This window comes from Coregonus lavaretus (assembly GCF_964263955.1).
Source record: "Coregonus lavaretus genome assembly, chromosome: 34".
NCBI classification, from domain to species: domain Eukaryota; kingdom Metazoa; phylum Chordata; class Actinopteri; order Salmoniformes; family Salmonidae; genus Coregonus; species Coregonus lavaretus.
Window position 1 is genome coordinate 18,792,480 of NC_140021.1, and position 144,179 is coordinate 18,936,658.

The following is a 144,179-nucleotide window of genomic DNA, read 5'->3' on the forward strand; positions in this document are numbered from 1 at the left end:
CCAATTAGGGCTATCTTCTGTATACCCCCCCTACTTTGTCACAACACAACTGATTGGCTCAAACGCATTAAGGATAGAAATTCCACAAATTAACTTTTAAGAAGGCACACCTGTTAATTGAAATGCATTCCAGGTGACTATCTCATGAAGCTGGTTGAGAGAATTCCAAGAGTGTGCAAAGCTGTCATCAAGGCAAAGGGTGGCTATTTGAAGAATCTCAAATATAAAATATATTTTGATTTGTTTAACACTTTTTTGGTTACTACATGATTCCATATGTGTTATTTCATAGTTTTGATGTCTTCTCTATTATTCTACAATGTAAAAAAAAAATTAAATAAAGAAAAACCCTTGAATGAGTAGGTGTATATATATCCCTCTCTTTCATCTTTAGCTGACTCTCTCTCCCTCTCCCTCTGATTTGGGTTTCGGCCACCAGAGAGCAGTACTACATGCAGAGTGATGTCTCTTGTCAATGTCACTACCAGGGCCTTATTCGCATGATCTTTGCTTGAATATTCAAATATTTTCCCACTGCATATTATTTTCTCCTACGGTTAATTTTCATCTCTGAGTAATACCTACCTCACAGTAATTTTTAGAATTTCACAGTGGTTATGTAGCCAGGGGGAGTTTGACAGAGAATAAACTAGAGTGTAGTGGAGTACACTCAGCATCACAATGCTTTCCTCTACCAGACGCCAAGAGCATTGGCCTGACCCTCACATTTAACCTCTAACCCCTGACCGATGTCCACTCCACAGTATGGATGCAACACACTTGACTAGGGGATATACTGTATATGTTGTTATTGTTCCTGAATTAGCATACTAGTGGCCTTGAGGTATCTCTGTTGACCGTGGCAATGATCTCAACCCTTTCAGTAAGTCTCCTCTCGTCCACCATTCATTGCCACTGGGCTGGCTTAGTGGGCGAGAGAGAAGATATGCCAGTGGTCCACTTCCATTGCCAAAGGCTCTGACCTTGTGAAAGCAGGTTCAGGCATACACACACACAGAAGGGCATGCATGTGTGGGAACACACACACACGGGCACGCAAAATATTGCGTAATGGTAGTGTGATTGTAGAAGCAGCCACCAACCACATGCTGTGCAGTCTTAGAATCATGCCAATCATGACAGCCTAACATATGGTGAGGGTAAAGGTCTCAGCAATGACATAAGGAATAGCCCATGACATAGTAGAGCGATTGACAAGTGGATCACTGAACAAGAGAACTACACTGCTGCAACAGTAGGGGAGAGTGGGGTAAGTTGAGCCATTTTTTACATTCAGCATCACTCCGTCAAAAGGAAATATAGTATTCTTTCTAACAAATATATCTACACATATTTCAGGTTGTTGTGTAGCCCTAGAAATAATCAGAATTCATGTAAATATTACAGTTTTGAAAACAAAGCTTGTCCAAAATAAAGTGGTCTCTTGGCACAGTTTACCCCGTGTATGGGGTAAGTTGAGCTGCGGAACAGGGTAAATTAAGCCACCTATACATTTCTGTACTGAATGAAATATTACCACTACCTTTTAAAAACCATGTCTGTCTTTATTTCCCAAACACAATCACAGCATCTGTTTTGTCTTTTAATTATTTTAAGCATAATTAAAACACAGGTTTAACCCCTACCAAACACTTTGTACTTTTTTAAACACTTTTAACATAAGCCAGGCCCTGTTGTTGCTTTATATCCCAGGGATAATGCCTTGCATTACACATGGGAAGAAAACACTTCAATTTGCTCAACTTGTCATTGGCTCAACTTACCCAATGGCCATTGGTTCAACTTACCCCAAGGCAAACATTTGCACTATTTAGCCCAAACAGCTACAAGGATGGGAAAGGGGCATACCTAGTCAGTTGTACAACTGAATGCGTTCAAGTGAAATGTTTCTTCCGCATTTAACCCAACCCATCTGAATCAAAGAGATGCGGAGTGCTGCCTTAATCGACATCCACACCTTCGGCGCCCGGGGAACAGTGGGTTAACTGCCTTGCTCAGGGCAGAACAACAGATTTTTACCTTGTCAGCTCGGGAATTCGATCCAGCAACCTTTTGGTTACTGACCCAACGCTCCTACCCACCTTTCATGCTAGGTTTAGGACCTCATATTGAAGCTTATAGAGACCCCAACTAATGTATAGAACAATCTTACAATTATCTACTTTAGTTTAGATACAAGCATCATGAAACCTTTAACACAATAAATTCATTTCACTTGGTGAAAATCTTTTTTTGGACCTAACTTGCTTCCCACTTTGTCATTTTGGTTTCTTCCTTCACAGACTCCATGAAATGAGGATCTTACCCCACTCCCCTATATGACAGAAAAACGTTGTCTTGCAGTTCACCTTATACACCACTAGGTAAGGCTCTTTCATCTCAAAAGGAAGGCAGTGGAGTAACTGCAACCTGGCTTCATGAGCTATGACCACAATAACAAAGTACCATCTCATGGATAAGACTACCACACAGTGGCAGCTACTTGAACAGAATATGCTCTGATAGAATGGGAGTTCAGATGTGAATATTTATATGTGTCTGCCAGTCCAGGGGGGTCTTTCAGATAAGGCTTGCCCTGTCACACACACCCTCTACTCCTCTTGGCATAGATTACCATGGGGCACAGATGGTATACAAAACAGGATCTCAATCATGTGGAATGAGATAATCAAGTTTTGCATTAACCAAGAACAGCATTCTAACCCATTGTTGGAAGCTGAAGATGCATTTTAAATCATAATGAATAAGCGATCCTAGATCAGCATTGCTACCCTGAAACCCTTTGTCAATATGGGCCCTGGTCTAAAACGCAACATCATATTGATGGTGATCAGCCCATTATCAGCCTGAAAACGTCATCCTGGCACGTTTTTGCAAAAAGGTCAAATGTCACAGAAGCTGACGTTTTTCTCAAAACATTGCATTCAATGGGAAAAGATGAGCGTCACAGGGTTGATGTTTATCTCAATACATTGCAGTCAATGGGGGAAAAAATTGTGTCACAGGGCTGAGGATTTTCTCAATACATTGCAGTCAATGGGAAAAGATGACTGTCACAGGGTTTAAGTTTTCTCAGTACATTACAGTCAATGGGAAAAGATGAGTGTCACAGGTTTTAAGTTTTTCTCAGTACATTACAGTCAATGGGAAAAGATGGGCGTCACAGGGTTGACGTTTATCTCAATACATTGCAGTCAATGGGGGGAAGAATTGTGTCACAGGACTGAGGTTGAACGGTTGTCAAAATTCACGCATGGGATCATTCAACAGACGCTCCCGATGAACACAAGCCTAGATCTGACCATGTGAAATTAACTCTTCACAATGAAAATTTGGTCCCACAGAAAACAGGGCTTTTCTTCCATAGAAAAGCATTACCTACAGCCCTCACATAACCATGACACCCCGTTGACTGCGATTGAGTTAGCTAACCGTCCTTGCACACAACCAATTGTGACCTTATAACGATGCTCTGTGTTGAGGTTCAGCTTCCTGTGGCAACAGGAAGTGTCTCAATTAATCCTCAACATGGTCCTTCATTCTCTCCCTGCACTGTCTGAAACTCAGGGCATCGTTAAAGAGTGTCCCCAGGAGCCTATACATAGAATTTCAGCTTCCTGCAATTACAGAATGTGACTTAATTGGGGGGTCAAAGGGTCAGTTTTGAAGGGTTAAAAAGGTTGAATCTTCCCAAATTGTACATATTTGTGACCAGGGGACCCGGCATATGAAATTTCAAGTCAATCAACCCAAAAGCATTTTGGACCTCCATTGGTACACATTGGTCTTTTTTTTTTTTTTTGACTTGAAACTTGAAACTCTCTGTGTCTGCCTGCCTGCCTGCCTGTCTGCCTGACTGCCTGTCTGTATGTCTGCCTAACTGCCTGCCTGTCTATCTGTCTGCCTAACTGCCTGCCTGCCTGTCTGTATGTCTGACTGCCTAACTACCTACCTGCCTGCCTGTCTGTTTGTGTGTCTGTTTCTGTCTGTCTGTCTGTTGGCCAGTCTGTGGGAGAGAGGAGGGAGAGAGAGGAAGGAGAGGGCGAGAGAGAGATGAGAGGAGGGGGAGGGAGGGAAAGAAGGAGGGAGAGAGAATAGAAGAAGAGGGGACAGAGAGACTGAAAGGGTGAGAGAAAGGGGAGAGGGTGGAGGGGGTGAAAGAAGTGGGAGGGAGAGAGAAGAGAATGAGGGGGGGGGTAAAAAGGAGGTAGAGAGTAAGAGAGAGACAGACAGGAGATGAACGAGAAAAACATCAACCCTGTGACACTCATCTTTTCCCATTGACTCCAAGGTATTGAGAAAAATGTCAGCTACTGTGACATTTGACCTTTTAGCAAAAACGTGCCCAGATGACGTTTTCCTATAATATCATGTTGTGGCGATACCATATCTTGGTACTATTTGCAATTCATATATAAAGTATTTTTGTAACATGCATTACTGTATGTTACATTACGCACCATGGTCGTATGCTGATCTATAGTGATATACAGTATCTTATTACTATGTGACTAGTCTGAAGCCACTCTCCTGCTGACTAAACTGCCATGTTCCTACTACACAGTATGTGACTTTTCACCCCATTACACATGAAACACCCCTCCATTTAGCCAGGATTAGCATGTAAACAAGTGGGTTTGTGACAATCTAATTTGCAGTCATCAAGCTGCTATTGGAGTAATACATGTAATTCAGCACATCAACATTTCCTGTTTACGATAATGGCTCCTCAGTGCACAGGCTCATGGGTAAATACTCAGGCCTTGCACAGCTGGGATCAGATCATAGTTCAGTAGATAAGCTTGAAAATAGTTTGATTTGGTATAGAAGTTGAAAATTGCCACACTTTCATGCTGAGCAAAAGCTGATATACGTGCCATTTCAGCAAAGCCCCGGGTTGACCTGTAGTGCCCCCTATAGGTCAATGGTGATCATGCATTTAACTGTATTGATGTTTTTATTTTTTTATTTGATATAACCTTTATTTAACTACGCAAGTCAGTTAAGAACAAATTCTTATTTACAATGACGGCCTAGTTTTGGGTAATGACTTCCCCTGTGTTGGGTCTACATGGCCCCGAAATTGCTTAAAATGTTCGGATTGGTTTGGGGAACACATTCCACCAACAACCAAAACCATATGGCCTTTGTTTTGTCCTTTATGATCATAACAATGATGAAAAAAATATCAGAAATCGCAGTAAAATGTTGATATTTCCACTTTCAGTGGTGTATTAAATACAAAGTTACGTTTGACACTCTAAAAATATATATAAGTGTTCCCTGATGATAAAATGATATGCAATATGATATTATTTACTGTGTTACTTATGAGAAATGTGACATGCTCTGTATACGACACTCTAGCTAAAAACCCATAGGAATGCATTATGTCAGGGACAGAGGTAACCCATTTTGGCAAAATCCCTTTATGATGAGACCACACAACTTTTACAAAAAGCATAATGCCCAATGATGGCTTAAAATGTTTCAGTTGGTGTTGAGAGCATAATAAAATGGCCCAAATATGCCATATATGTATCCTTTAAAAATGTTGCAGAAAAGTGGCAAAAAACTGCCCCAGAATGTACCCGGGTAACTGTTTTTTGAAAATGTTTTCTCCCTAGCTTCAATTTGTTTTACATTTAAACAATTACATTTACACTTTAGTCATTTAGCAGACGCTCTTATCCAGAGCGACTTACAGTTAGTGAATACATATCTTTTTTTTTTTTTATACTGGGAATCGAACCCACAACCCTGGCGTTGCAAACACCATGCTCTATCAACTGAGCTACATCCCTGCCGGCCATTCCCTCCCCTACCCTGGACGACGCTGGGCCAATTGTGCGCCGCCCATGAGTCTCCCGGTCGCGGCCGGCTACGACAGAGCCTGGATTCGAACCAGGATCTCTAGTGGCACAGTTAGCACTGCGATGCAGTGCCTTAGACCACTGCGCCACTCAGTGGTCAAATGTTCTTTAAGTATTACCTGAAGTCTACTGGTTATAATGATACATAATATGATGTTATATACTGTGTCACTCATAAGAAATGTGACAGCAAACCGGCCCTGTACATGTCACCCTAGGTAATATCCCATAGGAATGCATTATATCCAGCAGGAAGATACAGTAACCCATTTTAACAAAATGCCTTTACGATGAGACCAACAAACTTTTACAAAAAGACAGGATATGTCTAACTACAGATGTCTAGCTATGTTGCCAAATGCAGATTTGACCTGATACACTGTAGGCACAGCAGTTTTCCAATATAGCTGCCTACCAGCTCTATGGGGCCAAATTAAGAGCGGATTCACATGGCCAAAACTACATAAGTAAAAGGTAAAAATACCAATTATGTCTTAATGCTTGAGGGTAGTGTGGAAGACCAAATAAAATGAAACAGGTACGCTACTCACAGATATTTTATTGAATAATAAATAAATGTGCCAAAATGTGAATCTAAATTAACAGATTTTTGATTGATATTTAGAACCCTCACATTAATACATCACATTTCCTCCCTTCATAGTGATCTCAACATTATATTGAATTATATCTCTGGATTAGAATGATATATAATACTTCCCAAAACAGTGCTTTCATATTAAGCAATAAGTATTTTCTCCCATACCATATATTCCATTCAAATCAACAGGGATACCTATATGAAAAACCATACTTAGCATATTGCTAATATGAAAGAACTGTTTTGGAACATGTTATAGATCATTCTTATCCACAAGTATCACTTAATATTTTGTGATCACTATGTGGGTACTGAAATGTGATGTGTTGAAGGAGAAATCTGTGATTGGTACATCCATTTGTTTGTACTTTTAAATTACTGATCTATTCATTATTGAAGAATATAACTTTTCTATATTCTTATTTTAAATGTATGTAGTTGAGCTGTCCTAGCTTATTATAGTTCTGTATTATGTCATGTTTTATGTTTTGTGTGGACCCCAGGATGAGTAGCTGCTGCATTTGCAACAGCTAATGGGCATCCTAATAAAATAACAAAATAACAAATAACTTGTAAATACCTCATGAACTTAATTCAAATGTAGTATCCCAACAGAACCCCAAATATAAGCTTGTTTAACGCAATGTAATTGTAAACAAAAACTGTATAGGCTCAAAACATGCTTGAAACTATAGATGTGATATCATGCATAGTCAGCCTTGCATCCATAGCTGTGTCTATGAATTTGATTGGTTACATTTCCCCAGCTCCATCCCTCAGCTGTTTACCAAAAAGGTGTAGGGGTATACATTTTGTTATTGTTCGAACTGCAGATTGCTCCATTAATGTGACTGAGGGATCAAAATATCAACAACAAATCTGTGATTCATATCCGCATTTTTTCAACATGTATGGTCATATAAAAATATAAAAATAAACCATCTATAACTAGCATACTTGTTTAATTTAATTTGGTCTTCCACACCATTTTTAGGACATCATTGGGCTTTATCATACCTATCACTAAAATAGTTTTGGCCAGGTGAAACTGCTCTAATTTGGCCCCAGGGAGCTGGATGGTGGCCATATTGCAAAACTGCTGCCTATTGTAAAAGGTTAAATGTGTAATGGCACTATAGCTACACATCTTTATTTAGACATATCCTGGCTTTTGTAAAAGTTTTGTGGTGTCATCATAAAGGATTTTTTTTTTTATGGCTTACCTATCTCCCTGCTGGACATAATACATGATATCTCATATTTGGGACATTTTATTATATTCTCCACACCACCTCAAACATGTTAAGCCATCATTGGGCATTATATAGCAATTGTTTATTGAAATACAGCCATGGTGTTGCTTGGCGACCATATTGGAAAACTGCTGCCCTAGAGTGTAATAGGTCAATGTCCGCACCCGCACGGGAATCTAATTAGCATAACAAAAAAAGCACCATAAAAAATGTCCATTCAAGCTACAGATATATTTTGCATCCGCCTATGTAACACTTCCGCATCTGTGGTGAAAGGTGACAGAGCTAGAGCAGTGTTTGTCAGACCATGAGACATTCTGAAAATCGGTCTTCTCACAAAATTGTCTGTAGTGTCCGAACGGTTTGCCCTACAAAAAAAATAACAAACGTTTCCTGATATCTCTCAGTTATAGGACAGATACTTCAGAACAAATTTCCTTTTGTTTTTTTTGAGGGACTATCTGTTGTTCCATGTAGTGAATCTGTTATTCAATGCATTTGGAGGACAACAACCACCCGAGCCACTGCCTGTTCACCCCGCTATCATCCAGAAGGCGAGGTCAGTACAGGTGCATCAAAGCTGGGACCGAGAGACTGAAAAACAGCTTCTATCTCAAGGCCATCAGACTGTTAAATAGCCATCACTAGGTGGCTTCCACCCAGTTACGTAACCCTGCACCTTAGAGGCTGCTGCCCCATATACATATACTTGAAATCACTGGCCACTTTAATAATGGAACACTAGTCACTTTAATAACGTTTACATATTTTTGCTTTACTCATCTCATATGTATATACTGTATTCTATACTATTCTACTGTATTTTAGTCTATGCCACTCCGACATCGCTCATCTTAATATTTATAATATTTATATTTCTTAATTCCATTCTTTTACTTTTAGGTTGTGTGTATTGGTGTGAATTGTTAGATAAACTGCACTGTTGGAGCTAGAAACACAAGCATTTCGCTACACCCGCAATAACATCTGCTAAATATGTGTATGTGACAAATAACATTTCATTTTATTTTATTTGTATGGCCTAATAGCAATAACGGCAAAAATAATTTTTCATCAAATATTTGTTAAATACTTTTTTGGGATACATAAAGGGGTCTTAAAATTCTAAATCAAAAAGCAAAATGATCCTTGGTATGACCTTCGTAAATCTAAAAACAATTCCATATTGTTTAGTAGTACCCCCCCACGCCCTCCCCTGGCTTAGACAGGGCTTAGACTCTTATGGGTTAAAGGGATACTTCAGTATCTACTTCCCCAGAGTCAGGTGAACTTGTGGATACCATTTTTATGTCTCTGCATGCAGTTTGAAGGAAGTTGCTAAATATACCTAGACATCTTTAGTTGGACATACCCTGGCTTTTTGTAAAGGTTTTGTGGTGTCTTCATAAAGGCATTTTGCTAAAATGGCGTACCTATCTCCCTGCTGGACATAATTAATTCCTATGTGATTTTATATAGTGTGACATGTGCAGAGCATATTTCCTGTCACATTTCTCATAAGTGACACATTATATAATATCATATTACATGTCATTGTAATCAGTAGACTTTTTAGTGTCTTTTTTACTGTGATTTCTGATGTTTTTTCATCATTGTTGCGAACATCAAGGTAAAAACAAAGACCATATGGTTTTGATTTTTGATTGAAACAAACATTTTAAGCTATTTTGGAGCCACGTAGACCTAAGACAGGGGAAGCAATGACCCAAAATTAAATGTGGGTAAATGCATTTTCACTATTGACGTATAGGGTCAGACTGACCCAAAACTTTGCTGAAATGGCACTATATTATGTTTTGTTCAGCACGTAAAATTATACAAGTGTGCCAATCTTCACGCTTATATACCAAATCGAACAATTTGGTATTTTTGGGGAGCTTATCTACTGGACTATCAGGCACATTGTGCATCCCATTAGTGCACTACTTTTGACCAGAGCCCTATGTTGAAGAGTGATTAAGTCTTCTTCAGGCCCTCTGGTTTGATGATAAGATTGAGTGTGAAACAACTACAGTGAGGGAAAAAAGTATTTGATCCCCTGCTGATTTTGTACGTTTGCCCACTGACAAATAAATGATCAGTCTATAATTTTAATGGTAGGTTTATTTGAACACTGAGAGACAGAATAACAACAAAAAAATCCAGAAAAACGCATGTCAAAAATGTTATAAATTGATTTGCATTTTAATGAGGGAAATAAGCATTTGACCCCCTCTCAATCAGAAAGATTTCTGGCTCCCAGGTGTCTTTTATACAGGTAACGAGCTGAGATTAGGAGCACACTCTTAAAGGGAGCGCTCCTAATCTCAGCTTGTTACCTGTATAAAAGACACCTGTCCACAGAAGCAATCAATCAATCAGATTCCAAACTCTCCACCATGGCCAAGACCAAAGAGCTCTCCAAGGATATCAGGGACAAGATTGTAGGCCTACACAAGGCTGGAATGGGCTACAAGACCATCGCCAAGCAGCTTGGTGAGAAGGTGACAACAGTTGGTGCGATTATTCGCAAATGGAAGAAACACAAAATAACTGTCAATCTCCCTCGGCCTGGGGTTCCATGCAAGATCTCACCTCGTGGAGTTGCAATGATCATGAGAACGGTGAGGAATCAGCCCAGAACTACACCAGAGGATATTGTCAATGATCTCAAGGCAGCTGGGACAATAGTAACCAAGAAAACAATTGGTAACACACTACACCGTGCAGGACTGAAATCCTGCAGTGCCCGCAAGGTCCCCCTGCTCAAGAAAGCACATATACAGGCCCGTCTGAAGTTTGCCAATGAACATCTGAATGATTCAGAGGAGAACTGGGTGAAAGTGTTGTGGTCAGATGAGACCAAAATCGAGCTCTTTGGCATCAACTCAACTCGCCGTGTTTGGAGGAGGAGGAATGCTGCCTATGACCCCAAGAACACCATCCCCACCGTCAAACATTGAGGTGGAAACACTATGATTTGGGGGTGTTTTTCTGCTAAATGGACAGGACAACTTCACCGCATCAAAGGGACGATGGACAGGGCCATGTACCGTCAAATCTTGGGTGAGAACCTCCTTCCCTCAGCCAGGGCATTGAAAATGGGTCGTGGATGGGTATTCCAGCATGACAATGACCCAAAACACACAGCCAAGGCAACAAAGGAATGGCTCAAGAAGAAGCACATTAAGGTCCTGGAGTGGCCTAGCCAGTCTCCAGACCTTAATCCCATAGAAAATCTGCGGAGGGAGCTGAAGAAGCCTCGAAACCTTAATGACTTGGAGAAGATCTGCAAAGAGGAGTGGGACAAAAATCCCTCCTGAGATGTGTGCAAACCTGGTGGCCAACTACAAGAAACGTCTGACCTCTGTGATTGCCAACAAGGGTTTTGCCACCAAGTACTAAGTCATGTTTTGCAGAGGGGTCAAATACCTATTTCCCTCATTAATATGCAAATCAATTTATAACATTTTTGACATGTGTTTTTCTGGATTTTTTTGTTGTTATTCTGTCTCTCACTGTTCAAATAAACCTACCATTAAAATTATAGACTGATCATGTCTTTGTCAGTGGGCAAATGTACAAAATCAGCAGGGGATCAAATACTTTTTTCCCTCACTGTAACCAGATGCTGATGAATTGCGGTGTAATTACAATCCTCTACAATCTATCAACCCTACTGGGCGTAAAACATCCACATCCTGCAATTGTTCAGCTGACTATATTGTGCAATACCCAGAAAAGAGCATGATCTGTTGGATCAATGTCCTACAGTATTTGAAAGTGTACTCCCTGTTTTCACTGTTCATATACAGTATCATCTAATCAACCTTTATATATTTATCAACATAATACTTAATCTCTAATATGACAACAGCCCCATGCTGTGAATACAGTATGATCTGAGGGCTGTCGCCTAGAGGAGAGATTTGAGAGAATACAGGCACACAGCACCACACCACTAGGCCCCTCTCTCCCCACTGAAGCTCCAAGGGAAGCATTAACGTAACCTTGGTGAGAACATCATGGGAGACAGATAGGTGATATTTTGGTGTTTGTCTTGGGAGGCACCGGGAAGCTAGAGCTGTTGTTAAACACTGGAAACCTTCCATGAAAGGACATTAAGAGTCTGTTGAATTTTGCCCCATAATTGCCTTTGTTTTGTAGATCAGCTTTAATATTGCAGATAGCTTGTGGGTTCTCTCAATTTAATTGTTTGCTAGAGTTGTCAGGTTTATTGGGCAGGACTACACAGAATCCACAATTATTTAACTACAACTGCGACATAACAACCTGAAGTTATTTTTGTTTAACATTGTTTACACATCTATAACACTTTAGTTTAAGCTTGTTAACATATTTTCGTTGTCCAATATTAAAATCTCATTCCGAAATTAGACTCAAAAAGTGCTGAACCTGAACTAATCTGTGCTGTTCACACCATTGATTATTGCCTTTTCTCAGAATGAATGTGTTAATTAATGGCATGTGCTTAGTTAGAGTGGTGGTAACACAGACAGAATTTAGTCGACACCCTTCCTTTTCATCCAAAAAACTAAGTAGCATGGGCTTTGACGGGGGAAATTCATATTTCATAGTGACAAGAAGGGCAGGATTTGACACAATTGTTTTCATGAATAATGCAACGCTCATATAGCAAAAGACAACATTACAGAGAGAAAAGACATCCAATTTGTATTCATTATGCATTAAGGCTTGCTGAATGTTTTTAGCTTACCGCCAAAAGTCTCCGACACAGTCTCTAGAACCCGCGCTACTCCTCTACTGTCCTGTGCTTTCAGCACCTCCGACAGCGACTCCCGCGTGCTCGGTCCACTTCTCTGACACTGGAGCATGGTTGATCGAAGACTTCTCCGCTTGCGCCCGCTCCGGACAGACTGGCTTCGCTCGGGCTCTACTGGTGAAGACACCTGCACAATGGTGTTGCTTGTTTTTGTAAACACCGAGGTAACGGAGCCCATGGCAGCAGTGTTAACTTTATATACTTGTTTCAGGAATTTAGCCTAATAAGTCTACCGGTAGCCTATTTTCCTAAAACGTTCGAAGTCTGCTGAGGCTATTTACTTTTCACTTCGTCGACTTTTGGTGAAAATTGTCATGCCAAAACTTCCTGTCCAACTCATGAGACCAAACTAACTGAGTTTTAGTCAGACAGACTGTTCTGTTGACTGACTAGTTGTTATAAAAGGCTTTTCTTGCAACAGTCAATTAATGTAGTCTAGTCTATAGCCTAATGACTAAAGTTCTCCATCGGTTTTCCACATACAACTCCCTAGGGGAAGGGACTGACGCAAGCAGAATCGTTCAAGTTAGGTCCACATGATGACGTTTAATTATTCACTCTTTAGTCACGTTTCCATCGAATTGGCGACAGAATTCCATGCGAATATAAAAAAATTCGAATAAAACTTTTCATCAAATTAACATGTTGTGGATAAAAGTCTGTACACGATGACGTAGTGGCCATATAAATAAATTTTGCAGTTAAATTCCGTGTAAGTCTACCGAATAAAAAATACAAGTTTTACATGGGTTTCCATCGTATTTTCAACTCTACTGGTGGTTTAGTCCCCCCAAAATTGCGTTATAGAAAATGTGTCCACTCTGGTCTTGGCAAATGCGCTCTAGCCAACAGATTGCCTACCTACAGTAGTACAGTGCCTTGCAAAAGTATTCAGCCCCATTGGCGTTTTTCCTATTTTGTTGCATTACAACCTGTAATTTTTTTTTTTTTTTAGGATGTAATGTAATGGACATACACAAAATAGTCAAAATTGGTGAAGTGAAATTAAAAAAATTAAATAACGGAAAAGTGGTGCTTGCATATGTATTCACCCCCTTTGCTATGAAGCCCCTAAATAAGATCTGGTGCAACCAATTACCTTCAGAAGTAATTAGTTAAATAAAGTCCACCTGTGTGCAATCTAAGTGTCACACGATCTGTTACATGATCTCAGTATATATACACCTGTTTTGAAAGGCCCCAGAGTCTGCAACACCACTAAGCAAGGGGCACCACCAAGCAAGCGGCATCATGAAGACCAAGGAGCTCTCCAAACAGGTCAGGGACAAAGTTGTGGAGAAGTACAGATCAGGGTTGGGTTATAAAAAGATATCTGAAACTTTGAACATTCCACGGAGCACCATTAAATCCATTATTAAAAAATTGAAAGAATATGGCACAACAAACCTGCCAAGAGAGGGCCGCCCACCAAAACTCACGGACCAGGCAAGGAGGGCATTAATCAGAGAGGCAACAAAGAGACCAAAGATAACCCTGAAGGAGCTGCAAAGCTCCACATCGGAGATTGGAGTATCTGTCCATCGGACCACTTTAAGCCATACACTCCACAGAGCTGGGCTTTACGGAAGAGTGGCCAGAAAAAAAGCCATTGCTTAAAGAAAAAAAGAAGCAAACACCTTTGGTGTTCGCCAAAAGGCATGTGGGATACTCCCCAAATGTATGGAAGAAGGTACCTGGGCTCCCTGCAACAAATCAAAAGCCATCATCATCAGGGGGAGTCGGTAGCGGGACTTAACCGTGATGTCGTTGAGCGCCCGGTAATCAATGCATGGCCGATGCCCACCGTCCTTTTTCCCCACGAAGAAGAAGCCCGCGCACGCGGGTGAGGTAGAGGGACGGATGTGACCCTCGACGAGTGCCTCATCGATATATTCCCTCATGGCCAGCGTCTCTGGCCGGGACAAGGAAAACAATCGCCCTCGTGTGGGCATGGCGCCCGGCAGCAGATCGATAGCACATTCGTAAGGCCTGTGAGGAGGTAGGCCCTCGGCACACCTCTTACTAAACACCTCCCCCAGATCCCAATACTCCCGGGGAACGCCTACCAAATCTGTAGCCGCCGTTCTCCCGGTGGCAACCGCCGCTAGGGCGATAGGCGGTTCGGAGTGCGGGACCTGGGGAAGAGGTGAGGACTGGTAGGTGGTCTGGGACAGTGGTTTGGGCTGATGAGTGGTCGGTGGAGACTGGAACAGGACGGGGGCTGAGCCTCCCTCAAGAATGAGCCGCCCCGTGAACCAGTCTATCCGGGGTTTGTGGGCGACCAGCCAGGGGTCACTCCGGAGAGATGAGGGGACACTCCGGAGAGAAAAACTGGATATCTTCCCATAGCACCCCCCACCACCCGGACACGCACGGGGACAGTGCACCGGGTGATGAAGGCCGACCGTCCAGGCCCATGACCTGAACCGGCTCGGAGAGGGAGAGTAACGGAACGCTCCACCCTTGGGCCAGCCCCGCATCCATCAGGTTTCCCGCGGCCCCAGAATCCACCAGTGCATGCGCCCAATGCGCAGCACGGGCCCACTGAACCCTGACGGGGAGAAAAGTCTGGGAGTCTCTGGAGTTGGGGTTTTGGTTCCGGCTCGCTAGCACCCCTCCCGATACTAGCGAGCCCTCCCGTTTCCCGGCTTCTCCGGGTATGAGTCGCAGTGGTGACCTGCTGGCCGCAGTACAGGCAACATCCCTGCCTCTCCATCCTGGACAAGTGCGCCGCCCCCAGCTGCATAGCCTCCTCCTGAGGCGTTTCCTCCCTGAATCGGCAGAAAGACTCCAGGTTGATAGGGGGACGCGGAGGCGCACCTTGCATCATCCCTCTCTCATGCGCCCTCTCACAACGCAGATTGTCTACCCGCACCGAGAGTTTGACGAGGCCGTCCAGTCGCTCAGGCAGCTCCCTGAAGGAGAGTTCGTCCTTCATCCCCTCCGATAGCCCTTGGGTGTAAAGGATGACCAGGGCGGCCTCCTCCCATCCTGCCACTCAAGCCCGGGTCCGGAACTCCACAGAGTAGTCCGCCACCGAACGGTCACACTGCCGACAGGCCATGAGCCGCCTCGTGCCCCAACACCACCCGAGAGGTGTTGAACACCTTGCGTAGCTCCCGGGTGAATTGGTAGGAGTCAGAGCACGCTGGAGTTTGGCTCTCCCACTCCACGGTAGCCCAGGAAAGGGCCCGACCCGTCAACATAGTGATGATGTAGGCCACCCTGCCCTGCTCCGTCGGGAAGGAGGAGGGTTGTAGGCTGAATAGCAGGGAACATTGGGTGAGGAATTCCCTGCAGCCCTCTGGACGTCCGTCATACCTCTCCGGAGGTGGTAGGTGGGGTTCCCGCGATGTCGCAGGCGAGACTGGAGACGCCGCTGCCGCGGCTTCCGCTCCACCGGCTGCCAGGGCCGGTCGGGTGTCCACCCGGCTCTGCACGACGATTGTCAGCTGGAGGAGATTCTCGGTGATCTGCTGCAGGCTGCGGTCGTGTTGGTTCAGCATAGCTCCCTTTGTTGCCAATGCGCTCCGATACTGTGCTGCCTCCGATGGGTCCATAAAGCTCAGTTTTCTGTAAGGGTTGGGGTGAGGTGTGACCCAGGTGCAGTGCAGGATATACAGTAGGCAGTAGGCATAGATGGTGAAACAATGATCTTTACTTTATTATTATATTATATTATTATTATTACTGGTGGTCCCGAAGCCAAAATACAAAATAGCGGACTTATCACGATAAAAGAAAGGCGGCGCAAATAAGTCTCCAAAAACCGTCTGACAGCCAAAATACGAAATACTACCTAAGACTGAAACAAATAACGAAACAGGGAGAACACTTCTCAAGTACCTGTACATAGATCTCCGATCAGACACTGAGTAGTACTGCTGGACATAGAGAAACTAGCAGAGAAAACTGAGCAAGGGAACACAGGGAAGTGAGGGCATAAATACACAGGTGAACCGATAGACACAGGTGACACCAATAGGATGATGATTAATCCCGACTGTGAGTGAGGAGGTGCCTAAGGTATTCGGAGGATGACACCTAGTGGGTCACTCCGGAACTGCGACCTCCTCCCGTAACATGTTAAGTTATCACACTAATTCCATTTATGGGTCTATACATGGCCAATTCCCCCTGAAATAAAATATGACATTTTACAGTCATAATAACTGATTTATCCTTTTACTGCAGTGGGCTAGATCAGGCTCAGAGTGTTTCTTCGTAGTATTAAACAAATTTACTTTGAAACAAAAGTATACACCTCACACAGATGGTTATGGGCTTTAAAAAAAGGAAGACACCTGTACCATGTCAGATATAGAGATGAAATGTGTTCAATTTTGATATATTACATTTTATATAAATTACAGAAGACTGAAATATAACAAAACCGTTTCACATAGAAACACAGGCTTTTCAGCAGGTTATTGAAAAATGTTTATTTATTGTGAAAATATGAAAAATATTAATTACATTCCACACATGAGGCCACTAGGTCATTTGACTGCAGGAAACGGCTGCACATATACTACCAGTCAAAAGTTTTAGAACACCTACTCATTCAAGGGTTTTTCTTTATTTGTACTATTTTCTACACTGTAGAATAATAGTGAAAACATCAACACTATGAAATAACACATATGGAATCATGTAGCAGCCAAAACAAAAAAGTTTTAAACAAATCAAAATATATTTGAGATTTGAGATTCTTCAAATAGCCATCCTTTGCCTTGATGACACCTTTGCACACTCTTGGCATTCTCTCAACCAGTTTCATGAGGAAGTCACCTGGAATGCATTTCAATTTTATTTTATTTATTTATTTTTATTTCACCTTTATTTAACCAGGTAAGCCAGTTGAGAACAAGTTCTCATTTACAACTGCGACCTGGCCAAGATAAAGCAAAGTAGTGTGATAAAAACAACAACACAGAGTTACATATGGGGTAAAAAAAACAAAGTAAAAAAGAAATACTACAGAAAATATATATACAGTGTGTGCAAATGTAGCAAGTTATGGAGGTAAGGCAATAAATAGGCTATAGTGCAAAAATAATTACAATTAGTATTAACACTGGAATGCTAGATGTGCAAGAGATGATGTGCAAATAGAGATACTGGGGTGCAAAAGAGCAAAATAAATAACAATATAGGGATGAGGTAGTTGGGTAGGCTAATTTCAGATGGGCTGTGTACAGGTGCAGTGATCGGTAAGGTGCTCTGACAACTGATGCTTAAAGTTAGTGAGGGAGATAAGAGTCTCCAGCTTCAGAGATTTTTGCAATTAACAGGCGTGCCTTCTTAAAAGTTAATTTGTGGAATTTATTTCCTTCTTAATGCGTTTGAGCCAATCAGTTGTGTTGTGACAAGGTGGGGGGGTATACAGAATATAGCCCTATTTCGTAAAATACCAAGTCCATATATGGCAGGGCTTGCAAACTATTACAGACTACAAAGGGAAGCACAGCCGCGAGCTGCCAAGTGACACGAGCCTACCAGACGAGCTAAATTACTTCTATGCTCGCTTCGAGGCAAGTAACACTGAAACATGCATGAGAGCATCAGCTGTTCTGGACGACTGTGTGATCACGCTCTCCGTAGCCGATGTGAGTAAGACCTTTAAACAGGTCAACATTCACAAGGCCGCAGACAGATTACCAGGACGTGTACTCCGAGCATGCGCTGACCAACTGGCAAGTGCCTTCACTGACATTTTCAACCTCTCCCTGTCTGAGTCTGTAATACCAACATGTTTCAAGCAGAACACCATAGTCCCTGTGCCCAAGAACACTAAGGTAACCTGCCTAAATGACTACCGACCCGTAGCACTCACGTCTGTAGCCATGAAGTGCTTTGAAAGGCTGGTCATGGCTCACATCAACACCATTATCCCAGAAACCCTAGACCCACTCCAATTTGCATACCTCCCCAACAGATCCACAGATGATGCAATCTCTATTGTGCTCCACACTGCCCTTTCACACTTGGACAAAAGGAACACCTATGTGAGAATGCTATTCATTGACTACAGCCCAGCGTTCAACACCATAGTGCCCTCAAAGCTCATCACTAAGCTAAGGACCCTGGGACTAAACACCTCCCTCTGCATCTGGATCCTGGACTTCCTGACGGGCCGCCCCCAGGTGGTAAGGGTAGATAACAACACATCCGCCACGCTGATCCTCAACACGGGGGCCCCTAAGGGGTGTGTGCTCAGTCCCCTCCTGTACTCCCTGTTCACTCATGACTGCATGGCCAGGCACGACTCCAACACCAACATTAAGTTTGCCGATGACACAACAGTGGTAGGCCTGATCACCGACAACAACGAGACAGCCTATAGAGAGGAGGTCAGAGACCTGGCCGTGTGGTGCCAGGACAACAACCTCTCCCTCAACGTGATCAAGACAAAGGAGATGATTGTGGACTACAGGAAAAAGAAGAGGACCAAGAACTCCCCATTCTCGTCGATGGGGCTTTAGTGGAGCAGGTTGAGAGCATCAAGTTCCTTGGTGTCCACATCACCAACAAACTAACATGGTCCAAGCACACCAAGACAGTCGTGAAGAGGGCACGACAAAACCTATTCCCCCTAAGGAGACTGAAAATATTTGGCATGGGTCCTCAGATCCTCAAAAGGTTCTACAGCTGCACCGTCGAGAGCATCCTGATTGGTTGCATCACTGCCTGGTATGGCAATTGCTCGGCCTCCGACCGCAAGGCACTACAGAGGGTAGTGCATACGGCCCAGTACATCACTGGGGCCAAGCTTCCTGCCATCCAGGACCTCTATACCAGGCAGTGTCAGAGGAAGGCCCTTTGTCAAAGACTCCAGCCACCCTAGTCATAGACTGTTCTCTCTGCTACAGCACGGCAAGCAGTACCGGAGCTCCAAGTCTAGGTCCAAGAGGCTTCTAAACAGCTTCTACCCCAAGCCATAGGACTCCTGAACATCTAATCAAATGGCTACCCAGACTATTTGCATTGCCCCCCCCCCCTCTTTTACGCTGCTGCTACTCTCTGTTTATTATCTATGCATAGTCACTTTAATACCTACATGTACAGTGGGGAAAAAAAGTATTTAGTCAGCCACCAATTGTGCAAGTTCTCCCACTTAAAAAGATGAGAGAGGCCTGTAATTTTCATCATAGGTACACATCAACTATGACAGACAAAATGAGGAAAAAAAATCCAGAAAATCACATTGTAGGATTTTTTATGAATTTATTTGCAAATTATGGTGGAAAATAAGTATTTGGTCACCTACAAACAAGCAAGATTTCTGGCTCTCACAGACCTGTAACTTCTTCTTTAAGAGGCTCCTCTGTCCTCCACTCGTTACCTGTATTAATGGCACCTGTTTGAACTTGTTATCAGTATAAAAGACACCTGTCCACAACCTCAAACAGTCACACTCCAAACTCCACTATGGCCAAGACCAAAGAGCTGTCAAAGGACACCAGAAACAAAATTGTAGACCTGCACCAGGCTGGAAAGACTGAATCTGCATTAGGTAAGCAGCTTGGTTTGAAGAAATCAACTGTGGGAGCAATTATTAGGAAATGGAAGACATACAAGACCACTGATAATCTCCTTCGATCTGGGGCTCCACGCAAGATCTCATCCCGTGGGGTCAAAATTATCACAAGAACGGTGAGCAAAAATCCCAGAACCACACGGGGGAACCTAGTGAATGACCTGCAGAGAGCTGGGACCAAAGTAACAAAGCCTACCATCAGTAACACACTACGCCGCCAGGGACTTAAATCCTGCAGTGCCAGACGTGTCCCCTTGCTTAAGCCAGTACATGTCCAGGTCCGTCTGAAGTTTGCTAGAGTGCATTTGGATGATCCAGAAGAGGATTGGGAGAATGTCATATGGTCAGATGAAACCAAAATATAACTTTTTGGTAAAAACTCAACTCGTCGTGTTTGGAGGACAAAGAATGCTGAGTTGCATCCAAAGAACACCATACCTATTGTGAAGCATGGGGGTGGAAACATCATGTTTTGGGGCTGTTTTTCTGCAAAGGGACCAGGACGACTGATCCGTGTAAAGGAAAGAATGAATGGGGCCATGTATCGTGAGATTTTGAGTGAAAACCTCCTTCCATCAGCAAGGGCATTGAAGATGAAACGTGGCTGGGTCTTTCAGCATGATAATGATCCCAAACACACCGCCCGGGCAACAAAGGAGTGGCTTCGTAAGAAGCATTTCAAGGTCCTGGAGTGGCCTAGCCAGTCTCCAGATCTCAACCCCATTGAAAATCTTTGGAGGGAGTTGAAAGTCTGTGTTGCCCAGCGACAGCCCCAAAACATCATTGCTCTAGAGGAGATCTGCATGGAGGAATGGGCCAAAATACCAGCAACAGTGTGTGAAAACCTTGTGAAGACTTACAGAAAACGTTTGACCTGTGTCATTGCCAACAAAGGGTATATAACAAAGTATTGAGAAACTTTTGTTATTGACCAAATACTTATTTTCCACCATAATTTGCAAATAAATTCATAAAAAATCCTACAATGTGATTTTCTGGATTTTTTTTCCTCATTTTGTCTGTCATAGTTGACGTGTACCTATGATGAAAATTACAGGCCTCTCTCATCTTTTTAAGTGGGAGAACTTGCACAATTGGTGGCTGACTAAATACTTTTTTTCCCCACTGTACATATTACCTCAATTACCTCGACTAACTGGTGCCCCTGCACATTGACTCGGTACCGGCCTCGCTATTGTTATTTTTACTGCTGCTCTTTAATTATTTGTTACTTTTATTTCGTATTATTTTTTTGAATTTTTTTGTGTGATTTTGTTTTTGGTATTCTTTCTTAAAACTGCATTGTTGGTTAAGGGCTTGTATGTAAGCATTTCAATGTATTCGGCGCATGTGACAAATACAATTTGATTTGATTTTATATTAATGCAAGAACAGCTCAAATAAGCAAAGAGAAACAACAGTCCATCATTACTTGAAGTAAAATGATGCTTGCCCTTGCACTATGCCTTTGTCCCGGAAGTCCTGCATCCATACTGTAGCTCCTACGCATAGAGATCTGAGGGCCTTTGCTCAATGTCCAGTATTTCTGTGTTCATATTTCAGAAGAAGATATGGATTCTTTAGACATTCAGAATGGTGAAAGAAATGCATGCCCAGGTTTCAATAAGCAATATGATGATGAGGATATTTGGATTGGCAAAGCGGTTTTATGCGCTTACTGAATGGGAGCTGGTCTCGGGAAGAAATTCCCCTCTGAGTCCTCATTGTCCTAGACCGAGTCAAGACCAAGTAAAAATGAAGAGTTTATTTCCAAAACGCTATACCACCAATTTTTCACATTTGTGTTTTTTCACCAGAAATTATTGCTAATGGGTAGCTGAATGTGTGTGTAAAGATTGTACGTGTGTATTAACCCCCTAGAGTTGATTTACGCACCGGTGCGTCAATCTAAGTTATATAACAAAACAATTCCCATCAAAATCTGTCAGTTTAAGCTAGAGATATGTTTTGTTTGCATTGGATGCGTCTCAATCCACCCCATCCGCCAGTGTCACACTCCCGCTTCTGCTGTGAAAGGTGGCAGAGCTAGAGCAGTGTTTGTCAGACCATGAGACGTCCCGAAAAATCTGTTTTCTCACGAAAACGTCTGTAGCATCCGAACGATTTGACCTACAAACTAATGTGACCACTCTATGGAAAGGGTAGACTCTCACGGGACTTATCTGAAGGTAAACGGTACCGGTTTTAATAAATGAATGGAAGTATGAAAGTAGTTTTCTGTCTACCAAAAAAGGGGTTAAATATGTGTACAAAAAAAATAATATATATATACAGTGAGGGAAAAAAGTATTTGATCCCCTGCACATTTTGTACGTTTGCCCACTGACAAAGAAATGATCAGTCTATAATTTTAATGGTAGGTTTATTTGAACAGTGAGAGACAGAATAACAACAACAAAATCCAGAAAAACCCATGTAAAAAATTTTTAAAATTGATTTGCATTTTAATGAGGGAAATAAGCATTTGACCCCCTCTCAATCAGAAAGATTTCTGGCTCCCAGGTGTCTTTTATACAGGTAACGAGCTGAGATTAGGAGCACACTCATAAAGGGAGTGCTCCTAATCTCAGCTTGTTACCTGTATAAAAGACACCTGTCCACAGAAGCAATCAATCAATCAGATTCCAAACTCTCCACCATGGCCAAGACCAAAGAGCTCTCCAAGGATGTCAGGGACAAGATTGTAGACCTATACAAGGCTGGAATGAGCTATAAGACCATCGCCAAGCAGCTTGGTGAGAAGGTGACAACAGTTGGTGCGATTATTCGCAAATGGAAGAAACACAAAATAACTGTCAATCTCCCTAGGCCTGGGGCTCCATGCAAGATCTCACCTCGTGGAGTTGCAATGATCATGAGAACGGTGAGGAATCAGCCCAGAACTACACGGGAGGATCTTGTCAATGATCTCAAGGCAGCTGGGACCATAGTCACCAAGAAAACAATTGGTAACACACTACGCCGTGAAGGACTGAAATCCTGCAGCGCCCACAAGGTCCCCCTGCTCAACAAAGCACATATACATGCCCGTCTGAAGTTTGCCAATGAACATCTGAGTGATTCAGAGGAGAACTGGGTGAAAGTGTTGTGGTCAGATGAGACCAAAATCGAGGTCTTTGGCATCAACTCAACTCACCGTGTTTGGAGGAGGAGGAATGCTGCCTATGACCCCAAGAACACCATCCCCACCGTCAAACATGGAGGTGGAAACATTATGCTTTGGGGGTGTTTTTCTGCTAAAGGGGACAGGACAACTTCACCGCATCAAAGGGACAATGGACGGGGCCATGTACCGTCAAATCTTGGGTGAGAACCTCCTTCCCTCAGCCAGGGCATTGAAAATGGGTCGTGGATGGGTATTCCAGCATGACAATGACCCAAAACACACGGCCAAGGCAACAAAGGAGTGGCTCAAGAAGAAGCACATTAAGGTCCTGGAGTGGCCTAGCCAGTCTCCGGACCTTAATCCAATAGAACATCTGTGGAGGGAGCTGAAGGTTCGGGTTTGCCAAACTTCAGCCTCGAAACCTTAATGACTTGGAGAAGATCTGCAAAGAGGAGTGGGACAAAATCCCTCCTGAGATGTGTGAAAACCTGGTGGCCAACTACAAGAAACGTCTGACCTCTGTGATTGCCAACAAGGGTTTTGCCACCAAGTACTAAGTCATGTTTTGCAGAGGGGTCAAATACTTATTTCCCTCATTAAAATGCAAATCAATTTATAACATTTTTGACATGCATTTTTCTGGATTTTTTTGTTGTTATTCTGTCTCTCACTGTTCAAATAAACCTACCATTAAAATTATAGTCTGATCATGTCTTTGTCAGTGGGCAAACGTACAAAATCAGCAGGGGATCAAATACTTTTTTCCCTCACTGTATATATATATACAGTACCAGTCAAAACTTTGGACACACCTACTCATTCAAGGGTTTTTCTTTATTTTTACTATTTTCTACATTGTAGAATAATAGTGAAGACATCAAAACTATGAAATAACACATATGGAACCATGTAGTAACCAAAAAAGTGTTAAACAAATCAAAATGTATTTTATATTTGAGATTCTTCAAATAGCCACCCTTTGCCTTGATGACAGCTTTGCACACTCTTGGCATTCTCTCAACCAGCTTCACCTGGAATGCTTTTCCAACAGTCTTGAAGGAGTTCCCACATATGCTGAGCACTTGTTGGCTGCTTTTCCTTCACTTTGCGGTCCGACTCATCCCAAACCATCTCAATTGGGTTGAGGTCGGGGGATTGTGGAGGCCAGGTCATCTGATGCAGCACTCCATCATGGTAAAATAGCCCTTACACAGCCTGGAGTTGTGTTGGGTCATTGTCCTGTTGAAAAACAAAGGATAGTCCCATTAAGCCCAAACCAGATGGGAGTGATCTGGAAATGGTACTCCCTATATATAGCTCCATTCTTGTGTATTTTATTCCTCGTGTTACTATTTTATTTTCATTTTTACACTCTGCATTGTTGGGAAGGGCTCATAAGCAAGCATTTCACGATAAAGTCTACACCAGTTGTATTCGGCGTATGTGACAAATACAATTTGATTTGATTTTAATTACTTTATCTGGCTTCAACACAGTATTTATCAACTCGGTCACATTGCACACCCTTACGGAGGGGGACATGTAACTGCTCCCACAGGAATGATCTAAAATGTGCAAACCCCGCACCATTGGTAAAAATTGGAGACATCTGGAATTCAGGGGAAAAGGAATAGAGCCTGTGACGTGACTTTCACTTTTGGACGTGCGTTTACAGTACCCGGTGAAATATATAGGGGATGATATGCCACGTTTGCTAGCTTGCTCTCTAAAGTTGTTTCCATCTGGAATATTATTAAGGCGACACTCCATCGTAACTCCTCCTCCACATTTACTGGATTGGTTGAACAGTGCAGAAGAGAACATCCGCCAACAGCTTTTTTTTCTGTTCATGACCAGAATCTGGGGCATTTAGTTTAAGGCGTTTCTTTTACTCCTGCTACATTAGGTTAAATCCAGACCAACCGGGCACCGGGCCATGCAAAACGAACTTGCCCATTCCCACCTCAGGTTTGTCACTTCCTGTTTGGAAAGAAGACTACGGCAAAGATGGTGGATAAATGAAGATGTCTTACTCAGGCCGTTTACCATTGGAAAATAATTGTCACAGTTCCGGTCTGCTTAAGGGATGGCTTTCCCATTTAGGCACCAATGCGATAGCAGCTGGGTCTGGTCTGCTTAGGTCATTGACTGTATATGAACCAGAAAAAAATAGCGAGTGGGATGTTTAGTTTCCTCTTCCATCTCTGACTACAGTCAAGTGAGTTCAATGGCCAACCTGGACTCAGGGGTAGACGTAACATAGTAAACTTACATTTTGTCTGATATATTACATTTAAGATGGTATGTATTAATTTGTGGATGTCCAGTGGCAACAAACAATTCTCTTTTAAAAGTTTTAGGCTACACTAAAGTAAGTTTCACCGTATAAAAACTATCCGTTGATAAATATGATATTAATGTGCAGGGACGTACTGTCAAAAGGAATGTGCCTTTATGCCTTTCCCGACCACAAGCAAAAACTGGTTGAATCAACGTGTTTCCACATCATTTACATTTAAGTAATTTAGCAGACGCTCTTATCCAGAGCGACTTACAGTTAGTGAGTGCATACATTTCAACCCAAAAAATAAATGTGATGACATTGAATCAACGTGGGAAACTGATTGGATTTGCAAAAAGTCATCAACGTAAGTATGGAGGACTAAAAGTGCCACAATTAAATAAATAAATACACCATTAAATAATTACTTAAATGTGTCATTAATTAATTCAAATTAGAATTAAATACATAAATGTGTAATTAAATGTATCATTAATTAATTCAAATACCGATTCATTTAATGTAAAATACATATATAATTATTTCACTATTTACATTTACATTTCATGATCCTGCATTGCAGTGATTCATGAATTACTTAAAACTGTCAAACTGACCCATCAAAGTCAGTGGGCGGGGCTAACGCGAATCTAGTCTGATCCATTGCTTTGGTCTGAAGTAGAGTAGGCCAACCTGGATAGAGACAATGGAGGATCTCCGTGAACTTTCCAGGGAGTTGGTTAGAGACATTTTAAACTTAGCAGAGGATGTAGAAGCAGGACCTGCTGACATTATCCGGAATTGATTTGTCTTGGCTTGATGCAGAGGGTAACCAATCAGGCGTTAGGTTCCGCCTACCAACTTTTGATGGGTCAGTTTGACAGTTTTAAGTAATTCAGGAAGCACTCCAACGCAGGACCATGAAATGTAAATGTAAATAGTGAAATTATTATATATGTATTTTACATAAAATGAATCGGTATTTGAATTAATTAATGACACATTTAATAACACATTTATGTATTTAATTCTAATTTTAATTAATTAATGACACATTTAAGTAATTATTTAATGGTGTATTTATTTATTTAATTGTGGCACTTTTAGTCCTCCATACGTAAGGGCATTTCATATTTTTAACCTAAATACAATGACATGGTTCAATATTTTGTTGATTTCACCTTGAATTCACATAAATCAAAACTAGACGTTGAACTAACATCTGTGCCCAGTGGGAGGCTACTACAAAAATGACCATGAAATAAAGTGTGTGGATGCATGGATTATGTGAGCAGAGCTAACAATTGGCATGTAGTCTTAAGTATTACAAACAGGTTATCTGATGTGTGCCGACATGATATTTACAGGGATGAACATAAATTAATGACGTATGTAGGCCTAGATGTGGGTGTATGTGCTTTGACTTAGCATTCTCCACTAGGAGGTAGTCAAAGACAGGAAATCTACTCAGGACCTACAGATTGTATACTACCCTATGGGCCCTGGTCAAAAGTAGTGCCCTATATAGGGAATAGCGTGCCATTTGGGGCACAAACCTGGTCTCCAACACAATTTATGATGAACTTTGACATAACTTTGATCCACACTGCTCCATGGATGTCCGCTCCATGTACTGTATTGGCCTGCACTTGATAACATGCTAATTGGCCTGCATCTGTATCACATTCGTATAGACAAACTAAAGTGAACCTATCCATATGTTTCTGACTGCTTGCATCATATGACAAAACTGTCCATTGTACTGTACCTGACTGCTTGTATGACTGGCTACTCTTTTACTTTCTGCCACACAGCAGGAGTATGTGGATTTATGTCCAAGCGATGTTGAGAATAGGGCTTAAATTAGCTCTCTAACTGCCCTCATACCAAGATAGCATCCCCAGTGGGAATGAAGCAGTATGAAAACAGATCTAACCCACTCCTCGACCCGAAACAGCACCCCTTTGGGTCTTTGGCTGTCTCGGTCCCAGAATACTCACAGGAATGTTACCCCAAATAGAGGTCAGTGGGACTATCAAGGGACTGAGCTCTTGATCCAGCTTTCTTGTGATTGGTGCCAAGGGACAAGGGTTAGAGTGTGAGGAAGTTAGAAACATGAGCTTGAAAGAAGAGGTTTTATATGATGTGTATCAGTGTTTGTTAAGGTTGTTTGTTAGCATCTTGGTAGAGACCATTGTTTTGCTCTCTTATTTCCCCAATTAGTCCACCGACTTATTGCTAAGCTGCGTCTTGCACTTACTGTATAGTGATGTCCTCTTGTAGCCTTGCTCTAGTCATGTGACCATTACATCACCTACCAAATGCATGAGAACTCAGTGATAAGGTAGAATGACAACTATCTAACAAGCTGTATTTCTCACTCATGCGGTTGTCTGGGGTTACAGAGAGAGCAGAGTTTGCCTTACTAATGTGAGTTAGCAGGACCTGACTATACACAGTCACTTTGAGGACCAAGAGATATAAGCAGAGGAAACATATGTGGAAGTCATGATTACCAAGAAGACAACTGTGTAGAGCTCTATGAGGTTTCCTGATACAGTGTTTTAGTCCAAGTTTCAACTTCATAGTACATAAATACATCAATAAACATAGCATAGTACTAGCAGTGTTTGGGTAAATTCCAATTTAATTTGAAATTCCAATTCTATTCTTGAACGCACTCATGAAGTGGATAAGTTACATTTAATTACATTTTCAACAATCTTCAAGCTATGGAATTGAAATTGAATTGGAATTAGACTGTTTGGACTAGAATTGAAATTGTAAAAACATTTAATCTTTGGAATTGATTTGGAATTCCATATTTGTACATTTCCCATGAATTAAATTAATGCACTTAGTATCAAATATTGACTGCAGGATTTGTTTTAAATCCTTTCAACATATATACATACATATATATATATATATATATATTTCCAGTGTAGCTAGGCTGTCTGAACACTGACAGGATCAGCCTGAAAGCCTGAGGGAATTGAGTTTGAATTTCAGGAATTGACAGTGATAATATTGAATCTGGAAATTAATTATTGGAATTCCCTCAACATTTGAATTGAGACTGACCTGGAATTTGAATTAAATGAACTTCCAGGGAGAAGGAATTGAATTAGAATTGAATTTGTGGAATTAAAAAAAATCAAACCTAAGTACTAGTACTTTTTGGACATTAACCTCAAAAGAAGAAAAGTATAATTCAAGACACCTCAGAATTAATTTTCTTTTTCACAAAGGTTTATTGACTTACAGAAGTGTTGACAGTTTGGTGTTGGTCTTGTTTGTGTACATGAAACAGTGCTTCAATCCTTTCCATGATTTTGGTAAATTAGAATAGAAAAAAACAGCCATTGCTCAAAGTATTGCTATGGTCTAAGTCTAACAGCTCAAGTGTAAACTAGAGACTCAGTTGTTGCATCTCAAATGACACCCTATTCCCTTAGTGCACTACTTTTCACTAGAGCCCTATAAAAAAGTAGAGCACTATAACATGGGGGGGAGGGGGGGGGGGGGGGGGGGGTCATTTGAGGCTTGCCCTGTGTATGTGGTCAAACATAAACATTCAGTAAAGCTGGTTTCATCTCCTCTAAACAGTGTCTATCCTACCTAGCAACAACCCTACCAGATCAGATCAGCAAGTCCCCTAACATGTCAAAAAGGCACTTTTAAAGCTGTTTTTGTGTCTGTTTTTGTTGTTTTACTCACATAAACAACAGAAATATCCCATTTTGCTTTCGCCTTGTCCCCCGACAGTGTATTCTTCCCCAGTACGCTGCTAACTATTTTCTCTTCTCAATAGAGACATGCTATGTGATGTTCACTCCAAGTCATCATGGTTCTGGGTGGACTCATTGATCACCTGATGGAGGAGAGGAAGGGAGGTTATAGTCAGTATGGCAACACTTTACTTGCAGCTTACAGGTATAATGCATGTGCCTTTATGATGTCTTCGTATCAGGCTTCAGTGGACTTGTGTCGCTACCATGAAAGTCAAATTGACAGACTTCACAAACTCTGACTTCACTAATGTTATGGATTCTTAATTCTATAGACTTAAATGAAGTCTAGTACTTACATGACCATCTCTAGTTTCAATGGTCTTGATCACAACCTTCTTTGACAGGTTCTCAATCATTGGTCTAGCCTCCAGCATGGATTCTGCAATAAGACAAAATATTGAATAGAGTGCAACCGGGATACAATGATATTAAATGTTCCACTCACAATACAACAACATATGATTAACCGTCCTAATCAAATCAGTAACTGAATTGTTACATACTGTTGTATACAACCTTTATGTCGCCATATAAAATCAGTATAAGCGGTTACATTCCATTACATGATTTCTCTTTGAGAAGGACTTTCAGAGTCCCAACTATCAATAATTATAAGGCTCAGCTGCATCACTCCGAGGTTATATGAGGATAATTCTGCTGGTTCTCTGGTGAAGTTGTCAAGCTAGTGTTCAGGATATCCTCATGAGTAATGCGTTTCCACAGGAGGTAGTGCTCTGTTTTATAGCTTTATCAAAATGGAACCTACCTCTCAGGTTAAATGATGAGAAGTTGGGCATGGGAGTGGTGATTCTAAGAGTGAGAAAGAGAGGGGGGGAGGAGAGAAGGAAAAGCGCATTAGACACAGCTAGACGTCTGAGGTTTTGAGTAACTGGCATGCAAACCACAGATACACTAATCTTCCTTACAGGCCCATTTAATACGCTTATCTACAGTCCAGAGGAGAACACAAGATAAAACCTGTTTGTTTCAGTATTGACTCATCAGTCTCTTGTATAAACTACCATAAACATCAAAAGACACTTATAGTACACAAACATATATATATATATATATATATACACACACACACACACTCCCCCTCATGTGCACCCGCTCTCATTAACTCTACTTCCTCTCCTCTCTCTTTCCAATTCCTCTCTGTTTATATCACGTGCTCCCTTCTCCCTCCAGCAGCTTGTGGTAGGTATCTATCTCCATGTCCATCACCATCATGACCTCACCTGCTCTCCTCTCCCTCCAGCAGCTTCCTGTAGGTGGCGATCTCTATGTCCAGGGCCATCTTGACGTTGAGCAGGTCCTGGTACTCTCTGAGGTGACGGGCCATCTCATCCTTCATGTTCCTGATGTCGTCCTCCAGGCGAGCGATGGTGTCCTGGAAGTTATTAGCCTCGCAGCCAAAGCTCTCCTCCAGCTCCCTCATCTGACGCTCCAGGGACTCATTCTACACATCATAGGTTGATAAGAAGAGATGACTCATTGTTTCAGGTTAAATTATGCTCTCATATAGGTTGCCCTGAGATGTGGCTGTAGGAGTCTAAGCAAATATATAGAAGAGACTGGGAGGGACTTGCTCTACCAAGAGCAAGAAGACACAGGTCATTGTCTGGGGTAAAGGGATGCTACACAGTAGTACATTTAGAAATTCTCTGCAAAGACACTTCCAGAAATTCTGTTAACATTGTATTTGCATCTGGGTTGTTAAATCAAGTCTTGGGAGGACACCAGAATGCACTCAGTCAGCTGAGGTTGTTTTGCTAGTCTATTTTTGGTGTTCAACCACTAATTTCATTAAAGTTGCATTTCATCTGACTCAGCACAGGAGATGTTCTGCCGGTACTTTTCACTCTAGTAGTACACTATATTTCCTCTGTAGTGAGACGTAGGGTTTGCTGGAGACTCACTATCGAGGCCCTTTGCTCCACTAGGAGCTGAAAGGAATAAGTCAAGAAAGGAAGTGAACAGGGATAGTGGTTGCACAGGAGGTACTTACAGTTCCTTTGAGAGAGTCCACCTCACAGGTTAGGGCCTGTACCTGACGCCTGTACTCGTTAGCCTCCTGCTTGGCCTGGCGGATGGCATCGGTGTTACGGGTCGCAGCCTCCGACAGGTCAGCAAACTGAGAGGGGGGAGGGAGAGATATAAAGAAAGATATATGGGTGGGGCAGAGAGAGGGCAGAGGCCTTGTTAGTTATCATTAAAGAGATTAAAAGGCTTTTTAATTAGCCTTAATTGATGTGGGGGAGTCTGAGAGGCAAAGGGATAGACAGAAGGTGAGTGAGCAAGAGAGAGAGGGACTTGCATGAGAAAACTCTGCTCTACTCCTGAACCCTGAGATTAAAAGCTGAACGCTCAGCCTTTCTTTTCTCACCCTGGCTGTAAGCCCAGACGTTTAGCCTTTCTTAACTCGACACACAGGCAATTTGTATCTCTCGCTCTCTGCAAACACTTTTACAGCATTAGAGAAACCACTTTGTATGACTTTTTATCCAATATCCATTGTCCTCAAATGTCTCCATTTAGTTTTCCATCGAGAAGATCAATTTATTTTGAGCAAGGCACTCTGCGGTCACTCACAGACCATTGTCATTGACTCTGAGCGGTCAGCTGTCTACTCAATCCACTGAGCCCTACAGCACCATCTGGCCTGTTAGGAGACTGAAAAGCTAATCCTATAGGGAATAGCCCTGCTGGACACGTCTACTCGGTCATCCCTAGAGAGAGATCACTGCTAGAACCGCACACTAGAACTGCTATTGTGCTTTGTCATGGTAGGACAGCTTTGTCTTCGTAGAACAGTGAACTAATGGGCAATTGCAATCGATCTTCAAAGATTGAAAACCCTGATGGTGTTAGGCTCCATAGCAAGATACTAACCTACTACATCCTCTCAAAGTATCAACTTTCATTGTGATTTGTGACAGACAGGGCCAAAGAGACAAAGCCAGTGTGAAGGATTGAACGACAAGTAGAGGACAGACAGTGTGAGGGGGACACAGATGCATCCCAAATAGCACCCCATTCCCTATATAGTGCACTACTTTTGACCAAAGCCATTTGGGCTGCAGCCATTGTGTGAGTGAGGGGTACGGACCTTTGACTTGTACCAGTCTTCAGACTCCTGGAGGTTCCTGCTGGCCAGGGTCTCGTACTGCACACGCACGTCCCTCAGGGCAGCCGTCAGATCAGGCTTGGCCACGTCCATATCGATCTGAACATGCTGATCCTGGATCTGTGCCTGCAGCTCAGCAACCTCCTACAGAGTAGATAGAGGAGAGAGGGACGGTTACAGCACTGATCTTAGATCTGCAGATCAGAAGGTTACCTCACTGGCTAACGTCCAATAATGTACCGTGGTCACACAGGTGTGTTTGTTACAGTATACTCATGTAGTTGGGTAACTTGAGATATGTTGGTTTACATATTCAGCCATCCCTTCAAATGTGATTTCTCACAAACCATTTTTTAAAAATGGTTTGCTGTTGAACTTCCTGTGTGGGGTAATCCTCCTTGATCTGTGTCGTCGCTCCACCTGCCATGCATTTATCCTCTAGACAGTAATTCCCAGACTTCCGATCCGCTGAGTGTGTGTAATCAACATGGCAATGACCCTGCTGGACAGGCCAATACCGTGATCCTCTCAGGACTTGGTGACGGAGGTGGTGGCTGGACACGGACTGTCCGAACTTGGCACAGGTGGGGGTGTAAGGTTAGATGGACAGACTTAAGTGACAACACCACCGTCAGCTGTATGTCTGTTGGGACGGGTGGGGGGTGTCAGGTGAGACACTTACCTCGTCATGCAGCTTCCTGAGGAAGATGATCTCCTCCTGAAGAGACTCCACCTTCCTCTCCAGGTCCAGACGAGCTAGGGAGGCATTGTCCACATCCTACATCACAGGAAACATTCAGAACAACGTTTTACATCAATCACATTCTATGTTCCCGTACAGTGGCATTGCAGTAAATAGTGGTCCACATCCTCAATACTGAACCACAATGGCATAAATGGTCCTCTGTAGCTCAGTAGGTAGAGCATGGCACTTGCAATGCCAGGATAGTGGGTTCGAACCTGGGACCACCTGTACATAAAATGTTTGGATAAGAGTCTTCTAAATGGCATACGAAGAGTTTCATGCCAAAACGCTATATATTTTCACAAATGTTGGTAAATTAGCTTTTATCCTTTAAAGAAATAGTGAAAAAACAATCTAATCATGGGATGGGGTTGTTCAATGACAGGCATATATTTGTTTGAAATCTATCACTTGATGGTTTCATGTCATTTCAAAATGCTATATCCGCCTCACTCAGAGACATAGGTTTTACAGTCAAATGTAACAATAAAGAAATGTACAAATTATACATTTGACAAATTTTTACAAATGTTTTTTAAATTTATTATTCAATAAAGTCAGTCATTTAGCAGGTGGTCTTCTCCAAAGGGACTTACAGTAAGTTAAGTTATCTTAAGATAGCTAGGTGCGACAACCACAGAGTCAAATTTTTCATACACATCTCAAATCTATTACAAATCTGAGAACAGTAATAATTTACACACAGGAAGGTACCCATAAGCAATCATTTCTGATGAAAAAACACAAATGTGTAAAATTGGTAGCTATAGCATTTTGGAAATAAAAACGTAATATCTCATAAAATACTTTAACCCATTTTCCAAATCCAGAGACATGGTCTCCTTACTAGGTCTCAGGTAACTTCTGTATAATGCATTGTATTTGACCCATATATTTTTCACATCCTGATGGCCTGTCAGTGCTGATCATCTTGATCCAAACTCCTAGCTTCCTGTATTGTCACAGCAACACCATGACATTAAATCCCACAGAGAAGCAGTCGTTTACTGTATTTAAAAGCCCTAATGAAGAATACGTGAACAAGCAGCACAGTGTGGTGTAGTTACTGGGGGAAAATAATCAGTCAGGAATCAGATATAAAATCAGCCTCATGTCAATAAAGCTACATTTTAAAGTATTTCCAGCATAAGAGCTTTGCTGCTGGACACACATACAGATTGCTGGCCTCTGGTCTCAGCTCTGTCTCCGTCTGGCCCGGATCTGGAGAGCCCTTGGTGCCAGCGCCAGATGTACTTGAACAAACACGGTCTCCATTTGTCTGCTGCCTGCCGGCCGACCAGTGCCCTGAGGTCAGTCAGAGCCGCTCACCCACCCCCGCCACTGGTACCGCCCACCCAGACAACAGCTTGCTTTGTCATTTAACCCACAACCCCCCTCTCCATCTCCTCATCAACAGAACAGAAACAATGGCATTGGAGAATCAGCTTTCCTGCCATCATTTCCCCAACTGGGACAAAGCTGTCCATTGAGCTCTGTGTTTAGGACCCAGACACAGTGACTGGCCCGGACCAGACCGGGCCTGGATGGAGGAGAGCTGCTGTGGACATTCCTCTGTTCGGGTCGGACAGTTGTTTCAACAGCTGGGCTCTTGTCACATTATATTTGACAACCTCACCCCACTACGTGTTCCACTGGTAATTCCCCAAGGGGAGAACAAAAGTGATAAAAAAAAGCAATGTAGGCTAGAAAGTGGCATCTTGATGAGGATAAGGTGTATCCCTATTCTTAGAATGATGTATTAGGTTGCGTATACATTATCAGGGAGCTCTACTTGATTTAATGTTCTCTCCGAAACAAAAGTTATATTGCTCATTTGAATGAGACTGCATTCTGAATGGGGAGCCCACTGTGAGGTGTACGAGAAGATCAATAACCACCAAGGTCCGCAGTAACAAAGCCTTCAAAACAGCTCCTTACTGTAATGCCACCAAATGAATGAAAACCAATGGCGATTTGACCTAAATCCCCAAAATACCTTCTCTAAAATGTCTAGAGTAACACTTGAGTAGCCAGCATCAGTGGAAAGGCAGTCATTCTAATGTAAACTGCACACGTTGCGCTCCATGAATGAACAGCAAAAAACACTTCATTTTACTTTATATTTTAACAGGGCATGCCACTGAGACCAACGTCTCTTTTGCGAGGGTGCCCTGCATCTTACAATTACATATAGGATATACACAAGAAGAAAAAAATACTAAAAAGAATACTAAAAAAATAAAAACACACTCGTGTCAAGACTTTGGTCAAATGGAGTTGGTTGCAACACGCCCAACATGGCTGGCTGTTTGACTAGAGATTGACACGAGGTGAAACATCTCTACATGGGACCTACGCAACTTCACCAGGCATGATGTTGATCTTCACATTTCAAAAGACATGCTTTAGTAGGAAAAAACAATCACAAGTATTCAGTATGAAATGAACAGGACTATGTCGTTTACTGTTGATAAATAATTCATAAAAATAGATTGCATAACACAAATAGAATGTTTGTTGTGTTTGCACTTCTTTTAGATGAAGGATGAATAGAATGAAGGAATAATTATGTGAATACCTGTCTGAAGCTCTGCAGGTTGTGCTCCGCTTCCTCTTTCTGGATCATCTCATCCTGGAGCCTGAAAATAGCATTGGAGAGTATTACATAATTCATTTCAAGTGCCACACCCACATTTGGTGAGGAAGTCCTGGAGTAGGGAAGGCTATAGTGCTACTCCTGAGTCCTGACTAATATCACCATAACATCTTGAGTCTTATCTGAGGTTACTTTTACCAATAACTTATACTATTTGAAATCTGCTACAACATTATTATTAGCCATATATGTGCAAGAAAAGGATAATCGTTCCCCTTTCTTTAAAAACAGCCCAAATATTCCAATGGAAAGCTGCCATTGGAAGAATGAGCTCATTTTCAAGTATTTCGTGATTGCATAATATGTTCAGTGCAAAACGTCAACTCCATCCAGGCTTTGAACAAAACAGCTAAATCTTTGACAGGGAAGAGCGCTTAATTGCCCTTAATCTGCATGCAGTTCTGGGGCTGTGGGCTAATGGCTTTACAAAGAACTAAAGCATGCATGGACCGTTGCCAATACATTTTTTTGGGAATGAATGAATTTATTCCAACAAAGGTCTTGTGGAACAAAAAGTGAAAAGGGACGTGTAGTCTCTCTTGGCAGTTTTACGCATTAATTGTTCATATAGTGCTTCTGAGATGGGGGGGTGGGGGGAATTTAGAAAATAAAGTACATTCGTTGCCTACTTTTCTCTGAGCCTCTCGATGTCCTCTCCTAGGTTGTCCCGGTCCACTTCGACATGGGCTTTCTCATTGGTGAGCTGGTCCACCTGCCTCCGCAGATCCCTCATCTCATCCTCGTACAGATCCCCGATGCGGGACGCGCCTTTGCCCTTTAGCTGCTCCAGCTCCGCTAACAGGATCTTGTTTTGCTGCTCTAGAAAGCGCACTTTGTCGATGTAGCTAGCGAACCTGTCGTTGAGGTGCTGCATCTCCGCCTTCTCGTTGGTCCGGTTGGCTTTGAACTCCGAGTTGATGGCATCGGACAGAGCGAAGTCCACCATGTCGGACGAGAGCCGGGGCATAGGGGCGCTGCTGCGGAGTCGGACATTCTTGAAGGCATAGATGCTCGGCGGAGCGGAGGAGACGCTGTAGGACATCCGAGAGGAGCGCACCGGGCTCGAGTACTGGCGGCTAGACAAGGTAGACCGAGCCATCCCGACACCGGGGCGTCCTTCGCCGCCGAACATCCTCTTGTACGAGGATGAAGTGGTGGTTTGCCTGTTGGTTGTCCGGTTCATATTGTAATCCTTTGGTCCCTAAGGTTTCTTCTTTCTTCAAAAACCGGTGTAAATGCTTTCTCTCAAACTGGACTTCCACTTCAGTGTGTGTGATGAACCCTGAACAGTACTGCCCCAGCGAGAACTCTGCAGTAGACCAATGTCGGATTTTATAGTCCACTCCCTTTATGCAAATCACATGGGGGTGTGATTGACGAAGCCCGGAGCCTGTGAAAACACTGGTATGCGCGTTCAGGGCATTGGGCCATCTTCTATTGTGCCGCAGACCCTTTTGTTCGTAAGTTGTTTTTTCCCAGTTGCCATTTGGCAAAAGCCAGAACACATCCACAGAGACACAAAAAGTGTTTACTGATGGCCCTTACATACTGTTTTAAATATAGCCCATAGTAGACTTCGCATGTAAGGCGTGCGGTCGTGACATCTGTTTATTTGTATCTTCTGTTACAACATTTCTTTCAAAAACGGATATTGGTCACATCCTTAATTTATTCATTACAGGGCCCATAATAAACATGATATTTGCATGTGATTGCCAAAAATACAGAATTATGCATGACGTGCAGCCTAAATAAATAATTTATGCAACTATGCTACTGGCTTTTCTTCTACATTTTATATGTATCATTAGGCTACCCACCAACATGTGTCCAACATGAGAGTCAAGGTTGATAAAGAACTGAATGGCACTCATTATTCAGATCAAAGTTGACTCCCCCTTCCCCCAACCCATTTTATATGTGTTGCTATGGGAATGTGCATATTTACCTCAAAGACTTGACCCTTCCCTCTGGAGGGTTTTCTAAGTGCACACACACTATAGCCTGAATCTCATCTTCATTTCTTTGTGTTGGGGAAACAAGTTTAGGTTTCATATAGCAACATTTCCTCTTGACATGAAAACTATTAAAGCTGACTGTTTCCTGATACAGAATGTGTCTATTTTAGCAAGGTAGAAAAGTATTTCAGGGAGGTTTTAGGATATAATGTAGGCTTAATTAGATTAAAATACAATAGAACAGAATATAATAGAAAATCACACATTTTCAACTAATGACATTACAGTTTATTACAGATTTATAAACCGCATGTAGCCTTATATAATTAACAGCCTAACTATTTACACAGTCTTACAGATAATGTCTATGCAATTTCCACAGTACGCATTTAAGTGCGCCTGCGGAAATGTAATCTCCGGAACCTTTCTTTTAGTACTCTACTCTGATCGGAAACGCACCAGCAACACGTTATCTTGTTTACAATGTGCATGCTGTCAAACCCAGATAGCTCTACCAGGGACCAAACATGGAACATCTCAGAGTACTAGAATTGTACAGCGGTATCGGAGGAATGCATTATGCATTAACAGGTATGTGAAATATATAGCTAGTCACTTGTGAGTCTGACTGTGTTTTTGTGTCCAAGCATGCTATAAATTGGCTAGCCGCGTCTGCTAACGATAGCAAGTGAATGGTTTTCTTACTGATGATAGCTAGCTAGCTACAGAAGCTAGCTAGCGTTACCTTGTTCTTAATTGGAGAGCAAATACTTAGCTATTGTTTGCAAAGATGACTGGAAATTGATTTGTAGCTAGTTTCTCGCCTAGTTAATCTCGTTAATTTGTCAAAATTTTCGCTCATGCGCAATTAACAAGGTTAATTGCTCCTGTCCAGCCAACTAAGCCTTTTGCATTCCAATAATATCTCCTTTCTCTTGAAGTGTGCACTCGTTCACTACTCCCCACAAATCTTAAAGCATTGGATTGGTGGAGGCATAGCTGACAGTTTCAACTGTGGAGTGGAGTTTAGTTCGTTAGTGGAAGCATGGCTAGCGGGAATTTCTACCATATTTCTTATACCAGTCATTTCCTTTCAATTCAGTGAAAGGAAGTGAACAAGTGTACACTTTGCTCAGGCAGTGACGTTCATTTGGAATGCTCAGGTTGACGCAGCCTGTCATACTTTGGCTTTCAACAGGTGTCACTGTCGCTATTCATAAAGTCTATGGGACAATACCTGTTGATCATTAGCTACCAGGCTCATTAGCAAACCACTAGACCATAGTGCCTACTGTTGTGTATAAGTTAGCTGTCTATCTTTTCATGTTGATGAACACTCCTATTTCTTTCTCTGTGCAGAGAGTGGTGTGGCAGCAGAGGTGGTAGCTGCAGTGGATGTGAACACCACAGCCAATGAGATCTACAAACACAACTTCCCCAACACGCCTTTACTTCCCAAGACCATAGAGGTGAGCACTCTTAGACCTGTCATTGAGGTCCTGGGTTCAAAAGAGTTGCCATACTGCATTCTTAACCAGCAGGCTATATTTCAGGGGCACACTTCACCAAAGGAAATAACCAATTTTAACTGAAATTGTCAGCTCATGTTAACTTGTAAGAAGGTCACATATACCTGTACTTTGAGAGACATTCAGACATTCAAAGTACCAAGGCTAAAACTAAAGGATATGAAAAGTCTCTCAAACAACCAGAGATTTTAGGTTAAAGAGATTATCCGGTACATTTTTATACTTTTTAGCCAAACGTTCTGAAATTAGCCTCACGATCCAAAGGTGGTCCCTGAAAATGGCGTACTACTTCACATATGTGCAGATATGTGCACCACATCAATGCTCTCTCTCTCGCTCTGCTGTGTGTGCATCTTGCTACCAGTCACTCAAATGGTGAGGGGCTGATGATCATTGCCTAGAATTTGAATTGCTAGGGGGCTGGCCCACATGGGGGAAAAGGTAGGGTTGTCTGCTCTGTCAGCATCCAGTCAGTCATGATGCACAACTTGCACTGTCTTCCTAACAGGATAGAATATTCATGCAGTTATAGGTCTATGCATCACTCTCTTCAAATTAGCCCTGAAAAAATGTAGGGAAAATGGCACAGCTTCCAGAAAAGCAGTTGCTTTCAAACTATGGATTACGTGGCTAATTGAGGCAAGACAGTAATTCTGCTCATAAATTATGAACTACACATTGACACATTCAGCCCAAAGCGGGAGGTTTAAAAAATACTTAGTAGTCGCCAAAGTTCCAGAACATGTCTTTAATCTCTAGCATTAACCTTCTAAATTGTGTGTATTTGTTACAAAAGGAAGCACTTTGCTGACATGTGCAGATCATTGTCATTTCAGTGTAATTATCCTGAGATGAGTTTAAGTGATCTTTGACCTGGATAATAGAAACCAACATGGAATTTTTATTTAACGCTCAGTGTTATTCTTGCCAATTAGCCTAGTCCTCATACAAGAGTAGCTGTTATTGACACAAGATTGTTAATTTGGATAAATATGCTTTATTATGAAATGAATGCCTTTTGTGTCCATTTGATATTTTAAGTAGAAATTGTGCACAAATATTGCATTTTAAAAGCCTGTTATATTAAATGAAGTGTCCTTTTAATATAGACCATATGGATAATTCAATTAATCAGATTTGTTATATAAATATAGACTTGCTAAAGTGCCAATATTCTGCCTTTTCACATGGCCCTCTGTGCACCCTCTGTTACTTCTAGGAAGATTTGAACCCACTTAATCCCAACATTTCTCCATGTTTTCAACATTGTAAAGCCGTGGTTATTTTGTTGTTTTGACAGTCATTTATGAATATTAATATTTAGGCTATTTCATGTGATTAGTCTAGTGATTCATTTACGTCTGTCCCTAATTTTAAGGTCAACCTTGTTACGTGAACTGAACTCTCTTTTTAATATGGAAACTATTCCTTAAATACAATTCTAAAGAAACATTGAACATCTAATACTCAAATCATAGTGTAAAACAGTTGAGCTGGTTCTACTCTTTTTGGCAATTTGCTGTTGTTTTGTGCTGGATAACTGAGCGGGTCAAGCATAACACATCAACCATGTTACGCATAGATAGACAGGCTAGAAATGTTTTAACGTTTATTTTTTTTTTGTGAAGCTTGCATTCAATTGCCACTTCCTGCCCAAGCTTCCATTCCCCCTGTCACAAGGGGATTTATGGCTGATTTATGATGAAATCGTCAAACCTGTTACGGTCAACCCTGTTTTACTTTATTTGGCACTTAATAGGCACTTACTATAGTCATTCTTTATTTAACTACTTGAGATGGGAAAATATGTTTTTTATGATGTTAAACATGTGCTCTTTATTACAGAATGTTAAAATTATGTGATATCAAACAGTTTTATTTGTTACACTTCTCAAAAGGTACCGATTTGGTGGAAGACCCATTGAGATATATTGGGCCTACTCCTTTAGTGTTGCACACGTTCCATAATCTAGGATGTATTTGTTTATTTTGCTTTTCCCCACATAATCCCATGACTTATGTTTTAATAGGCTGTTTGAGGTAAAATAGTAACTGAGGAGCAGGTTAAGTGAGGGGTAAAGGTTGTCTGCTCTGTCAGCATCCAGTCAGTCATGGTGCACAACTTGCACTGTCTTCCTAACAGGATAGACTATTCATGCAGTTATAGGTCTATGCGTCACTCTCTTCAAATTAGCCCAGAGTTTCAGTGAAAGCAGAAGGGCAATTCCATGGTAACGTAATTATGCTGAGACGATTTTTCCCTTTAAAATGTATACCAAACAAAAAACATTAATTTTAAAGTTTAACAAACCATAGAACTCTATGCACAATGACTATTTTTAACACATTTTTACAAATAAAGTAATGTGCAGATACAAAGTTTGGTAAAAAAAAAATGTTTAACCGTAATTCTGTTACCAAACTTTGCATCTGAATTTACTGTGTACATTTTCAAAGTAGGCCTAGTCATTTTGCATATAGTTCTATGGTTTGTTAATCAATGTTTTTTGTTTGGCATACATTATTTTAAAGTGACTAGGCCTACTTCCCTTACCGTAGAATTGCCCAGATGTAAATAGAAATTATGTTGTTGTAGTGTTTTAAATCCAGGGACATAACCTAACCCGAAGACAATATAAAGGCTCATAAGCCTGCATGCTTATAACACATTAAACAGCAGTATACCTGCAGGCTTTTATTGGTTGTGAAAAGATGAGAGATTAATGTTATGGGCATACCACTGAGGGGTAATGGTTACACACAGACCTACACTGAGTAGGTTTCCATGACATAGACTGACCAGGTAAAAGCTATGATCCCTTATTGATGTCACTTCAATCAGTGTAGATGAAGGGGAGGAGACAAGTTAAATAAATAATTATTTTTAAGCCTTGAGACAATTGAGACATGGATTGTGTATGTGTGCTATTCAGATGTTGAATGAGCAAGACAAAAGATTTAGGCTAAGTGCCTTTGAACGGGTTATGGTTGTAGGTGCCAGGCGCACCGGTTTGTGTCAAGAACTGCAACGCTGCCGGGTTTTTCACTGTCAATAGTTTCCTGTGTGTATCAAGAATGGTCCACCACCCAAAGGACATCCAGACAACTTGATACAACTGTGGGAAGCATTGGAGTCAACATGGGACAGCATCCCTGTGGAACGCCTTTGACACCTTATAGAGTCCATGCCGTGACGAATTGAGGCTGTTCTGAGGGCAAAAGAGGGGTGCAACTCAATATTAGGAAGGTGTTCTTAATGTTTTGTACACTCAGTATATATTGTTGCTCTCATAATCACAGGCTTATATACAGTAGCTATGGCTTACATAGAAAGCTATCAATCAGTCATAATGTCATAGCACAATCACAGTTTTAAGTAGAAGATGAAATGCTGTTTTCTTATGTGTTTTTATTTATTTTAATTTTTAATCTGTCACTTTATGTAGCTTAAATCAAAGTAATTTTGTTTGGTTTCAGGGAATGACATTGGATGATTTCAACAAATTGGCGTTTGATATGATCTTGATGAGCCCTCCATGTCAACCTTTCACTAGGTATGTGCCTGTGTGTGTACGCGTACACATGTGCCTAAGATCTGGTGTTAGCATTTAAAGATTATCTGAGTTAGGTCATAGATGTGTTAAAAAAGGGACACTGCAATCGTCTTCCTCTCTGTAGGATTGGGTTACAAGGTGACGTAACTGACCCCAGAACCAAGAGCTTTCTCTACATCCTTGACCTTCTACCAAGGTTAGACACATACATTTACACTCCCTATTCATCTTTCCAGTTGGTCTCTCTTTCCAGTGCCTTGGTTGTTTTCTAGGTAGCTACTCTGTTTTGACCTATTTCTAGCCATAGGATTGAAGTTCATTCAGTCTTTTCCTCCACTGTAGTTACTCAGTTTCCCCTATTTGTTACCTAGCTAGTAGCTATTTCTGGAGTCATTGATTCAGTTCCAGGTCACTGAAACCATTGTTCTACACCATCATGACCATGTCATTTTCTTACTCATTACATTCTGTTTATAGATAGACTGATGTAATATCCTGTTGCATATTGCACATTCAGAAAGTGTAAGAATATTGCCATCAATATGAATTCACCTCTCTGAATTATGTTAGTTTTTTTATGAATAAAGACATGCTGTGTGGTTTGACCCTCTTCTCTCCCTGTAGGCTCAGCAAGTTGCCGCGCTTCATTCTGCTGGAGAACGTGAAAGGCTTTGAGACGTCCTCCGCCAGGTAACCATGGAGATGGGAGTCCCCTGCTCTGGAAGGTCACTATGGTTACCCTGTTGGCAGCCAATGCGGTTTTGGGACAGGCTGTGTGTTTAGCCTGTCTCTGTCACTGTGGATCTGATCTGTGTACAGAACTTTCTCTGAGCACTAGACAGCCCACTTCTCTACTAAGTCCTGTAGGCCTATATATTTTTCAGCTAAATGCAATTTTTTTGATTTCGTTTACCACATAATTTCTCTAAAGCCCCTTTACTTTTCAACTGTCATGTACAGTGCATTTACTGCAGTCTTATAACAAATATGATATACCATTTTCTGTGAGATGGCTAAATGTATGCCAAGAGTGATGTCTGAATAGTATTTTCTACTCTGCCTAGGGACTCTTTGGTGAAAACGCTAAAGGAATGTGGATATAACTATCAGGAGCTCATGGTTTCTCCTACATGTGTAAGACATCACGTTTCTTTACATTACAGCAGCATAGTGAGCTTACACATCTTCTAGATTCTAACTGTCTCTATCTCTGTTCACAGCTGGGGATGCCCAACTCCAGACTCCGGTATTTCATGATTGCCAAAGCACCACCAGGATCTTTCTCCTTCCACACCACTTCAGCGGTGGGGCCCAGTCACCTTAACATCAATCTCTATTATGTTATGGATATGATGTACCTAACTACATGTAATGATGTCTACTTTGCATTCCTGAAGGAGAATGGCTCCATACACTTTGTGGGCAAAATTGTCTTCATATACATTTTGTAGACAACATCCTGGTTTTATGTATTTGTCACAACCAAGTAAACAATGTGAGGTAAACGTATTTCCTCCCATGACCAGATCCAGGAAGGTTTCCCGCACCCTGCAGACAAGGTCTTATTAGAGCCCAGTTCTCCAATCTCACCTAGTCCCACTACAACCACCTGCCAAAAGGACGATCACAAGGAAGATGAAGGTGGTATCCTGTACAAGCTGGAGCGGGCCCAGGATGCTGAGAGGAAGAGCAGTCAGAACAGAGACCCGTCCCTCAGACAGATCAGGGCCTACCTGGAGGACCAGGGAGAAGGGGAGATGGAGCAGTACCTCCTTCCTCCTAAGACCTTGCTGCGCTACGCTCTGCTCATGGATATAGTCAGGCCCACCTGCAGGAGATCTGTCTGCTTCACCAAAGGGTATGGCATCAAGCAGCAATGGAGCATAGAGACAGTAGGGTTTTTTCTGGATCAAAAAGGGGCCTAAGTGGTGGGCGTGGCAGGGGCGTGGTCGGCCTATCGGTGCGGCTGAATTTCAGATAAAATGTTGCAGTTCTAAAGGTAGCTTAGTGATATGACGTAGATGCAGAAAGTAAACAGCATAGTGGGTCAATTTCTAAGAGCGTTGAAGTACGAGGCTCAACTTCTCTGCTTTTGGTCTTGTGGCTCCCTCTCTGTAAGAGTGTGAAGCGAACCCGTGCACATGCATCTCAATATCTGCAGTTCTGCTCGTGGCAACGTCATTTCGCTGAGTCTACTGCTAAAGCTAATTCCCTGTAGTTCTATGCATTTTGCCATGGCTAATGCTGTTCTTTTGCTCAAACATAACAAAATATATACTGCTAAATTCATTTTTTGGGGAATTTTCAATTCTCCCTGACTGTCTAGCTTTTATTTTGGTAATTGTTAGTTTTCAAAGTTTGTTATAAAATTATATATATAGGTCCATTTATCTTTTCTAAATACTTCATATCTGGTTTTAGTTGTTTAATTTGACACTGAAAGCGTTTTTCCCTCCCAATGTTTTATTAATTTATTTTTAAATATATATTATATATAATAATATTATTATTATTATTATATATATATATATATACAGTTGAAGTCGGAAGTTTACATACACTTAGGTTGGAGTCATTAAAACTCGTTTTTCAACCACTCCACAAATTTCTTGTTAACAAACTATTGTTTTGGCAAGTCGGTTAGGACATCTACTTTGTGCATGACACAAGTAATTTTTCCAACAATTGTTTACAGACAGATTATTTCACTTATAATTCACTGTATCACAATTCCAGTGGGTCAGAAGTTTACATACACTAAGTTGACTGTGCCTTTAAACAGCTTGGAAAATTCCAGAAAATGATGTCATGGCTTTAGAAGCTTCTGATAGGCTAATTGACAGCATTTGAGCATTTGTGGTCCTCTGTAGCTCAATTGGTAGAGCATGGCGCTTGTAATGCCAGGGTAGTGGGTTCGATCCCCGGGACCACCCATACGTAAAAATGTATTCACACATGACTGTAAGTCGCTTTGGATAAAAGCGTCTGCTAAATGGCATATTATATTATTATTATTATTATTATTATATTATATTAATTGGAGATGTACCTGTGGATGTATTTCAAGGCCTACCTTCAAACTCAGTGCCTCTTTGCTTGACATCATGGGAAAATCAAAATAAATCAGCCAAGACCTCAGAAAAAAAATGGTAGACCTCCACAAGTCTGGTTCATCCTTGGGAGCAATTTCCAAACGCCTGAAGTTACCACGTTCATCTGTACAAACAATAGTACGCAAGTATAAACACCATGGGACCACAAATCAATCCCAAAACAACAGCAAGAACCTTGTGAAGCTGCTGGAGGAAACAGGTACAAAAGTATCTATATCCACAATAAAACGAGTCCTATATCGACATAACCTGAAAGGCTGCTCAGCAAGGAAGAAGCCACTGCTCCAAAACCGCCATAAAAAAGCCAGACTACGGTTTGCAACTGCACATGGGAACAAAGATAGTACTTTTTGGAGAAATGTCCTCTGGTCTGATGAAACAAAAATATAACTATTTGGCCATTATGACCATCGTTATGTTTGGAGGAAAAAGGGGGTTGCTTGCAAGCCGAAGAACACCATCCCAACCGTGAAGCACGGGGGTGGCAGCATCATGCTGTGGGGGTGCTTTGCTGCAGGAGGGACTGGTGCACTTCACAAAATAGATGCCATCATGAGGAAGGAAAATGATGTGGATATATTGAAGCAACATCTCAAGACATCAGTCAGGAAGTTAAAGCTTGGTCGCAAATGGATCTTCCAAATGGATAATGACCCCAAGCATATTCCCAAAGTTGTGGCAAAATGGCTTAAGGACAACAAAGTCAAGGTATTGGAGTGGCCATCCCAAAGCCCTGACCTCAATCCTATAGAAAATGTGTGGGCAGAACTGAAAAAGCGTGTGCGAGCAAGGAGGCCTACAAACCTGACTCAGTTACACCAGCTCTGTCAGGAGGAATGGGCCAAAATTCACCCAACTTATTGTGGGAAGCTTGTGGAAGGTTACCCGACACGTTTGACCCAAGTTAAACATTTTAAAGGAAATGCTACCAAATACTAATTGAGTGTATGTAAACTTCTGAACCACTGAGAATGTGATGAAAGAAATACAAGCTGAAATAAATAATTCTCTCTACTATTATTCTGACATTTCACATTCTTAAAATAAAGTGGGGATCCTAACTGACCTAAGACAGGGAATTTTTACTACGATTAAATGTCAGGAATTGTGAAAAACTGAGTTTAAATGTATTTGGCTAAGGTGTATGTAAACATCCGACTTCAACTGTATATATTTCACACTGTTTGGACTTAGGCGACCCAAAAAAACAAATTTCAATGGCAGAAAACCCCCTAAAAACCCTAAACAGTATAGAGTAGCACAGCTTTACATCATACTCTCACCTAATCTAGCCTGGTATACCATGCATTTGACCCTATATGTTTTCATTTGTTGGTATCGTTCTTGTGTAAACTTCAGTATTTGCTGATTTTGTGTTCCCTATTTTTCCACAGCTATGGACACTACGTTGAGGGAACAGGCTCTGTGCTTCAGTCCTGTATGGAAACAGATGTAGGTTTTGACCTTACGACCTTACACATGCCACACGTGTCTTCTAATAGATCACTTAGCCAGCTTATGTATACGTACACCCTCGCAATGTCTAGGAGGTCTTAGACCTGCCTAGCTGCTCCATTACCTGTCTCAAAGTGTACATTTAACGTGACAGTAAGCAGATGCGAGCAGGGTGTTGGCTGCATGTGCCTAGGAGAACAGGGCGAGCTCTATCCTGACAGATATGTTCTTTGTTTGTGTTTCCCCTCAGTTGGAAGCAGCGTTTAAATCTCTGGAGCGTCTGTCTGAGGAGGAGAAACTACAGCAGCTGTCCAGGTTGAAGCTCCGCTACTTCTCCCCTAGAGAGATAGCCAACCTCATGGGCTTCCCCAAGCACTTCAGTGAGTCATTCATATCCATTAGCCCATAACGTAGGACCTCTATTTGATTAGTTAGTTCATCAAGTTAATCAAGACCAAGAATAAATCCAATCAAATGCAGTACAAAACTCCATAAATCATAGGCCTTATACTGTAGGCCATGTGAGGACTTTCCTCACTGAGTTATACAATTAAAACTAGCATGCAGCCTACAGTAGTTCATTAGTTGAGTTGTCGTCACAGCAAACACAGCACATGCCTAGTCTTACGCACTTGCTCCATGTAACCATGTTAGTTACGGTGAGTGCTAAGCCTAGTTAGCTGCAGTGTTTTTCTATACAAAGGATTTAGCGTAAGGAGCTTTCTGGGTGGGTGATATAATGAGAGTGAGTAGAGGACGTAGGAAGCAGGCCAAGATAACAAGATGAGAGGGGCCAGAGAGTAAGGGCCTGCGGGTGACAAGAGAAGGGATCTTAATACTAAGCTAACAAATTGAATTGTTTTAAGATGGTCATACCATGGATCATTTAGCTATTTGATTTAGAATTTTGGGACCCCTTTAGGTATAAAAAATATAGATTTTTTTGGGACAGATAAAATATTGAATTTGGCCTTTACTACAATAGCCCATAGAAACGCATCGACTAAGACATTCATAATTGGCTAAAAAGACAGTCAAAAAATAAATAAGGTTTTGAAGTGTCTGTCCTATATCTAGGAGATATAAGAACGCTCAGGAAATATATAATCTATTTTGTACACATACAGTGCATTCGGAAAGTATTCAGACCCCTTGACTTTTTCCACATTTTGTTATGTTACAGCCTTATTCTAAAATTGATTAAATTGTCCCAATCTACACACAAAACCCATAATGACAAAGCAAAAACAGTTTTTATAAATTTTTGCAAATTAATAAAAAATAAAAAACGGAAATATAAGTACACATTTACATAAGTATTCAGACCCTTTACTCAGTACTTTGTTGAAGCACCTTTGGCAGCGATTACAGCCGCAAGTCTTCTTGGGTATGACGCTACAAGCTTGGCAAACCTGTATTTGGGGAGTTTCTCCCATTCTTCTCTGCAGAACCTCTCAAGCTATGTCAGGTTGGATGGGGAGCGTTGCTGCACAGCTATTTTCAGGTCTCTCCAGAGATGTTAGATCGGGTTCAAGTCCGAGCTCTGGCTGGGCCTCTCAAGGACATTCAGATACTTGCCCGGAAGCCACTCCTGCGTTGTCTTGGCTGTGTGCTTAGGGTCATTGTCCTGTTGGAAGGTGAACCTTCCCCCCAGTCTGAGGTCCTAAGCACTCTGGAGCAGGTTTTTATCAAGGATCTCTCTACACTTTGCTCCGTTTATCTTTCCCTCGATCCTGACTAGTCTCCCAGTCCCTGCCGCTGAAAAACGTCCCCACAGCATGATGCTGCCACCACCATGCTTCACCGTAGGGATGGTGCCAGGTTTCCTCCAGACGTGATGCTTGGCATTCAGGCCAAAGAGTTCGATCTTGGTTTCATCAGAACAGAGAATCTTGTTTCTCATGGTCTGAGAGTCCTTTAGGTGCCTTTTGGCAAACTCCAAGTAGGTTGTCATGTGCCTTTTACTGAGGAGTGGCTTCCGTCTGGCCACTCTACCATAAAGGCCAGATTGGTGGAGTGCTGCAGAGATGGTTTTCCTTCTGGAAGGTTCTCCCATCTCCACAGAGGAACGCTGGAGCTCTGTCAGAGTGACCGTCGGGTTCTTGGTCACCTCCCTGACCAAGGCCCTTCACCCCCGATTGTTAAGTTTGGCCTGGCGGCCAGCTCTAGGAAGAGTTTTGGTGGTTCTAAACTTCTTCCATTTAAGAATGATGGAGGCCACTGTGTTCTTGGGGACCTTCAATGCAGCAGGAATGTTTTGGTACCCTTCCCCAGATCTGTGCCTCGACACAATCCTGTCTCTGAGCTCTGTGGACAATTCCTTCGACCTCATGCCTTGGTTTTTGCTCTGACATACACTGTCAAGTGTGGGACCTTATATAGACAGATATGTGCCTTTCCAAATTATGTCCAATCAATTGAATTTACCACAAGTGGACTCCAATCAAGTTGTAGAAACATCTCAAGGATGATCAATGGAAACAGGATGCACCTGAGCTCAATTTAGAGTCTCATAGCAAAGGGTCTAAATACTTATTTAAATAAGGTACTTCTGTTTTTAAGTTTTTTAATACATTTGCAAAAATGTATAAAAACCAGTTTTTGCTTTGTCATTATGGGGTATTGTGTGTAGATTGATGAGGACAATTTTTATTTAATCAATTTCAGAATAAGGCTGTAACATAACAAAATGTGGAAAAATTGAAGGGGTATGAATACTTTCCGAATGCACTGTATTTAAGACCTTGTTTTTGTTGGCACAATACTACTTCCATTCATTTGTATGGGTTACCTTCAGACGAGTCCCATGACACTTGGGGGTCGTAGACAAAACGGAGAGAGTCACCCCTGTTAATGAGAATCACCCCTTTCCGTAGAGTGGTTCTAAAAGTTTTTTAGGCCAAACCATTCGGACACTGCAGACGTTTTCGTCAGAAAACCGATTTTCGGGGTGTCTCATGGTCTGACAAACATAGCTGTAGCTCGGCCACCTTCCACCACAGATGCGGAAGACCGACATAGGCGGATGCGGTGGATTGAGACGCAGCCCATGCAAAAAAACTGATATTTTTAGCTTAAACTGACAGATTTTGATGGGGATTTTTGTATTATGTTACTTAGGTGTGTCAATTGACTCTTAAGGATTTTAATGAGGTATGGACATTCTCATACAACTGTTTAGTCTCTTGACAATGTTGGGAAAAACTAACCTGGAAATCAGTATATGTTTAGTCTTGTTCATAGGATAATATGTGATGTAATGATTTTGTGTTGTTTTTCTTGCAGATATCCCAAAGAACATCTCCACCAAGCAGCAGTACCGAGTCCTGGGGAATAGCCTGAACGTACATGTGGTTGCCCGGCTCATAGAACTCTTGGTATCCTAACCAGGTGTATACAACTCATGGTATCCTAACCCAAAATACATTCTGCCTAGGGGAAAATACTGTTTTCCAGTTTATATCTGTGTTATAACTGTGCTACTAGTGAGATAATGTAGCCACAGTCTGTCTGTCCTAGAGTCCACAGTTGGGCCAGAGGGACAAGTTACATACTGTATTTATTGTATAAACGATGTGCTACACGACATGGATTGGAATCATGGAATCATGGAATCAACCTCTGCAGATGCCTTTGCTTTTTTCATTTCAATTTCAAATCTGCTAACTGAATTAAATAAAACTTTTTTTTTGCTATATTCTTTTGTTCTTATTTTCTGAACTTGTATGTATTATGATGGATCTTCTTTTTGGCAGTAATTATGAATATGATTTGAGCCTTCCTCGTCAAATATTAATGTTTATCAAGGAAGTTCAAAAACTTTTGAAATCTTTTATAGATGGGAAACACTGCTCAACTCATTTGGACTGTACAGTGGACCATACACACATTTGAACCATACACTAAGAAAGAAGCTTCAAACATCCAGGTCCCTGCATGTGTTACTGTTAGCGAACTAATGTTCACCCCAGCATAGTCCCTAACCTAACCTCTGGTTACTCATCTCTTAAAGCATGTGATGGCTCGTGTCAATCACCCAATAAAAGGACATAACCGGTATGTAATTGTGTTTAAAACACTCCCCCCCCCCCCCTCTCATCGTTGGGTAAGTTTGGGTGTTTTATGGTTCTATGTGGCTGCCTATGCCTTCTCCCAGAAGAAGACCAGTGGGGACAAAGTGCACCCCTGTCCTCCCCTGTCCCTTTCTAGGGGCATTAGAGTGTTGCATCAGGTCAGTACCGCAATATAGTGTCTGAAGAGAGTGCCCAGGGACCAGACTCTCTCTCAGCATGGCTCGGATACAGCAGCTCTCCTGGTTGCTCCTCTGCCTCCTCTTCCTGGTTGGACTAGAGTGTGACCAAGGGGAGCACGCCGCCCAAGGACCACGCAGCAAGAGGGACATCAGTAATGAACAGTGAGTTTGGTGATGATTTGTGGTTATAGTTTTTTTGATCTGCAAGAATGCAGTGTCTGCTAAAAACAGTTGTGTGATGTAATAATATTATCTTAATAGTGATTGAATTTGTTACATGATATTTTCCTAAACTTAATTTTTACCCTTTGCAATAATGTGAAGTTATCTGGAAATATCTTCGCTTCAGTCAAGCAACTCTGACCTTCAAAGCTCAACCAAGCATCACCTCCAAAAGTTGAATTTAATCTATTGCTATTGGAGAATAAGCCATCTTTTGTCATCGAAATCATTAATCAAAATGTAAAATATAAATGAACAGCGTTTAGTACCTAACCTACATGCTATATCATATTTTCTGTATAGTGTTGCGTGTTGTATAAACAATTAAAATGTTGATACATTGAATCTGTCCCCATGTAAAATAATGATTTAAATACTTTTCTGATTGTCTTCCCCCTAGGCCACGCATGGTATCAGAGAGCGGTCACCTGGTCTTCTCCACCCATAACAAAGAGATCCGCTTCCAGACCTCCGGGTCAGGCAGTGTCAAAGTGGGAACGGAGGACCTCACTCAGCTGATGAGTCAGGTATGCACACACACGAGACAAAGTCTTAAATGGATAAACATATCCACATTGACAGATGATTTGTAGAAATGTTTTCATGTGTTGTACCGTCTTTTCGAAAAGCATCCGTCTTTGTTACTGTTTTTTTCTAACTAAAATTATAGAAATCATATATAATAATAATAATAATAATAATAATAATAATAATAATGATAATAATATCAGATCAAGTGGTGGATATCACCATGGATATGATAATCATACATTTTCATATCCACTTATCTTGTTCACAAATATGTCCAAAAAGCACATTCTTCAAAATATTCCATCTGTTCAGGACTTTATTATGTCTCGACATCTCTATAAACTAGTGATTTTCACATGATGCTATGAATCATTAACAACTTAGAAAGAGCAGACTCTGCAATTCAACCAGCATTTGACCAAAGATCAAAATACTATTTATTAAAATCAAATTTAATTGTAGCATGGTTATGGTGGGTTTGGAATACTATATAATTATTCAGTAATTACTCTTTAGAAACATCATTTAATAATAGTGAAGAAACATGTAACATCACAACTTCCATACCAAGCCTTCTTTACTTCTTATTTCAGATCAAAACAAACAAAGCTGACATCGACAATATAAAACAAAATGGAGGTGGAACTTCCCCTGATGTCACTAACCAACTCAATACGCTCAACGCAAAGGTGTCATCACTTGAAACTAAAGTGACAGCACTAGAACAGGTAAGTACAGTATGGCCTACTTCTTACATGTTACATATTGTCTTATTCTATATTTTCACAAATAATCATTTCCCTAACTCCAAACCCCTTACCCTCTGTCCTCTCACCCTTACCCTCTGTCCTCTCCCACTCCTCTCCTCCTTTCTCTCCTCTCTATCCCTGCCTCTCCCAGACGGTCCAGAGAAAGACATGTACCAGTAATCCCTGTCAGAATGGAGCCACCTGTCTGGACCTGCTGGACTCTTTTCACTGCATGTGCCCCAGCAACTGGGGGGTAAGTGGACACACAGAGAGAGAGAGAGAGAGTGTGTGTGCCCGCACCCGCATTTATGTGTTATTTCTGTTTAAATCGTGGTGTGTGTGTGTGTCTGCAGGGTCCTAACTGTGCTGTGGATGTGAATGAGTGCCAGATCTTTGTCGGGACCTCTCAGGGATGTCAGAATGGAGCCACTTGTATCAACACCCCTGGATCCTTTACGTGAGGACACACACACACACACACACACACACACACACACACACACACACACACACTGAGACACACACACACTGAGACACACACACACTGAGACAGACATACACACACACACTGAGACAGACACACACTGAGACAGACAGACAGACAGACACACACACACTGAATCTGTCTTCTTGTATTTCTCTTCAAGTTGCACCTGTTCACCAGAGTGGTCTGGTACCCTGTGTACGACCCGCTATGACGACTGTCAGGGTGCCGCTCAGGACCTGTGTGTCCATGGAACGTGCATTGACGCAGACAGAATCACACCCAACGTGGTAACTGTCAATCATCATTCAACAGTGTTGGTCTCCTATTTGATTTAATGGATCTCATCTGTTTAAAAACAGAATTGTCAGCCATTTGTCTTAGCTGTAGCCTGCCCTGTTTAACTAGCCAAAGATACTTTCATTTGATGAATGAAGACTGTCTAGACAATGTCATTTATTTCAGCCAATGTCTCCACCCTGGTCCCTTGGCTTCAATTAATTAGCTTTATGTGATAACTGCCCTGTGAAGAAAGCAATTTGTGAAGAAAGCAATTACTAGATTAGATTTAGCACTGCTAGCTACCATAGCCTTAATGTTTATTTTATTTTATTAGAGTAGAGCAATGAAATACTTCTTTTTCATAGTGATGATAGATCTGAGACCTGCATTAGAGTAGTAGGAACTGATCCATTACCAGTAGTACAGTGGAAGTTGTCTTACATGGGAGTAGCTATAACCATTTACCCCTTGGATATCGAATCAAATAAATGATTTATAGGCCCCTGGCTAATCTAATTAAGTCTTGGCTCAGTAGGCCATGCACATCATAGAAATAGAATGACTCTAGAATGACTCTATTTCTGTAATGCACGTCATTGCACATCACTGATTCACTACTAGTGCATCTAAATGTGATCGGTACACGTTCTGTACATATTCTATTTATGGGAGTTGACATGAATCCATGCCATGTGGTGTTATTTCCTTCCAGCCCAAGTTTAAGTGTGTTTGTGATGATGGTTGGATGGCCCCAGCCGGCAACCCAGCCTGTATATCAGACGTGGATGAGTGTAGCCTTGCCCAGAAGCCTTGCTCCACCAACCCGCCTGTGACCTGTTACAACACCCAGGGCTCCTTCTACTGCGGCTCCTGTCCTGCTGGTGAGAGCCGCTCAGTGCTCACAGTTTCCTTATCATCAATGGTATTGTGCATTAGGTCTGAGGAAACTGATGTTTGGTGACCCAAAATGGCTGACATAGTTTGTTACCTCCATGTGGTTGCCAGATGGATGCCTCTTCAGTCCTCCAAAATAGCATGTTTTGGTCTTGAGTCGAAGTGCTCTTGAATTCAGTTATACAAGAGTACTTCTTAGGACAAAGACATAATAAACAATGATTTGTGCTGGCATTGTCTGTATAACAGTAAATGTAACACTGTTTGTTGTGCATTCCTCCAGGATGGCAGGGCAACGGCTACAGCTGTCTGGATGTGAATGAGTGTTCCACTAATAACGGAGGATGCTCCACTACTCCCATGGTCCAGTGTCTCAATACCATGGGCTCCTTCCACTGTGGAACCTGTCCTCCAGGTAACTAACCCTTACCTTAACCCAAACCTTAACCTGCTCCTCCACTCCATGGTCCAGTGTCTCAATACCATGGGCTCCTTCCACTGTGGAACCTGTCCTCCAGGTAACTAACCTTAACCCTTAACCTGCTCCTCCACTCCATGGTCCAGCATCTCAATACCATGGGCTCCTTCCACTGTGGAACCTGTCCTCCAGGTAACTAACCTTAACCCTTAACCTGCTCCTCCACTCCATGGTCCAGCATCTCAATACCATGCAATCCTTCCACTGTGGAACCTGTCCTCCAGGTACCTGTATCTGAATGAATCTTCTGGAACCTCTCCCTCTTCTTTCTTTACCCTCCTCTCTCTACTGTTTTCTGATATTTAAATAATGTCTTCTTATTTTCTGTTCCTACAACTTATCTCTTAGTCATATACACACAACATTTAGACCAACATGGTCTTTGTCAGGTTACTGTAATAGTGTTCTTACACAACCCTTGGTGTTGAAATTAAAAATTGAGCTGGTGGATTTGGTGTACCACAGAAGAAAGCTGTCCTTGTTTCCCTCTATGGCGGATGCCAGCTGGCAGGTGGATGCTTGCTGACTCCTGGTAGTTTTCAGTAATATGGCTCTGATGAAAAGCAGATGCCTGACTATATGTAGTGTGTTCAGCCCTATCCCCATCCAGAGATCTCTTTTGTGTGTACTCTGTAGCCCTCTGGCTCAGTTTCTGTCTCTATCTCACTTTGTCGACCTCTCCTCCTCTCTCTGTCGATCGCTCTCGCTCTCGCTCTCTCTCTGTCTCTCACTCTCAGAATTAGTCATTGTGCTCAACGGTATTTTATGGCCCTTTTATTAATTCAAAATGTTGCTTTTTGTCTGGTATAGACCTGCTGGTTCATTGGTGGATTGATTGATTGATTGACTAATTGATTGGTTAATTGATTGATCTGTATCCAGGCTATGAAGGAGATGGGAGAACCTGCACTCAGGCTAACATCTGTGCCAATAACAATGGAGGCTGCTACCCCCAGGCTACCTGCTCTTCCACTCCAGGTAAATGTGCACACACACACACACACACACACACACCTATCTTTACGGCACCTCATGACCGGTGGCAGTGAGGATAAGACAGGGCCATTATTGCAGGCGTTGACAGCTCTGCTCTCTCTCACCCTCCTTATGGCTGACATCAACTATAAAGACTGTTACAGCCAGGAGACTAGATTATGATGCTATCACATGAGCAGAGGCTGGAGTGCTGAGAGAGCTCAATGCCCTATTCACCTATAGGAGAAAATGTAGTATACTTTTACTGCATGGTAGTTAGGGAGATTGGTTTATTTCTCTAACAAATTGTCCTCGTTCAAACTGTGTCGCATGTCCCTCATCTTTATACTGTGTCTAGTGAATGCACCTGTGTCTTTAATGTTATGGTGAGTTAATCAGGTATCCTGACCATATCTCTGTGCTTCCAGGCGCCATCATCCCAGTGTGCACCTGTCCCCCAGACTACACAGGAAATGGCTACGGCCCAACAGGATGCACCCAGAGCAGCAATATCTGCCAGACCAACAATCCATGTGTCAATGGACAGTGTGTGGTGAGTGTTGACTACATGGGACTCTAGCAACTTCACATTTTCTCAGGACCAGGATTTTACTCCTTAAACAATGACTTGTCCAGGAGGTTTTCATCTACACTGTATATTATTTGGGTTTTGGTAACATTTTTGCTGTATTCCCCCCCCCCCCCCCCCCAGCCTACTTCCACGGGGTATCTGTGTACCTGTAGTCCTGGCTGGGGAGGGGTGAACTGTGACCAGAATGTCAATGAGTGTGCCAGCAACCCATGTCAGAATGGAGGTACATGCAACGATGGACTCAATGGATTCACCTGTACCTGCACTGACCAGTGGACAGGGCCAACCTGCCAGACCGCACAGCAAGGTGTGTGTGTGTGTGCGTGCATGTGTATCTGTGTGTTTATAGAATGTTATGAATGATAAAGAGAAATTGACTTATTTCAGGGTGTTTTGCTGTATTTGTACAGTGTGTGTACTGTGTGCTTCACTTACCTGTGTGTGACTGTGTGTGTTGTCAGTGTGTGGAGGCTACCTGACTGGCCCGGCTGGTACATTCAGCTACCCCAACACCCCTGGTAGTGACCAGTACGACCACCAGGTCAGCTGTGCCTGGGTCATCAGAGCAGACGCCAACAAGGTCAGTGTAATCTAATGCCACACTGTCACTTACACACAGCAGGTCCTGGACCTGACTACACATGACAAGACTGGACTCACAGTCTAACAAAGAGTTTGGCATATGCTTTTCCATAATGTTACATCAGTTGTAACGCAGTATACCATGGAATAAGCATTTTTGTTGATTTGTACAATTTGAATGTCTAACAATATGTGAAATTTGTTCTATACATTGTACAAGCCCAATAGCTATACAAGTCAAGTGGAATAGTTATTTAATGATGTGTTAATACTGTGGTGTTCATTTCTTCCCAGATTCTACGGATCACCTTCCCTCACTTTGAGCTGGAGAACAGTGCTAACTGTGACTTCGACTTCCTTCAGATCCACGATGGCGAGAGCGCCTCGGCCTATCAGTTAGGGAAGTACTGCGGTACCAGCACCCCCGCAGAGCTCTTCAGCTCCCACAATGCATTGTACTTTTGGTTCCGCTCTGACCACTCCGTCAACGCAGGCGGCTTCACTGTGGCCTGGACCTCACAGACACCAGGTGTGTGTGTGTGTGTGTGTGTGTGTCTGTTGGCAAGAGACCTAGATAAAATGTATTGTTTGCAATCTACCTGAAATAGCTTAGTCAGGTGTTACCCATGTACAGTCCTCTCCTCACTGCAATCTGTACCGGTTTGTTTCACCTCCAGTATGTGGCGGGGAGTTGACCGAACCCCACGGTAACATCAACTCACCTGGTTACCCCGGCAACTACCCTCCCAACCGCGACTGCTATTGGACGGTTGACGTGGCCCCCGGCCTGCTCATCACCTTCGCCTTCGGAACCCTCAGCCTGGAAAACCACCCTGACTGTAACTATGACTACCTGGAGGTGAGGCAGGCACCATGGCAACATCAACATGTCCCTTCAGCTATGGATATATATATATATATAGCCGCAGACATTATGTGAATATTACGATTTTTCATTATCATCCGCAACTATGAAGGTTATAGGTCTGTTACTGTAACAGTTGTCTGTCCTTGGTTCTATGTTCTGTGGTCTAGATCCGGGATGGTCTCCGCCCAGAAGATCCGGTTCTAGGGAAGTACTGCAGCAATGTGACTCCCGCCCCTCGCCAGACCACGGGACCTGCAGCATGGATCCGGTTCCACTCGGACTTCTCTAACTCTGACCGTGGCTTCCACATCACTTACACCACCTCTCCATGTAAGAGATCTGTCATATCAACTACTGTTAACAACTTACCTTTTTTAAGGAAAGGATTATTACAAGGATTCTCAATGCCATATGCAGGTTTTCTTGGTCCCAGATCTCTTTGTGCTGTTTTGCTCATTCATATGGTCATTCCAAAAATGACCTGGGACTAGGCTATTCTAAAAGATGTCCCTCTCCAACTGAAGGTCATGTGTCTGGCTCTCTCTGTTCTAGCTGACCCTGGTTGTGGAGGAACCTTTACAGAGAGCGAGGGCATCATCATCTCCCCCAACTGGCCCAATAACTACGCCCATAACCGCCAGTGTATCTACATCATCCGCCTGCCAGCCAATGAGATTGTCTCACTCAACTTTACACACATGGACTTGGAGTCCCACAGCGGTTGTATGTTTGACTATGTGGAGGTACAGTAGTGTGTGTGTGTTTTTGTTGAACTATCCTAATGCGTACGAGAAGTCCTCACAAGGATAGTAAAATAAGGACATTTTTCCAGGCTAGGGTTAGGGGTTAGGTATAGTTTTAGGGTTAGGAGTTTGGGGGTAAGCTTAGGCTTAAGCTTAAGGTTAAGGTTAGGGTTATGGTTAGGTTAATGGTTATGGTTAAGGGTTAAGGAAAAAATTATTTTGGATGGGAATAAATTATTTGGTCCCCACAAGGATAGCAATACAAAACTGGGCGCATGCACGTGTGTGTTTGTGATTGAGGTTTCTGATTGAGATTGTTGGTGGTGTCAGGGTGCTTTGTCTCTGGGAGGGGGATTAGATATGATGTGTGTGCCTGGATCTCTGTGTCCTCTTAACATTGTTCATGTTTGACTCTCCTGGTTGTGTTTCCCAGGTCCGTGATGGTACCACAGAGACAGACCCTCTGATTGGGAAGTACTGTGGGTACACCATCCCTGCCCCCATCCTGTCCTCCTCCAATGCTCTCTGGATCCGCTTCAAGTCTGACGCATCAATCAGCCAGGCAGGGTTCAGGGCCACATACGAAGTCGGTGAGAATCACAAACACTGTCTAACCACACCAGTGGCAAAACACTATCTCTTCACCATCTTGTCACTGGCAAACCCCAACAGTGACAAACCACAAGCTCTTCAGATATGCCAAAATCATGACCTGGGAAATATAGGTGTACTAATAATGGACTGCATCTATATAGTGCTTCTCACTAGGTCTAAGCAGTTAAAATCTCTAGTCCTGTGACACATCTCCTCAATCTCTCTCCCTGATCTCTACCTCAGTAGTAATTACATTTCAGCACAGCCGCCTTGCAGAGCCTAGTAAAAGTGTGAGGGTTTTATGTGAAGAATAAAAAGGGTTGTGTATTGAACTTCTTCTGCCCCCTCCCCCACCATGCAGGTTTGTTTGTGTGGCCATCTCATATGTGTGAATGCCTGGCCTGTATGTGATTTAACAGCTGCTCAACAGACTTTAAGGTTATTTCAGCAAAATTGAGTTACTGACATAGTCGTGTTCTGTTCAATGTTCTTATTGAACGTTAAGTCTTCCTGCTGTTTCGGCAATCCCTGGTGATTAAACACACTCTTGAACAGCACGGTGAATAGTGTGTTTGTGTGCTTTAATGGCCCACCCTCCACTCCATCTTCTGCACCTGGAAATGGCCTGTCAGACTGGACTACTTAGTGTCAAGGCCTGGGATGAATATCCAGTGTGATTCCCAGTGCTGGTTCTCTTTGCTCCATATTTGCATATACAGTATGTGAAGCATACCAGTCGTGTATGGTGATCTGAGCGAAAAGACTAAGCATTTTCACATTTACATTTGTGTCATTTAGCAGGTGCTCTTACAGGTACTTGCAGTTAATTTTCATTATCTGGCAACTGGTTTGCAGTCCAATAGAGTTAATTAACTTGACCTCCTTTTCCAATTAGTTTGTGCATAGCCATCTAGAAGGTCCCAATGGAGTTCTGTCTCTTTCCCAGGCTGTGGTGGCACCTTCTCTGGGACGGGTCAGATCCGGTCCCCCTACCACCCTGATGCCTACCCCCACAACAAGGAGTGTGAGTGGGTCATCAACCAACCACAGGGCTACGTTGTCACCCTCAACTTCCTCACCTTCGACATCGAGAGCGGCTCCTGTGTCTATGACTTTGTTGAGGTATTCAAACTTCACTCCAGCCTATCATCCTTGAATTCTGCCTCTGATTGTCCAACATCGTCAATGGACATTTTTTTTGTTTTACTATTGTTGTCATTACATACACAAACATTTCTAAAGAGATGAGGTGACCTGAAATAAGCTCCACCTCTCTCTCTCTCTGTGTCTCTCTCTCTCTCTCTCTCTCTCTCTCTCTCTCTCTCTCTCTCTCTCTCTCTCTCTCTCTCTCTGTCTCTCTCTCTGTGTCTTTCTTTCTTTCTTTCTCTCTGTGTGTGTCTCTCTCTCTCTCTCTCTCTCTCTCTCAATTCAATTTAATTTAAGGGCTTTATTGGCATGGAAACATACACTACCAGTCAAAAGTTTGGACACACCTACTCATTCAAGGGTTTTTCTTTATTTTTACAATTTTTTACATTTATAAAATAATAGTCAAGACATCAAAACTATGAAATAACACATATGGGAATCATGTAGTAACCAAAAAAGTGTTAAACAAATCAAAATATATTTGAGATTCTTCAAATAGCCACCCTTTGCCTTGATGACAGCTTTGCACACTCTTGGCATTCTCTCAACCAGCTTCATGAGGTAGTCACCTGGAATGCATTTCAATTAACAGGTGTGCCTTCTTAAAAGTTAATTTGTGGACTTTCTTTCCTTCTTAATGTGTTTGAGCCAATCAGTTGTGTTCTGACAAGGTAGGGGGTATTATGGCAAGAACAGCTCAAATAAGCAAATAGAAATGACAGTCCATCATTACTTTAAGACAAGAAGGTCAGTCAATATGGAACATTTCAAGAACTTTGAAAGTTTCTTCAAGTGCAGTCGCAAAAACCATCAAGCGCTGTGATGAAACTGGCTCTCATGAGGACCGCAACAGGAATGGAAGACCCAGACTATCATTTGTTTTTGAACAAGACAATGACCCAACACACCTCCAGGCTGTGTAAGGGCAATTTTACCAAGAAGGAGGGTGATGGAGTGCTGCATCAGATGACCTGGCCTCCACAATCCCCCGACCTCAACCCAATTGTGATGGTTTGGGATGAGTCGGACGGCAGAGTGAAGGAAAAGCAGCCAACAAGTGCTCAGCATATGTGGGAACTCCTTCAAGAATGTTGGAAAAGCATTCCAGGTGAAGCTGGTTGAGAGAATGCCAAGAGTGTGCAAAGCTGTCATCAAGGCAAAGGGTGGCTATTTGAAGAATCTCAAATCTCAAATATTTGTTATTTCATAGTTTTGATGTCTTCACTATTATTCTACAATGTAGAAAATTGTTTTAAAAAATAAAGAAAAACACTTGAATTAGTAGGTGTGTCCAAACTTTTGACTGGTACTGTATGTAACGTTGCCAAAGCAAGTGAAACTGTCAGTGTCGTCAGATCCACTGATAAGAGCAGTAACCACATATACTATGCCACAAGAGAAGGATGGCAAAATATGGCTAAGGGCAGGAGGGAGGATGGAGCAGGTCCCCAAACTGGGAGAGGGCCCAGTCAAGATGGCAACAACTACAGGAGAAATCACTAGTAAAAGTGACAAAGAAATGGTAGAGCTCAAGGGCATTACCTCATGCAAAGAGCCGACCAACTGGAGGCTCAAAGAGTTCGAAGACTGGGCAGCCTTGCCAGGTGCAAGGTGAAGGGATATGTATGTTCCACCAAGACCAAACCAGTAACGATTGGCTCACTGATCCTTATAAAGTGGGGTTCAAACAGTGACACTTTATTGCCGCTCTACAACTCAGAGCAAACAACAGTCCCAAAATAATAAAGACATTTCAAGTGTCATTATGTCTATATACAGAGTTATAATGATGTGCAAATAGTTAAAGTACAAAAAGGAAAATAAATAAACATAAATATAGGTTGTTTTTACAATGGTGTTTGTTCTTCACTGGTTGCCCTTTTCTTGTGGCGACAGGTCACAAATCTTGCTGCTGTGATTGCACACTGTGGTATTTCACCCAATAGATATGGTAGTTTATAAAAATTGGATTTGTTTTCAAATTCTTTGTGGGTCTGTGTAATCTGAGGGAAATATGTGTCTCTAATATGGTCATACATTTGGCAGGAGGTTAGGAAGTGCAGCTCAGTTTCCACCTCATTTTGTGGGCAGTGTGCACATAGCCTGTCTTCTCTTGAGAGCCAGGTCTGCCTTCGGCGGCCTTTCTCAATAGCAATGCTATGCTCACTGAGTCTGTACATAGTCAAAGATTTCCTTAATTTTGGGTAATTCACAGTGGTCAGGTATTCTGCCACTGTGTACTTTCTGTTTAGGGCCAAATAGATTTCTAGTTTGCTCTGGGTTATTTTGTAAATTCTTTCTAATGTGTCAAGTAATTGTCTTTTTGTTTTCTCATGATTTGATTGGGTCTCATTGTGTTGCTGTCTTTGGGCTCTGTGGGGTCTGTTTGTGTTTGTGAACAGAGCCCCAGGACCAGCTTGCTTAGGGGACTTTTCTCCAGGTTTATTTCTCTGTAGGTGATGGCTTTGTTATGAAAGGTTTGGGAATCGCTTCCTTTTAGGTGGTTGTAAAATTTAACGGCTCTTATCTGGATTTTGATAATTAGCGGGTATGGGCCCAATTCTGCTCTGCATGCATTATTTGATGTTTTACGTTGTATGCCAAGGATATTTTTGCAGAACTCTGCATGCTGAGTCTCAATTTGGTGTTTGTCCCATTTTGTGAATTCTTGGTTGGTGAGCGGACCCCAGACCTCACAACCATAAAGGGCAATGGATTCTATAACTGATTCAAGTATTCTTTGCCAGATCCTAATTGGTATGTCAAATTTTGTGTTCCTTTTGATGGCATAGAAGGCCCTTATTGACTTGTCTCTCAGATCGTTCACAGCTTTGTGCAAGTTACCTGTGGCGCTTATGTTTAGGCCCGAGGTATGTATCGTTTTTTGTGTGCTCTAGGGCAATGATGTTTAGATGGAATTTGTATTTGTGGTCCTGGCAACTGGACCTTTTTGGAACATCATTATTTTTGTCTAACTGATATTTACTGTCAGGGCCCAGGTCTGACTTAATCTGTGCAGAAGATCTAGGTGCTGCTTTAGGCCCTCCTTGGTTGGGGAAAGAAGCACCAGATCATCAGCAAACAGTAGACATTTGACTTCAGATTCTAGTAGAGTGAGGCCGGGTGCTGCAGAATGTTCTAGTACCCTCGCCAATTCATTGATTTATATATGTTGAAGAGCATCCCAGTCTCACCCCACAGCCCTGTGTGTGTTTTTTGCTAATTTTAACTGCACACTTGTTGTTTGTGTACATGAATTGTATTATGTCGTATGTTTTTCCTCCAACACCACTTTCCATCAATTTGTATAGCAGACCCTCATGCCAAATTCTCTCTCTCTCTCTCTCTCTCACTCACTCTCTCTCTCTGTGTCTCTCTCTCTGTGTCTCTGTCTCTGTCTGTGTGTCTCTTCTCTCTCCCCTCCCCCAGGTAAGGGACGGCTCCACGGTGAGCTCTCCTCTGATTGGTACATACTGTGGCACCACCATGCCAGCCATGCTCGAGTCCACCCAGAGGTCCATGTACATCCGCTTTAAGACTGACTCGTCCGTCTCCAACCATGGCTTCACTGCATCCTACGACTCTGCTATGGAGGGTAAGCCCCTGGTACTCATGGGATATGTAGTTTATTCTGCCGTGACTAAAAGCTCAAATATCTACTAATGTGTATGTGTTGTCAGTGAGTGGTATCTGTGAGCCTATGTGTCCTGGGACTGGGTACTGTGACAACAACATGTTTACCAATCCTTTGTCTCTGTATAATGTTTCAATAAAGATGTATTGTGTTGACTCTGAATGAGGTGTAAAAATAACAGTATATTTTAACCCAATTTGAGCCTGTTTCCCTGTTTGATGCCAGGTTGTGGCACTACGCTTAATGCCCCGTCGGGGTCCCTCACAAGCCCTGGGCATCCCAACAACTACCCCCATGGAGCCAACTGCACCTGGTACATCTCTGTCGCACCCGGCAACCTCATCCGCCTGTCCTTCACCTCCTTCAACATGGAGTACCACACCAGCTGTAACTATGACTACGTCGAGGTGTATGACAATGGCACCGTTGCGACTGGGACCAAGCTTGGCAGGTAAAGTACAGTACATGCAAACAAACCCATGTCAAGATGTTAAGAACCCGTGGCAATATGGTGATTACGCTAAATCATGCTGATGTGTGAACATTGCCATGATTCAAAGTCAATATGCTTTTTAGAAGTGAATCACTCTCGTGATAATTTACTCCAACTCGACGTCAACTCAAACTTCAGGTAACTTCTGTTGGTCAGGGATCAGGTTGATTGTTTGGGCATGAATGACTGAGTTCCCCCCCCCCCCCATCTGCCCTATATCTTTCCAGGTACTGTGGTCGGTCCGTCCCTCCCTCTCTGACCAGCACAGACAACCTGATGACTGTCCTCTTTGTCTCCGACATCAGCCTAGCAACCGAAGGCTTCTCTGCCAACTATGTCTCCATCAACGCCACCACCGGTACGGTTACCCTCGGCAACAAGAAACATTACGGTTACCCTTGGCAACCACTATTTCCATTTACAACAGCCCAACAACGCATTCCCATTCACAGAAAAAGTCGCATAAAATGTGTGATATATGAGGGTTAGAAAGAGGACATCACCGCCACCACGAGTACTGTTACCCTCGACAGCATCAAGAATTCCAATTAACAGAAAAATAGAAAATTACTTGTCACATAAAATAGATGAGATATCAGGGTTAGAGGGGGTTCAAACCTGGCTGATTGTGTAATTGTAACAAAATAACCAAAACAAAGTTAAGCAAGAAAACATGCAGAAAAGATGGCAGTAGTAAAGGAGAGTTTGACCAATGCTTTGCCTCTTGCTTGAATGTTACTGTCGTCTGCTGCACACAACATTCCCCCCATATTTTCCTCTACTCCTGTCGAACGAAAATATGGTGTTGAGGTCTGGTACTGCAAGACTACCCTTGTGTTAACCCCATCTCTTTCCCCTCATATTCACGAAATCATATTAATCTCATGTCTTCCCCAGACTGTAGTGAGACGTTCACCTCCCCTACAGGAGAACTCAGCTCTCCTAACTTTCCCAGTAACTACCCCACCAACCGCCAGTGTATCTACAAGATCATCGTTGGGGTCAACATGCAGATTATGCTCAACTTCACTGACTTTACTCTGGAGGGCTCACCACCCAACTGTGCTTTAGACTATGTAGAGATCAGGTGAGCACCCAGTCATAATAGACCTGATCTGAATCAGCTGTTACTGGAGGATGTTTGTCAGTTGTATGATTCAATTTGACTTGAGCAGTCATTTTTGTGTAATTAGTAGCTAGCCAGGCAAGAAAACTCATGCCTAAGTAATATGTGATTAGAATAAAAATGAGACCTATGTCAGCAAGCGTGACAAGATGAAAGCTGTTAATATTGCTAGCAACTTAAAGGCCACTATTTATATCTCCCAATGTTCTCTCTGTCCGACAGAGATGGCGGTTATGAAACCTCTCCTCTGATTGGCAAGTTCTGCTCCACCCAGAGGCCTCCAATGCTGGTGTCCCATAGCAACCGCCTGTGGCTCATGTTCCGTTCCGACTACTCTGTCACCTTCCCTGGCTTCAGGGCACACTGGGACGGCACGCAGACAGGTGTGTGTGGGAGAAATGTATATTTCACTAGCATCATCTTCAACAGGTATTGTGCTACATACCAGAAAATGTATGATACTTTGACTACTCAGAATCTTAACTCCATCCCTTTATTTTTACCTCTCTCCTCCTATTCCTCTCCTTTTGTCCCTGCCCTTTCCCACCCTAGGCTGTGGAGGTACTCTGACCACCAGTTCAGGAGGGTTCTCCTCTCCTAACTACCCCCTACCCTACCACACTAACGCTGAGTGCTACTGGCTGATCAAGGCCAGCGCTGGGAGCCTGATCACTCTCAGCTTTGGCAACTTCGATCTGGAGTCCAGCACCAGCTGTACATATGACTACCTGGCTGTGAGTACAGAACACTGTTCAAGGTTATTACACCCACATAACAGTCAGTCAATACAAAATGAAATTGAACACGAGAGACAATTAGGTGTTCATGACATTGCTGAAAGAAAAGCATATCCCTTGCCCCTTTTGATGTTAGAAGAATATCTAACATAATGCCTGTCTGCCTGCCTGCCTGCCCGTCTGTCCGTCCGTCTGTCCATAGGTATACGATGGGAACAGCACTAATGCGCCACAGCTGGCCAACCTGTGTGGGACTCAGTTGCCTGCCCCCATCAACTCCAGTAGGAGTCAGCTCTATGTGAAACTACGCACAGACAGTATCATCACAGCTGGAGGCTTCGTGGCCATGTATACAACCAGTGAGCACCTATTACACACACACACACACACACACACACACACACACACACACACACACACACACACACACACACACACAAGTCTAGCTTTACACCAGGATACCTACCTAGTAACCACTCCATGTAGTTGATGTGTCAACCTATCCTAATGGAGCTGTAGGGTGATTATAAGCCATCTGGCTTTCCAAAGACTCCATCCAGCCATCTCTGTGTGCTGCTTGAGCTGGTGCGCCCATGTTGATTTTGTAGGGCACATTTTACATTCTTGTTATCCAATTCTACACGTTTACGTTGACATTAGTTACATTTGAAGCTTGAGATACAGTAAACCTTATTAAAGTTAATGCTGTGCCATACCGAAGTGGCTTACAGTGGTATCCCAGGGTGCTTTTTGTTTGGTTTCCATGGAAACAGCGTTAGGGAACGCACTCTTGGGGTTCGAGAGGTGAGGAGACCGAGTTGGCAGAGGTACTCACACTACAAAAGAATGTCAGAGTGGGGACTGGCTTTACTTCTTATTGTCAGTGTTGTCAAATGGGCTTTCTGGAAGTCATGCTGAAAGGATAAGAGGTCAGTCTTAGTGAAGTCTGTCTTGTTTTGTTTCTGTCACACAGCGGTTTCCAACTTGGCCCTGGACTCATGTTCTCATTCTGTCCCTGGAACACTAATTGTCACTTAGGTTTATACAGAGAGGTCAGCTCTGCTCTCAAGCTTTATTTAGTTATTCCTGGAAAAATAACACAGTTTCAGTTTGACTCTCACAGAGTTGAAAAGTGCGATGTTGGCTCTCATGCTTAATCTTGACATTTCTGTCCAAAAACACAACATACCATTTAATAATGGAATATATTTTGATAACAGGCAAATATATCCTTCTAAATATCACCATTTAATCCAGTAAATTGAATACTGCTATATTCACTATTAACTCACTCTCCGTCTTCCTTAGGCTGTCAAGGTGTGCTGATCGCCAACCAGGCGCATGGGCAGATTGAGTCTCTGAACTATCCCAACACCTACCCCCACAACTCCCTGTGTAGCTGGACCATCCAGACCACCATGGGCAACACCATCAACTACACCTTCATGACCTTTGACCTGGAGAGGACTAGCGTCTGTAGTTTCGACTACGTCAAGGTGGGTGATGACATTAAGTCCCAAGTGGCACCCTATTCCCTTTATAATGCACTACTTTGACCAGAGCCCTATGTAGGGAATAGGGTGCCATTTGGGAAACAGTGCAAGATAATGTGAAGCTAGTGTGGTTTAATGTACTCTAATCAGAGGACCATCATAAGTGGCGAGTGGCGCAGTGGTCTAAGGCACTGCATCGCAGTGCTAGCTGTGCCACTAGAGATCCTGGTTTGAATCCAGGCTCTGTCGTAGCCGGCCGTGACCGGGAGACCCATGGGGCGGCGCACAATTGGCCCAGCGTCGTCCAGGGTAGGGGAGGGAATGGCCGGCAGGGATGTAGCTCAGTTGGTAGAGCATGGCGTTTGCAACGCCAGGGTTGTGGGTTCGTTTCCCACGGGGGGCTAGTATGATTTTTTTTTTTTTTATGTATTCACTAACTGTAAGTCGCTCTGGATAAGAGTGTCTGCTAAATGACTAAAATGTAAATGTAATAACATTGGGAAACTGAATGGATCTAAATTATAGAGGACGAAACTTCCTGGCCTGAGCTTTCTGTTCTCCCAGATGACATCACTCCAGGAAAGGCATGGTCAGGCCAGGAGGTCACCACCCCATTCATGTGATTACCGTAGTGTTGTGTGTTAGTAGTCATGAGTGATGGGTTGGCCCATTCAAATCTGGGAGGAAGTATCAGTTTCCTCTGCTCTGCTCTGACTCACCACATGGACAGGGAGCAGGAGACAGGTGGACTGCTGACTGCTTATACTCTGGAGATATGATAGTATACACAGTGACTGTGGTTCTCAACACATGCATCAACACTTTTGACATTACATTTTGTTGCAGTTTTTAAAATATATTTCTTACATTGAGAAGTTGGATATCAGCTCTCTCTCCACTGTAGGGTAGTTACTAATGTCCTGGACTGAGCTGGAATAGAATTTGTTTGAAGCCTGCATGGAAAGTAGTTGATAGACAGTTTGTTGTGATCTGTATAGATTTGAGCACAAGTTCTCACAGGTTTTCTTCAGGGGTTCCTTTTGACATGATTTTCAAGGAAGACCTCATTTCTTAAAACATGCTACAAGGGTGGTCTTTCATGGCTTACATAATACCAGTGAGTTCTATGGCTCTTCATCTAACTCACTCACTGGAAATAAATGTATTTGTGGAAACAAAATAATGCTGTTTTCAACTGGCCCCCTGGTCACCATGACAACCCCAACACACATGGATTGCATCATGGGCTCCGAGTTAAATAGACTCATTCTGTGTGGATTTCCTGGAGACGGTAATTCACCTCCTCCTGCTGCCCCTCTATTTGGCTAGGCTGATCTCACCACTGGTTTTGTTGCCTACATTCTATTCCACAGACCTGTAACTTTAGTGTGCCAGTCTAAGTATTTACCTCATAGAGCACTGTGTGGCCCAAACCCCTATGGGCCCTGGTCGAAATGAATGCCAAACATTTCATAATTTTCAGTGTACAAAACTGAAATGACTCATGAAGATGATGTCATGACATTGTACTCTCAAATAATGTTGATTGTAACTGAGGGAACAATAACCTTGTTGCAAATCACCAATAACACATTACCCTTTTATAAGTACACAATCGTAATTCAACTATCTGTAGTTATATTAGTCTGAATTTTCCTTTAGTCCTCACAGTATATCCACAGGAAATGGAAATGGAAATCTTTCTGTTTGTTTACCTTTGAATGTAATGAATCCGAGATGTCAAGCTTTGTATTACATGGAAGGTCATCCTCATCATTACCTGGTCTAACTGCTGATCTCTAACCCCCATAGAATGTATGGCCTGGTTAGCACAGTTGAGGTAGAGAAGGTTAACATCAATAACACAGAGGTCTTAACAGGGAATGATTCATCTATACAGCTTTAATTTCACATCTTCAAGCTTAGGCCTCTACGTCCATTCACTGACATGTAGACATACAGTGGGATCCATAATTATTGGCACCCTTGATAAAGATGAGCAAAAAATACTATATCAAATAAATAATACAAATACTGAGCTATATTGTACGCTAAAAACATTTGGAAAATTATATTATATTATACTAATACAAATAAAACAATCTAAAAAAGATGGGAGTATATTTTTAGCACCCGTTTTCAATACTCTAGCACCTTACCCTTGCAAGGATAATGACAATGAGCCTTTTTCTAAAATGTTTTATGAGATTGAAGAACACATTGGGAAAGATCTTAGACCATTCCTCCATACAGAATCTTTCCAGATCCTTGATATCTTTTGACTGCCCGCTTCAATTCAAACCACAGGTTTTCAATGGGGTTCAAGTCCGGAGTCTGTGATGGCTGTTGGATCATTTCAACTAAAAAAACACAAGAAAAAGGATGTCTGACAACTAGTATGGAGCTGTGGCTCGGAGTATTGTTTCTTCATCCTATGTAATGTATTCTCAGTGAATTTGGTGATGTTTATTTCCCCTGTTCAGAGAGATGTGTCATTGAAGTTGTTAGGTTTATGTTCCATCCAACATCCTGATATGACCATGTTCTGACCATTAGATGGTGCTGTTCATGCTATTAGGTGAAGCTGGTTTACGAGGTACAACATACTATGGGGAAATATAATCACGCCCCAAGCCGACCCCAACGGATACTAAATGAAAAGGCCAATGGCAGACCACCCAGACCCCGCCAGATGCAGCAGTCTGGGTATTGCGCACCACACGGTGCCTAATAACTTTCCCCTGTCCTAGCAGTAAGCACACTGGGCTACGATATCCAAGCGATAAAACCTCACAAAAGTGTGTGGTGATGCCCAACTCGCCACAGCACAAATGTATCCTATAGTCAACCCTTTAAACAACGCTCAAGATGCTGCCCGACCCCTGCTGGAGTGAGTGCGTACACCACTAGGTAACCCTTGCTCCTTGCTGCTATGTGCCAGGGAGATAGCCTCAACAATCCAGTGGGAGAAATGCTGCTTAGAGAGCGCCCTGCTGGACACATAACCGGATATCCCGGGTCCGTTCAAACACAAGTATGTCCCTCACAGAGCACTGAAAAGGAACCAGTCCTTTATCTTGGCAGCAGAGCTCAAACGCTTGCCACTTATATGCATACAGCCCTCTTGTGGAGGGTGCCCTTGCAGACTGAATGGCAGCAATAACCTTTAGAGCTAAACCCCTAGCCATCAGATTGGCCCTCTCAGGGGCCAGGCCCATAGGAACTAAATCTCTGGCCTCATGCCAAACCTGTCCATGACCACCTTGTGGGACAACACCTGGCCCATGAGAACCCCTTGTGAAAGCAGCCAGGGATCCATCCACTGGGCCAGTGCCCGAAGGCATGTCAGGGACACCTGTATCGACCGGTTTAGAAATTGGGCCTAGTAGAGCTGGAACCCTGACCCCCTCTCTGGGGATAAAAAAAAAAAACACCAGTCTAACTCGAAACCCAGGAATGGAATGCGCTGCAATGGGGTTTGACAGCTCTTTTTCTGGTTTACAATAAAACCTAGAGAGTATACATGGGACACCAGCCTGGATGTGTGTAACACTGCTTATTCCCTAGACTCCGTTGCTATCAGCCAATTGTCCAGATAGGCCATTACCCTCAGCCCCTGGCCCCTCATGGGTGCCACAGCTACCTCCACCACCTTTGAAAAGATGCGAGGCGAGAGGGACATGCCGAAAGGGAGTACCAAAAACTCATGGCTATCACCTCATAATGGAATGTCAGAAACTTTCTGTGGCTGGGGTACATGGGCACATGAAAGTACGCATCCTTTAGGTTGATGATGGTGAACATCTTGAATTTGCAAACTCTGAGATGTTTGTTCAGGGCATGCATGTCTAGAATGGGGCGTAAACCCCCGGTCCCTTTTCAGAACCAGGAAATACCAGCTGTACCAGCCGTCCTAGGCTTCCGACAGAGGAACCACTTGCCTATTTCTGGAGCAGGAAGGGATATTTCCTACCTTAATACTGGAGCTGAGGCCAGGGGAACAGTCGACGTGATGAAGCCGCAAAAACGTGGGGGCCGTACAAGAAATTGTAGCCTGTACCCCAAAGTCACTGTTCGCATTACCCAGGTCGGAGCAGGCAGCGAGTCTCCCGTAAAGGTCCATCTGAGGGCGCATAGGTTCTTTATTAACATCTCCACCATTTTCGACATTCTTGTCTGAATGTGGAGGAGGGACATATTTTATTGAACTCATGTGGAATACACAATACTCTTGAAACCCGAAAACAATGGGGTTGAAACAATGTGTTTAGGTGCCTGAAGCCCGGTCCACTCTGGGTTCGGGGGCTTCGGCCATCCGTGACGTATCCCGATTGGCTGTGCCACTTGGGGGTACTGTTGTCACCACCGGTGGTTGGCAAGGGAGGACCTGATCCCGTGCCACACCCCATCCCAGAGCTAGGTGCGCAGGGTCTATCTCCTTCCATGACAGGACTAGCTCTCACTTCGCCCCTGGAAGCGGTGGCGGCACTTGTGCCTGGCAGTCTGGCGTTGCGCCTGGGAACCAGGCCTGTCCGACCTAGTGCTGGGCCCGGCCCCGGGGGCAGCCCACTTAGCCGGCTGAGCTCCGCCTGCTAGCCTTCCGGAAGGTGCCCCCCCGGCATCCCCAAAGGACCTCAGACGGAACTGAGCCTGTATAGCCTCCAGGGGCGAACCGAACAACCCCGTGGGAGAAATCTGTCTGTCCCCTTCCGGCACCTGTGAAAGTGTCAACCAAAGATGACGCTCTGCCACCACAGTAGCTCCCATGCTCTTCCCGAGCACCTGAACGGTGCACCAACATATGCGCAGAATGAAGTCGGCCGTAACACAGATCTCATCCAGGAGCTCTGCGTGGGGCTCTATGGTCAGATGACATGAAAATAGAGCTCTTTGACCACACACACCAGTGGTGGGTTTGGCGTTGAAAAACAGAAGCAAGTGCAGAAAAGTACCTCATACCTAATATGGTGGTGGATCGTTGATGTTATGGGGCTATTTTGCTTCCACTGGTCCTGGGGCCCTTGTTAAAGGCCCAGTGCAGTCAAAAATGTGATTGTCCTGTGTTTTATATATATTTCCACACTATGAGGTTGTAATAATACTGTGGGATTGTGAAAATTATGATAATACCCTTTTAGTGTTTTGGTTGGATGGAGTTTTGGCCTACCTGGTGACATCACAAGGCGGTAAATTAGTTAATAGACCAATAACAAAGAGTTCCAAACCTCTCTGACAGCTAGTTTTCAGTTTTCCTCTTCCCCTCAGACAGTCCTAGCAAATTCTTGCTTGAGAAATTGCTCTCTGCTAAGAAGTTTCTTTTTGACCATTTTAGTTCAAAACAATCACAGTAAGGTACTTAATTGTTACCCAGACCCTTCTGTTTTTGAGATTTTTATTTTATTACTTGTTAAACAAAATGTATTTCTCTAAGCAATTGTATACAATAATTTAATTTGCAAATTGTTTATATATTTGTCATCGCACCTGAAAGACAGTTGTTGACACAATCCTTGTGACTGTCATTTGTTTTGACATGTAAATTGTAAAACTGGAAGCTGAGAATGTTGTTCAACTTGAAGGCTTAAATCTGACTCAAGTTCTCCCTCTGCCACCTCTGGTTCCCACCCTCAACCCCCCAGCCTCTCTCTGTATGTCTCCCACATACTATGTGGAATCATTTTACAGTGCTTTTAGAAGGTATTCAAACACCTTGACTTTTTCCACATTTTGTTGTGTTACAAAGTGGGATTAAAATTGATTTAATTGAAATGTTTTGTCAACGATCTACACAAAATACTCTAATGTCAAAGTGAATAAAAATTCTAACATTTGTACAAAAATTAAGGGTTCAACCACCGGAGTCCAATACATGTTATAATCACCTTTGGCAGTGATTCTTTCTGGGTAAGTCTAAGCGCTTTGTACACCTGGATTGTGCAATATTTGCACATTATTCTTTAAAAAAATTCTAGCTTTGTGAAGTTGGTGGTTGATCATTGCTAGACAGCCATTTTCAAGTCTTGCCATAGATTTTCAAACCGATTTAAGACTAACTGTAACTAGGTCACTCAGGAACATTCAATGTCGTCTTGGTAAGAAACTCCTGTGAATGTTTGGCCTTGTGTTTTAGGTTATTGTCCTGCTGAAAGGTGAATTTGTCTCCCAGTGTCTGTTGGAAAGCAGACTGAACCAGGTTTTCCTCAAGGATTTTGTCTGTGCTTAACTCTATTCCATTTATTTTTAGTCCTTCGCCGATGACAAGCATACCCATAACATGATGCAGCCACCACCATGCTTGAAATATGAAGAATGGTAGTCAGTGATGTGTTGTGTTGGATTTGCCCCAAACATAACGCTTTGTATTCATAAAGTAAATTTCTTTGCCACATGTTTTGCAGTTTTACTGTACACTACAGTTTTACTGTAGTGTCTTATTGTAAACATGTTGCATGTTTTGGAATATTTTTATTCTGTACTGGTTTCCTTCTTTTCTCTCAGTCATTTAGGTTAGTATTGTGGAGTAACTACAATGTTGTTGATCCATCCTCAGTTATCTCCTATCACAGCTATTAAACTCTGTAACTGTTTTAAACCATTGGCCTCATGGTGAAATCCCTGAAATCCCTGAGCGGTTTCCTTCCTCTTTGGCAACTGAGTTAGGTAGGACGCCTGTATCTGTGTAGTGACTGGGTGTATTGATACACCATCCAAAGTGTAATTAATGACTTCACCATTTAATGACTTCTATTTTTACCCATCTACCAATAGGTGTGCTTCTTTGCGAGGCATTAGAATACCTCACTGGACTTTGTGGTTGAATCTGTGTTTTGAAATGGATTGCTCAACTGAGAGACCTTACAAATAACTATGTTCAGGTTACAGAAATGAGGTAGTCATTCAGAAATCATGTTAAACACTATTATTGCACACAGAGGGAGTCCATGCAACTAATTATGTGACATGTTAATAACTTTTTTTTACTGCTGAACGTATTTAGGCTTGCAATAACAAAGGGCTTGAATACTTAGCTTTTATTTTTGTATTAATAATTCCACTGACATTATGGGGTATTGTTTGTAAGCCAGTGACACAAAATCTCTATTTAATCCATTTTAAATTCAGGCTGTAACACAACAAAATTAGGAAAAAGTCAAGGAGTGTGAATACTTTCTGAAGGCACTGCACTTCTTAGATTAGACCCCCCCAGTTTCCACCTCCCTTTCAGGCCTCAGAATATGTCAGGATTCATGAATCCCATCTCCTCTCTCCTCCCCTTTCTCTGTTCTGGTCTGTTACATAAGAACACATCATGCCAAGACAATGGAGCTTATTGTTGCATTGTCACCACCTCACCACTAATACAATATGTTTTCCATGAGAATAGGAAACCATATGTCAGGATTTTAGTACATCTGTTTGAATTTCTATACATCTCCTGTAGCTCTGAAGTCCTGTGAAGCTAGCCAAATATGTGTATGTTTATATTTGTAGCTTTATTCTAACATTTATTCAATTTTCTCAGAATAGCTAACAGTTCCTAACCTGTCTCGATATTTCCCCCAGCTGTACAACGGTCCCAACGATCAAGCCCCTCTGATTGGCTCGTACTGTGGGAACACGCCCCCTCCGGCCAACACCACCACTAGCTCCTCCCTTCACGTGGTGTTCCGCACTGACTCATCAATTGCCATGACGGGCTTCCAGATGCTCTGGTACCAGAACGGTGAGACCATAACACAACCACAACTAGCTCTTGCACCACAACACAACCACAATATGACTATAAGTAATAGAACCATAACAACCATACACAACAAACTGGCTGTGTCCAAAATAGCACCCTATTCCCTTCATAGTGCAGTACTTTTGACCAGCAAACCCCGCCCATCTGCCACTCCAGGTAAGCTAGAGCAAAGATTTCAAATAGTATTTAAAACCAGGTCTGACTGTTAGTATGAATATGAAGTTGTACTAGCTAGATCGAAGAGGGACCACAAATACCACGCCCCCCCCTTCCTCTTACTGCTGTGTTCCATTATGATGTCATCTGTTCCTTCTCCTCACTTTTTTCCCAAACAGCTCTGGGAACTCCCCCTGCCCTCACGCCCACATAGGAAAGGGCCTGGCCCAAACACTCACTGTTACTGTACGATTCACTGTAAATAGGCCTAAAGCACAGCCAACATGCTCTGTGTTGAATTATTTAGTATACGACTGAATGGCCATTGGCAAGAGAAATTGTGAAATGGGACCGCTTGTGGAAGAATATGCATTTGTCATAAAATACTAATTTCGTTCAATTTCATCCCTTTTTGTCTCTACTCTAGCTGCATCCTTAATTACCAAAGTGTTAGATTGGTACATTCAGTCTTGGCAACCTAATTTAAAGTAATCCATGTTTCAGGGATATTCAATGATTTGCAACACAGAGCTAGTCTGGGAAAATACCCCCACTTTGTCCCTCATGTTTTTCACCAAAGGAAAAGTTAGATCAAGACTACCTTGAAAGCTGTAAGAGGCTTATAGAAGATAAGAGACACCACAAAGTTTAGAGGCCAACATTCCTGTTGATTTTTCATAAAGGATTACACTACAATTTAGTTAATATTAAAGGAGTTGTAATTAGCTCAAAGTCGTTTACAGATTAATTGCTTGTGCTCTTCGTTGCACAATTACGGACATTTGCATTCACACAACACATACAGTGTACATATCATTTTTACTATTTGTTCAGTACAGACTGATCGCTCAGCAATTCTGTCCCCTGCTTTACTTCTATTCCACAACACTGTGAGATTTACTGAGTGAATAGCAGGATGCCATTGAAGTTGCTGAAATGATCTTGATCGTCATAGACCCATGTAGATTCCAATAGATGAACATAGATCTCATTCCCCTCCAACTGCACAGTGATCCCATTAGATACACTAGCCCAGTCGCCAGCACCGTTTCCCATAGAAGTTACAAGTAATTGACACATTTTCATCAGCAATGTACAACATTGGCCTGCATTATAGATATGATAGTATGTGAAGTGATAGAGATGCATGCAGACGTCTAAGCAACTGTCACACGTTGTACGATAGACCATAATGCAGTTGTCTTCATTCATCACTATGTGGAGATTACCTGTATTTGGGCTCTAAGCATCGCCGATGTTGGTGAAGACCTTGCTGTAGATCAGGGTGGTTAACGTTTTGTAGGGTCCGAAGTACCCGACACCTAGTCCAGCTGAGAATGCCACCTTTGGTTTGGCTGGGGTACATGCAAAGTGTTGCAACTTGCGTGATATAATCACTCTTGATAAATGCTGTAACAAACTATAGTGAACAGTTACAGTATTAGCATATCTCATCCAAACATTGGGAAAGGAAGTTAGGCTAACCCTTTCAACATACAATTATTTGATGAAAATAATGGACATTGATAATTAATAATATTCCCAAATCATAATTTGACTGCTTGTGCATACAGTATGCTCAGGGGATAATACTGTACGATTTGGAATGGCAATGATGATACTCACATAATCTTTAAATAAAATAACTGTCATGACCACAGACTCAGTAAATGATACAATGTTACCTGCATTCTGCTTCAGCTCCCCCACCTGGTCAGCCACTGTGATGCTCAGTTGGGATGTAAGACCTGGAGAAATATGAATATCAAGCTTTAAGACTCTAGTCAACTAGGCTCCACCTGCCTCACACTGGCACTCAACTCCAATGCTTGAGCTATGGTATAGCAAGTAGAAGTGTTTTAAGGGCCATAGGTTGAGAAATTACAGAGCTTATCAATAATGGACAAAACAGCAGAGAATTAAGGTGAGCTCAGTCTATGAAGGAGGCAATTTTGAATCAACCAGTTTTCAGACTAAGAAAAAAATTACATGTCTAACGGGCTAAATAGTATATTAATTGATACCTTTGATCTAACAGCTAAATAGTCTCCCGAGTGGCGCTGTGCCACTAGAGATCCTGGTTCGAATCCAGGCTCTGTCGTAGCCGGCCGCGACCGGGAGACCCATGGGGCGGCGCACAATTGGCCCAGCGTCGTCCAGGGTAAGGGAGGGAATGGCCGGCAGGGATGTAGCTCAGTTGGTAGAGCATGGCATTTGCAACGCCAGGGTTGTGGGTTCGATTCCAGTATGAAAAAATAAAATAAAAAACATGTATGCACTCACTAACTGTAAGTCGCTCTGGATAAGAGCGTCTGCTAAATGACTAAAATGTAAATGTAAAGTGTAGTATATTAATTGATACTTTTGATCTAACGGCTAAATAGTATATTAATTGACACCTTTGATATAACGGGCTAAATAGTATATTAATTGATACCTTTTGATCTAACGGGCTAAATAGTATATTAATTGACACCTTTGATCTAACAGGCTAAATAGTATATTAATTGATACCTTTGATCTATGAAATTACACACCTTAATGACAGGCGGCTTTTTGTCATTATTAGTCTATGTGACCAACACTAACCAGCATTACTATGTCCCAATTACCTCTCCTTCCTCCCATCTTGCACTTGTTCACTTCCCTTTTTTTATTTTGTTTATTTAACCTTTATTTAACCAGGTAAGCCAGTTGAGAACACGTTCTCATTTACAACCTGGCCAAGATAAAGCAAAGCAGTGCGATAAAAACAACAACACAGAGTTACATATGGGGTAAACAAAACATAAAGTCAAAAATACAACAGAAAATATACAGTGGGGAAAAAAGTATTTAGTCAGCCACCAATTGTGCAAGTTCTCCCACTTAAAAAGATGAGAGAGGCCTGTAATTTTCATCATAGGTACACGTCAACTATGACAGACAAATTGAGGGAAAAAAATCCAGAAAATCACATTGTAGGATTTTTTATGAATTTATTTGCAAATTATGGTGGAAAATAAGTATTTGGTCACCTACAAACAAGCAACATTTCTGGCTCTCACAGACCTGTAACTTCTTCTTTAAGAGGCTCCTCTGTCCTCCACTCGTTACCTGTATTAATGGCACCTGTTTGAACTTGTTATCAGTATAAAAGACACCTGTCCACAACCTCAAACAGTCACACTCCGAACTCCACTATGGCCAAGACCAAAGAGCTGTCAAAGGACACCAGAAACAAAATTGTAGACCTGCACCAGGCTGGGAAGACTGAATCTGCAATAGGTAAGCAGCTTGGTTTGAAGAAATCAACTGTGGGAGCAATTATTAGGAAATGGAAGACATACAAGACCACTGATAATCTCCCTCGATCTGGGGCTCCACGCAAGATCTCACCCTGTGGGGTCAAAATGATCACAAGAACGGTGAGCAAAAATCCTAGAACCACCCTAGTGAATGACCTGCAGAGAGCTGGGACCAAAGTAACAAAGCCTACCATCAGTAACACACTACGCCGCCAGGGACTCAAATCCTGCAGTGCAGGACGTGTCCCCCTGCTTAAGCCAGTACATGTCCAGGCCCGTCTGAAGTTTGCTAGAGTGCATTTGGATGATCCAGAAGAGGATTGGGAGAATGTCATATGGTCAGATGAAACCAAAATATAACTTTTTGGTAAAAACTCAATTTGTCGTGTTTGGAGGACAAAGAATGCTGAGTTGCATCCAAAGAACACCATACCTACTGTGAAGCATGGGGGTGGAAACATCATGCTTTGGGGCTGTTTTTCTGCAAAGGGACCAGGACGACTGATCCATGTAAAGGAAAGAATGAATGGGGCCATGTATCGTGAGATTTTGAGTGAAAACCTCCTTCCATCAGCAAGGGCATTGAAGATGAAACGTGGCTGGGTCTTTCAGCATGACAATGATCCCAAACACACCACCCGGGCAACGAAGGAGTGGCTTCGTAAGAAGCATTTCAAGGTCCTGGAGTGGCCTAGCCAGTCTCCAGATCTCAACCCCATAGAAAATCTTTGGAGGGAGTTGAAAGTCCGTTTTGCCCAGCGACAGCCCCAAAACATCACTGCTCTAGAGGAGATCTGCATGGAGGAATGGGCCAAAATACCAGCAACAGTGTGTGAAAACCTTGTGAAGACTTACAGAAAACGTTTGACCTGTGTCATTGCCAACAAAGGGTATATAACAAAGTATTGAGAAACTTTTGTTATTGACCAAATACTTATTTTCCACCATCATTTGCAAATAAATTCATTAAAAATCCTACAATGTGATTTTCTGGATTTTCTTTCCTCATTTTGTCTGTCATAGTTGACGTGTACCTATGATGAAAATTACAGGCCTCTCTCATCTTTTTAAGTGGGAGAACTTGCACAATTGGTGGCTTTTCCCCCACTGTATATACAGTGTGTGCAAATGTAGCAAGTTATGGAGGTAAGGCCATAGGCCATAGTGCAAATTAATTACAATTTAGTATTAACACTGGAATGATAGATGTGCAAGAGATGATGTGCAAATAGAGATACTGGGGTGCAAATGAGCAAAATAAATAACAATATGGGGATGAGGTAGTTGGGTGGGCTAATTTCAGATGGGCTTTTGCCCAATAAATCATCACTGATTTGAAAGGAAATGACTGGTATAGCAAATATGGTGGAAACTCCCACTAGCCCATACCTTCAACAATCCAATTATTTTAGATTTGTGGGAAGTGGTGAGCAAGTATACTCTTCAGGTGAAAGGAGAAATTAGTGGAACCCACCCCTTATCTCCATCAGCCTTACTGACTCAGTGTGGCCCCCTACAGGTTGTGGTGGGGATCTGTCTGGTCCCACGGGCTCCTTCAACAGCCCAGGATACCCCAACAGATACCCAGAGAACAGAGAGTGTATCTGGCACATCCAGACTGCCACAGGAAGCAGCATCACCATCACCATCTATGAGTTTGATGTGGAGTACCACCCTGACTGCAACTATGACGTACTGGAGGTAATGTGTGTGTGGTGTGTCAATGTGTGTGTCGGTGTCCGTGTGTGCCTGTGTTTGTGTTGGTGTGGGTCTTAGTGAGTGTGTGTTTGATACTGCGTGGTGTATGCCAGATTTGTGTTGTGCTTACTCCTGTGCTAGCTGTACCCAGAGGGCCTAGCGCGGAGTAGCTCACGCCAGTGGAATGCTGACTTCCACCAGACAGAACAGTGAATGGAGCCAGCGGGGCAGAAATGACCTGGAAATCACAGCTTAGAGAGCTAGCTAGCTGGCCTTTATCTGGTCCAACTGCCTCCAACACTGGACTCACCCCGCCACCGCCAAACTACCCACAGTCCCTCAGGGTCATTCAGTGTCTTCACCCTAACTTCCCACAAATGTCACTTCATCATCATGTGGTTATCAGCTGCTTCTTCCTGTCCTGTAACTGACCAAATATGTTTGTTGTTGTGGACACAATCTGTAGACCAGCAAAACATTTTAAAGGATGGTCTGACAATTAGCTAATTTGATTCCCATGTGTCCTATTTTTAAACCAGACAAATGAGCATAGATGAGGACATGAACATAGTTAAGTGATAACCTCAGCTCTAAATATGCAGTGAAAGTCCGAATGTGCATTCTGTACGGTCTTTGTACCCTTCAATGGCCCGTTGTTGCTACATTAGGTTGTATGTACACTGAGTGTACAAAACATTAGGAACACCTTCCTAATATTGAGTTGCACCCCCTTTTGCCCTCAGAACAGCCTTAATTCATCGGGGCATAGACTCTACAAGGTGTCAAGCTTTCCACAGGGATGCCGGCCCATGTTGAATCCAATGCTTTCCACAGTTGTGTCAAGTTGACTGCATGTCCTTTGAGTAGTGGACCATTCTTGATACACACAGGAAACTGTTGTGCGGGAAAAACCCCAGCAGCATTGCAGTTCTTGACACACTCAAACCAGTGCGCCTGGCACCTACTACCATACCCCGTTCAAAGGCACTTAAACCTTTTGTCTTGCTGATTCACCCTCTGAATGGCACACATACACAATCCATGTCTCAATTGTCTCAAGGCTTCAAAATCATTATTTAACCTGTCTCCTCCCCTTCATCTACACTTATTGAATGGAACACTGGTCACTTTAATAATGGAACACTGGTCACTTTAATAATGTTTACATACTGTTTTACCCATTTCATATGTATATACTGTATATTAGTCAAGGCCATCCTATTCAACCATTGCTGTACATATACTATTCTATCCAACGTATTCTTCAGATACTACATATTCTATCCACATACTGTCCACAATGTCTAAACATCCCATCACATATATATATATATATATATATATATATATATATATATATATATATATATACTCCGACATTGCTCGTACTAATATTACTTAATTCCATTCTTTTACTTTTAGATTGGTGTGTATTGTTAGATATTACTGCACTGTTGGAGGTAGAAACACAAGCATTTCGGTACACCCGCAATATCATCTGCTAAATAGGTGTATGCGACCAATAAAATTTGATTTGATTTAATAGGTGACATCAATAAGGGATCATAGCTTTCACCTGGTCAGTCTGTCATGGAAAGAGCAGGTGTTCCTAATGTTTTGTACACTCAGCGTAATATTTATGGCTGTATGCCGTAAAACCCAGTGATCTCTACTGTACAATCTTTGTGACCCAAACACTAACCCCTAAACCCTGTCTCTCTACAGGTGTATACAGGTCCAGACCTGTCAGCTCTCTGTCTCGCCCAGCTCTGCACAACCTCCACCATTTAACTGTATCTTCCTTAACCCCTGAACCTCTGACCTTTAACCTCTAACCCCTGTCTTTCCACAGGTATACGGAGGCCCTGACCTTTCAGCCCCAAGGCTAGCCCAGCTCTGCACAACAACCTCCAGCCCCCTCCAGGTGTCCAGCACGGGGAACATGGTCACAGTCCGCTTCAAGTCTGACCCCTATGTCAGTGGCCGAGGGTTCAATGCCAGCTGGGTCGAGGTCCAGGGAGGTGGGTGATAGTTGGCTGTAGACACATACTGTACTGCACATACACACAAATACATACACGTTTTCACTAAATCCCGCTTCCTCCCCACTCTCCTCTCTTCCTCCCCAGGTTGTGGAGGTCCGATCAAGGCCCCCAGTGGAGAGATCCACTCCCCCAACTACCCCGCCAACTACCCCAACACGGTGGACTGTTCCTGGACCATCTCAGTGGACGTAGGCCACCGGGTCCTCTTCAACTTCACTGACCTGGACATAGAGCTCCACTCCATGTGCCAGTGGGACCATGTAGCTGTGAGTGACTTACTTTATGAATGATGACGTGTTAATGGTATTTATACTTCTGGGATGAGTAGGACATTTGGAATGTGATTGTGGTTCTACTCTCTTTATGCCGCTATCTCTCTCAATGTCAGGGTATTGGCATGTCCACACTAACAGATGTCATGGTCCTCTGAAAGAAGCTTGGCATCTGAACACAGAGACATTTATTATTATTATTATTATTACATTCTATTGAAATATCAACTACTGTTCTGAGGGCAGTTTCCAGTCTGTCCCTCCCACTGCCTCTGTCATTCTAAGTGGCCTTTGTTCCATCCCCCCATCACAGAGAGACAAACCACAAACAGAGTAGAGCTCTTTGTCTCTCTGTGGTTTGGCCATCTTCTTGTCACATTCCACGGCCCATTATTAACACAGTAAAGGGAAGACAGTACCACCGAAATTATGTGATGTCTCTGATGTTCCACTGGTCAAGTGCCCTAGTGGTCTGTGATACAAGCTAGTGCTACAGATTCTGTTCAGGGAAACAAGTAGCCTTCAGTTTATGCGAAAGAGCATTCAGTGTGTAAGATACAAGATGCAATGAAAAACTGCATTGAGGTAGCCAACAGAATAGTTATCCTTTGAAAAGCCCCCATATGAATCAAATAAAGAGCTGGCGAATGACCGATCATATGTCATTTTCTCACTTAATTGTGATCATTGCGAGACACGAACTACAGGAAACAGAAATTATTCCAGTCCTATTCCATATTTTCCATTCTGAACATCAACTTCTCATCTTTACTGTGTGTGTGTGTGTGTGTGTGTGTGTGTGTGTGTGTGTGTGTGTGTGTGTGTGTGTGTGTGTGTGTGTGTGTGTGTGTGTGTGTGTGTGTGTGTGTGTGTGTGTGTGTGTGTGTGTGTGGTGTGTGTGTGTGTGTGTAGATCTATGATGGACCCAGTATGTCTGCTCCGCTGCTGGGTCAAGTGTGTGGTCAGACCCGGCCCTCCCCCATCACCTCCACCCAGAACACCATCTTTGTGCGGTTCAGATCTGATGCCAGCCTCAACCACCGGGGCTTTGCCGCCACCTTCTCCGAGGGTGGGTCATCAGCACAGCTCGCATGGCAATAGATACACATATTGATACATATGCTGTACCTCTCTTAGCTGTTATTGAGACATTGAACACATTTCTGGTTCATTACAAATATATTTATGTGGACGAAGTCTGCTCCAGCATTGAACAATATTTGTTTAAAAGTTCTGAATCATTGCCTTTTGCTATAAAAGTGTAGATTTTTGTTTGGATTCTTGTTGTTAAAAAACTTTTATTTCTCTCAGCTTGTGGAGCAACCTTCTTGACAGATGACGTGGGCGGGGCCATCGCGTCGCCACGGTATCCTGCTGTCTACCCAGCCAATCAGAACTGCAGTTGGATCATCAAGGCTCAGTTGCCATGTCAGTTAGCCAATCACATCACAGAGACACACCACTCTATCCACTGCACTACAGCTCCCATTCATTTCAATGGCCTGCCATCTTTGGTGATTACCATGGCGTTGACCAATGGTACTTTACAATATAAAAACAATGTAATTGATAGTTATCAGTAACAAACTGAAGTCATGCTGTGTCTTGTTTTCTCTTTCTACACTCTACCCACTGCATAGTCAACCATGTGACCCTGTCGTTTACGGACTTTGAGCTGGAGAGTCTCAACTCCAACTGTTCCCATGACGCTGTGGAGATCCTAGATGGAGATAACTACATGGCACCAGTCATTGGTAAGGTCATGTTACAGGGAGTGAATATTACAGAAGAATACAGATCAGTGCTAGACAATGGATACTGATCCTCTGAGGCTGCAAACTATAGAAGAATATAAACAAGAACAGGGGATATAACAGAGACTGTGTAACCCTTTACACTCAAAACCATATATGGGTTGAAAATGGCAGATTTGAGCGCTGATCACCTCCTAAATTAGAGCGCTGTGGCTGTATAGTAACATGCTATAAATGACATCAGAGCTCATAAAGGCCAATTCCCATGAGTGTAAAGGGTAATGTCATTGTTGCAGCACATGGCCTTTAACATGAAATAACATCTCTCTTCATGAAAATATACTGTGTTGAAGTATTACTGAATACTACTCCAACACAGTGAGATAGATATGTTTTCCATGTTAATTGTGGTGATATTTATTTTCCCCTCAGGTCGCTACTGTGGGACTGAGATCCCTCACCCAGTCACATCGTTCAGCAACGCCCTGGTTGTCAACTTTGTCTCTGACTCCTCTGTCGCCATGAAGGGCTTCAGAGCAACCTACACAGGCTCCACCTCAAGTAATGCATCTAGCTGCATTTGTCAGAATGGTCAACTATTAGTGGGACCCAATGGTTGTGTCACATAAGGTCTTAAAGTACCTTCAGAAATGTAGTTTGATTCCACATATCTACTGCTATCTATTGCCTATCTTTGTAGCAATCTCCATAGAGAATACATCTGACAGTGATCAGTTCTGACAGTGACTTACCCTAACCCTCCTCTCACTAATCCTAACCCTGTCTTCCTCTCCCAGGCTGTGGAGGGGACTTGATCATGGAGACAGGGGCCTTCAACAGTCCTAACTACCCTGATGCCTACCCTCCCAACGTGGAGTGTGTCTGGACCATCACCAGCTCCCCTGGCAACCGCCTCCAGCTCTCCTTCATGTAAGTCTCCTATACTTATCACGCAGTTATTACATAGGTTATTACATAAGAACAAATGCCTACCTATTGCATCTTCTACGTATACTGAGTATATTTATTATACTGGAATAAGTATGGAATAAGTTCTAAATAAAGTGGTTATAACAGTGTTATTACATAGGTCATTACATATCAATAAAGTCATGACTACGCTAATAGTTATTATTTACCTCTCCTGTGCCAGAATGTTCCAGCTGCAGCAGAGTTCTGACTGTAACAACGATTACCTGGAGATCCGGGAGGGAAACTCTACAGGCGCTCTGGTTGGTCGGTTCTGTGGGGACTCCCTCCCCTCCAACTACACGTCTCTGATTGGCCACGTCCTGTGGGTCAAGTTCCGCTCAGACTCCTCTCTCAGCGGAGCTGGATTCAGAGCTACCTTCTCCCACTGTGAGTGTGTGTGTTGGGGTTTTGTGGGCTCGTGCACACCGTAGTGTCTTACTGTACATTCCACTCTCTCGATGACACAATGCATCTCTTCAGATGCTTTTCCTTTCTGTTAACGCCATGCATGCATCACATCCCTGTCGATGGTCTATCAAAGTCTTTCAATGACAAGATACAGTACATTAGCTTTAGATGCATCTAGTCATACACTCAGTATGCTAAACATAGGACATGTGGTCTCTCCTTCTCCAGTGTATGGGAATGACATCACAGGTACGTCAGGACAGATAGCGTCTCCCCTGTACCCCCGGACATACCCCAACAATGCAGACTACCGCTGGACCATCACTGTACCCGGAGACGACTACATCCAGATCCACTTCCTAGACATCGACATCGAGGACCTGTACGACTGCTACTATGACCAGCTTAAGGTGTGCATCATTTAGGCGACTGATTCTTTTGAAATGACAACCTCTTCCCTTCATAGAATTGAAAACATCCCCAAAAGTCATCTCATTTTGATATTAGTAAACGTTAGATCACTATCATCCTTGAAAACTCATTGTTGTGTTTGTTGTAATAGGGGGTACTGTAAACATGATATAATATAATACTAATACAATATAAGAAAGTTATATCGGGAACTATAAACCATTACCCAGTCTTTTACTTCTAACCTCTCTCTCTGTGTGTGGTCAGATATTTGACGGGCCCAATATCCATGCCTACTCCCTGGGGACGTTCTGTGGTCTATCCCTGCCCGCCTCGGTCAGTAGCTCCGGCAGCACTGTGACTCTAGAGTTCCAGTCCGACTCTGTGTTGGGGGGAAGAGGCTTCCTCATTGAATGGTCAGCCATACAGAGCTCTGGACCCCTTCCCACCATAGCACCAGGTGTGTGTTTAAGCCAGTCTGTGCGTGTGGGTGTTTGTGCACCCGTCCATGCACCCATCCGTGTGTGTTACTATACTCATTTCTATCGCTCTCTCTGTATGTAGGTGCATGTGGGGGGGCTCTGATGCCAGGCGACAGCCCCAGGTTCCTCTTCTCCCCCGGCTGGCCAGACAGCTATGACCCTAACCTGGAGTGTACCTGGGTCATCCGTTCCCCTGACTCTATCGTGGAGCTCAACTTGCTGTCTCTGGACATGGAGGACTACCCCACCTGCTACTACGACAGCCTGGTCATCAGGGATGGTGAGTGCGTGAGAGAGAGGCCTGGATCCTGTTCATTAGGCCACACCATAGCAAAACTTTTTGTAGGAAAATCAAGTATTTCTCATTGGACAAGTTCAGATAGTACATGTTTGTTTCACTCTGTTTTCTTCTGTTTCGTGCAAACTGAACAAGACCATGGTTTAGTAAGACCTTTATACTAGACTACTGGTTAATCAGCTTTGTGTGAAGCGTAAAACACTGAAGTTTTACTTTCTAGTGTCTGGGAGACAGTATGTCACTACCACAACACTGTGTAGTGTGTTTATGTTTTAGCTAAGCAAATGGACACATCTCCTCGGTGATCACTGCATGTCCTTTCCTTTGTGTTCCTGATGTTTACCCCAGTGTGTGTTCTCCTCCTCCAGGTGAGACCAACCTGTCCCCCCTGCTGAACACTGTGTGTGGCCGTGAGCTGCCTGGTCCCATCCACTCTACAGGGGACTCCATGTTCCTCCGCTTCACCTCAGACAGCAGTGTCTCTGGGAAGGGCTTCAACGCTTCCTACTCCAAGGGTGAGCTCACTCACAACCCTCTCTGAACCAATCCAATCACTGGATGTTGTTGACCCTGCTAACTTGGTTGACATCTCATTCTCTTAACCTTGCTGCTGTCTTAGTTTAATATCCAGGCTGTTGATTTCATATTGGTTTGTATCATAGGTTTTTGATCTTCCTGGATTCTGTTTCTCTATGACTTTGACAATGCAGATCATACTGATATCATTGACTGTATTTATCTAAAGGAAAAATATAATTCTCAGTATCTCTTTGACAAGTGACAATAAAATTATTGTTTTCTAATTCTCCTTCTAGGTTGTGGTGGTCTACTGCACGCAGACAGGGGTGTGCTCTCCACCCCACGGTACCCCGAGAACTACCCGTCCAATCTGGACTGTAGCTGGCACGTGATGGTGACCCCAGGCTTCAGAGTGTCTGTTAACATCCAGAGCCCCTTCCAGGTCCAGGGCTTCGGCACCGCCTGCAGCTCTGGAGACTACCTAGAGGTGAGATACAGTGCATTCGGAAAGTATTCAGACCCCTGGACTTTTTCCAAATTTTTCTACGTTTCAGCCTTATTCTAAAATTGATTAAATTGCTATTTCTCCTCATCAATCACTGACAAAGCAAAAACACGTTTTTAGAAATTTGTGCAAATGTATTACAAATAAAAAACGGATATATAACATTTACATAAGTATTCAGACCTTTTACTCAGTACTTTGTTGAAGCACCTTCGGCAGCGATTACAGCCTTAAGTTTTCTTGGGTATGACTCTACAAGCTTGGCACACCTGTATTTGGGGAGCTTCTCCCATTCTCTGCAGATCCTCTCAAGCTCTGTCAGGTTGGATGGGGAGCGTCGCTGCACAGCTATTTTCAGGTCTCTCCAGAGATGTTCAATCGGGTTCAAGTTCAGGCTCTGGCTGGGCCACTCAAGGACATTTAGAGACTTGTTCCCAAGCCACTCCTGCATTGTCTTGGTTGTGTGCTTAGGGTCGTTGTCCTGTTGGAAGGTGAACCTTCGGCCCAGTCTGAGGTCCTGAGCGCTCTGGTGCAGGTTTTCATCAAGGATCTCTCTGTACTTTGCTGCATTCATCTTTCCCTCGATTCTGACTAGTCTTCAAGTCCCTGCCGCTGAAAAATATCCCCACAGCAAGATGCTGCCACCACCATGCTTCACCGTAGGGATAGTGCCTGGTTTCCTCCAGATGTGACACTTGGCATTCAGGCAAAAGAGTTCAATCTTGGTTTCATCAGACGAGAGAATCTTGTTTCTCATGGTCTGAGAGTCTTTAGGTGCCTTTTGGCAAACTCCAAGCGGGCTGTCATGTACCTTTTACTGAGGAGTGGCTTCTGTCAGGCCACTCTACCATAAATGCCTGATTGGTGGAGTGCTGCAGAGATGGTTGTCCTTCTGGAAGGTTCTCCCATCTCTACAGAGGAACTCTGGAGGTCTGTCACCTCCCTGACCAAGGCCCTTCTCCCCCGATTTCTCAGTTTGGCCGGGCCGCCAGCTCTAGAAAGAATCTTGGTGGTTCCAAACTTCTTTCATTTACGAATGATGGAGGCCACTTTGTTCTTGGGGACCTTCAATGCTTCAGAAATGTTTTGGTACCCTTCCCCCGGTCTGTGCCTTGACACAATCCTGTCTCGGAGCTTTATGGACAATTCCTTCGACTTTATGGCTTGGTTTCTTTGCTCTGACATGCACTGTCAACTGTGGGACCTTATATAGACAGGTGTGCCTTTCCAAATCCTGTCCAATCAATTGAATTCACCACAGGTGGACTCCAATCAAGTTGTAGAAACATCTCAAGGATGATCAATGGAATCGAGTCTCATAGGTGTGAATACTTATGCAAAGATTCTAAGAACCTGTTTTCACTTTGTCATTATAGGGCATTGTGTCTAGATTATTATATATAATATTTTTTTTTTTGGTGTATTTTACCCCCTTTTTCGTATTATCCAATTGGTAGTTACCATCTTGTCCCATCGCTGCAACTCCCGTACGGATACGGGAGAGGCGAAGGTCGAGAGTCGTGTGTCCTCCGAAACACAACCCAACCTAGCCGCACTGCTTCTTGACACAGTGCCCGCTTAACCCGGAAGCCAGCCGCACCAATGTGCCGGAGGAAACACTGTACACCTGGCGACCGAGTCAGCGTGCACTGTGCCCAACCCGCCACAGGAGTCACTAATGCGCAATGGGACAAGAACATGCCTGCCGGCCAAACCCTCCCCTACCCTGGACGGCACTGGGCCAATTGTGCACCTCCCCATGGGTCTCCCGGTCGTGGCCAGCTGCGACAGAGCCTGGAATCGAACCAGGATCAATAGTGGCACAGCGATGCAGTGCCTTAGACCACTGCGCCACTCGAGAGGCCCCGTGTAGATTGAGAAAAAAATAATAATTGAATCCATTTTAGAATAAGGCTGTAACATAACAAAATGTGGAAAAAGGTAAGGGGTCTGAATACTTTCCAAATGCACTGTAATAGAGTCAAATAGAGTAGAGAAGCGCATTGCCCAGTAGAATATAAGAAAATAGATGAGATTAGAGTATAGAAAATAGTAGAATGGAGTATAATATAATAGAGTAGATATAGAATATTTTCTAACATCAAATGCACTGTTGACATATTTATAATATTTTATATAACTTGGATAGTTGTTTATCATATCAATGGATGCTACTTAGACAAATCGTTATTTGAAGCATGATCAGGTTGATTATATATAATGAATGGTTTGAACCAGTCTCCTAAATGATTCTGAAAGCCACAGCTATACAGAATGTACTACACCTTGTTATAGCCAGGAAGAGTGATCTGCTCTGACAGATTCAATTTATCCAGTGAGTGATATGGATTGTAACATGACCCTTACCCCTCTGTGTGTGTGTGCGTTACTGTGTGTGTGTGTGTGTGTGTGTGTGTTCAACCCGCCGCCTGTCTGTCTTAGTTGAGGAACGGTCCAGACGCCTCAGCCCCCTCTCTGGGGGGTCGTCTGTGTGGCACCAGCCCCCCTTCCATCACCCAGACAACAGACAACAACCTCCACATACGATTCATCTCAGACGCCACCAACGAGGGCAGCGGCTTCAAACTGACCTTTGAAGCCCACAGCCAGGGTGAGACTTTAATAACAGTAACTTGTTATAACATGTTAATAACACAGACAATCAAAAAGGTTTAGATTGAAATACTGTAATGTATGTTTTTACATGATTGAGACCACTGTATTTTGGGCGTATGAGCATAGAAGTCAAAGTGCATGTGAGAAAATACTTTAGGATTTCTAGATTTTCCCAATGACATGTATTTTCTCTCCGCCTGTAGCTTGTGGAGGAGGCATTGAGCTGAGTGACTCGGACCCTCCAGGCTACATCACGTCACCCAACTACCCCCAGAACTACCCCCAGAACGTGGACTGTATCTGGGTCATCACCGTGCCCAACGGGGAGTCTGTCCAGATCGACTTTGAGGATGAGTTCGACATCGAGCCTACGTCCAAGTATGACTAAACTAATGTCCCATTTGATATCATGGTCCTGTTGTAATTCTTCATAATGTTTCTTTTAACTTGTATTAACTTGTTATAACTTCTTATGTCATGTTTCTTATATTTGAGTACAGAACGCTGTATGTTTCTTATATATGAGCACAGAGTATGACAGTATTTCTATAAGACTGTATCCAAGAGACATATTGTACCATTCTGTTGTTGTTGAATTTTTGAAGAAAACAATTTCATGAGATTTACCCCCAATGTTTTGTCATCAGCTGTTTCTATGACTACATTGAGCTCCTTGATGGTGCCACCTCTGATGCTGACTCCATGGCTAAACTGTGTGGCAACACCAGGCCCTCTACCCAGCATTCCACTGGCTCCACCATGTACCTGCGCTTCCGCACAGATGCCAGCATCACACACAAGGGCTTCAAGGCCAAGTACTCCATCGGTGAGTGTAACTCGAACAGAATCAACCCACTCCACCACACTCTCAAATACAGTCTCACACACGCTCACACGCTCTCTGAAAAACACCCTAACACCTACATAGACCTTGAACCCTTTCAGTGGGTATGTTACAGTATCAAACATAACTCAGAAAGCAGATGTATTTTGCTGCCTCTTCTACAAGAGATGCAGGAGATACTTGGAATGACCCGGATCTCAATCTTTGCTTTTGGTCTTTTCAATCCAACACAGCCACGTGTGGAGGCACCTACACTGGCCAGAGTGTTACCATCAAGAGCCCTGGTTTCCCTGCTAACTACCCAGACAACTTAGCCTGTCAGTGGTACCTGGAGGGCCCTACAGGACACTACCTCACCCTCTCCTACAACAACTTCAGCCTCCAGAGCACAGTAGACTGCAACAGTGACTATGTGGAGATACGAGAGTACAATGCCTCAGGTAAGAGATCTCTCAGATAACCTGCTGTATGTGTACGGATTCTTGACATGTTTCTAACAATGTTCTGCCTAAAAATGACAATGGTGTGTGCACATACGGTTGTGTTATATGTCTTATCTAAGAAGTCTAATTCAGTTTGTCAATTTGTGTAATTAATTTTGTCTAATGTGATGAAATAAAGTTGACGAATGTGTTGCCGGTATGCCCTGTTCCAGGGCGCCTCCTGGGAAAGCATTGTGGGAACAGTATGCCTACCCCTATGGACACAGGAGACAGCTTTGCTTATGTCAAGTTTATCTCCGACAGCAGTGGAAACGCCCCAGGATTCAGTCTGTCCTTTGTGGCCAGTGTGGAAGGTACAAGACAATTAATTTAAGATTTACAGTGCATTCGGAAAGTTCAGACCCCTTCACTTTTTCCACATTTTGTTACGTTACAGCCTTATTCTAAAATGGATTCAATAGTTTTTTCCCCCTCATCAATCTACACACAATACCCCATAATGACAAAGCAAAAACAGGTTTTTAGAAATTTTTGCAAATGTATTACAAAAGAAAAACTGAAATATCACATTTACATAAGTATTCAGACCCTTTACTCAGTACTTTGTTGAAGCACCTTTGGCAGCGATTACAGCCTCGAGTCTTCTTGGGTATGACGCTACATGTTTGCCACACCTGTATTTGGGGAGTTTCTCCCATTCTTCTCTGCAGATCCTCTCAAGCTCTGTCAGGTTGGATGGGGAGCGTCGCTGCACAGCTATTTTCAGGTCTCTCCAGAGATGTTCAAGTCCGGGCTCTGGCTGGGCCACTCAAGGACATTCAGCGACTTGTCCCGAAGCCACTCCTGTGTTGTCTTGGCTGTGTACTTAGGGTTATTGTCCTATTGGAAGGTGAACCTTCGGCCCAGTATGAGGTCCTGAGCGCTCTGGAGCAGGTTTTCATCAAGGATCTCTCTATACTTTGCTCCGTTCATCTTTCCCTCAATCCTGACTAGACTCCCAGTCCCTGCCGCTGAAAAACATCCCCACAGCATGATGCTGCCACCACCATGCTTCACCATAGGGATGGTGCCAGGTTTCCTCCAGACGTGACGCTTGGCATTCAGGCCAAAGAGTTCAATCTTGGTTTCACCAGACCAGAGAATCTTGTTTCTCATGGTCTGAGAGTCCTTTAGGTGCCTTTTTGGCCAAATCCAAGCGGGCTGTCATGTGCCTTTTACTGAGGAGTGGCTTCCGTCTGCCCACTCTACCATTAAGGCCTGATTGGTGGAGTGCTGCAGAGATGGTTGTGCTGCAGAGATGGTTGTCCTTCTGGAAGTTTCTCCCATCTCTACAGAGGAACTCCGTTACAAGACCATGGTGCTTGCCAATGGAGCAGTGAGGGGAACGGCACCTCCGTACCTTCGGGCTCTGATCAGTCCCTACACCCAAACGAGGGCATTGCGTTCATCCACCTCTGGCCTGCTGGCTCCCCTTCCTCTGCGGAAGCATAGTTCCCGCTCAGCCCAGTCAAAACTGTTCGCTGCTCTGGCACCCCAATGGTGGAACAAGCTCCCTCACGACGCCAGGACAGCGGAGTCACTCACCACCTTCCGGAGACATTTGAAACCCCACCTCTTTAAGGAATACCTGGGATAGGATAAAGTAATCCTTCTAAAAAAGTGTAAAGTGGTTTTCCCACTGGCTATAGGGTGAATGCACCAATTTGTAAGTCGCTCTGGATAAGAGCGTCTGCTAAATGACGTAAATGTGCCCTTGAGCAAGGCACTTAACCCTAATTGCTCCTGTAACTCGCTCTGGATAAGAGCGTCTGCTAAATGACTAAAATGTAAATGTAACTCTGGAGCTCTGTCAGAGTGACCATCGGGTTCTTGGTCACCTCCCTGACCAAGGCCCTTCTCCCCCGATTGCTCAGTTTGGCTGGGCGGCCAGCTCTAGGAAGAGTCTTAGTGGTTCCAAACTTCTTCCATTGAAGAATGATGGAGGCCACTGTGTTCTTGGGGACCTTCAATGCTGCAGAATTTTTTTGGTACACTTCCCCAGATCTGTTCCTCGACACAATACTGTCTCGCAGCTCTACGGACAATTCCTTCAACCTCATGGCTTGGTTTTGCTCTGACATACACTGTCAACTGTGGGACCTTGATATAGAAGGTGTGCCTTTCCAAATCATGTCCAATCAATTGAATTTACCACAGGTGGACTCCAATCAAGTTGTAGAAACATATCAAGGATGATGAACGGAAACAGGATGCACCTGAGCTCAATTTCAAGTCTCCTAGCAAAGGGTCAGAATACTTCTGTAAATAAAGTATTTCTGTTTTTATATTTAATAAATTAGCAAACATTTCTAAAAACCAGTTTTCGCTTTGTCATTATGGGTTATTGTGTTCAGATTGATGAGGAAAATAAATAATTTAATCAATTTTAGAATAAGGCTGAAACGTAACAAAATGCGGAAAAGGGAAGGTGTCTGAATACTTTCCGAATGCACTGTATGTGTGATTTCTGTGTCATAGCTTCGTGTAGTATTGGTATTAGCAGTGAAAATGACTGACTGACAGTCAAAGTTAATAAGCTGTAGTTAGGTATTGATGTAAACAACCCATTCTTTCTTTTGCACTCTCATTCTTTCTATACTGTCCCCCTACAGTGTGTGGAGGTGAGCTGAACGCTCCCTCGGGGACCATCTCATCCCCTAACTACCCCAACCTGTACCCTCACAGCCGTACGTGTCGTTGGGAAATAACTGTGGTCCCGGGGAGAAGGGTCACTCTCACCATCAACGACCTTCGGCTGGAGGGCACCAGCAGCAGCAGCTGCTATGCCGACTATGTGGATGTGGGTCCCACTTATCTTTCAGCTGTCCTTCTCATCTTTTAGGTTAACTTTTTCATCCTTTAAGTCAGTCTGTTGTTTATTTTCTCATTTGCCCCCACTTGCTGTGTAGTCATTTAATCTAAGATTAAATTGTGCTCAATTCTTCTAGCACGTAATCAGCCAGGTCACATCCGTGGTCTTTCCATGCTTCCAGTATGACTTTATTGGTTCTAATGCAGTTCTAATGGTTCTAACTGGTTCTGATGGCGTGGTTCTCCTCCCTCAGGTGTTAAACGGCGTGGCGGCAACTGCCCCTCATATCCAGCGGTTGTGTGGCACCGTGCCAACAGGCTACCAGGTTAAGTCATCAGGGAACACCATGACTGTAGTGTTCCGTACCGACTCCTCTGTCTCCAATGGAGGCTTTACAGCTACCTACTCCTCCAGTGAAGATGCATGTGAGTACAGCTCTACTCTCCTCTTCCTCGCAACTCTTCCCCAGGGCATTGGTATAAGATAATGTGTTCTCAGTCAACCTTCAGTACCTATAAGGGTTAATAATAAAGGCAGCCAACGCAGATGTGACCTTATGCAAAGTATGTCTTTAATGTGTAAAGTGTGTTGCCATCCTTATAGGGATGTTAACATGTGGATTTGATTTGATTTGAATTATCAAAGCTGCTCTCAAGTGAAATATCATACATTTAAAATACCCTTCAGTGTTGTCTTGTTCTTAACCTCTATGTCCTCCTCCATAGTATGTGGTGGCATCCTTAGTGACCCAGCTGGAGGTAACTTCACCTCCCCGGGCTACCTCACCTCTAACTACAGCAACAACCTGAACTGTGAGTGGCTGATCCAGAACCCTACACAAATCAACTCGTCCATCGTGGTCCTCCTAGAAGACCTACACCTGGAGAACCATCAGACCTGCGAGTCCGACTACATAGAGTTCCGCCTGGGTGAGTCACAACGCGCTCTGAATGTGTTGTTTTGCTAATTGAAGAATGTTTATGTTCGTAATTAAAGTAACTACTCATTGGGGCGGTTTACCAGACACAGATTTAAGCCTAGCCGTAGACTAAAAAGCACTTTCAATGGAGATTCTGCATTGAGCTTGCTTTTTATTCCAGGACTAGTCTTAATCTATGTCCGGGAAACTTCCCCTAAGTTATAAAGACAAGTGATTATGTGCCTAACCTTGCTGAAAACTGATCCCCAGAAACAGGCTGTGTAACTGTGTGGATGTTGTGTATCTTCCCTTCCTAGGTGACTCTAGCGGGGAGCTGCTGGCCCAGTTCTGTGGCCAGACCACTCCTATGATTCCCCTGGTGGTGTCCACCCCTGAACTCTGGGTCCACTTCCAGACCAACCAAGCTATAGGAGACCTGGGCTTCAAGGCCAAGTACCTATTCTCCGGTGAGTTTAGCCCCATCTCTATGTCTCTCACGTACAGTTCCTCAATATCTTAACTGAACATCATGTGGTCCGAGCACCACAAGTTTTATTCTGAGGGATATCAGACACAGATCGATGCTCCACTAAGGCATCAAGATATGAAATGTAACATTACAATCTTCATGACCTCTCCATCTCCCTGGTTGTTGGTAGACTGGGGAAGGAGGTGTAATCTCCAGTCCTGCCTAACCAAACATGAACCTCTTTACTCAGCCGTTGTGTCTAGCTCCTAACCTCTACCTCTGTCTACTTACCTCCCTATAGAATGTGGTGGTAGGCAGACCGGACAGGGAGGCATCATCTCTAGCCCTGCCTACCCTAACATCTACCCCAGCCCCAGTCGCTGTGCTTGGTTACTAGAGGCCCCTGAGGGTCACACCATCACTGTGAGTAGTGGAGAATCCCTCAGCAGCACATTCTGGAGTTGGATTCAATCTTGTGTTTGTGTGTTTTGGTAGTTAAAGTTAGCTACATAGCTAACACTGTAAGACCAATATCAATAAACATGTGAAGTAGCTAGCTAGCCATTTTGGGAAGTAAAGAGGATTTGTGATGCATTTGTGATGCATTTCTCTTTGGTAGATGGTGTGATTGTTATATTTATTTACCTGGATGGTCAGTTTTTTTAGGTGATAGTAACATTAATAGTGACATTGATGTAGTGTATGGTATTTATGCAGAGCTTGTGCTATAAATTGTATGGTATAGTATAAATACAGCTTATGCAACACCAACAGCCATCACATACCATACAGATTTCCCTTAAAAACCATTCAAACCACCCCCTGTTGTACCCTCAGCTCACCTTCAGCTACTTCAACCTGGAGCCTCACAATACCTGTGGCTGGGACTCTGTCACCATCTTCAACGGGGGCTCCCCAGGGTCTCCTGTGATTGGCCAGTACTGTGGAACCACCTCCCCGGGAACCATCCAATCAGGGTCCAACAAGCTGGTGGTGGTTTTCCTGGCCGATCACTCAGTGTCCAGGGGAGGGTTCGTGGCCACCTGGTCAACTGACTCCTCAGGTAGGCTATGGGCCAATGAGTGACCAGGATGTCGTCTTGGCCAGGGTTGAGGTCAATTTCATTTCAATTCAGTCAATTCAGGAAGTAAACAAATATAGAAATCAGATACTTTCTGGATTGACTGAATTTAAATGGAATTCACCCCAGCCCTGGTCTTGTGATTGTTCTGTGAAAGTTGTGTGATATGTTGTGAAAACATGATGTACTATTGTATCCCTACAGGCTGTGGAGGAGTGATACACGCTGACACTGGCGTCATCAAGTCTCCCAACTACCCTCAGAACTTCCCTGCCAACATCGAGTGTTCCTGGACCATCATTGCCCACGAGGGCAACCACCTAGAGATGAACTTCAGCTCTGACTTCCAGATCCCTGATGCCAACGGGCAGTGCCAGAGCAACTACATCAAGGTAAACACACACCATTGAACCTCCTCTCTCCTGTACTTGCTTGATAGGATTGCGCCCTCTATTAAAATAGCCTTTGTTACTGCAAGGTTGATGCTCCGCTGACACCACATGACTAAAATAATGAACCCAAGGAGTGGGAATTCCTCTGTATAACGGTTCTGTGCAGGGGTGTGTGTTACACCAGTGGATCTGTGGTCTGCTAGCTGCAGGGTGTGACAGCACTGATCCAGTTGACATCAAATCTCCCTACTGTACAGTACATACTGAACATCACGTCTGTTTATTACTGTCTCTGTGGTATTACCTGTAGGTGTGGTCAGGTGATAGTGAGCGAACTGATGGACTGCTAGCTACAGGTTGTGGTACCACCGCCCCAGCCCCCATCATCGCTCCCTACAACACCATCACCACTAGGTTCCAGTCCACTGGAACCCCAGGAAGAGGCTTCTCAGCCAACTACATCACAAGTGAGTAGAGTACTACTAGTGTCTGTTAGTTACACATTTACAGTCGTCATATATCAGTGGATTTGAACTACTATAAAGTTCTCTCTGTTGGTGTCTTCTCTTAGGGTGTGGAGCTAACTTCACTGCCCCCACCGGCCGGGTGGTGTCGCCCAACTACCCAGCCGACTACCCCATACTCTCCGACTGTAGTTACCTCATAGACGTTGGACCCCAGACTGTCGTCATCCTGGAGTTCCGCAGCTTCCAGGTAGAAGGTAAGAAGGAGGACCATCTAAATGGTCATCTTGGCTCTCCTGCAATATGATAGCTGTGTAACAACAACTGCACAAGAGATTTGTCTCTTGCTCTTTGCTGTTGAGAAAGTCAGCCCGATATGCTACTTCCGAAATGCGTATCGCTTATTCTACCTTCAAATCACATTTATAATACTACGATTATTTTTACAGTTAGTTTCCCCCTATATTGTCCTAACCTGTGTCCTGTCCTAGCCCATTCCACGTGTCTGTATGACGGGGTGAAGGTGTACCGTGGTACCCACCCTACGGGGACCCCTCTGGCCACCTTGTGTGGCAGCACCATCCCTGGACCCTTCAACACCCTGGGACCCATGCTGGTCAACTTCTACTCCGACTCCATCATCAACGACAACGGCTTCCTGGCTGAGTACAGAGCTATACGTGAGTATCATGCTTCAAGTCTGAGGCCCAATCCTAAATCAACCCATGGACCCTAAGCCTTCTGCCAGGGGTGTCCAACTCAATTCCTGGCCGTGCCTCGGCTGGTTTTTGTTATTTCCTTTCAACTCCTGCCCAATTTAGACTTAGACAACAAGGTGAGGAGAGTTCCTAACTACCTTCAGAGGACTGGAGTTTGACACATTTGCCTTATGCACTTGAAAAGATCTGAGAATATTTTATTTGTGTAAGCAAATGTGGTGAAATGTGGTGAACCCTAACAAAAGGCAAGGTGGAGCTATTACCATATTGCTTACACCTGAGTATTAGTGCGTTCTGGCCCTGACTGGGTCTGTCTGGGCCTCTGGGCTCAGTGTTTTGGGCTTTTGGCCTCATAGTTCTGGGGTTGTTTACCATTAAGAGGGGAATGCTGCCGTTGCGCTGGCGCTCCATTCAGCCCAGTGGAGAATGTGAAGAATGGAGAGACGCTGCGCTTTCTAACAATCAGAGGGGATTTGAGAGGAGAGAGGGCTCTGGATACCAGGCCACAGCAGATGGATACCAGGCCAGGGGCAACACATACACACAATAGACCCACACAAACATACAGTGCCTTCAGAAAGTATTGACACCCCATGACTTTTTACAAATTGTGTTGTTACAGCCTGAATTTAAAATGGTCACTGGCCTACACACAATACCCCATAATGGTCACTGGCCTACACACAATACCCCATAATGTCAAAGATATTTTTACAAATTAATAAAAAATGAAAAGCTGAAATGTCTTGAGTCAATAAGTATTCAACCCCTTTGTTATGGCAAGCCTAAATAAATTCAGGAGTAACAATGTGCTTAACAAGTCACATAATACCTAATAATAGTGTTTAACATGATTTTGGAATGACTACCTCATCTCTGTACCCCACACATACAATTATCTGTAAGGTCCCTCAGTCGAGCAGTGAATTTCAAACACAGATTCAACCACAAAGACCAGGGAGGTTTTCCAATGCCTCGCAAAGAAGGGCACCTATTGGTAGATGGGTAAAAAAAAAAAAAAAAAAAAAAAAAAAAGAGGCAGATATTGAATAACCCTTTGAGCATGGTGAAGTTATTAAATACACTTTGGATGGTGTATCAATACACCCAGTCACTAAAAAGATACAGGCGTCCTTCCTAACTCAGTTGCCGGAGAGGAAGGAAACCGTTCAGGGATTTCAACATGAGGCCAATGGTAACTTTAAAACAGTTACAGAGTTTAATGGCTGTAATAGAAAAAAACTGAGGACGGATCAACAGCATTGTAGTTACAACACAATACTAACCTAAATGAGTGAAAAGAAGGAAGCCTGAACAGAATATAAATATTCCAAAACATGCATCTTGTTTGCAACAAGGCACTAAAGTAATATTGCAAAAAATGTGGCAAAGCAATTAACTTTTTTATCCTGAAAAAAAAGTGTTATTTTTTGGGCAAATCCAATATAACACATTACTGAGTACCACTCTCCATATTTTCAAGCATAGTGGTGGCTGCATCATGTTATGGGTATGCTTGTAACCATTAAGGGCTTGGGAGTTTTTCAGGATAAAAAATAAATGGAATGGAGCTAAGTGCAGGCAAAGTCCTAGTGGAAAACCTGGTTCAGTCTGCTTTCCCCCAGACACTGGGAAAGGAATTCACTTTTCAGCAGGACAATAACCTAAAACACAAGGCCAAATCTACGCTGGAGTTGCTTACCAAGAAGAATGTTCCAGAGTGGCCGAGTTACAGTTTTGACTTAAATCTACTTGAAAATCTATGGCAAGACCTGAAAATGAGATATTTCTGTATTTCATTTTCAACAAATTTGATAACATTTCTAAAAACATGTTTTCAGTTTTTCATTACGGGGTATTGTGTGTAAATGGGTGAGAAAAAACAGTTTAATCCATTTTGAATTCAGGCTGTAACACAGCAAAATGTGGAATATGTCAAAGGGTATGAATACTTTCTGAAGGCATGCTCACAAACACACACACGCACCCTTCAATTCATAATGATTACACTCTGACCTCTGTAATATTCAGACATGCAGCCTGTCAGACAGAACAGTAAATAAGTATCATCATCAGTAGCTAAATGACTCACACACTTCAGACAGTATGACAAGGCAGCCATTATAGCCTCTATAATGGGGGAGACACCACTCTCCATCAAGCCTTTTAGATGACTCATGTCTACAGTGGCATGGTCACGTTGAAAGCTCAGAGTAGTTAAAAACGAAAACCTTATTGCTTAATGAAAACAGCTCTTCTCTCAGAGCCAAGACACACAGCAAAATACAGTCTGAAAATCAACAGAATTCATTCAAGTAGAATTCATTCAAGTCGATTTAATTCAAGTAGCAGACAAAGGTGGTGGAAGGATATTAATATAAGGTATTTTTGTCTCTGGTATGGTCATAGAATGGTATTAATCAGTGTTTTTTTACTCTTAGCATGTGGAGGTGTGTTCAACAGCACTTCTGGTACGGTCAGCAGCCCAGCTGGCATCGATAACTACCACCACAACATGAACTGTACCTACCACATCATCGTCACCGAAAACTGGGTCATCAACCTCAAGTGAGTCCAAGGGACATGCTGCTTTGTCTAACAACCCAGAGGTCTAATAATGATCAGAAAACCAACACAATCCATCATCATTCAAAATAAGAACAGGGAGCAAATGCAAGGCTTAAGCTGAAGTGTTGACTTAGTATAAAGCACGTATAAGACTGCATTCTTAGCTAACAATGAGTACCTCATGTTTGTAGTGTAGTAAGATCATTCTGATTCTGGAACAGTTTTTCTCTCTGTGATCAGAAGAGAACAGACTGTCTCATGTCCTGCCTGTTTCCACCTGCAGGTGTTATTCCCTTTGTGTCACACCATAACCCCACTGAGAGTGTGTGTCCGTGTGTGTGTGTCTGGGTGTGTGTGGAAAGTTTTCCTCTATGGACCAGGCACCTCCTAACTCAAAACAATTACTTTCCTCCAAAGGGACTTTCTGTGTGTGACAGTGTTTTAACAAACCCACATGAACAGGTTGACACCTTTCTCGAAAGTCGTGTTAGGCTTTAAATGACACCCACATCTCCTCAGACGTCCCATAACCCTCTGCCTCTCCTTCCACCAATCAGGTGGAACACCTTCCATCTGGAGGCGTCGTCGTCCTGTCGCTATGACTACGTGATCGTGTACGACGGGCCCAACACCATGGCTCCTATAATGGGGCAGTTCTGTGGCACGGCACTCCCGCCCAACCTCCAGTCCACAACCAATCAGATGTTCATCGCCTTCATTACCGACTCATCCGTGTCTGGGATTGGCTGGAGGGCCACCTACATTGAGACTCTGGGTAGGTCATCTTACACTGGGCTTCTCTATTGGTCTATTAAAAACAATGGACAGTGTTACATTTTTCTTATCGTCTATCCCTAAGTGTCCCTGACACTATATGGGCTATTGAAAACAATGGAGAGTATCTATATATATATATATTTTTACAAATCTTACATTGTCCTATACTTATTCAGGCTCCAAGCTACTGTCGACGTTAAGTTACTATAATTTGTTTTACACTCACTCTAAATCAGTGAGAGGCCAGGATTGTTGTTCTACTCACTCCAGTATCAACCCAAGTCTTAAATCGGTGTGTAGAGGGGGGGTACATTCCCAATGACTGACTGCCCGCTGCACATAAACAGCCTTTTGTCCATCCGATGGGCAAGGGGCCAGCCTGCCATACTAGTGTACTCAGACCAGGACAAAAGAGAGAGAGGCGTTCTGCATGCATCAAGCTAGTGAATAAAGGGCGTGAATGTGAGTTTTTTTAAATCTCTTTTGCCATTTATTTTAATGCATTTTATCTAGTTGATTTGTATTTGTTTGATAGTCTAGATACAAATGTCTCTATAAAGTATAGGGAGGGCTGAGAAAGAATCCAAGATTCCATCATTGTCTTAGAAGAGAGCCATAGTGAATCACCCCCTCTGTGTTACACTAAAATCAATCTCCAGCTGTGGTTCCCCCTGTTTCCCATGGAGCAGAAGGCCTTCCGAGGGATGTGAGCAGCTGAACAGACTGGGCAGAGGGGGAAGATTTATGACTGCGCACACAAACACTCCTCTGTCTCTCCGGGGGTGTTGGGAGTTCTATAGATTTGAACACATTCTGTTCAATATTCACAGCTTACCCTCTCGCTCTCTCTCTGGGAGTGTTGGGAGTTCTATAGGTTTTAACACATTATGTTCAATGTTCACAGCTCAGACATATCCAGTGCCTCAGTTTAGATGCATACAGAGCAGCAACAGCAGGAGGGACAACTGAGTATATGGGGGCAATGATACTCTTGATGTGATATTAAATATCACTTGATGGGTAGATACTCAACCAGTACTGTTTTGAAGGTGTATCAACCTTGTTTGATGATGTAGGCCTATACATGTGTAATAACAGCCATGCAATCTTCTTTTGGAATTCATGGACATTTAGCGCCATCTGCTGTTTTTATTTTAATTATTTAACCTTTATTTAACTAGGCAAGTCAGTTAAGAACAAATTCTTATTTACAATGACGGCCTACCAAAAGGCAAAAGGCCTCCTGCGGGGACGGGGGCTGGGATTAAACCTAAAAAATTAAATAAAAAATATAGGACAAAACACACCACAACAAGAGAGACCCCACAACACTACATAAAGAGAGACCTAAGACAACAACATAGCATGGCAGCAACACATAACAACACAGCATGGTAGCAACACAACATGACAACAACATGGTAGCAACACAACATGGCAGTAGCACAACATGGTAGCAGCACAAAACATGGTATAAATATTATTGGGCACAGACAACAGCACAAAGGGCAAGAAGGTAGAGACAACAACACATCACGCGAAGCAGCCACAACTCTCAGTAAGAGTGTCCATGATTGAGTCTTTGAATGAAGAGATGAAGGTAAAACTGTCCAGTTGGAGTGTTTTTTGCAGCTCGTTCCAGTCGCTAGCTGCAGAGAACTGAATAGAGGAGCGACCCAGGGATGTTTGTGCTTTGGGGACCTTTTAACAGAATGTGACTGACAGAACAGGTGTTGTATGTGGAGGATGAGTGCTGCAGATGAGGGCTGAGTGAGGCCTAAGAGGGTTTTATAAATAAGCATCAACCAGTGGGTCTTGCGATGGGGATACAGAGATGACTAGTTTACAGAGGAGTATAGAGTGCAGTGATGTGTCCTATAAGGAGCATTGGTGGCAAATCTGATGGCCGAATGGTAAAGAACATCTAGTCGCTCGAGAGCACCCTTACCTGCCAATCTATAAATTACGTCTCCGTAATCTAGCATGGGTAGGATGGTCATCTGAATCAGGGTTAGTTTGGCAGCTGGGGTGAAAGAGGAGCGATTACGATAGAGGAAACCAAGTCTAGATTTAACCTTAGACTGCAGCTTTGATATGTGCTGAGAGAAGGACAGTGTACCATCTAGCCATACTCCCAGGTACTTGTATGAGGTGACTACCTCAAGCTCTAAACCCTCAGAGGTAGTAATCACACCGGTTGGGAGAGGGGCATTCTTCTTACCAAACCACATGACCTTTGTTTTGGAGGTGTTCAGAACAGGGTTAAGGGCAGAGAAAGCTTGTTGGACACTAAGAAAGCTTTGTTGTAGAGCGTTTAACACAAAATCCGGGGAGGGGCCAGCTGAGTATAAGACTATCATCTGCATATAAATGGATGCGAGAGCTTCCTACTGCCTGAGCTATGTTGTTGATGTAAATTGAGTAGAGCGTGGGGCCTAGGATCGAGCCTTGGGGTACTCCCTTGGTGACAGGCAGTGTCTCAGACAGCAGATGTTCCGATTTTAGACACTGCACTCTTTGAGAGAGGTAGTTAGCAAACCAGGCCAAAGACCCCTCAGAGACACCAATACTCCTTAGCCGGCCCACAAGAATGGAATGGTCTACCGTATCAAAAGCTTTGGCCATGTCAATAAAAATAGCAGCACAACATTGCTTAGAATCAAGGGCAATGGTGACATCATTTAGGACCTTTTAAGGTTGCAGTGACACATCCATAACCTGAGCGGAAACCAGATTGCATACCAGAGAGAATACTATAGACAAGAAAGCCAGTCAGTTGATTATTGACAAGTTTTTCCAACACTTTTGATAAACAGGACAAAATAGAAATTGGCCTATAACAGTTAGGATCAGCTTGATCTCCCCCTTTAAATAAAGGATGCACCGTGGCTGCCTTCCAAGCAATGGGAACCTCCCCAGAGAGGAGAGACAGGTTAAAAAGGTCAGAGATAGGCTTGGCGATGATAGGGGCTGCAACCTTAAAGAAGAAAAGGTCTAAACCATCTGACCCAGATGGTTTTTTGGGGTCAAGTTTAAGGAGCTCCTTTAGCACCTCGGACTCTGTGACCGCCTGCAGGGAGAAACTTTGTAGCGGGGCAGGGGAAAAAGAGGGCGGCGCATCGGGGCTAGTCGCATTGGAAGGAGTGGGAGATGAGGAAATGTTGGACGGGCAAGGAGGCGTGGCTGAGTCGAATAGGAATCCTTACTTAATGTGTGGTGATTAAAGAGCTCAGCCATGTGCTCCTTGTCAGTAACAACCACATCATCAACATTAAGGGACATGGGCAGCTGTGAGGAGGAGAGTTTATTCTCCAGGTCTTTAACCATTTTCCAGAACTTCTTGGGGTTAGACCCACAGAGAGAGAACTGCTCCTTAAAGTAACTAGGTTTAGCCTTCCGGATAGCCTGAGTGCACTTATTTCTAATTTGCCTGAACGAGCGCCAGTCAGCCTGAGTATGCGTGTACCGAGCCTTTCGCCAAATGGAATTCTTGAGGTGGAGTAACTCTGCCAGATCACGGTCGAACCAGGGGCTGAACCTGTTTTTAATTCTGATTTTCTTTATGGGGGCGTGTTTGTTAACAATACCACTGAAAATATCAAAAAAGAAGGTCCAAGCATCTTCGACAGAGGGGATCAAGCTGATTATATACCAATTTACAAAGGCCAGGTCATGAAGGAAGGCTTGCTCATTAAAGTTTTTTAGCAAGCGTCTTTGACAAATCAGGACAGGTCGTTTCACTGAGCAGCCGTTACGAACACAGGCTGTAAAACAGTGATCACTAAGGTCATTACAGAAAACACCAGACTGATACCTATCAGGATTATTTGTGAGGATAACATTAAGGAGAGCAGCCTTTTCTGGGTGTTTGGAGTCATACCTTGTGGGATTGGTAATAATCTGAGAAAGATTTAGGGAGTCCCATTGCTTTACGATTTGGTCAGGTGGCCTAAGCATGTCCCAGTTTAGGTCACCTAGCAGGACAAATTCAGACTTAGTGTAAGGGGCCAGGAGAGAGCTTAGGGCATTTAGGGTACAGGCCGGTGCTGATGGAAGCCTGCATGAGAACTCCCAAAGCCCATACGGTATATAATCTCTTTATCACATATTCCCATGTCTTCCTTTCCTCTCTTCCTCCCCTGTCTCTCTCCGCTCTTCCCCCTGTCTCTCTCTCCAGGCCCGGCGCAAGGTTGTGGGGGTTATCTCTCCACACCTATAGGGATGTTTGGCTCTCCGGACTCTAACGGTGATGGAAACTATGAGTACAATATGGACTGCCTGTGGACCATTGCCATGCCCATCAACAAAGTCATCAACCTCACCTTTTCCTCCTTTGAACTGGAGGGAACGTCTACATCTACCTGCCAGTACGACTACGTCAAGGTTAGGAGATATATCATTCTTCCATTCATTTGTTCATTCATTTGTTCGTTATTTCACTCATTAATCTGCTGTCTCTGTCTGTCTGTCTGTCTCTCTCTCTCCGTCCCTCCCTTCTACCCTTCACCATCAGATCTTTGACGGAGACAATATGAACTTTCCTCTGGTGGGGAAGTACTGTGGACGTGATGTAATTCCGGGACCCTTTGTGTCTGCTAGTAACTTCCTGACTGTACACTTCGTCACTGACAGCTCAATCAGCTACAGGGGCTTCAACGCCACCTACAGGGCACAGGACAGTAAGACACCCTTATGTTCTATTCCTTCCCTTTCTTTGTATAACAGTTCACCTGCCCTGCACTCATTGCCTAATCCATCACACTATTATTAATAAAAAACATTGGCCACATATTTATATTAATAGACTTGTGGGTATTGCAATTCAAAAGACATTGACTGTGTGTCTGTGTTTGTGTGTGCGCGTTATCCAGGACTTTGCGGAGGCACTCTGAACGCTACAAACGCGGTCCAGACCATAACATCTCCTATGTACCCCAACGCCTATCCCCCTTTCATCTCCTGTATCTGGATCCTGGACGCCCCTCCTCAGGAGAGTGTTAAAGTAGCCGTACAACAGTTCAACCTGCAGCCCAGCCAGAGCTGTACCACAAACTTCCTGCACATGAGTGACTGGCCTGTGGTGAGACAGGCTATCCTATTTTTTTTGCTATTTCTTATGTGTTTATTTGTACAGAGTGTTCTTGGTTCACTTGAAAGGAGCTTACAATTAAACGTTATTTTATATACTTACATTTGTAGGATTACTTTAAACTGTTAACCATAACTGTAACAGTAGCCATAACAATTACTGTACTGACAGGCAAACTGGCACCTCTTTGTGAAGCTCTATGTTTTATAAAGTCCATCTTCACTTACTCTGTGAGTCAAAAAAAAATACTTAATCTAATGCCCTTAATCTTTCTGTATTGTGTGTTTCACAGGGAGACTACGGACAGGCGCACAAGTTCTGTGCTGCGGACCACATTCCAGACTTCTACAGCTACGGGAGGACCATGCACATCGTCTTCAAGTCTGATGCCTTCATCACCGGCAACGGAATGAGTCTGACCTATCAGGTGGCAGGTATGGTGATAGCAGACTTCCAACCGTTACTAACTTGACCATCCTATCTATTAGTTTTAGGGAGAGGCTCCCTCTTACCCTATTCTCCTTTTACTAGTGACTTATTTTAAACATCTGTGTTTGTCCCATGTCTTTATCTTAATGTATTTGTCTGGTGTTTTCTCCCTTGTCTGATTATTCGTCCCTCCTGTGTGTTCCTCCAGGCTGCAGCAGGACCTATGAGCAGGCCTACGGCTACCTGAAGAGCCCCGACTGGCCCAACATCTACCCCCACAACATGGACTGCACCATCATCCTCATGGCCCCCCAGAACAACTCCATCTCTCTGTTCTTCAACAGCTTCAACCTGGAGTCCCACTCCACCTGTAGTTATGATTACCTAGAGGTGAGAACACAGACAGTCTGAGGACACACTGGCTCAGTCTGCCAGTTTACTTGATGCATGGCCATCTTTATACCATACAAGGGCCTGGTTGAAATTCTCTCCTGACAGTCTGTTATATTTTGCCCTTAAATATGAAGTTTGTTTTTTATGCCCATTTTCATATCTTTGATGTTTACATTTTGATGGCATTTGGATGACCGCATCAATTATTATTTAGCTGCTTTATGAATTCTGTGTATCCCAGTCAATCAATCCTTGGTGTTGTCTGTTTATGAAAGGCAACGTCTCATCCTTGTTCCTCAGGTCCGGAATGGCAGTACAGAATCTTCCCCACTGTTAGGAAAGTACTGCGGGACCGCACTTCCCAATCCTATATTCCCGGGCACCAACCAGCTTTACATGCGCTTCAAGAGTGACTTCTCTGGTGCCCAGGACGGCTTTGAGATCACCTGGACCTCTTCTCCAGAGGGTGAGAGATTTAACCCAGTAGGGTGTCCCCATCCTGAAAGACGAGAGAGACACATTCCTAGTCTTAGACATGGAAGACCACTGGGCCTGCTGGTTGTAATCTAAACCATCTCCTCCTTCTTTAGTTTACCGTATGATGCAACCATGGCAATGGTCAAAATTTATCCAATCAAATGACAAAATAGCTGTTTGGTTTATTAAAAAATTAGCCTACCACAAGGTTATAACAGTGTATCTGTAATACAATTGTATAAGGTGATATCAACAGAGAAGTTGCTGGCATTTATATTGTAGGTGTGTGTCTGTACAGTATGTGTATTTTCGTGTGTGTGTTTTCTCCCCAGGTTGTGGAGGGCGGTTATACGGAGACCACGGCTCTGTGACCAGTCCAAACTATCCTGGCACCTATGCCAACGGTACCCACTGTGAGTGGGGCATTAAGGCTCCTAATGGGCGTGTGGTGACTGTCACCTTCGCCCAGATCAGCATTGACGACCCAGGAGACTGCCAGAACAACTACCTGAAGCTGTTTGACGGGAAAGATGCTAGCACTCCTCCTATTGGCCCTTACTGTGGAGCGGTATGTAACATAGGAATTCATATTGAACTTGTTAATTTGTTAACATTTTATTGTGGGGAACGTAGGTATCATCGTGCTCAACCTCAAATGGTCTCGTTTTGGTCCGATGAACCAATAAACAATGAAGTTCAGAAAATATACATTTTATATTATAAAATATATATTATTTTACCTTTTCAGCAGGCAGATGACAATAATTCACACAAAAAAATACCTTTTATTGAGGGACAAAAGAGCATATCGGGATTATGTGGCATTTATAAGATTTATCAATAGCATTTATTATACAGTTAATATACAGATTATAACATGCAATTAATGGTTGTTGCAAGGGTTTTTCTCCTCTAAGCCTCTCCCTTCTTTCTTGTCGTTCACAGGAGACGAATATCGCTCCGTTCACAGCATCCTCACACCACGTCTACGTCGTGTTCAATGCTCAGTACTCTGTCCTGCCCTCTGGGTTCAGGCTTACATGGAGCAGCTGAGAGGACACACACACTAACCAGCTTGTTTACAGATTCTCTAATCATGCCAGTGAAACTGGACATCTGCCATGCGATCTTAGCAGATAAATTAAATGTAAATAATGAAAATGCTCTAAAATTCTACCATAGAATATGTTTGAATGATCTGTTTGTAGATAATTTTATAAAGAATGGCAAATATGTATTTTATGGAGTTGCCATGGGGTAATAAATGAATGTCTTTTTTCATATAACATCTTTGATGTGCTAGCCGACATAGCAACCTTTTAATAAAAGTTATGTTTTAAATGAATTATGGTGGTATCTATCTTACAGGACAGCAGCTGTATTGAATTGTAAATGCATTTATTACATCAGGAGACACAACTTTATGAGCAGACTGACAGTCCAGACACATATTATTAGTGGAATGTTTTTGGGTTTTGAGAAGCAACAGTCTTGCAAAACATGAAAGAAGCTCCTTTTTTATTAGTAGGGATCTCTCTTTGTCACGATCGTCATAATGAGTGGACCAAGGCGCAGCGTGATATGCGTACATCTCTTTAATAGAGTACTTTTCAACACGATACAAATAACAAAACAACAAACGAAACGTGAAGTCCTCGGTCATACACAAACCAACACGGAACAAGATCCCACAAAAGACAAGTGCACAATAGGCTGCCTAAGTATGGTACCCAATCAGAGACAACAAGCAACAGCTGATTCACGTTGCCTCTGATTGAGAACCACCCCGGCCAACATAGAAACACATCACCTAGAACATACCATAGAAACACGAAACATAGACACTACACACCCTGGCTCAACATAAAATAGTCCCTAGAGCCAGGGTATACTTACATCTCTTAATCAAAAGATGTTGTTGAAATTCGCTGAGTGTACAAAACAGTATGAACATTATGAGCATAGATGAGGATATGGACATAGTTAAGTGATAACCTCAGCTCTAAATATGCAGTGACAGTCCGAATATGCATTCGGACTGTCACTGCATGGCCCATTGTATATACACAGTGTACAAAACATTAGGACCACCTTCCTAATATTGAGTTGCACCCCCTTTTGCCCTCAGAACAGCCTTAATTCGTAGGGGCATGGACTCTACAAGGTGTCGAAAGCGTTCCACAGGGATGCTGGCCCATGTTGACTCCAATGCTTCCAACAGTTGTGTCAAGTTGGCTGGATGTCCTTTCGGTGGTGGACCATTCTTGATACACACAGGAAACTGTTGAGCGTGAAAAACCCAGCAGCGTTGCAGTTCTTGACACACTCAAACCGGTGCGCTTGGCACCTACTACCATACCCTGTTTAAAGGCACTTAAGTCTTTGTCTTGCTGATTCACCCTCTGAATGGCACACATACACAATCCATGTCTCAATTGTCTCAAGGCTTAAAAATCCTTCTTTAATCTGTCTCCTCCCCTTCATCTACACTGATTGAAGTGGATTTAACAGGTGACATCAATAAGGGATCATAGCTTTCACCTGGTCAGTCTGTCATGGAAAGAGCAGGTGTTGTTAATGTTTTGCACAGTCGTGGTCAAAGGTTTTGAGAAGAAAGTATTGGTCTTCACAAAGTTTGCTGCTTCAGTGTTTTTAGATATTTTTCTCAGACGTTACTATGGTATACTGAAGTATAATTACAAGCATTCCATAAGTGTCAAAGGCTTTTATTGACAATTACATTAAGTTTATGCAAAGAGTCAATATTTGCAGTGTTGACCCTTCTTTTTCAAGACCTCTGCAATCTGCCCTGGCATGCTGTCACTTAACTTCTGGGCCACATCCTGACTGATGGCAGCCCATTCTTGCATAATCAATGCTTGGAGTTTGTCCGAATTTGTGGGTTTTTGTTTGTCCACCCGCCTCTTGAGGATTGACCACAAGTTCTCAATGGGATTAAGGTCTGGGGAGTTTCCTGGCCATGGACCCAAAATATCGATGTTTTGTTCCCCGAGCCACTTAGTTATCATTTTTGCCTTATGGCAAGGTGCTCCATCATGCTGGAAAAGGCATTGTTCGTCACCAAACTGTTCTTGGATGGTTGGGAGAAGTTGCTCTCGGAGGATGTGTTGGTACCATTCTTTATTCATGGCTGTGTTCTTAGGCAAAATTGTGAGTGAGCCCACTCCCTTGGCTGAGAAGCAACCCCACACATGAATGGTCTCCGGATGCTTTACTGTTGGCATGACACAGGACTGATGGTAGCACTCACCTTGTCTTCTCCGGACAAGCTTTTTTCCAGAAGCCCCAAACAATCGGAAAGGGGATTCATCAGAGAAAATGACTTTACCCCAGTCCTCAGCAATCCAATCCCTGTGCCTTTTGCAGAATATTAGTCTGTCCTTGATGTTTTTCCTGGAGAGAAGTGGCTTCCTCGCTGCCCTTCTTGACACCAGGCCATCCTCCAAAAGTCTTCGCCTCACTGTGCGTGCAGATGCACTCACACCTTCCTGCTGCCATTCCTGAGCAAGCTCTGCACTGGTGGTGCCCCGATCCCACAGCTGAATCAACTTTAGGAGACGGTCCTGGCGCTTGCTGGACTTTCTTGGGCGCCCTGAAGCCTTCTTCACAACAATTCAACCTCTCTCCTTGAAGTTGTTGATGATCCGATAAATGGTTGATTTAGGTGCAATCTTACTAGCAGCAATATCCTTGCCTGTGAAGCCCTTTTTGTGCAAACCAATGATGACAGCACGTGTTTCCTTGCAGGTAACCATGGTTAACCGAGGAAGAACAATGATTTCAAGCACCACCCTCCTTTTAAAGCTTCCAGTCTGTTATTCTAACTCAATCAGCATGACAGAGTGATCTCCAGCCTTGTCCTCATCAACACTCTCACCTGTGTTAACGAGAGAATCACTGACATGATGTCAGCTGGTCCTTTTGTGGCAGGGCTGAAATGCAGTGGAAATGTTTTTGGGAGATTAAGTTCATTTTCATGGCAAAGAGGGACTTTGCAATTAATTGCAATTAATCTGATCACTCGTAACAACATTCTGGAGTAATATACAAATTGCCATCATAAAAACTGAGGCAGCAGACTTTGTGAAAATTAATATTTGTGTCATTCTCAAAACTTTTGACCACGACTGTACACTTCTATGATGTTAATTCCAGTTAGCAACAGGAACATTTTGGCTGGCCCTTTTCACTCCCATTTTGTTTCCCCCTAAACACACACACACCTTCTACACCAGCTCCCTGTCAGTGGGTGTGTCTAATTCCATCAGTTATTGGACCATCTAATTTGAGTGTCTGGAGTTTCAAACCCTCTGGCTCTGCTAGTGCCCCTGGACATGCCTCAACTGACATGACACCTCTGACAGCCCTGATCAAACAGACAGTCAGAGAGAAGGAAAGAGGGGGGATAGGAGGAGTGAGAGAGAAAGAGGGGGCAATGAGAGGCTGAGAGAGAAAGCAGAGCGAGGGAGGAGAGGGAAAAGGAGAGAGAGCTGGATAGCGGAGAGAGACAGATTGATAGCAGGGAGAGAGGGATCATGGAGTAAATGCTGTCAGAACCAGACAGTGCTGATATTGTTCTGACAGCTCTTGGCTGTAGGAGAAAAGGATCAGTAAGGCTAACACTCTCAGGGGAGTGAGAATGGTCTGAGGGACTTAAGCGGTATTATTCTGCAGGATCCAATAAAGGACAGCAGATATGCAGAGTATCTCACTTAGCATGTTCAGGTTTAGCCAGCCAGCTGTTGTAAACAGCAGGTCCACAGACAGGTAAACGTTTACGTTTTAGTAATTCAAGACGCTCTTATCCAGAACGACTTACAATAAATCAAATGTATTTATAAAGCCTTTTTTACATCGGCAGTTGTCACAAAGTGTTTTGACAGAAACCCAGCCTAAAACCCCAAACAGCAAGCAATGCAGTTGTTATAGTCACCAACACAAAGCCTGACAGCACCATCCCCACCAGGGCAATGCCGTCCAGGTTAGCCTCCATGTCTGTCCAGTCCAGGAACCACAGGATGGAGGTGTAGGCCAAGGCAGAGGTTGATCTTGCCCCCCACACAGCGCTTCACACTGATCAGGTAGTCTTTGCAGCACGGCATGAGGCCTCGCTCTCCTATCAGCTGCTTGTTCTGGTTGTAGGCAACAGTAAAAGCAATGACTAGAGAGTGAGAGATTGGGGAAGTGTGAGGTGCCCCCTTACACTCAATAACTGGTTGTACCACCTTTAGCTGCAATGATGGCAGCAAAGCATCTCCAAACCATCACACTACCACCACCATGCTTGACCATTGGTATGAGGTTCTTACTGTGGAATACAGTGTTTGATTTTCGCCAGACGTAACAGGACTCATGTCGTCCAAAAAGTTCCACTTTTGACTCTGTCCATAGAACAGTAGTCTTGACGATCATCCAGGTGCTTTTTGGCAAACCTGAGTCAACTTTCTGGACGGCATGGGTCCCGTTATGTCTTGCAAAAACTAAACACTGCATTCCGCAGTAAGAACATTGTACCAACAGTCAAGCATGGTGGTGGTAGTGTGATGGTGTGGGATGCTTTGCTGCCTCAGGACCTGGAAGACTTGCCATCATTGAAGGAACCATGAATTCCGCTCTGTATCAGATAATTCTAATGGAGAATGTCAGACCATCCGAGCGTGAGCCAAAGCTGAAGCACAGCTGGGTCATGCATTAAGACAATCTACATCAGAATGGCTGAAAAGCAACACATTTAATGTTTTGGAAGTCCAGACCTAAACCCGATTGAGATGTTGTGGCAGGACCTGAAACTAGCAGTTAATGCTCGAACACCCACAAATGTCGCTGAATTAAAGCAGTTCTGCATTGAAGAGTGGGACAAAATTCCTCCAGCTATGTGAGAGACTGATCAACAACTACAGGAAGCGTTTGGTTGCAGTCATTGCAGCTAAAGGTGGCACAACCAGTTATTGAGTGTAAGGCGGCAATTACTTTTTTCACACAGGGGCATTGGGTGTTGCATAACTTTGTTTATAAAATAAATGAAATAAGTTTCCACATTGTGTGTTACTTGTTCACTCAGGTTCCCTTAATCTAAATTAAGTTGTTAAAGATCTGATAACATTCAGTGTCAAAAATATGCAAAATCAGAAAGGGGGCAAATACGTTTTCACGGCACTGTAGCTAGAAGAACGGCTGGAAGCGGGGTTACAATGTAGCCAGTTCATAACTTGCTACATCATCACACACTTCGGCTACAGCAGATGAAAGCAATGGAATGTAGAAGCACAATTCGAGTGAGCCAATAAGTCCCGGTTTTGCAATGATTTTTTTCATATTTATCTCTTCATAATTTGGGTTGTTGTCATCTGAATTGGTTTTACCTTCGATGGTTCGAAAAGGCCATTGATGAGAAGACGTCATCAATCTTTGATGAGAAGGCCATTGATAAAAAGGCTGCCCAGCCCCAAGAGAGCCCTGATGATACCATAAACCAGATGTTTGGAGGAGTAAAAAAACAAATCAAATCAGTCCGGGTAGCCATGATTAGCTGGCTTATGGCTTGGGGGTTGAAGCTGTTAAGAAGCCTTTTGGACCTAGACATGGCGCTCTGGTACCGCTTGCCGTGCGGTAGCAGAGAGAACAGTCTATGACTAGGGTGGCTGGAGTCTTTGATCATTTTTAGGGTCTTCCTCTGACACCGCCTGGTATAGAGGTCCTGGATGGCAGGAAGCTTGGCCCCAGTGATGTACTGGGCAGTACGCACTACCCTCTGTAGTGCCTTGCGGTCGGAGGCCGAGCAGTTGCCATACCAGGCGGTGATGCAACCAATAAGTCTAAAGAAAAATATATATCCCTGAAAATAGTGAGAGAAAAATAACTATTTTTCTTTTTGACAGCTATGAGGTTGCAGGTTCATAGGTCCATGCCTTGCACATATCATTCCACAGTTATTGTATCTGAATATAAAGCTGGAATTCTGAACATGGGTAATTAAGATACAAAAGGTGGAGTTAGAGGAAACAACCCGGTTCCAGCAAAATTCTTGTTGCACAACAGAATGTGTCAGTATCAAACGGAGATAACCTATCCACCACAAAAGTATTGTTATATTCAAGAATCAGTGGCTTTGTCATTAATTCAAAAATGTATGAACGAATCACAGACTGTAGCTTTAACCTTCCCCATCCTCCATGAGAAAGGTTATAAAGTGATGAGGTATTCTGATGAGTTCTGATTGTAGGCTGGTCTTCAATGGGGTTTTTTGGTCTCCTTTTATAGTGTGTGTGTGTGTGTGTGTGTGTGTGTGTGTGTGTGTGTGTGTGTGTGTACTTGTTTTCCTACCTTATCAGGATCCCAATGTGCAGACCAGCTGGCTGTTGTGTTTTCTAACATCTTCACTCTCATCCCCGTGCCCAATACATTTAAAATAACTGAACTGACTACCAACTCATAGCACTCAATTCCTTCATCATGAAGCGCTTCGAGAGGCTAGTCAAAGACCACATCCCCTCCTCTCCCAATTCGCCTAGCGCCCCGACAGATCCACGGACGACGCAATCGCCAGGGTGTGTCCTCAGTCCCCCCTCCTCAGTTCCCTCCTGTACTCCCTGTATACCCACAACTGCGTGGCCTCACACAGTCCCAACTCGATCCTCAAGTTCGCTGACGACACGACAGTAGTAGGCCTGATTACCAACAACGACGAGACGGCCTACAGGGAGGACGTAGGCATTCAGACGGTGTCGTACCAGGTAAACAACCTCTCCCTCAACGTCAGCAAAACAAAGGAGCTGATTGTGTACTTCAGGAGGAACCAGGCAGGGCATGCCCCCCTTCCTCATCAATGGGGCCGCCGAAAAGACAGACGTACACATCTCTGAGGAGCTAAAATGGTCAAACCACATGGACACCGTGGTGAAGAAGGCACGACAGCGACTTTTCAACCTCAGGAGGCTGAAGAAATTCGGCCTGTCCCCGAGGGCCCTGACAGTGTTCTACAGGAGCACCATCGAGAGCATACAGTCGGGTTGCATCACAGCCTGGTACGGCAACTCCCGCAAGACACTACAGAAGGTGATACGCTCAGCCGAACGCACCATTGGGTGCTCACTGCCTGCCCTCCAGGACACCTACAATACCAGGTGTCGCAGGAAAGCCAAGAAGATCATCAGGGACCTCATCCACCCGAGCCAAGGCCTGTTCTCCCTGCTTCTCCCCACTCAGACGCAGGCAGTGCAGGAGCATTATGGCTAAAACTAACAGACTGGCCAATAGCTTCTACCCCCAGACCATTAGGCTGCTGAATAGCCACCACTAGCCAGCTACCTGCTCCTCCTCAACCGACATCTGCCCCCACCCCAATGGACAACATCATGCTGAATAGCCACCACTGTTTTCCGTCAGTGAGGAGGCGGTGTGATAGCTAGCTAGCTGAGCCCATGGCCAACACTTGGCTAATAGCTAGCAGAGATAGCTAGTTTACAGATATGGCAGACGCAAGGGGCAAATGACCTGACCTAGCAGCAACTATTCCTCCATCTAAGCCCAAGAAACAGAGATTTGGAGAGCAGACAGGCAGAAAGGGAAAGAGATAGGGCCCGGGCCAAGATGAGAGTAACCCTCGGATTTGCGTTCACACAGTGGAGAGAACTAAGGGAGTTGAAGGGATTCAAAACCGACCCAGAATTTGTTTTTTTTTCTGCTGAAAAGGTAAGACATAGCAAGCTAGATAATATATCTTGTCAGATATAAAGTGAAATGTTGCTATTTAGTTATAAATATGTACAATTGAAGTCGGAAGTTCACATACACCTTAGCCAAATAATTTTAACTCAGTTTTTCACAATTCCTGACATTTAATCCTAGTAAAAATTCCCTGTCTTAGGTCAGTTAGGATCACCACTTTATTTTAAGAATGTGAAATGTCAGAATAATAGTAGAGAGAATGATTTATTTCAGATTTTATTTCTTTCATTACATTCCCAGTGGGTCAGAAGTTTACATACACTCAATTATTATTTGGTAGCATTGCCTTTAAATTGTTTAACTTGGGTCAAGTGTTTCAGGTAGCCTTCCACATGCTTCCCACAATAAATTGGGTGAAATTTGGACCATTCCTCCTGACAGAGCTGGTGTAACTGAGTCAGGTTTGTAGGCCTCCTTGCTCACACACTCTCTTTCAGTTCTGCCCACAAATGTTCTATAGGATTGAGGTCAGGGCTTTGTGATGGCCACTCCAATACCTTGACTTTGTTGTCCTTAAGCCATTTTGCCACAACTTTGGAAGTATGCTTGGGGTCATTGTTCATTTGGAAGACCCATTTGCGACCAAGCTTTAACTTCCTGACTGATGTCTTGAGATGTTGCTTCAATATATCCACATAATTTTCCTTCCTCATGATGCCATCTATTTTGTGAAGTGCACCAGTCCCTCCTGCAGCAAAGCACCCCCACAGCATGATGCTGCCACCCCCGTGCTTCACGGTTGGGATGGTGTTCTTCGGCTTGCAAGTCTCCCCTAGTTTCCTCCAAACATGACGATGGTCATTATGGCCAAACAGTTCTATTTTTGTTTCATCAGACCAGAGGACATTTCTCCAAAAAGTATGATCTTTGTCCCCATGTGTAGTTGCAAACCGTAGTCTGGCTTTTTTATGGCGGTTTTGGAGCAGTGGCTTCTTCCTTGCTGAGCGGCCTTTCAGGTTATGTCGATATAGGACTCATTTACTGTGGATTTAGATACCTTTGTACATGTTTCCTCCAGCATCTTCACAGGGTACTTTGCTGTTGTTCTGGGATTGATTCGCACTTTTTGCACCAAAGTACATTCATCTCTAGGAGACAGAATGCATCTCCTTCCTGAGCGGTATGATGGCTGCGTGGTCCCATGGTGTTTATACTTGCATACTATTGTTTGTAGAGATGAACGTGGTACCTTCAGGCATTTGGAAATTGCTCCCAAGGATGAACCAGACGTGTGGAGGTCTACAATTTCTTTTCTGAGGTCTTGGCTGATTTCTTTTGATTTTCCCATGATGTCAAGCAAAGAGTCACTGAGTTTGAAGGTAGGCCTTGAAATACATCCACAGGTACATCTCCAATTGACTCAAATGATGTCAATTAGCCTATCAGAAGCTTCTAAAGCCATGACATAATTTTCTGGAATTTTCAGGCACAGTCAATTTAGTGTATGTAAACATCTGACCCTCTGGAATTGTGATACAGTGACTTATAAGTGAAATAATCTGTCTGTAAACAATTGTTGGAAAAATTACTTGTGTCATGCACAAAGTAGATGTCCTAACCGACTTGCCAAAACTATAGTTTGTTAACAAGACATTTGTGAAGTGGTTGAAAAACAAGTTATAATGACTCCAATCTAAGTGTATGTAAACTTCCGACTTAAACTGTATTTGAGTTTACTTGTTTTGATTGTTTTCAAACCACGCTAGCTAACGTTAGCTAGTAGGTTGCTAGCAGACTGCGACATTGGTTATAACTAGCTAATTTATGTGTATAACGTTACTTGACCTTGTGTTACATTTCTGATGTCTGTGGTCTGAAAACCATGCTGATATTGGTAAGCTAGCTTCTTCACTGTAGGCTGGACAATAGAACGAGTCAAAATTTACCAAAGGTTGAAAAACGGCTAAAAACGTTGGCGGAGCTGGAACACTAGTGCGAGGCCATAGCAAATGTATTGAAACTAACCTTCGCTGAGCCTCTTCTGACTGGAGTGATGCTTATGTTAAGTTGCGTCAATTCAAATCTGGTATTAGGAACAAAAGAGGTGTCAGTAGGTGCTGTAGGTGGGTGTGGTGCTGGAATCAGGCGCAGGACGCAGAAAATAAGTCCAAAAGACTTTAGTGAAGGCACAAACTAATACACGAGCCAAAAGCCCTGAGGCGAGAAACTCCGCACGCAGGCGTAAACAAAAGGGCGCACTAAACATGTGCGAATATACTCTCCTTAACAGAGGAGGAAAGCTACAAAGAGCAAACGGTATACTGTAGAGCACAAACACGACAGCGAAACAATCACACACAACACCTGACAAACACAACGAGAACTTATAGGACACTAATGACACTAAACGACAACAGGTGTACAATTCCAGACAAGACCAAACGAACATAGAAACATACAACGGTGGCAGCTAGTATTCCGGAGACGACGAACGCCGAAGCCTGCCCGAGCAAGGAAGAGAGGCAGCCTCGGCCGAAACCGTGACAGTACCCCCCCCTTGACGCGCGGCTCCAGACGTGCGCCGACTCCGGCCTCGGGGACGACCAGGAGGACGCGGAGCAGGGCGCGTCGGGTGACTACGATGGAATTCCGTCAGGAGAGACGGGTCCAAAATGTCTCTCCTCGGCACCCAGCACCGTTCCTCCGGGCCGTACCCCTCCCACTCCACCAGATATTGGAGACCCCCCATCCGACGTCTCGAATCCAAGATGGACCGCACGGAGTACGCCGGTGCCCCCTCGATGTCCAATGGGGGCGGAGGAGTCTCCTTGATCTCATTTTCCTGGAGTGGGCCAGCTACCACCGGCCTGAGAAGAGACACATGGAACGAGGGGTTAATACTTTTATACTCAACAGGTAGTTGTAATCTGTAACACACCTCGTTCAATCTTCTCAGGACTTTAAACGGCCCCACAAACCGCCGACCCAGTTTCCGACAGGGCAGGCGGAGGGGCAGGTTTCTGGTAGAGAGCCAGACTCGATCACCAGGTGCGTACACCGGTCCCTCACTGCGGTGGAGATCGGCGCTCGCCTTTTGACGACGGAGGGCCCGCTGCAGGTGGACGTGTGCAGCGTTCCACGTCTCCTCCGAGCGCCGCACCCACTCATCCACCGCAGGAGCCTCGATCTGGCTCTGCTGCCAAGGTGCCAGAACCGGCTGGTAACCTAACACACATTGGAAAGGGGTTAGGTTAGTGGAGGAATGGCGTAGGGAATTCTGGGCCATTTCTGCCCAGGGAACGTACCGTGCCCACTCCTCCGGCCGGTCCTGGCAGTATGATCTAAGAAACCTACCCACATCCTGGTTCACACGTTCCACCTGCCCATTACTCTCCGGATGGTAACCCGAGGTGAGGCTCACCGAGACCCCCAACCGCTCCATAAAGGCTCTCCAGACTCTGGAGGTAAATTGGGGACCTCGATCAGACACAATATCCTCGGGTACCCCGTAGTGCCGGAAAACATGGGTGAATAGCGCTTCGGCGGTCTGTAGGGCAGTAGGAAGGCCCGGCATAGGGAGCAAACGACAGGCCTTAGAGAACTGGTCCACAACGACCAGTATAGTAGTATTCCCCTGTGAGGGAGGAAGGTCAGTGATGAAATCCACCGAGAGGTGAGACCATGGTCGTTGTGGAACGGGCAGGGGTAGTAACTTACCCCTAGGCAGATGTCTAGGCGCCTTACACTGGGCGCACACCGAGCAGGAGGAGACATAAACCCTCACATCCCTCGCCAACGTGGGCCACCAGTACTTAGCACTAAGGCAGTGCACCGTCCGGCCGATACCAGGATGTCCAGAGGAGGGTGACGTGTGAGCCCAATAGATCAATCGATCCCGAACCTCGAGCGGAACGTACTTCCGACCCTCCGGGCATTGAGGTGGACTAGGGTCGGTGCGCAACGCCCGCTCGAGTTCAGCATCGACCTCCCACACTACCGGTGCCACCAGACAAGACTCCGGCAGTATGGGAGTGGGCTCCACAGACCTCTCCTCCGTGTCATACCGCCGAGACAGTGCGTCTGCCTTACCGTTCTGTGACCCAGGGATGTACGTGATCTTAAATACGAACCGGGTCAAAAACATATTCCACCGCGCCTGGCGAGGGTTCAGTCTCCTAGCTGCCCGGATGTACTCCAGGTTACGGTGGTCCGTCAAAATGAGGAAAGGGTGTTGAGCCCCCTCAAGCCAGTGCCTCCACACCTTTAGGGCCTGTACCACGGCTAACAGCTCCCTGTCCCCTACGTCATAATTTCGCTCCGCCGGACTGAGCTTCTTGGAATAAAAAGCACAGGGGCGGAGTTTAGGTGGCGTGCCGGACCGTTGCGAAAGCACGGCTCCTATACCGGCCTCTGACGCGTCCACCTCTACCTGAAATGGTAAAGAGGGATCCGGATGCGCCAGCACCGGAGCCGAGGTAAACAGGTCCTTCAGCCTCCCAAACGCCCTGTCCACCTCGGCTGACCACTGCAAACGCACCGGACCCCCCTTCAAAAGAGACGTTATGGGAGCTGCCACCTGTCCAAAACCCCGGATAAACCTCCGGTAGTAATTCGCAAACCCCAAAAACTGCTGCACCTCCTTCACAGTGGTTGGCGTTTGCCAATTACGCACGGCTGACACCCGGTCTACCTCCATCTTCACCCCTGACGCAGACAACTGATAACCCAAAAAGGAGACCGACTCCTGGAAAAACAGACACTTCTCTGCCTTGACATACAGGTCGTGCTCCAACAGCCTCCGCAACACTCGGCGCACCAGAGCCACATGCTCGACTCGGGTAGACGAGTACACGAGAATGTCATCTATGTACACGACCACCCCCTGCCCCTGCATGTCCCTGAAGATCTCATCCACGAATGATTGGAAAACTGAAGGAGCGTTCATCAACCCGTATGGCATGACAAGATACTCGTAATGGCCCGAGGTGGTACTAAAGGCTGTCTTCCATTCATCGCCCCCCCTAATGCGTACCAAGTTGTACGCGCTCCTGAGATCTAATTTAGTGAAGAAACGCGCCCCGTGCAATGACTCCGTCATGGTCGCAATCAGCGGGAGTGGATAACTGTACTTCACCGTGATCTGATTGAGACTACGGTAATCAATGCACGGGCGTAACCCACCATCCTTTTTCTTCACAAAAAAGAAACTCGAGGACGCAGGGGAAGTGGAGGGCCGTATGTATCCTTGTCTCAGAGATTCGTCTATGTAAGTCTCCATAGCTCTCTTCTCCTCCTGAGACAGAGGATACACATGGCTCCGTGGGAGCGCAGCTCCTGCCTGGAGGTCTATCGCACAATCTCCCTGCCTATGGGGAGGCAACTGCGTCGCCCTCGACTTACTGAACACAATAGCCAAATCCCCATACTCAGGGGGAACGTGCAATGCGGGCACCTGGTTTGGACTCTCCACCGAGGTAGCCCCTACGGAAACACCTAAACATCGACCCACACACTGGTCAGACCACTCCATCAGAGCCCTCTCCTGCCACGAAATAGACGGGTTATGGATACTCAACCAGGGCATGCCCAGCACCACTGGATACGCAGGCGAGTCGATCAGAAATAGCTGGATCATCTCCTGATGACCCCCCTGCGCACACATCCTAAGTGGCGCCGTGACCTCCCTGATCAAGCCCGCTCCCAACGGACGGCTATCTAGGGCATGAACGGGGAATGGGACGTCAACAGGAAGAAGGGGAATCCCTAAATCTAAACAAAATTTCCTATCAACAAAATTCCCAGCCGCGCCTGAATCTACCAGCGCCTTATGCTGGGAATGAGGTGCTACCTGTGGAAAACGCACAGGTATACAGAAGTGCGCAGCAGAGAGCTCTGGGTGAGTGGGGCGCCTACTCACCTGGAAGGACTCCCCAGTGCGGGGCCTGTCGTCTTCTCCCCTAGGAGGCCATCCCCAGCACCTAGCCGCGGTGTGTCCTCCCCGACCACAGTTGGTGCAGGAGATGGGCCCCCTCGTACTCCGACCCCTCCTCTCTCTAGCGCCAGCGCCCCCAAGCTCCATGGGGCTCGGCTCGGAGGCGCTGGAGGGTGAAATGGACGGACCTCCCTCGGGACGTCCGCGGGTAGCCAGCAGGGTGTCCAGCCTGATGGACATGTCGACTAACTGGTCGAAAGAGAGGCTGGTGTCCCGACAGGCCAGCTCCCGACGGACGTCCTCACGTAGACTACAGCGGTAGTGATCGATGAGGGCCCGCTCATTCCACCCTGCATCCGCCGCTAGAGTACGGAATTCTAACGCGAACTCCTGGGCACTCCTCTTCCCCTGCCGGAGGCAGAACAGACGCTCCCCCGCCGCTTTCCCCTCCGGTGGATGGTCAAACACCGCCCTGAAGCGGCGGGAGAACTCAGCGTATGTGATGGTGGTAGCGTCTATCCTCCTCCACTCGGCGTTGGCCCATTCTAACGCCTTGCCGGAAAGGCAGGAGATGAGGGCGGACACGCTCTCGTGTCCCGAGGGCGCCGGGTGCACGGTGGCCAGGTAAAGCTCCACCTGGAGAAGGAAGCCCTGACACCCGGCAGCAGTCCCATCGTAGGCCCTCGGGAGCGAGAGTCGAATTCCTCTGGGTTCCGGAGCGGGAATGGGCTGACTGGCTGATGGTGATGGCAGGGAAGGTGGAGTTGGGGGTGTCCCTCGGGTCTCCCAGCGTTGGAGTGTGTTGATCACATCCTGCAGGGCGGTCCCGATCCACAGGATCTGGTCATTCTGCTCCCGGACCCGATCCTCCAACGTCTCCTGTGCTGCTGCGGCTCCTGCTGATTCCATTCAGAATGGTGTGTGATTCTGTCAGTAGGTGCTGTAGGTGGGTGTGGTGCTGGAATCAGGCGCAGGACGCAGAAAATAAGTCCAAAAGACTTTAGTGAAGGCACAAACTAATACACGAGCCAAAAGCCCTGAGGCGAGAAACTCCGCACGCAGGCGTAAACAAAAGGGCGCACTAAACATGTGCGAATATACTCTCCTTAACAGAGGAGGAAAGCTACAAAGACCAAACGGTATACTGTAGAGCACAAACACGACAGCGAAACAATCACACACAACACCTGACAAACACAACGAGAACTTATAGGACACTAATGACACTAAACGACAACAGGTGTACAATTCCAGACAAGACCAAACGAACATAGAAACATACAACGGTGGCAGCTAGTATTCCGGAGACGACGAACGCCGAAGCCTGCCCGAGCAAGGAAGAGAGGCAGCCTCGGCCGAAACCGTGACAAGAGGTCAATACACGTCTTCTAAAATAGACTAGTATTTTAATTAATGCAAACCACTTCAATGGTAAATATGATGTTCGTATATACGGGTCCACTGAAATACCACACAGGGCACTCAGAGAACTAAGCCATTGTTATGAGTTCTTCTTAAAATACTCTGACAGAGATAGTTCCCGCTCCCTGCTGGCCAATCAGAGTAGAGACTGAGCGTGGTTTAGACTTACTCAGCCAATCGTTGGCGCACAGGCTGGTCCCAGTCCCTTGGCGCTCCACCGTTGCCAGGCATAAGTTGTTATCATCACACCCGTCTCGAGTCAGCACCCATAGACACCGTTCCCCTGTACTCTATGTACCTACGTCCTTGGACGGTTCACAGACAACAAAGAGGCAGTGTAGTCTAGTATTTTAAGACACAAGTTCTTATCTCCCCCTACTCCCTAAAACAGCTCCTCACATTAATCACAGCTTGTTAGGTTAAGCAATTTATATCAGTACAGTACAAACATTTTATGTTTAATCATTAATGCATTCTTTCTAAGCTATGTATCACATCCAGTTACAAGAAAATAGACCCCCACAATCCCCCTTTTCACACCCGCTGGGTGTGAACCCAAAATAAGAAAACCCAAAATAACAAATTTCAGGGAAATTTAGGATTCCCCCTATTGACACCCTCTTGGGTGTCACTCATTAAAATACAATACAAACAAAAATATTCACACTTTTATTAATAGGCAATAATGATAATAAAAAATTAAAACCCTCAGTCCTTCCATCTACACCCACTTGTACTAGGTTGGCTACCAGCCACCCAGGAACTTCAAACCTTCACATAAGGAAAGACAAACATTCACAATGGTTAACTTGATTAATAAAGCATAAAACACAGGATTAATAGAACACAAAACACAAAATTAATAAAACATAAAACACAAACAGGGAAGTAAATTTTTAGCCCCCTATTGACACCCTCTAGGGTGTCCCTCCACCACCTCACCAATAGCAAACCAAGGTTCATCCTCAGTCAACTTCATCTCAGTGTCTGCATCTCCTTCTTGAGCCACTAGGAGGGGCATCATACCAGCCGTATGCACAACATCTGTAACAGACTTTCTGAGCCAGGGGATAATACATGCGGCACAACACATCAAGAGAAAGAACACAACAATTAGGGTCAGAAATCCAGTAACCACCATAGTTGAGTACTTACCAAACCAGTCGTTCAACCAGGAGAACAGCCCACCACTCTCCACTCCACCCATGCTCTTCATCTCTGCAGATAACTTATCCAGGCCAACAAGGGCTTTAGCGATGCTCCCGTCAGGGCTAGTATTGTTAGGAATAAACGTACAGCATTGTTCCCCAAACATTTTACATACACCTCCCTGGTAAGCAAGCATCATATCTAGTGCCAGTCTATTCTGCCTAGCCACTCTAGAGGTGGCCTCTAGTTGCTCAGACATTCCAGTCAGGGCAGTACGTGTGTAGTTAACAAATCTCTGTTGATTATAATAGATATAATTTATCCAAGATCGCTGTTTAGCAGCATCTATTGCTGGACCTATGATCGGCACCAGGTGCCATAACCCATCGTTCCTGTTAAGAGCCTGGAACTCTGATGGTACCCCCACAGGCACCCCCAACAAATTAGGATGGATTTCCTCCCCCACTGACCATGGGGCACTACGCTTCCTCCTCTGCCTTACACCCTCATTCTCCGGAGTTAATTGGGCAATTCCCAAGAGTTGGTCTGAGGAAACATCAATAATGGTCAGTGGAACAAATAGACTAGCTAAAGCACACATACCCTGCCAGTCCCCCTTTAGAATCGGGATCAGCCTTCTATCCGGGCCACAAATCCACCACACATCAGCAACCCCCTTCGTCTGATTCCTATCTTTTACAGGCCAAGTGCTGTTCATGGTTACATTTACAGCACAGTCCCCAGATGGTAATCTACCATAGTTAACACCCTTACCTGTCCCAGTGATACAGCTGTAATTACCCCCATAAGCCTTAACTCCTCCTGGTGCCTTCTGTGGTGGAACCTCAGGAAAAATCAAACTTAGAGCTTTACACAGGGTGGTGTTTGGCAGCGAGTGATAGAACTCTTCCAGTATGCACTGCCATCCCTCCCCTTCTCCTAAAGCAAATGGGTGGGTTGCCAGTCCGGGTCTAGCATGCCCACAGATAACACAATTTTGCCTGCCCAGTGTTCTAGCCGTATACCTCATGTATGCTAACCACATATTTTCCCTCCCTTCATACCCAGTTTCTGTACCCAATTGGTCACTGTCCGTAAAATCCCTAACATTAGCTACCTGAACGGGGTTTGGTACCTTCGTGGGTTGGGGCTGAGCTGGTCCTGGAGTGGTAGTGTGGTTTAACTGGGTCTGTCTCTGCCCAGTTGGAGGTTTGGGTGTGACTGCAATGGTAAACATACCCATGGTATCTGGTCCGGTTCGTATTGCTGCTAAGGTATACACACCTGCATCTGTAGGTTTAATGTCCTGAATAGTTAGTATGATTTCATCACCTTTACATGCACCCCCTGCTGACCCCTGCACACCCCTTATCATTGAAAACCTGGCTGCTTTAGAAGCATCTGTTAATGCATATGGATAGCTTCTACGCCATTCCCAGAAGGTGCCAACATTTGTGATCATATAGTCCCAATATGGACACCACTTTCCCTCACACAGATAAGTATCTCGTTTTAACACATAGGGGTTCATTTCATTACAGTTTCCCTTCGAGTTCCATTTGCAATTAGTTTCCCCAATTCCACTAGCCCTATTCCTCCATGACCAGATCTTACATGGTTCTAGGGTCACCACTTGGGACTCCCCTTCCTGTAAGGTAATTACTATGTTATGATACTGATTGGGAGCTGAGAACACTGTTCCCCATAAGGCCAGCCCCACTCCTAACCATAACATCATCATCATTCTCCTTCTGTTGCCAAGTCCTGTTGTACCTGATCTAGAGTCCTCCCTGGAACTATATCTTTGGCACAGTGTGTCCTGTGGTACCACACGTCCTTCTTGCTCGTGTTCACCCTCAATGAGTGGCTTGATACCTCTTTCACCTGGAAGGGTCCTTCCCACCTTGGCTCCGTCCACTTCCTGGAATGCACCTTCACTCTCACCCAGTCTCCCACAAAGATGTCGCTGTTCTCGTCTGTAGTTTCGACAGCAGGAGTGCGAACCTCCACCACCTGTTTAGACAATCTTTCAACAAGAGAGGTTAACGCCTGCATGTAGTCTGTGTATCTGATTTTTGCAATGTCTAGTCTAGGCATGCTAAGATTGTCTGCTGGTGGTCCTGGCATTCTACACCCTATCATGAGTTCATGGGGCGTTAAATGGGTGTCAGACCTAGGTGAGTTTCTCATTGACATTAGAGCTAGGGGCAGCGCATCTACCCACTTCAGTTTAGTTCCGGCCATGATTTTGGCCATTTTTCGTTTCAGCGATTGGTTAGCTCTTTCTACGAGTCCCTGCGATTGGGGGTGGTACACTGACCCGAACTTGTGGGTGATTCCTAGGGCCTGCTCTACCTCCCTCAGGTGTTTATTCTTGAAATGGGTACCGTTGTCGGAACGGACCATTCGCGGGACCCCGAACCTTGGGATGAGGTCCCTCCTGAGCCATTTAATCACAGCTTTTGCGTCTTCCCTTGCTGTGGGGAAGGCTTCCACCCATCTGGTGAATCTGTCAACCATTACCAACAGGTATCTTTTTCCTTCCACTCTGTTGTCCTGTCCCAATCTATGCAAATGTCTTGAAATGGCGCGTCAGGTATTGGGAAGCTGCCTATCACTGCTCCGAGTGACACTTTGTTGTTATACTGTTTGCATACTTCACAGCTTTCTGATGTCTATCTTGCCATGTCCAACATGTGTGGATGCCACCATGCTTTTTCCACTGATTTTGTAACACTTTTCCATCCTCCATGGGCCTTTTCGTGCTCTTCCCTTATGATTGACCTGAGAAGTTTTGCAGGTCCCACTGTTTTTCCTGTGTGAGATCTCCACATTCCTTGGTGGTCTTGTCTCGCTCCTTGTCTGCTCCATACGTTTTGTTCGTAGACATCTGCTGCTTCTTGCAACTGTCTTACTGTGTCTGCCGTCAGTTCCTCTTGGCCTTGAGTTGCTCGTTGTACCATCTGCTGAGCAGTATATCCTCCTGCATCCTTTGCTGCTTGATCAGCTCGATCATTTCCTTCACGTACTCTTGTACTTTCTCTGCTGTGTCCCTTGCACTTCATTATTGACACTCGCTTTGGAAACTGGATTGCTTCAATTAGCTTCTGTACTTCAACCTTATGTTTGATGGGTTCATTTGAGCTGGTCACAAACCCTCTCCTCATCCACTGTGGTCCATCAATGTGTGCAATCCCATGTGCATAGGCAGAATCTGTGTAAATGTCCACATTCTTTCCCTTGCTGAGCTGAAGGGCTCTCCTCAGCGCTCTGAGTTCAGCTAGCTGTGCTGAAGCTTCATTGGGACCAAGTTTCTCTGCTTCCATTACTTAATGTCCTCCTTCTGTGTCTTGTTTCACCACTGCATAGGCAGCAGTGTTTCCTTCCTTTGGGTCCTTTGACCTGTAGCAGCATCCATCAGTGAACATGGTGATTTTGTTCCCCTCCAAGGGTGAGTTTTGCAGGTCCATTCGGACTTTGATCTGTTTGGCTGCTCTATCCTCACAGACATGTGGTTCTCCAAGACCCATACCATCGGTCATATTGGTTGCTGTTGTCACATATGTAATGTGGTTTGCAGTGATGGCCTTTGTTATGCTGGATTTTCTTTTACTGGACAGTGTGAAAAGTTTGGAGCCTATAAAAGCGGTCACCCCATGATCTGTATTGATTTCAAGTGGATGTCTCATCACAATGTGGGCTGTTTTACCTATAGCTTTTGCAATGGCAGCCATGTGTCTGGCACAGTCAGTTTGTCCTGTTTCAATGTTGTCCAGTTTCGCGCTGTAGTAGTGTAACACTCTTCTCTCCCCCTTTTGTTTCTGATACAGGATGGAATGTACATAACCGTCCTGCTCAGAAACATCCACACAGAATGGCGTGGTGTAATCGGGTAAGGACAGTGCTTCAGCCTGTGCTAGCGTCTGTTTGAGTTGGATGAAAGCTGCCTCTGCCTCTGGAGTCCACTTAAGGACTGCTGTGAGGTTTCTGTTTCCTGCTTCTCTCAAGATTGCCCGCAGTGGTTCCACTTTAAGACAGTATTCTGGCACGTGTGTTCTGCTGTATCCAGTAAGGCCAAGAAATGACAAAAGGTGTTGTACAGTAGTGGGTTTGGGATGTTCCAAGATGGAGGTCCTCTGGGCCACAGACACAGCTTGTCCCTTCCCGGACAGCACTCTTCCCAGGAACTGGACGCTTCTCCGACAGCACTGCACTTTCTCTTTCTTTACCTTGTATCCCTTTTTGGCTACCAACAGGAGAAGGGACTTGGTGGCCTGTAAACAAGACTCGGCAGTGGGTGCTGCCAACAGAAGATCATCAACATATTGGAGTAGCGTCACCCCCTCAGGTAATGTTAGTTCTTCCAAGTGGCTCTTCAGGGTAGCGTTGAAAATTCCCGGGGAATCACGATAGCCTTGTGGAAGACGGGAATACGTAAATTGCTGCCCTCTGTAGGTAAATGCAAAAAGTGGCTGAGACTCTGGATGTAATGGGATGCAGAAAAATGCATTGGCGAGATCCACAACTGTAAACCAATCTTGGGTGGGTGAAATGTTCTGTAAGGCCAGATATGGGTCTGGTACAGGTCGAACATCTGGTACAGTTACTTCGTTGATTGGTCTGAAGTCCTGCACCATCTTCCATTTCCAAGTGTCACCTTTCTTCACTGGAAGGATGGGTGTATTCCACGCAGAACAGGTTGGATATATAACCTGTCCTTTTTGGAGTCCTGATATCGTAGGCTCAATTCCCCTCGTCTTCTCTTCACTGAGAGGGTATTGAGATTTGTGAACTGGGACAGTGAGTTCACTTTCCTTTCGAATGGAGACAACCACTGGTTCTACATCAACCAGCCCCACATCTTCAGCACTTGTTGTCCACAGTTCCTCTGGTAGTTGATTGAAAATGTTAGGAGTATCCGGATGATCAGTCATCTCCCTGCCATGGTAACGTGATCTCCTCACAACCTCTGGTTTTGACACATCATCCACATTGAGTTTAATTCTCCATACTTGATTTCCATCAAGGAATGCGCTTTCCACTTTATAACAAGAGGTTTTGTTCCACCGTAGGCAACTTGCTGCCTTTACTGCAGGTCCCAGAGATCTTACCTCGTATCCAAATCCCACGAGAAGGGTAACATAATAATATAATAACAATATGCCATTTAGCAGACGTTTTTATCCAAAGCGACTTACAGTCATTCGTGCATACATTTTTTTTTTTTTGTGTATGGGTGGTCCCGGGGATCGAACCCACTACCTTGGCGTTACAAGCGCGGTGCTCTACCAGCTGAGCTACAGAGGACCACATGCGGCACAGAATCACTAGGAAGAGCAAACCATTTGTCTGTGAGCACCACGTCTCCATCCATGACCATGCAGCTGGTAGCCACCCCTTCTTTGAGTATGTACATATGATTGCTGGTCACAATCGGGCGCCTATCTTCCATTTCCTCCTCCCAGGCTTCATCATATGCTTCATCCAAGTCCCTTGTATAGTTCATTGTCATGTGCGGAGGGTCCTCAGGTGGATAGTATGCATTTAAGGTCTGTATCCAGGCCTTCCATAGTTGGAACTCTCTGCACACTCGGGGAGCATCAGGGTCAGTATCCATGAGCTTCAGCCAGTAAACATATGCTTCCTCCTCATCTTCCTCGTTTAGGTGTGTTCCCACATATAGCATGCGAGGGGGGTCGGAGAGTTTTTCCATGATTACTGGCATGAGTTCATCAATGGGCGTGATGGATGCGTGCAGGCCCTCCTGGTTACAATAGATACTGCATCCCAGTTTGGAAAGCAGGTCCCTCCCCATGAGCCCCACCGAGCATTCCGGGTTGTATAGAAACTGATGGGTAACCTGTAGGTCATCCCATACAACCTCCAATGGAACTGTGTATGGCTTTCTCATAATAGCCCCAGAAACCCCAGAGAAAGCTTGTGTTTTGGTAGTGAGTTGATATGTTGCTTGTACAGAAGACCATGTGCATCCTGTATCAATCAGCGTACTATGTTTTCTTCCTTCAATCAAACATGTCACTACCGGCTCTGAACCTGGTGGGAAAGTGTAAATGTTGGTGGTGGGATCCTTATGGGTTTCTGGGCAGCTTCATTGGTAATTGTGTTCGTCACCCAGCCATGACATGCTGGGCAGGAGGGCAGCGTTAGGCACTGCTGGGTCTTGTTTTCGGTTCTGCTGTTGTGGTGGTTGGTGCTGCTGGACTGGCATTCCTCCTCCTTGCCAGCTTCCCCGTCCTTGCTGGTATCTCAGTGCTTGTCTTCTGGGCTGTCCCATGTAACCCCTCCCTCTTTGTTGTCCCTGTCTTGGGAGATGACAGTGTCTTGCCAGGTGGCCATGCATCCCACAGTTAAAACACCCTTGGTCAGCATATCTAGGGGTGTATCCCTGTTGTTGTGGCGGTACATAGGGCTGCTGGTATGCGGGTGCAACATATCCAGGAGGACCAGAAGGTGCCATCATTCCCGTCATTGCCTGTACTACAGCAGTAACTGCAGCAGCAGTATCATTTCCTGGTGCAGGAGTGGTAGGATTAGATGTTGGGGTACTGGTTACCACCATTTGTTTTCCTGGCTTGTCCTCTGTCAGTTGCTTCTTCAGAACCTTCTTCTGAAGTTGTTTGAGTTCATCCTCTTCCTTTCGCTTACCCTCTCTCCATCGTTCCACATGGTGTTGTGCTATCTCGGTAAATTCCGGAATCGATTTTGCGGTGATTGCCACAACTTTTTCACATTCAACTTGAGCCTGATCCCCCAGGCAGTTTGTCAGGAAGAGGTGCTTCATGGTGTCTTTTCCTGGTTCTTCATTCCACGCTTGCCTCCAGAGGCACTTAGCCCTCTTCATGTATGCTGGTATGGCTTCATCGTCATTCAATGTCAGAGTTCTCATCAGTTCGGGTCTGGCCTGGGTAGGATACTTCCTCCTTATGGCATCCCATACGTCACTGCGGTGGGGGTCAAATCTTGTAGCCGACCCCACTTGTCCTCTCAGTCCCCCAGAGGTCATTATCTCTTTGCATTCCTGGTCACCCATACACCTGTTCATTACAGTAACCATATCACCTATGGTGAGTTCATCCGCTGCGGTGAGACTCTCAAAAGCCTTCACCCATCTGTGTCCAGATTCTTCAGGTTGGAGGAGACTGTCCACCAGGGTCTGTATGTCTCTGTGGGCCCATGGCTTGTAAACTGAGGCCCCTCCTGGGGTCTCCCTCAATGGGTACTGCCCCCCTTTGTGTCCTTCTCTGGACTGGGCCCTGGCTCGGGTGTGGTACGCGGGTCCATCATTGTTGTCCCATATGTCTCCATCAAAAGCTCCACATATGAGTTTTTGTTGTTTCACTCTTTCCTCCTCACTCACTTCCCCGTCTCTGAGGTCAATACAGTGTCCCCTTACTGGTGAGCGTTCACTTTCACTTCTGTTTTTGTTCGCTTCGAGCTCCATCTTTAACTTGTGCAATTGTGCTTCCTGGTGTCGTACTTCCTCTTTTATCATCTTCAACTTTTCCAGTCGTTCTTCATCTCTCAAGTCTCTCCCTCCTTTCCCCTTCTTCAGCATCCTTGTTTCGTTGCCACTCCCCCTGGGCTAGACCACCCTTTACGTTTCCTCCAGTTAGGCTCATTCTCTCTTCCTTCTCACTCTCACCATCACCGTCAACACTCCCTCCTCCTTCTGTTCCGCATCTGCTCCCCGTCTCTCCCTCGATTCTACTCAGTTCAAACACTCATTTTTCTAGCGCTTTTGCAGCTTTTAGAAGTACATCCACTTCTCCCCTTCTGTCAGTCATATCACTCTTTCTGACCCACATTCCTTCTTCCTCCTCATCTGTCCTTTGTTGATAGTGGACTTTTCCCGCTATGTCCAGAACCGGAGCCATTGTTTTTGGGTGGTCGTCATATGGTGGTGGCGCTGTTGGTAGGGGTGGGTATAAACGGGTCCTTTCCTTCTGTCCTGTTTTCTCCTCCCACAGTTTCTTCAATTTTCCAAGCATTGCTAGGCCAATCCGCTCCTTTAGCTTTGCTTTCTCCATTGCGTCTTTAATCTTGCCTCTGCGGGGCTCTCCTTCATTCTTCCATTCACCTTCTGCTTTCTGGGTTTTCCGCTTCAACGTCTCCAGTATTCTCCCTGGTTCGCCTCCTACAGGCACTCCATCGGGGGACAGTATACAACCATCGTCTATCCATTCCTTATAGAGATTCTCTCCTCGCCTGCTCCATTCCTTTCCATCTTTTCCTGCGTTTGTTTCAAGTGTGGATTTTAGAGCCTTCAATATTCTTTCCGCTTCTCAACTGGTAGTCATGTTTTTCGTTTTAATTTGTAATATTCGTCCGTTATTTAGTTATTTAAAGTACGTCTATCTATTTATTTAAATCAAATTATTCCCACCTAATTAGTTAAACTCGGTGCCAGATTATTTAAGCCTTAATTATTTGAAACCAGTATTCTTACAGTGCAACACATCAAATGGTAAATCAAAACGAATAAACCAAAGTGTTTCAATTATTTAACCAATGGTTGTTATGTCAAATCAAACGCCACACATCAAATGGTAAATCAAACGAATAAACCAAAGTGTTTCAATTATTTAACCAATGGTTGTTATGTCAACTCAAACGATAAACCATATTACTTCAATTTAATTATTTAAAACCAGTATTATTACTCCCTCAAAAACCCTCCCAAGCCCCCCAACCCCATTAAACTTGATCTATATCATGCTGAAACAATCCACCCTTAGGATTATTCAGCATGTCAACAAACAATTCGTCAGTAACATCTGTTACCCCCAATAACTACACTGCTCAAAAAAATAAAGGGAACACTTAAACAACACAAAATAACTCCAAGTCAATCACACTTCTGTGAAATCAAACTGTCCACTTAGGAAGCAACACTGATTGACAATACATTTCACATGCTGTTGTGCAAATGGAATAGACAACAGGTGGAAATTATAGGCAATTAGGAAGACACCCCCAAAAAGGACTGGTTTTGCAGGTGGTGACCACAGACCACTTCTCAGTTCCTGTGCTTCCTGGCTGATGTTTTGGTCACTTTTGAATGCTGGCGGTGCTTTCACTCTAGTGGTAGCATGAGACGGAGTCTACAACCCACACAAGTGGCCCAGGTAGGGCAGCTCATCCAGGATGGCACATCAATGCGAGCTGTGGCAAGAAGGTTTGCTGTGTCTGTCAGCGTAGTGTCCAGAGCATGGAGGCGCTACCAGGAGACAGGCCAGTACATCAGGAGACGTGGAGGAGGCCGTAGGAGGGCAACAACCCAGCAGCAGGACTGCTACCTCCACCTTTGTGCAAGGAGGAGCAGGAGGAGCACTGCCAGAGCCCTGCAAAATGACCTCCAGCAGGCCACAAATGTGCATGTGTCTGCTCAAACGGCCAGAAACAGACTCCATGAGGGTGGTATGAGGGCCCGACGTCCACAGGTGGGTGTTGTGCTTACAGCCCAACACCGTGCAGGACGTTTGGCATTTGCCAGAGAACACCAAGATTGGCAAATTCGCCACTGGCACCCTGTGCTCTTCACAGATGAAAGCAGGTTCACACTGAGCACATGTGACAGACGTGACAGAGTCTGGAGACGCCGTGGAGAACGTTCTGCTGCCTGCAACATCCTCCAGCATGACCAGTTTAGCGGTGGGTCAGTCATGGTGTGGGGTGGCATTTCTTTGGGGGGCTGCACAGCCCTCCATGTGCTCGCCAGAGGTAGCCTGACTGCCATTAGGTACCGAGATGAGATCCTCAGACCCCTTTGGTGCGGTTGGCCCTAGGTTCCTCCTAATGCAAGACAATTTTTTTATTATTATTATTTTTTTTTCACCTTTATTTAACCAGGTAAGCCAGTTGAGAACAGGTTCTCATTTACAACTGCGACCTGGCCAAGATAAAGCAAAGTAGTGCAATAAAAACAACACAGAGTTACATATGGGGTAAAAAAGAACATAAAGTCAGAAATACAACAGAAAATATATATACAGTGTGTGCAAATGTAGCAAGTTATGGAGGTAAGGCAATAAATAGGCTATAGTGCAGAATAATTACAATAGTATTAACACTGGAATGCTAGATGTGCAAGAGATGATGTGCAAATAGAGATACTGGGGTGCAAAAGAGCAAAATAAATAACAATATAGGGATGAGGTAGTTGGGTGGGCTAATTTCAGATGGGCTGTGTACAGGTGCAGTGATCGGTAAGGTGCTCTGACAACTGATGCTTAAAGTTAGTGAGGGAGATAAGAGTCTCCAGCTTCAGAGATTTTTGCAATTCGTTCCAGTCATTGGCAGCAGAGAACTGGAAGGAATGGCGGCCAAAGGAGGTGTTGGCTTTGGGAATGACCAGTGAGATATACCTGCTGGAGCGCAGACTACGGGTGGGTGCTGCTATGGTGACCAATGAGCTAAGATAAGGCGGGGATTTGCCTAGCAGTGATTTATAGATGGCCTGGAGCCAGTGGGTTTGACGACGAACATGTAGTGAGGACCAGCCAACAAGAGCGTACAGGTCACAGTGGTGGGTAGTGTATGGGGCTTTGGAGACAAAACGGATGGCACTGTGATAGACTACATCTGATTTGCTGAGTAGAGTGTTGGAGGCTATTTTGTAAATGACATCGCCGAAGTCAAGGATCGGTAGGATAGTCAGTTTTACGAGGGCATGTTTGGCAGCATGAGTGAAGGAGGCTTTGTTGCGAAATAGGAAGCCGATTCTAGATTTAACTTTGGATTGGAGATTCTTTATGTGAGTCTGGAAGTTGAGTTTACAGTCTAACCAGACACCTAGATATTTGTAGTTGTCCACATACTCTAGGTCAGACCCGTCGAGAGTGGTGATTCTAGTCGGGTGGGCGGGTGCTAGCAGCGTTCGATTGAAAAGCATGCATTTAGTTTTACTAGTGTTTAAGAGCAGTTGAAGGCTACTGAAGGATTGTTGTATGGCATTGAAGCTCATTTGGAGGTTTGTTAACACAGTGTCCAATGAAGGGCCAGATGTATACAAAATGGTGTCGTCTGCGTAGAGGTGGATCTGAGAGTCACCAGCAGCAAGAGCGACATCATTGATATACACGGAGAAAAGTGTCGGCCCAAGAATTGAACCCTGTGGCACCCCCATAGAGACTGCCATAGGTCCAGACAACAGGCCCTCCGATTTGACACACTGAACTCTATCTGAGAAGTAGTTGGTGAACCAGGCGAGGCAGTCATTTGAGAAACCAAGGCTATTTAGTCTGCCAATAAGAATGCGGTGGTTGACAGAGTCGAAAGCCTTGGCCAGGTCGATGAAGACGGCTGCACAGTACTGTCTATTATCAATCGTGGTTATAATATCGTTTAGGACCTTGAGCGTGGCTGAAGTGCACCCGTGACCAGCTCGGAAACCGGATTGCATAGCGGAGAAGGTACGGTGGTATTCGAAATGGTCGATGATCTGTTTGTTAACTTGGCTTTCGAATACTTTCGAAAGGCAGGGCAGGATGGATATAGGTCTGTAGCAGTTTGGATCTAGAGTGTCACCCCCTTTGAAGAGGGGGATGACCGCGGCAGCTTTCCAATCTCTGGGGATCTCAGACGTTATGAAAGAGAGGTTGAACAGACTAGTAATAGGGGTTGCGACAATTTCGGCGGCTAGTTTTAGAAAGAAAGGGTCCAGATTGTCTAGCCCAGCTGATTTGTAGGGGTCCAGATTTTGCAGCGCTTTCAAAACATCAGCTGTCTGAATTTGTGTGAAGGAGAAGCGGGGGGGGGGGGGCATGGGCAAGTTGCAGCAGAGGGTGCAGAGTTGGTGGCCGGGTTAGTGGTAGCCAGATGGAAAGCATGGCCAGCTGTAGCAAAATGCTTGTTGAAATTCTCGATTATTGTAGATTTATCGGTGGTGATAGTGTTTCCTAGCCTCAGTGCAGTGGGCAGCTGGGAGGAAGTGCTCTTATTCTCCATGGACTTTACAGTGTCCCAAAACTTTTTGGAGTTAGTGCTACAGGATGCAAATTTCTGTTTGAAAAAGTTAGCCTTTGCTTTCCTGACTGCTTGTGTATATTGGTTCCTAACTTCCCTGAAAAGTTGCATATCGCGGGGGCTATTTGACAATGCTAGACCTCATGTGGCTGGAGTGTGTCAGCAGTTCCTGCAAGAGGAAGGTATTGATGCTATGGACTGGCCCACCCGTTCCCCAGACCTGAATCCAACTGAACACATCTGGGACATCATGTCTCGCTCTATCCACCAACGCCATGTTGCACCACAGACTGTCCAGGAGTTGGCGGATGCTTTAGTCCAGGTCTGGGAGGAGATCCCTCAGGAGACCATCTGCCACCTCATCAGGAGCATGCCCAGGCGTTGTAGGGAGGTCATACAGGCACGTGGAGGCCACACACACTACTGAACCTCATTTTGACTTGTTTTAAGGACATTACATCAAAGTTGGATCAGCCTGTAGTGTGGTTTTCCACTTTAATTTTGATGGTGACTCCAAATCCAGACCTCCATGGGTTGATAAATTTGATTTCCATTGATAATTTTTGTGTGATTTTGTTGTCAGCACATTCAACTATGTAAAGAAAAAAGTATTTAATAAGATTATTTCATTCATTCAGATCTAGGATGTGTTATTTTAGTGTTCCCTTTATTTTTTTGAGCAGTGTATTTTGCCGTATCCACAATAACCTTCAACCTGGCATTTCTGCTTTCTACAACCCAAGTTGTGTTGAAAGCCTTACCAATGAACGCTATGAAGTTAACTTTATTCACTATCAAAGTGTCCTTTGACACAGCACATTCATGAGCGCAAGATTTCTGAACAGGTCTCAAAACCATGCCAGGACCAGCAGAAGCACCAACCTTTCGGCCTCAATTATTCCCTTCACATTTTCTTTCATATCTTCTATGGACATAGATATTGGGACCCCAGTGGTGACTCCCTTCAACCTAGCATAAGCACCATGGACACAGCTTTTAATCTTCTTCCCATTAAGCTTTTCCAATTGCAGAATCTTCACAGCCAACACAGAATATTAGCAATCTACCATTTCCAATTAACCGGGCTAGTTTGACTTCACCTATCTCTTTCTCTATGGCATTGGTTAATCAGATAGGGTGTAAATGAGGCCCTGTGGTCTCATCAAACACCATTAAAACGTTCCACTCCGACACATTATTACTCTTGCTTCCTACCTTGGTCCTCTTTATGCTTTCTATACTAGACTCTCCACTGCGTTCAGTATCATGATCTCTCTTCTTCCTATGTCTTTCCACTACAGACCATTCAGATGTCAGCCTCCTGTATCTATGCTGCAATAGTGTATGGGCTAGGGTTAGTCTGTTATATCTGGTGTTATTCTCCTGTCTTATCCGGTGTCCTGTGTGAATTTAAGTATGCTCCCTCTAATTCTCTCTCTCTCTCTCCCTCACTCCCTCCCATCCCGGAGGACCTGAGCTGCTGCTCCAGTTTCCACTCTTCTGCCTGCGGCTATGGAACTGCCCTGTTCCCCGGACGTGCTACCTTGTCCCAGACCTGCTGTTTTCAACTCTCTCTCTCTCTCTACCGCACCTGCTATTTCAACCTCTAACTGCCTGGCTATGAAAAGCCAAGTGACATTTACTCCTGATGTACTGACCTGTTGCAACCTCTACAACCACTGTGATTATTATTTGACCCTGCTGGTCATCTATGAACATTTGAACATCTTGGAGAAAAATCTGGCCTTAATGGCCATGTACTGTTATAATCTCCACCCGGCCCAGCCAGAAGGGGACTGGCCACCCCTCAGAGCCTGGTTCCTCTCTAGGTTTCTTCCTAGCCACCGTGCTTCTACATCTGCATTGCTTGCTGTTTGGGGTTTTAGGCTGGGTTTCTGTATAGCACTTTGTGACATCTGCTGATGTAAAAAGGGCTTTATAAATAACATTTGATTGATTGATTGAGATCCTTGACCCTCATCCTCCCGCTTCATATCATCAGAACTGTCTCCTATATTGATCGCATTCCAGCACAGCTGTTGCTTCTCCAACCTTTTCTCCATTTCCTCCACTTCGTCCGCACTACTCACTGCCATTTCCAACCATCCGCCATACGTTCCTGCAAACGAAGCATAGCCTGTTATCACATCCACTGAGGTATACAGTAATAAGAACTAGACTGCCTCCAAGATGGCCTACCTTTGTTTTCAATGTAATTAACGTGTGCCACGTTCACATACTCTGTTTTGTGAGGTATAACGCGGCCCCGGTTCCAGGGACATCACCGGATAGAAAATCCAATATGGCTGCCAATGTGTATTTTAGATTTTAGATTTAGATTGGATTTATTAGGATCCCCATTAGCCGACACTGGGGTCTGACATATAACAAAAAAGACATTATAGACAAAAGACTGCAATTTACATACATTTAAAAACATTAACATGTAATGTGTGTGTGCATCTATCAGTTACACATACATGTCAGTACATACACAGAACAGGTAGGTCACATGGGGGAGAGGGATTGTGCCATGAGGTGTTGCTTTATTTGTTTTTTGAAACCAGATTTGCTGTTCACTTGCGCTATATAAGATGGAAGGGAGTTCCATGCACTCATGGGTCTGTGTTTCCTTGAATTTGTTCTGGACCTGGGGACTGTGAAAAGACCCCTGGTGGCATGTCTGGTGGGGTAAGTGTGTGTCAGTTCTGTGTGTAAGTTGACTATGCAAACAATTTGGAATGTCCAGCACATACATTTTTCTTAGAAAAATAAGAGGTAACGCAGTCAGACTTTCCTCAACTCTAAGCCAAGACAGACTGGCATGCATAGTATTAATATTATCCCTCTGATTACAATGAAGAGCAAGACATATGACTGGACAATAATCAAGATAAGATATAACTACAGCCTGCAAGACTTGTTGGTGGAGTGTGGTGTGATGTCCGAACTCAGTAGCTCTACTCTCCATCTTTCTTACTGGGATTACTCTGCCTGCGCACTAGCACACAGTGCGCACTGGACAGACAACAGTATCGTGTGAACATGCTCTGGGAACTCTGTCAGAGCATGTAGACAGCTAAACAAGTCAACCAGCACTTCCCCTGTCTAGCTGGGGTCATGATCTAAGAGCATTAATTTTTTATGTTAATAATTTTGAGTGACGGAAACAAAATCGGCCTCGGTGACAATGATTTAAAAAATTCAATGGATGTTTTGTGCACAAAGGTGATGACTAAAGTGTCTTATTAGGAATTTTCTAATTTAATTTCTCTACGGGGCCATTAATGGAAATTGTCTTTCTCGGCCATGAGTCAGTTAAACTGCAGTACCGAAGCAATACTGTAGGTGCAGTCAAAAGCGTGCTTCAAAACTGGAAACCTGGACCCTTGATCACATCGGCATCCACAGTCTCAAATTTCCCGACTCTGTTGGGTTGTCACTAGTTACCACAGCCACAAATTCAAAATTGGCTACGCTGGGTTTCCACTTGATAACACAAACACAAAGTCTCAATGCGGATGTTGTTAAGAAGAATGGCGCCGGACGAGATGGCTGCCGTTTTACGGGCTCCTAACCAATTGTGCTATTTTGTGTGTTTTTTCGCGTTGTTTGTAACTTATTTTGTATATAATGTTTCTGGCACCATCTATTATCACCGAAATGAGCTTCTGGATATCAGAACAGCGATTACTCACCTCGAACTGGACAAAGATTTTTTCTTTAACAAGTCAGAAGCAAAGGATTTCATGCTGATAACGGACCAGGCTCAAATCTCCGTCATTTGCATGAAGAAGAGATGCCAATACAGGGGATTCAGGTCCGGGTGCCTTGTGAGAATTAGTTGGCGAGTGGGTAACCCACCTCTACCATCCGTCCTATTGGCCAACGTGCAATCATTGGAGAATAAACTGGATGATCTCCGTTCAAGACTATCCTACCAACGGGACATAAAAAACTGTAATATCTTATGTTTTACAGAGTCGTGGCTGAACGACGAAATTGATAATATACAGTTGGCTGGGTTTTCCGTGCATTGGCAAGACAGAACAGCTGCCTCTGGTAAGACAAGGGGTGGCGGTCTTTGTCTATTGGTCAATAACAGCAGGTGCGCAAAATCTAATATTAAGGAAGTCTCTAGGTTTTGCTCGTGATAAGCAGTAGACCACACTATTTACCAAGAGAGTTTTCATCTATATTTTTCATAGCTGTCTATTTACCACCACAAACTGATGCTGGAACTAAGACCGCACTCAACTAGCTGTATAAGGCCATAAGCAAACAAGAAAATGCTTATCCAGAGGCGGCTCTCCTAGTGGCCGGGGACTTTAATGCAGGGAATCTTAAATCCGTTTTACCTCATTTCTACCAGCATGTCACATGTGCAACCAGAGGAAAAAAAACTCTGGACCACCTTTACTCCACACACAGAGACACGTACAAAGCTCTCCCTCGCCCTCCATTTGGCTAATCTGACCATAATTCTATCCTCCTGATTCCTGCTTACAAGCAAAAACTAAAGCAGCAAGTACCAGTGACTCGCTCAATACGGAAGTGGTCAGATGACGCAGATGCTAAGCTACAGGACTGTTTTGCTAGCACAGACTGGAATATGTTCCGGGATTCATGCGATGGCATTGAGGAGTATACCACATCAGTCACCAGCTTCATCAATAAGTGCATTGATGACGTCGTCCCCACAGTGACCGTACGTACATAACCCAACCAGAAGCCATGGATTACAGGCAACATCCGCACTGAGCGAAAGGGTAGAGCTGCCGCTTTCAAGGAGCGGGACTCTAACCCGGACGCTTATAAGAAATCCCGCTATGCCCTCCGATGAACCATCAAACAGGCAAAGTGTCAATACAGGACTAAGATTGAATCCTACTAAACCTGCTCCGACGCTCGTCGGATGTGGCAGGGCCTGCAAACTATTACGGACTACAAAGGGAAGCCCAGCCGCAAGCTGCCCAATGACACAAGCCTAACAGACGAGCTATATGACTTCTAGTGCGCTTCGGGGCAAGCAACAATGAAGCATGCAAGAGAGCACCAGCTGTTCCGGACGACTGTGTGATCACGCTCTCCGTAGCCGATGTGAGTAAGACCTTTAAACATGTCAACATTCACAAGGCCGCAGGGCCAGATGGATTACCAGGATGTGTACTCAGAGCATGCGCTGATCAACTGGCAAGTGTCTTCCCTGACATTTTCAACCTGTCCCTGACCGAGTGTGTAATACCTACATGTTTCAAAGAGACCACCATAGTATCTGTGCCAAAGAACACCAAGGTAACCTGCCTAAATGACTACCGACCCGTAGCACTCATGTCTGTAGCCATGAAGTGCTTTGAAAGGCTGGTCATGGCTCACATCAACACCATCATCCCAGAAACCCTAGACCCACTCCAATTCGCATACTGCCCCAACAGATCGACAGATGACGCAATCTCTTTTGCACTCCACACTGCCCTTTCCCACCTGGACTAAGGGAAAACCTATGAAAGAATGCTGTTAATTGACTACAGCTCAGCGTTCAACACCATAGTGCCCTCAAAGCTCATCACTAAGCTAAGGACCCTGGGACTAAACACCTCCCTCTGCAA

General features: G+C 44.0%; 3 protein-coding genes across 3 annotated transcripts; 2 read left to right on the forward strand and 1 right to left on the reverse strand.

Moving 5' to 3' along the window:
- Positions 1-28,744: 28,744 nt before the first annotated feature.
- Positions 28,745-37,130, reverse strand: vim (vimentin). The gene is made up of 9 exons (XM_084151807.1): positions 36,455-37,130; positions 35,748-35,808; positions 33,107-33,202; positions 32,407-32,568; positions 31,306-31,431; positions 30,536-30,756; positions 30,061-30,104; positions 29,591-29,673; positions 28,745-29,374 (listed from the first exon to the last, which is right to left on the reverse strand). The coding sequence occupies exons 1-9, from the start codon at positions 37,006-37,008 to the stop codon at positions 29,333-29,335; spliced, it is 1,389 nt and encodes a 462-aa protein (XP_084007933.1). The 5' UTR covers positions 37,009-37,130; the 3' UTR covers positions 28,745-29,332.
- Positions 37,131-38,240: 1,110 nt separating this feature from the next.
- Positions 38,241-51,131, forward strand: trdmt1 (tRNA aspartic acid methyltransferase 1). The gene is made up of 11 exons (XM_084151818.1): positions 38,241-38,374; positions 39,143-39,252; positions 42,790-42,866; positions 42,991-43,062; positions 43,491-43,556; positions 43,931-44,000; positions 44,087-44,170; positions 44,393-44,724; positions 47,374-47,431; positions 47,685-47,814; positions 50,720-51,131. Exons 1-11 carry the CDS (start codon positions 38,311-38,313, stop codon positions 50,818-50,820), a joined length of 1,164 nt encoding a protein of 387 aa, XP_084007944.1. The 5' UTR covers positions 38,241-38,310; the 3' UTR covers positions 50,821-51,131.
- A 592-nt stretch (positions 51,132-51,723) lies between these two features.
- On the forward strand, positions 51,724-110,732 carry cubn (cubilin (intrinsic factor-cobalamin receptor); the record flags this gene model as incomplete). Its single annotated transcript, XM_084151825.1, has 66 exons — positions 51,724-51,848; positions 52,309-52,435; positions 53,033-53,167; positions 53,340-53,441; positions 53,542-53,645; positions 53,836-53,962; positions 54,667-54,835; positions 55,132-55,263; positions 56,209-56,304; positions 56,730-56,854; positions 57,014-57,200; positions 57,355-57,473; positions 57,770-58,004; positions 58,153-58,334; positions 58,511-58,673; positions 58,896-59,086; positions 59,520-59,676; positions 60,627-60,802; positions 64,259-64,424; positions 64,689-64,914; positions 65,184-65,314; positions 65,854-66,043; positions 66,305-66,465; positions 66,635-66,816; positions 67,022-67,178; positions 68,128-68,315; positions 75,876-76,035; positions 81,019-81,200; positions 83,050-83,218; positions 83,327-83,508; positions 84,427-84,583; positions 84,826-84,942; positions 85,155-85,268; positions 85,701-85,829; positions 86,066-86,198; positions 86,422-86,627; positions 86,877-87,058; positions 87,327-87,519; positions 87,624-87,821; positions 88,208-88,354; positions 88,655-88,845; positions 91,306-91,474; positions 91,683-91,857; positions 92,127-92,305; positions 92,557-92,763; positions 92,979-93,119; positions 95,418-95,605; positions 95,871-96,042; positions 96,343-96,546; positions 96,854-97,003; positions 97,307-97,428; positions 97,843-98,068; positions 98,291-98,478; positions 98,789-98,945; positions 99,050-99,199; positions 99,434-99,622; positions 102,103-102,229; positions 102,787-103,004; positions 107,184-107,389; positions 107,520-107,685; positions 107,878-108,086; positions 108,388-108,529; positions 108,733-108,914; positions 109,218-109,383; positions 109,727-109,962; positions 110,340-110,732. The coding sequence occupies 66 exons, from the start codon at positions 51,724-51,726 to the stop codon at positions 110,445-110,447; spliced, it is 10,890 nt and encodes a 3,629-aa protein (XP_084007951.1). The 3' UTR covers positions 110,448-110,732.
- Positions 110,733-144,179: the final 33,447 nt, after the last annotated feature.

What these genes read in the sequence shown, in the direction of transcription:
- vim (XM_084151807.1), bottom strand. Translation starts at nt 37,008, where the DNA reads ATGAACCGGACAACCAACAGGCAAACCACCACTTCATCCTCGTACAAG. An exon ending in ATCGAGAGGCTCAGAGAAAA is followed by an intron (nt 35,809 to 36,454) that starts GTAGGCAACGAA and finishes TGCTATTTTCAG; the next exon opens with GCTCCAGGATGAGATGATCC. An exon ending in AAGACTGGTACAAGTCAAAG is followed by an intron (nt 31,432 to 32,406) that starts GTCCGTACCCCT and finishes CCCCCCTCTCAG; the next exon opens with TTTGCTGACCTGTCGGAGGC.
- trdmt1 (XM_084151818.1), top strand. Translation starts at nt 38,311, where the DNA reads ATGGAACATCTCAGAGTACTAGAATTGTACAGCGGTATCGGAGGAATG. An exon ending in AATGCATTATGCATTAACAG is followed by an intron (nt 38,375 to 39,142) that starts GTATGTGAAATA and finishes TTCTCTGTGCAG; the next exon opens with AGAGTGGTGTGGCAGCAGAG. An exon ending in AGTCCTGTATGGAAACAGAT is followed by an intron (nt 47,432 to 47,684) that starts GTAGGTTTTGAC and finishes GTTTCCCCTCAG; the next exon opens with TTGGAAGCAGCGTTTAAATC.